The sequence below is a fragment of the Vidua chalybeata genome, chromosome 3 (genome assembly GCF_026979565.1).
Source record: "Vidua chalybeata isolate OUT-0048 chromosome 3, bVidCha1 merged haplotype, whole genome shotgun sequence".
Lineage (NCBI taxonomy): Eukaryota > Metazoa > Chordata > Aves > Passeriformes > Viduidae > Vidua > Vidua chalybeata.
In genome coordinates, this window is record NC_071532.1 from 59,006,135 (window position 1) to 59,150,313 (window position 144,179).

General features: G+C 37.6%; 1 protein-coding gene across 4 annotated transcripts; it reads left to right on the forward strand.

The window, feature by feature from the left end:
- Positions 1-6,350: 6,350 nt before the first annotated feature.
- Positions 6,351-114,852, forward strand: EPB41L2 (erythrocyte membrane protein band 4.1 like 2). 4 transcript variants are annotated; one of them, XM_053937770.1, is made up of 25 exons: positions 6,351-6,522; positions 9,927-10,008; positions 53,725-54,200; positions 54,878-55,090; positions 68,023-68,127; positions 71,758-71,800; positions 77,718-77,793; positions 79,260-79,478; positions 79,927-80,014; positions 81,266-81,418; positions 82,481-82,578; positions 87,073-87,245; positions 88,798-88,979; positions 90,499-91,146; positions 93,073-93,105; positions 96,117-96,263; positions 97,623-97,727; positions 100,448-100,591; positions 101,555-101,608; positions 101,810-102,370; positions 104,173-104,295; positions 104,781-104,879; positions 106,933-107,013; positions 109,604-109,737; positions 113,600-114,852. In XM_053937770.1, exons 1-24 carry the CDS (start codon positions 6,367-6,369, stop codon positions 109,709-109,711), a joined length of 4,167 nt encoding a protein of 1,388 aa, XP_053793745.1. In that variant the 5' UTR covers positions 6,351-6,366; the 3' UTR covers positions 109,712-109,737; positions 113,600-114,852. The 4 variants fall into 4 exon arrangements, with proteins under 4 accessions (XP_053793745.1, XP_053793743.1, XP_053793742.1 ...); XM_053937768.1 differs by lacking the exons at positions 90,499-91,146; positions 93,073-93,105; positions 97,623-97,727; positions 100,448-100,591; positions 101,810-102,370 and adding an exon at positions 93,340-93,402; XM_053937767.1 differs by lacking the exons at positions 90,499-91,146; positions 93,073-93,105; positions 96,117-96,263; ... (1 more) ...; positions 100,448-100,591; positions 101,555-101,608.
- Positions 114,853-144,179: the final 29,327 nt, after the last annotated feature.

The following is a 144,179-nucleotide window of genomic DNA, read 5'->3' on the forward strand; positions in this document are numbered from 1 at the left end:
GGTGGGGGGGTGTTGCTAATTAGATTTTGTACCTATGTTGTGAATTCCTATCTTTTTGCCATTGGAAAGTTTCAAAACATAGCAGGAAAATAGTCAGGGAGTGGTAGAAACTTAGAATTTTTGGAAAGTAAATAAATATTCTGTTCAAAATTCTTGCAGAAAATTGACTTTATTCCTTTACAAATATTCTCATCTATATTCTGATTTGCCTTTATTGAAGTAGTGGTGCTGAGGCTTCCACTCAGTCATGAGGTTAGCATGGAACTCATCTAATTAACCAATGTCCTCTTTTCTCATTGTGTGGTCTGGCGCACTGTGATATACACTTTCCAAAGCGTTCTTAGTGAATGGTTTGGCTTCCTACCACAGGACACTGTGATACAAAAACTTATTTAAATAATCCTGGTGAATCTGTTCCTACAAGGTGTTTAGTGATTTATACTGAATTACAATCATCCCCAGTTTATTCAATCTTTGCTAAGTGGCAAGGTTTCCCACATCTTGATCTCAGGATCTTAAGATGGATGATTCTATGAATATGTACAATAGACACTATGATGGTGATGTAAATATCCATTTAACTGTTGAGGACAATGGGACCAGGGTGGGACCTTAACCTATTAGGCACAGCTGTCATGAGACTCCAATATAAATAAAAAACATCCCTCCCAGCTTACATTTTCACAATTCTATTTATCAGCCCCATGAAAATGCCTTTCAAATCTGACAGTTATCTACAGCTTTTTTCAGCTAAGTGAGAGCCCTCTCTCACAAAACTTGATGATGACACAAGCTGTCTCCAGCTGGAGTCCAGAAGCTTTCATCACTGCTTAGCATATTAGACTCAGAAACATTTTAGACATATTAACAGAGACTGTACACAAATTGAGAAGATACGCCTCCTCTGCTTGACTTAAGATGCCTCTGGAGTCTCTGTTGGTTGGTTTGGTGCAGCTATGAAAAAAGTAACTTATTTTCTTTCTTAATGGCTTTCATCCTCTACTTTATTACCACACAGTCATGTTTCAACTACATTTCTTTAGGCATAACTGATTTTGAGCCCTACTTGGCCTGCCAGGTTGGATCTTTCCATCTGTTGTGGATGTTTGCTCTACAAACAAAATCTAGGTCTTCAGCAACACTTGCCACTTACCCATGCCAATATTTGTTATCCGCTTCACTACCCAGTCGGTAGTGATGCCAAGCAGCAACATCAAGGGAACACAGGCTTTTCACATCAGCAGTCACTTTGAACTACTAGTTGATTTTTGCTGTTCAGTGGAATTTATGTTTTGGCTTTGATTTTGACACTTAACAATACTACGGAATCAAACAAATGGGCAATCTAAAGACAAAAGAAAAGCATAACCTATGGGTATTCATTTCATGACCAACACGGTGTATTTCCCATGTGATTGTCTCCTCCCTTTCCTCTCTTCCCCCAGCCTCCCCCTCCACCCCTTCACTCTAGTTGAATGAGAAGTTTAGATTCATTGTGTTTATCTTACATAAACTGCCCATCTTCAGGATTTTTTGTTATTTTATGGTTTTCCTTTAACACTCCAGACTCTACAACTTCTATTGCTATGACAAGTGCAAAAGCCCTTAAGGTGTGCCTTTTCTTCAGAGATAAATACAGGCTTCTTTTCTTTAATGAGATGGTCCAACAATGCACATCTACAAAGACATGTCCTAACTTGAGGCCAACCCTTGAGCCAGTATAGCAGTAACCAAGAAGAATCTTAGCAATTCAGAAGATGCAGTCATATGAAGGAGTCCTTTAACCAGTAGTTTCTGCAAGATCAGAATCTTACTAAATCCAAACCCCTACAATTACATTTATCAGCTTATAATTACCATACAAGAGCTGTCAGAGCGGGATTGCTGCATTTGTCCTCCCTGTCAGCACCATAGCTGCGGTGTGAGAAAACTCATGCCTTCACACTGCAGCAATATAACTTGTCTCTTGTTTTGGGCTGTATCTTATATGTCAAATCTGGGGCCAGAGAGAATCTGCTGCACTGTTCTACTGCCAGAAGCACAAAGCAGAATCACACATTAAAAAGTACCTGGTTGGAAGGGGCATTCCTTGATCAGCAATCAAATGTAGTGGCAGTATCCACTCCTGTGATGCCAAAGGGTATCTTTCACATCATTCATGCGCATAAATTGTGTAACTTTGAGCTCCAGATGCTGCATACAAATTATATTACTGGGCACATGAAGTCTCCTGTGCCGACAGGTTGAAAATATTATCCATGATAAGTGCCTTCATCAATTATGCATTTTTATCACAGTAAAATTGCAGATAAAATGATTTTCTCCTACTGTGCATTTTTATGCCGTAGCATACTTTCTATTCATTACGGAAGATATTTTCAGCCATTAATCCAATGCCTCGGAACCTTGCTGAATGCCGGTAGACTTGCCAGCAAAACAACCTCTGGGCAAAAAATACATTTCCTTTCCAGAAAGCAGTCTCCTAGAAGCTTGTTCCCATCTATAAGAAAACTTTATGGAAGGAAGAGAGACAATTTTCAGGACCAGCTTCCAGACCACTCAGGAATCTACTCATCTTAGGAACCACTCAGGAATCTACTTAGAAACCACAATGATGTTGCTGACTAACTCAAGTTAGTCACTAAATATAATGAAGTGTAACTAAAGCAGTTATATTATTTTACCAGGAATAGATTAGACAGTTTTCTTGTGTTTACTTCAGCCATTTGTGGGATCTTTTTCTCATTCATTTTTTCTTCAAAATCTCTGAAAAGGAGACATCTTTACATACAAGAAGGCAGCATAAGTATTTTTCCTTATGTCTTGTTTTCTGTTAACATCACATAGTTTATAATTAGAAATGGAGATTTTCCTCTTATTTTCTTTTGTAACAGACACTGTTCACAGTTGTGCCAACAGATTAATGTGGAGACTACAGAATGAATATTATAAAAGTGTCATTTAGGTAAAGCCAAGAAGCAAAGCGGCACAAGAGTTGTGCAGACAGCCATTTTGATTGCAGATTTATAGTCCATAGGCAGCAGCTCCTACGCTGCAGCCTTTTTATCTCTTAAACAGCGTGTAGGTTGTATCAGCACTTTAAAGAAATTTTGCATATTGAGTGCAAAATTGCAAAATTGCACAACAACAGATTGGTAACAGTTCTTATCACTGTGGCACCTACACAAAATTTAGGTATAAACTCTGAGAAGTGGAAAGGAGATCGAGAAAAATATTTGAAACTACAACAATGGTTTTTCTCTAGTGCTAGTACAGCACAGTACGTGTCCCAAAAATGTTGTATGTTCCACTTGAATATGAGGAAAAACTTCTTTACTGTGAGGGTGGCTGTGGAATCTCCCTCAATGGATATATAAGAAATATCCTATGCAGTGTGCTTTAGCATGATCCTGCTTGACCAGGGAGGTTGGATCAGACACTGTGTTGAACTTCACCCATTCTGTGAAAATCAGAGGACTATGAAAATCACCACCTGACATGCTGCATACAGAATGACACAGACTTTGTTTGGCCACCCAGATGTTCCATTACTCTGCTTAAGAACTTCTCTACATCCTTCTCCTCTTTAGGACATGTTTGTTCCGCAATAAAAATTCAGGAAAAGTGCACACACCAAAAAATGTATTACATTTAATGTTGTTTAAAGAGAAGCAACATAGATTTTTAATTTAATGAAACTGCCAGGCTATTTACTCTTCCAAAACTGCAGATCAGAGAAGCAAAGTTTGTAATAAGGCAGCAGATTTCTCCAGAAAAAAATGGCCTAAAACCAGTGTGAGAAGAAATATGAGTGTAAATAAACCTCTGGGAGGTACCTCTAACTAGGATTCTGAGCAGAAATGTCCAAGTCTTGCTGACAAAAGAGGAAAAAAGCAGCAGTTCCTTTGAAGTCTTCCTGAATTTTCTAATCTAGGGAAACTTCATTGCCGCCATTTCCACCAGTTTTAGCAACATTGGAAATCTTAATGAAGACAAGATTGTTACAGGGGCAGTTTTAGTACTGTGTCAATTACATTTGCTCAGGCCAATGGTATTGAAGACTGGCAGCCAGACAAGTACTGGCAATGACAGACAGCAGCTGGGATGGTGCAAACTTAGGAAGCCTCTGAAAGCAGCAGAGACCAAGTGTCTCCTGTTGCACCCATAAGTTAAGTCTTTTACAGTAGCAGTTACTGGTTTTAGGCATGCATGGGAAGCTGCTGTATTATTTTCTTGAGAAACTGGCACATATTCTACTATCATTCTTCATGCTTAGTGATATTAAAGCATCTGCAGAATGAACCAGAAAATATCAGTTTTAGAGTCTGCTCTGCATATAGAAAGCATCTAGAGGTAAAACCCTAACCCAGTAGTGCTGTGGTAATTGTAGAATCTGCTGTATCAAATTTAAAAATGCAGTGACTGGTTTTCCTGAAAAAGAAAAATTATATCCATCATCTCCTCTTTTTTAATGCTGTTTTTGAATGTGGAGCAAGAGATACTAAAAATAATTCATCAGCTTTATTTAAATTATGCAGTGTAATACATAAAACATGAAGATTACAACATCAAGCGATATAGCTGGAACAGATTAAAACTGTTGTGCATCGGCATTATAATTCCTTCTTTAATTACTGGTCCCTAGCCTCTTTCAGTGGATGCAGAATGAACATGTGGAATTAAGCACAGATACCTAATAGTGCCTGCTCTCTATTCATTGCCAACTCATTGCTTCTCTCTGCTTACATTAATTTCCTTTAAGAGCACTCCTATGAGTTGCATGGTTGCTTTTACTTCTGAAGCATTAAGATTTAAGAAAAAATATTAGTCGGTGTCAAATAGGACTTGATTTCTTGACGTTGCACATTTTCAAATATGTAGAATATATGGTGTATGGCCTGTTGACTTAACTTTCACTAGCAGGCTACCCTAAATGAGACCCCTAATCTTAAGACTGGCATTGTGAAAACACATCCCTCAACCAAGAGGGATTGACAAAAAGTCAGATTAAAGCTATGTTACCTGGCATCACACAGAGATTTTTAAGAAAGAAAACTTGGTGTCTTACAATTTTTTCAGAATTCTGTAAAGAGCAGTCAGCAACCTCAGTCATGAGCATGTTCCCTGACTTCTAATTTTCCTAGAAATTACACAGGGATTACATATAAAATGCCTTATTTTACTACACAGCTGTGCTCCAGAGTAGAAAAATCCATTCTATGCACTATAAAAAAAGGCATGGCCTGGTACGCATGAAGGTTAGGCAAGAAGTTTGTGGTTAACTTTAGGTCATAATGCATGAAAGGGATGAACTTGTACAGGCAACATGTATTATGTGCTGGATTTTGCAAAATCAGTATGACTGCACACAATGTAAATAATTTTCTGTTTCCATAGCACTCCCAGGGCCTGCAGCCTTTGCAGCACAGCAGTTGCCATGAGTTTTTCATATCCAGGCCTTTTAGCAGTCAGAATCCACACACACATCCGAACACCGCTAGAAAACGCAGGTTGTAAGGAGGCCTCTCACTTAACCTCCAGCTCAACACCAAGGCCAGCTGCGTGGTCAGTGCAGGTTGCTCAGGACTGCATCTGCTTGGGAGTGGAAATCCCTGAGGAACCCACTCCCAGGGCCCAGCTGTCCGCAGCATGAGTAACTTTTTCCTTACACCCTGCCTGACGCTCTCATTTCACCTCACTCCCGTTGTCCTTCCCTCAGCAGGACACGGAATCCCCGGCTGCCTCTTCTCGACCAGGTCCCCACGAGTGCTGATCCTATCCACAGCCCACGGCAGTCCCGACCCTCCACTTCCCCGCACGGGAGGGTCGCTCCGGCCCCGCCACCGCGGGGATCCCGCCGGGCTCCGGGTGGTGTGTCCGCGGGACAGCGGCACCGCACCGCGCGCACGGCCGGCGCGCTGCCCGGACTCGCCCGGGGCCGTGGCTCGCCAGCAGCGCTGCCGGACAGTGCCTCTCCGGTGCGATGCCGACGCTGCGACGACGCCACCGAAGCCCGTCCCGGCCCCAGGCTAAAACCGCAGCCCCGACGGGCACCGGCCGCTGGAAACGGCCCAGGAAGAGCGGGCGGGGGCGATGCGCTGCCCGCGGAGATTGACGGCTGCGCCAGCCAATGGCGGCGCGGCTAGCGTGGAGGCGGGGCCAGGGCCGCCCGGCCGGGAAGGAACGGGGGCGGGGCGCGGGGGCGGCCGGGGCGCGGATTGGCCGGGGGGCGGGGCCGGCGGGGTTTTCTCCCGGGCTGGGCTGACGGCCGCGGCTGGGAACTCCGGGAGCGTGCGGGCGCCGGCGGCCGTTCGAGCGGCAGGTATCAACGGGAGCGGTCCCGAGGGAGCTCGACTTACGCCGGCAATGGGGAGCGAGGAGGGATGGCGGGGAGGAGGGGGTCGGGCAACTATAGCGCTGCGCTGGGGGCCGCTTTGCCGCGTATCCATGGCCGTTTTCACTGGTTCGCTCCGCTCGCCGCGGGATGCGGAGGCTGCAGGCGGGGCCGGCCCGGCTGATCGGGTAGCGCTGCCCCCTCCCTTCTTCCTTCCCTTCTTCTGTGCCGGCCCCGAGCGGCCGCGGGGCGGGCGGATGGGGGCTGTCAGCGCCGCGGCCGGCAGGGGGCCGCAGCGGCCCCGAGGACGCGCGTCCGGGGGTGGCGGAGGCGAGCGGCTCCGAGCCGCAGCCTCTCCGCCCCGGGCGGGCAGCGGAGCGGCTGGTGGGGCTGGCTCCTCCCTGCCTCCTTTTCCCGCAGTCTTGGACGCTGGTCCCGGCGAGGCGAGCCGTGCGGGGCCGCTTCTCGCCGCTCGCTTCCAAGCCTCCCTCGCGGGGCTGCCGGCGCGGGCAGTGCCGCGCCCGCCGCCTCCGGCCGCAGCTCGGGTCACCCCGGCCGGCGCTGCTGTGCCCGCATCTGGTCTGGGGCCAGAAGGAGAGAGGTGTTTAGGAGAGAGGTGTTTTTCCCCGAAAAAATCTGTCCCGCTGGCTGTTGGTGCCTTTCCCGCACCCGTCGCGTGAATGCTGCGTGAAGAGCAGCGGTTGGTTTCCTAATTTCCTTCCTCCCGGAGCACCACTCCTCTCCTCCTGATAACTTCATCTGTTTGCATCTTGGGCTGTTCCTTTCTTTCGTCTGTAAGTTAGCAACTGCAGAAAAATGAGCTAAGTAGGCCCCCGCACTGAGGCTGTTTGCCAAGAATCAGGTAGGGGGTGAAATCGAGGAAGACTTCGCATCCCTAATTTCCCTTCCTTTCAGGATTAGGGTAAAAATAAGTGTAGAATCCTCTTATATGGTTTGTGTCTACTATTTTAAAATAAGGCCTCCTTTCAAGATGTGATGACCCAGCCTCTGAGCATTATGCACTGAGATCTTTAAAAAAAAGTTTTTTATTTATAAATTTAGGTCCAAAGTTCTTTTCCTATTATTGTTCTTTCCTAAGGCTTTGATTACAGTACTCTGAAGTCTGAATACACTCAAAAGAGCTATTAGCAGTGTGGTAACATTTTTTGTGTGCAGCGTTCTTCCACAGGTAAAGATCCCACTGAGTTGAACTTAATCCCTTTTGATGTTAATAGTGCTGTCCACACATGTATGTGGCTAGAAGGATTGCTGATTGACATGAAGGGAGTTGTTTTGAGGGTTTGTCAGCGTAATGATTATGATTCCCACCTTCCAAAAAAAATCACTGCCAGAGAACAAGTAATAGCCAGCTAAAGTAAACTTAAGGTGCTTTGATACCAGTAATAACTAGCAAACAGTTGGTGTGTTTTTTACTTCTTGTAAAGCTCTTCAAGACCAATTTTTAATTTAAATTATATATTCTATATTTGCCTTAAAGCACATGTGTTCATTTTCTTAGCTTTGTGGCCTTCCTTTCTGTCTGCTGTCATGGGTGCTTCCAGAGCATTAGTGAAATGCAATAAGCATGGCTCTACAGAACTTAACCTTCAGCAAATTCTCATAAACTTCTGTGTGTCCAGTCCTGCTGAGGTTGAAATGAGAAAATGCTTCTTTGAGAGACTGTCTAAAAGAAAAGCTGTGTCCTTTAGCATCATGTTTTGAACAGCAGAATAACGGAGTCCCGAAGCTACAGTGCCAACCAGTTACAGAACAGAAGCAGTTTGGTGGCACCCTGGGTTACGCAGCAGTGGCCTTGGAAGGGTGTTCAGCAGAAGCACTCTGCTTCGGCTGCTGCTCTCCTCCCTTACAAGTTTCCATTTCTGCTGGCCATGCTGCTTTCTGTCTGCTCTTGCCCTCTTGGTGGGAAGTTGAGCTGCTTTCTTTTGCCTAAATTGCAACATTCTGCTGAGTTTCATTACCTTTGGGCTTAGAAAATTACTTTCCCTTCAGTGTTTTCTGAGGTTATTGATCTCAAAAATTTCTGTCAACAGTTTGTACCTGTGGCAGATGAGCTTGCATTGTAAAAATATAATTTAAATGGCCTAGACAAGACTTTCAGTAATATGCATATTCTCTCTGCACATTTGTTGATAGTGGAGAAGAGGGGGAGTTCAAACTTCTTAACATATGGTCTGTGTGGAATAAACTTCCAGGCTTCATTCATGTGGAAATAGACCTTTTCTTCCACTTCTACTTGGATAATTTTCCAGTAACTGCAGTCAATTAATATTTTTTTTTTTTTAGATTCAGGGCCTACACAGGTAACATTCTGAAGCTAGTTTGTCTTCCTGATGTTTTAATGGGGATTCAGTGGCAGCACTGCGGAGTTCTCATTTAGAGAAGGTAACCTGAAGAATAACTGTATTACTGATCGGAATCAGTTTGTGAGTGTGGATATAGGCAGAATATTCATTTTTCATGGGACCAGCTCCCAAGTCATGCCTTTAAAGATGAAGAATGTGCATCATAGGTGGAGAATGGAGAAGTGTTCTGGGAAGTACAGACATGTAAAGGAGGTGTTGTGATAAATAATTTGGACATACATTCTTTTTAAGCTGATGTTCAAAAAAATCAAACTAGGTTTATAAACAATGTTTAAAATATATGACAAGGTAAAAAAAAAAAATCTGTAGTTGGTGGTTGTGGGGTTCCTTTTTGAACTGGCATTTCCTTTCGGCCTTAATCTGGGAAGTATGTTTTAATACAAAAGATTGATGTATTTTAGGGTTAAAAAGAGAGGGAACAACATAAAATGATGGTAGGTATACTTGTTACATGGATGAGAGCTATGAAAGTATTCACTGGCAGAAAAAGGCTCTAAATAGTTTACATTTTTAATAGTTTTGTCTGTAATGTGTAGCTCCACTCTAACTTTTGAAAGAGGAACTTTTCTACATTTTAGCTTACTGTGTGTAAGTTTCAGTAGGTTAAAAGTCATTTTACTAAAGATTGTAGTGTGTAACATATTTGCCACTACATATTTCTAAAGCAAGGTTGAATGCTTTCCTGAGGAAGATGTACTAAGTCAAACTGTGGTTTCATTCTGGAGTTGGTCTTAAATAGGTGGAAGTGAGGAGAGGGAAGGTGGGCTGTCTTTCTCATTGCAAGCAAAATTAACCCAAGAAAAATAGTGTTGGAAAACTTCATTGTGTACTCGCACAATGGGTGGACACAAGAAAGAGGATGGGAGCAAGAAAAGGGATGTGGAAGCATCTGATTGTTGTAATCTGGGCTATACAAGTCAAACTGCATTGTAAGGGGTTATTTCTGGCCTTCTATTTTGAAAGCAGACTACTTCAAACTTTAAGGGTGTTAGACATTAAAATAAACTGCCACACTTCTATTTTGTTAAGAGACAAAAATCAAAGTGCAAGTTAAATGATGTGGTGCAGGGTTTCTTCCTCTTTGTCAGGGTCTTCACATTTTCAAAATGTTTATCATTTTAGCACTGTTCAATTTCAGTTATCTGGTTTTCTAATTTATTTGGTGGGTTAATTTTTTGGCATAATGTGACTCAATTATTCCCTCACAGGCAAGCAAGATACTGTGCTGTTATCCAGTTGGCATAGTTGATTTCATTCTACAAATCTTCAAGATTCCTACTGGAGTGAAAGGTAATTTTTAGTTTATTTTTTTAGATCAGAAGATTCATTGCATGAATTTAATAAATAGGCAAGCTTTTGTGTTTTGTTTCAGCTTCTCATTTACTTTAGCTATTGATGTGATAAATTTACATGGCCTGAGTTGTCAGTTTTGTGATAGCATATAGAAAAGAACATCTAGATGATGCTGTAAATATTTTGACTTCTACTTAAGAACTTTGTGGTGTGCACTCTTCTGTGAAGGTAATTTTGCTGGTAACTTATTTCCTCCATAGACTTCAACTTGTCTTAGAAAACTTTGTAAAGATTTACAGACTAAGTGAAGGCCATATCAACAGAATATTGATTAATTACTATTGGGTAATCCAAAAATAGCTGTTCTGTTTGGCTAGTGAAATGAGGAAAGTATGTTCCATGTATACTATGAGATTATAGATTGGCATGTACTGCAGGTGGGACAGCTCAGCAAGAATGCAGGTGTATTTATTTTAATAGACTTGGGGAAAAAAAATGGTTTTTCTGTTTTTTTTTTTTTTCACTTGCTGTAGTGTCTGATGTCTTAGAGGCACTACCCAAACATTGCATTACAACTCTGAGTTGGTGTTGTAAAAGAGAATGTCAGATGCCAACCCTTTGCTGTGCACATCACAGCTGCCTTTGATGGCATAATGTTTTCGTGACTACACTAAAGTATGGGATGCTTTCAAGGCCTGACTTCAGTGAAACTGTCCTCTTGTGTAAAAACTGATTGTCTCTGCAGATTTTCAGAAGCAGGTAGTAGTATTTTGCTTATGTGTTTCTTTGATTGGATTTTTTTTTTCTAAAGGAGAATAAGGTACTACTGCTGTTCATCTCTGTAGTGCTTTTATTAATAGTAGCATGGCTCATCAGGCAGTTCTTGTGAGGAATTGTGGGAAGAGCCTCTTTCTTAAAACTGAAGACTTGTCAGTGTCTAGGGAGTTAACTGGGTGTTTTACTTGATATTGTATCTACCATAGGACTCATATTTGTCTGTATCTTGGTTTCTCCTCCCTGTATTCTTTCTGAAGGGTGTGATAAAGCCTGTCTTTTAGCTTACCTTGCTGTTACTAAGTCATGCAGCCTGTGTGCTCTGTAAGGTCATTGTTAGAAGATCTTGCCGTTGAGTAGTAAAATAGGGTTAGCTAAGGACAGTTTAAAGAGAACTGTGCATTGCCATGGTCCTCAATGCTTGAATCTTCCCTTATACTACTAACGTTGTCTAGTGGTTTTCTGTTTGCTTAGCAGTAGCTCTGGAAAACTGTTTCATAGGAAAAGACACTCAGTAACCAGAAAATAAAAATAGACTCAAAAAACCCCCCCCCAAAAAAAAAAAAAAAAACCCAAGGACTCTCTGAAAGATCAGTTTCGTCTTAAATTGCTTGCACTGATGACAAAGCAGAGTTTAACCAAATATTTATTGCTGACATTACTCTCTAATTAGTAGTGTTGTACAGCTAAATGTAACACCAGATTTTACTGTAATTTGCTGCTATCCCCTTACTGTGGGTAGAGAAGTATAGACTATGACTGTGGTATTCTTTATAGTGGTCTAGATAAGAATTTGACTACAACATTTTAAGAACACAGAATGTTATTAAGAGACTGAAAAGCTTCAGTATGTATTTAAAATGCATGATGTGCTGTCTTACCACAATGGAAAATGAGAACAGCTTTTTCTAATTTGAAATACTCCGTTATCCTGTATATGAGATTTAAAATATATATTCTTAATTCAAGTTTTTGAATTCATGCTAGGCAGACCCTTGAATTCTAACTGATTCAGCATGTATCCTCCTTCTTCTGAAAATCAAACCAAAATTAAAATTTGGTGATAAAAATGTGCTTGGGTTTCACATTTGTTGAAACACTTTTATTACCTCCAGTTACTCACAAAAGCAGGGATTCATCAATTAAAATATGTCAGAATATACTAAGTATGTCCTACAAACTTCTTTGAACATTTCACTTCTGGATCTGAAACTTTTAATTTCCAAACAGTGTTTTGTACTTTGTAGACATTATTTGTAAACAATCTATTTGCTGTTTCCTCAGCTGAAAGAAGCTGTTTTATCCCATTTGGCTTCTCCTTTTGAAGCTGTACTTAAAAGCTGTGTTTAAATAATACTGTAACTGCTGCTGTTTCATCATCAAGCAATTAAAGAAGTATGCCCTGTATATCATTGATCTTCTCTTCAAGGACTGAATCCTTTTTTCTTGTATGGCTTTTTTGATACTTTTCCTGGTAGAGTATTTCATTATTTGGTCACAAGTCTGAAATAAACCCAGTGTCTGGGAGGGAAGGAGGTAGAGGGAGGGTGGACAGAGTAGGGAACCTACAACCAGAGCCATAGAATGCTGTAGCATTAAATTAATTTTCAAGTCTGTGTGTTGCCTTATGCCTGCCTTGTCCCCTCTGTAGACAACATTTGTCAAAGATTATAATATATTATGGTTAGAGGCAGCTGCTTAAAACAAGGCTGGGATTGCGACCTATCAGTGTTACTGCTCCTTCTTTACAAACCCCGGTTGTAAGTGATTTTAGTATTAAACCTGTTTTGGACTTCTAATTATCTCATTAGTTGACTTAAGCTATTGGGTGTTTGGCCTCACTTTCCCAGTGTGCTTTCTTGACTCTGTGTGTGTGCTTGAGAATATATTACAGAGAGCAATTAATGCTTAATGAAATTTGTGCACTTACGGATTTTTTTTCATTCCCCACCCCTCCATGCTACCCTTGTATTTGCTTATACTGAGACCATTGTATTTCCAAGCATGTTGAATTTTTTTTTTCATTCTGAAGGGCAAGACATATTTCTGAAGGCTGAAATTTCATAGTCTCCAGATTTTTTACTGTGTTGAATTGGTAAGGTGAAACATGTAGCATATTAAAACATTATAGGTTTTTGTCACTTCTGGATTTAGTCCCAGTGACATTTCAGAAAGTAAGGATGCTATTTAAGTGCCATGGCATAAATGCAGAATAATGACTTAGTGTTGAGGTTGAATAGTTGAGGATTTTTTTGGGAAAAGTTTGCACTGTCACCGGCACATTGTTCTTGTACTGTAGAAGAAATTAAACTATGTAAAAGTGAAGTTGGGAATACCGCAACCCTGTGTTGTAGGTGAGAAAATTCTTGGAGGAAAGGTGCCTTTTCCATAGAAATGCTTTGCAAAATGAGCTCTGTTGCAAGAGTTCTATGTTTAAAAACTTAATCCAAAGCAAAAATGAAATTGTGCTACAGAACACAGTAAGAAATGACAGTGTTCCAACTCGGGGAGAGTGGCAGGGTGATGTGGCCAATCGAGTTTTAAAAAACCACACATATAACATTGCTGCTCCCTTCATGTTCCCTCATATGCTCATTGGTTTTAGCAAATTTAGTAAAAGGCACATGCCCCTACATTCTACTTTCATCCTTAGACCATTACAAGGTCAGGAATCCAAACAGAATATTTGCAGTCTTAACTAGAGACCAGGTATTAAATGTGAGACAGTTACCACTGAAGGAGGAGTTTTACAGTTTTAACCCTGATATGAAAGGATGACTAGAAGCTGCTTGAGTTCTTGTCTCTTGTATATTCTGGACTTCTGTTCCTTTTGTTTCAAAAAGCATAATGAAGTTCTATAAAAACACCCACACATTAGCTGCTGTATATTTTGCCTGAGCTGATTTGTTTGAAACATCTAAGAAATCCAACTCTATATCTTGAGGAATCATGAGATTTGATATACTGGGCTAATAATTAAGAGTTTTATTTATTGCTTGCAGTTGGATTTTTAAAGGCTAGTGTGAGAAAGGCAAAATATGTTCCCAGTATATTGGGAGCAAGTTTGCTTCAACCATTTTTTCGCCTTGATAAAAGTGCAGCTTCTTTGTATTTTTCAGATCTTCTGCTCAGTTTCCGTGATTTTTGATTTTTAAAGAAAATTTCTTTAATTGTATTCCAAGACAACACCTAGTATGAAATTGGTTGGCTTACCACAAAATTACTCAGTGGTGGTACATCATGTCTTGGATAAAGGGCAAGACATGTGCTGTACATAGCATCTTAACACTTTGGAATGGGACTAGATGAAAACAGCTTTTATTGGGTGAACTGTTTAGTCACTGTCATGAGCCCTGATTTTTCTGTCTTGAAACATCTTGTTTCCATAAACTGTTGAATGATGTGGGAAGATTAATTTGCCTGGTGGAATCACTTGCAAAAAAAAAGAGAGGCAAAAAGGCTAGTGTGTTGTGATCCACATGTTAAGCCTATTGAAGTCAAAATCAACCTGCTTCATTCTTTTACTGCTGAATGACCTTTGCTTGCTCGTAAAGGATACTCAGTTAGAAGAAAGTCTGTGGATCCTTCCTGTTCAGAAGTTCACAATGGTCTTCTTGTTTTGCTCATATTTAAAACAAGTCAGATTTTCTTTAATGATTTTGGTAAAAGGTTTTACAACTTGAACTAGTTATGCTGCAGAGATTTTTCTGCAAGTGTTATTTTTAAAATTCTGAGTGGGTTTTCATGTTGTATTATTCCCAAGGTTAACATCAGTACATGACTCTTGCTAGAAGGTTCTGTATGTAAGCAGTTAAACTAACAGTTCAAGACACAACAAGTGATTTTATGTTCTGTGACTATTTTTAGATCTTAGGTTACATTAAGAAGGTGAAATCATAAGCACTTATTTTGGGAAAAATCTGTTTTTTCTCTGCTAGTTCATTTTGGGTGTTTGGTAGTGGTTTTTTTTTTCCTTTTTCACCTGCCTGTCTAATGCTTTGCTTCACGTAACTTAGGCAATATGTTCATATGTGTGCCCTGGTAAACTGATCATGAAGGTAGCAACTCAAATTAAAGGAAAATAAAGTTAATATTATCAGAGTTCTTTTATTTAATGTAATTTTATTAATTGGTTAATTAAAAGTAATTTCTGTTTTGTCAAGTCTTGCTTGTTCTTTCATCATAATCCTGTTTTTCAGTAAAAAATGAAATACAGATGATCCCTCTGTTTTTTGAGAAACAAAGTTGGTTTGTGTGGGTTTTTTTATGGGTATGGAATTTTTGATTTCTTTCAGAGAAGAGCAGCTTCTGCTGACTGGTTTCAGGTCATGCCTCCCATCAGTTTGTTGTAACCAGTCACTTATCTCCTTTTATTGGCACTATATGTGATTATGGGCAGACTGTGATATAGCAGTGAGGCATCCTAAAGAAGGTCTAGGAAGGAAATTCCCCAATTTTGTGTTCCCATTGGAAAACTCCAAACCATGTGCTGCTGCTCACTTACTTCCCCCCCAGCTTCTTTTCCCCGTCATTGGATAGGGAGGCGAATTGTAAGCACAAAAGGAAGAGATTGTGGGTTGAGATAAGAACAATTTACTGGAAATAGCAGTGAAATAAGAAAAGGAGCAGTAAGAGCAAGAATATTAATAACAGTGTATGAGGGAGGTGAACGAGTCACATGTGAGTGCTCACCAGGCAGGGCCTGATGAATACCTGACTGCAGTACCGTGCTACACGATGCAGAAGGGACTCCTTCCCCTGTCCCCAGAAAGTGATGTGAGGTGACATAGAATAATCTTTGTCTCCTGGTGAGGCCTCCTCTTGGCTACTGTAAAAATTAACCCTGTTCTTGCTTGAACCAGAACATTATCCTCCCCTTAGTCTATACCATTCATGTCATGCACAAATCCTATACCTACCAGCAGCTATATATATATATATACACATACAAGCATAGGTATAATTTCAGCAGTCAATAGCTGTCTCTCCAAGATGTCCATTGAGTTAATTTGGTCTGTGACTTTGGGCTCTGTACAATCTAGATGTCTTCCAGGGCAGGAGGGCTGGTGTGCTGCTGGGTGGTTGTGAGCTACATCAGGAGCCTCATGTATCTGGAGCAGACCATATTTATTGCCTATGGTAGTTATGGCATAGAGTGGCAATGCCATTCAGCAGCCAGTGTTATAAAAGTCAACATTACAGACTGTTCTCACCCAAAAATCAAATCCCTTTGAGGTACACATTGTGTTTCCCCATCCCTCTACATTACCTAGCAACTGCTCAAACAAAAACAGTCGCACAGACAGGTTGCCTTTGCTTTAGGCACGACCAATCCAAACTGCTATTCCTCAAATGCACCACGGAGACTTCATCCCCTTCTATGGTAGGGGGGGGGGGTTGATTGAGCAGGACCAGCTTGATTGCTGGAGCCTCTGGAGTTACCTAAACCACGCAGCCTTTGCTAAGTGTAGATTCCAGTGTTCAAAGGCCCCATCACCCACTGCTTTCAATGTGGTTTCTAACAGTCCATTGTTCTGTTCAATTTTCCCAGAGGCTGGCACATGATTTGGAATAGGGTACACCCACTCAGTCCTGTGCTCTGTGGCCCAGGTGTCTGTGAGACTAGTTTTGAAATGAGTCCTGTTGTCTGGCTCAGTTCTCTCAGGGGTGCCATGTTGCCACAGGACAAGGCCCAAGAAGTGGTGTTCTGGGAAGTAGCATCAGGCAGGGGGTATGTATCCAGACATCCAGGGGTTGTTTCCACCATTGTAAGCATGTAGCACTTGCCTTGGTGGGTTTTCAGCAGTGTGATGTAGTCCATAAGCAGGGCCTCCCCATATTTGTATTTCAGCCATAGTCCACCACGCTATAGAGGCCTTGCCTGCTTGATCGCAGCCCATGTTTCACCGTTATGGATAACTTGGGACATAGTGTCCATGGTTAAGTCCACCCCTCAATCACAAGCCCATCTGTGTGTTGTATTGCTTCCCTGATGATGTGAGGCATGATGGGCCCACCAAGGCAGAAATTATTCACCTTTTTGTTGCCAGTCCGTATCTACCTGAGACACTTTAATCTTGGCAGCTTGATCTTCCTGTCCATTGTTGTAATGTTCTTTGGTAGCCCAGCTCTTGGGTACATGTGCATCTATGTGACATACTTTTATGGCCAACTTCTTCACCAGGGCAGTGATGTCTTGCCACATTTCAGCAGCCCAGATCTCAGTTTCCCTCTGTGCTGCCAGTTGACCTTTTTCCATTATTTGCCGCTATCCATGAGTCAGTGTAGAGGTAGAGCATTGGCCATTTCTCTTTCAGCAACATCTAAAGCCTGCTGGATGGCTTTCAGCTCTGCTCTCTGTCTTGATCCATCTTGTCCCTCAATAGCTTCTACAGCTTGTTGTGTAGGATTTCACATGGCAGCTTTCCATTTTCAATGTATGGCAGGAACTGTCAATAAAAAGAGTGTGTTGCTTTTCATTTTCTGGTGGTTGATTATATGATAGGGCTTCTTCAGCATGTGGTACCTTCTCCTTTGATGATGGTAGTCTGAAATTTTTGCCTTCGTGCCAGTTCTTGCTGACTTCCAAGATCCCTGGGTGATTGGGGTTTCTTATTTGAGCTTGCTGTGTGGTCAACACAACTTGCCTATTCCACGTAGTGTGTGACGTGATGTGTGGCTGGGACTTTGCCTTTGAACATCCAGCCCAGTATTGCAGTTGGGGTGCCAGAAGAAGCTGTGCTTCAGTGCCAGTCACTTCTGAGACAGCTTAAACTCCTTCATAAGCTGCTGGTATCTCAGTTGGGGTGTAACAGGCCTGGGATCCTTTGCATCCCTGACTGCAGGAATCACGGGCTTATCCTGGGTGCTTTTTGCCAGACACTTCAGGAAGGACCTTTCTCCCTGGCTGCAATGTAAAGCACATTTTTCACATCTTGTTCTTTCCTGGTTGACCCAAGGGCTACTGCATGAACAATCTCCTGTTTAATTTGTTCAAAAAACTTGTTGTTGTTCAGGACTTCACTTGAAATCATTCTTTTTCTGGGTCACTTAATTGAGAGGATTTACAATCTGACTGTAATCTGGAATATGCACGTTCCAAAAACCCACAGTGCCTAGGAAAGCTTGTGTTTCTTCTTGCTGCTTGGTGGGGACCTGGCCACTATTTTGTTGACCACATCCACTGGAATCTGACAATGTCCGTATTGCTGTTTTACTCTTAAAAACTACTTTCCCAGATGCTTCAGGTATAATATTATATAGGTAAAGTATTAGTTCAAGTACCTAACTGGTATTTGAAAAGCTGTGTAGAAATTCTCTTACTGAGGTTTTTGGGTGTTGCAAAGGCTCAAGTAACTCTTTCATGACAGAACTTTTAATCCGGAAACAAAGTTGGAAAGTTTTGCAGTGTATATGTCTTTAATAAAACTAAAGAGAAACAAAATCATAGAATAGCATATTTGTCGTCTGTCAAAGCAGTGCTTCATGCATTTTAAATATTAGAACAGCAAGATTCTGCTATAATGGGAAGTCTACCTGTACCATTTGCCTAGTTGTTTGCTATTACTAGGATATTAGCACTTTTTAACAAAAAAGTGCTGCCATTAGATTTTTTGCAAGCCTAAAGTTACAATTATTTCAATTTTTCAGTAACATAAAGTAAAATTACGTAATTTTTTTTAAACATATGTTTGCAGAGCATTATTAGCTTGAAATCTTATGTAAATTATGATAGCACAGAGGGAAAATGTATCACTGTGTAGGAGTGAATGGAACTGGGAATACTTGGGATGTTTCTGACTATGATTCATTATTTCTTTGTCTGGTTTGGAGAGCTTTGAGTGTGGCTTTTGTACCATTGATCATGTCTACCTTATATGTGCAAACATTTGAGCAGCAAATTTGGTCCCTAACAAGATAGTAACTCTTCTTCAATACTAATTTTGAGCTGATTGAAGAAGTGATATCAGTGGGCAGCTCTGTGTCCATGGATTATGCTTTTGAACTATTTGTTCCTATTGTGGAACCTTTAAAAAGAAGAATGCACTTAAGGAGGCTGAGTATCTCTAGTCTGTATGGAGGTTGTGTTAAGCAACAGAAGTTGGGGTTTCATTTTAAGCAGTAGATGTACTGTTGCATGGTTTTTTCCTCTCTCCTCCAGTTTATACTTTCAAGGTGTGGTTCACTGTATTATCTCCCCTTTATCCTTTCAGCTCCAAACAAGTCCTTTGTAACCTCTTCTCCCCACTTGATTTTCTTCTGTTCTTTTTTGGTTTCCCCTTGAATTAAAGTAAACACTGCTGTTTAACTTTGTTTACAAAGTTGTGTGCTTCTGAAGAATTGAAGATGGCTTCTGCTGTACTAGTCATCGCTAAAGAAACATTTGTAGTGAGTTGAGAGTGGTCTGATGGTTACATGCTGTGAAGTTATGCAAAACTTTTTGTCTCTGATGTCAGTAGTAAAATGTTACTTGATCCACAGCTGTATTTTTAAAATACAACACTATTTTAGCACTGAAGGCTTCTTGTTGCTTTGTGTAAAAGTGATCACGTTCAGGGCTTTAGCTGGAATTGAAGCAGTCACCTCAGAATACTTTCATTAAAAACAGGCAACATAACTGTTGCTATAATGAGATAATCTAATGCAGGCCTTACATCAGTATGGTTGTAACATCTTATGTAGAATCAAGCTAAGCCCAATATGCTCTCATATTCAGCCAGCCCTTCTGACCTTTTCTTCTGAAAACAGCTGTTGCTCCTTTTACCCCCCTAGACTAAGGGAGGTGCCTGGTTGGCTATTAAGGTGTATGCTCCTTTACATGAAAAACCTTTCAGTTTTCTGACCTGTCTTTGTACTTAAAAAGCGCTGCCATAGGCTACGCTTACTTATCAATAGTAAGCATCAGTTCACATGAAAGAGCTGTCTTTGCTGATACCCTGAAGGTTGGTAATTCTGCAAAGGGCTTGAATAGTCTGCAAGGGTTTTACCAATAATTCAGTGCTTTTCAGCCAATAGAGTGTACTACTGTATTCGGTTTTCAAGTTTTTTCCACTGATTTGCTTGTAGTTACTGTTCGGAATTATTTTTATGCTTTGTTGTATTGCTGCTCTTCTTCAAAATATGCTTGCAAATTTTAGTGTGGAAGTTTTCAAGAACTGAACAAACAGATGAAACTCTTCAAACTCTTAGCTTGCTGTTACACAGGGAGAAGTGATAATAAGGGAAAAGTCACTGCATATAGAGTGCACAGTTACAGAGATCCTGGGCTTTGACTTCTACTAACTTTCCATTTCTGATTGCTAAATAGGGCTTAACTTTTGGGGTGAGAACTACAAGAAAAGGTAGAATCTAAAGTAGCCCTTTTTTCCCCTTGGGTCACCTGTTTTTTGTTCTACAGCCTTTCGTACCCTAGTAGGATAAGCTGTACTTACTTCACCTAATGGGTTAATGCCTGTAGTCTTTTCCTCTCACAGCTGGTGGGGCCTTGTGGCTGGTTTTTGAGCTTCAGAGCGCAAGTGGTGATGCTTAAAGGTCTGACTCGGAGCTAGTTACCGAATAGCATAAAGTGAGGTGTAATTAGACTTGCAGTCTGACGTGAAGCAGCATTGCTGCAGGTTTGTGCTTGCAAGATGTTTGAGGTAGCATAGCAATGTGTGATCAGTAAAATATTGATTTGTTTCCTGTAAATGGATGTTATTTCCTCTTAATACTGGGACATTTTGACTTAAACATTTAATTTGTCTATAAAGCTAAAATATTTCTAAAATATCTTCAATGATTGTTGTTGGTATTGACTTAATGCTCCTGTTCTTCTTATACAGTATTTAATTAGAGGAATTAATATTTTCTGATTATGGTACCATCATTGCCAACAGCAATACTGTATTTTTAAACTGATCTCTCAGCTAAATAAGTTCTTGCATCAAAATGGTTAGTTATAGTGATTTTATAGAATCATTACTAGTGGTTCATACAAGGGAGGATGCTGAAAAAAGCAGTAGATAGGCATCTGGAAAATAACTTTTTGAGAGGAATTTAGTGTGATGAAAATTTTGATTCTTTTATCCTCAAAATGTAGAGATGGATGCATTAAGAGATTTCTGAATGGTTTATCATTATTTTCTTTTTGGTGGTCTTGTGACTGTATTATCTATGTTTGCTCTGTAGCTTACATAAGCTCAGGAGACCAGAGTGTTGTTAAGTGTGAGGTATCTCCTGACCTTTCAGAAGAGTTTGAGATGCCTTTGAGAGTTCTAAATCAGATCTGGCGAATTCTTGTAATAAGATGTCAAAGACTCTTGATATTTTTCTCTTCCCCACAGAGTCTGAAAAATATCGTAACTTGATTTATATTTTTATTTTTCTACCACGTTAAGAGAATTAAGCAGCTTCAGTTCTACAAAGCCTGCAAGTGAACTTGTCTGATGTATTTTGTGTTAGATACTTATAGCCTACTGAACGTGGTATGTTCTTCAAAAGAATATATATGGAATTTGGCGTAGTCAGTTCCCTGGGTGACACCAAAGTGCTTTTATATATTGTTTATATCCGAAGGTGTTTCTGTCTAAGCCATAATTGCATTTTGAAACTGTCCATTAGTGCACAGACTGGAAGTAGACAGACTACCCAGCTGTGAGTAAAGGTTATCTTTTGATTTGGGACATGATACTTCTGTTTCCATGCACAACTGATGTGTTTGCTTCCAGGCTTAAGAGGTCACTATGCCCAGTAAACTGCCACAATTTCTGTGTCTTTGTGACAGGACTACAGAAATGATATTATGAGTTATTGGTAATCTGAGGAATTGTTACTGCCAAAATTTCAGGGTGACTCTCTGAAGTTTTGTGTTAGGGTACATTCATAACCAGTGTAAGCAGACTCAGTTTGAATGCTTGCAAAGCCAGCATGAATATTTGACCAAAATTGTCAAACTAGCAATTCAGGAGACAGAGGTGAGTTTTTTCAATCTACATCATCTTCTTTGCATTATTAGTTCATACACCTGCAGCAGGCATAGCTTTGCAGCTCTAGCTCTGCTTTTATGTTCAGCTAACTATTGACATGTTTGAGTTGCAGATTCTTTGGGTTAAAAGCACAAATTAGTTTGGTTTCTGAACATGTAATGGTGGTGGATGGGGAGGAGATGGAAGAAACCCTGAATGTGAACTCATAAGTCCTGCAAGATGAATAAGCTGGGTTTAGAGATCCCATCTAATGTCCACTGAAATTTTCTTACATTGCTAGATTTTCTTCTGCTAACTTATTTCAAAAGACATTTAATAATGATAATACTGTGGTAAAAACAAGAGACAAGCAGTAGAATTTTTAGGTAATAATAATTTTCTCATGTATTTGAAATATTGTTCCACTCATGTTCTTTCTCATTTTTCCTCTTTTCATGCTCTTATGCTCCACTATACAATATTCTGTAATAGTTAGAAGTAGTAATATGGGAATAATGGCTTTAAATTGAATGAGGATAGGCATAGCTTAGATGTTAGGAAGGAATTATTTACTGTGAGCATGATGAGGCACTGGAACTGGTGGCTGTTGCCCAAGGATGTTGTGCATGTCCCATCCCTAGAAGTGTTCAAGGCCAGGTTGGATGGGGCCCAGGGTAACCTGGTCTAGTGGGGGGTATCCCTGCCCATGGCAGAGGTTTGAAACTAGCTTTTATGTCCCTTCCAACCCAAATAATTCTATGGATACTGGAATACTAGTCTCTCAAAGCTAGTGATAACAAACATGTTGTTGAGCTGCTTGTAATCCTCCTCAGCATTCATTTCAGGTTTACATGGAAGCATCACATCTTTCAATATTTAAAACTGAGTTGCAGTGGAAGAACTTATGAGACATGGTCTTCCATGACTTTTTCATGCTCTCCTTCATAACAAAATATCAGCTTTTTTACATGTCAATTATAAATGAGAGGTTCTGTCAGTACCTCTCTTCTTTGTTTTCTTGTATTATTCCCTGAGTATACTTGATGCCGAACCATCCAAATTATCATTAGATAAGTATTTATTTTGTGTGGCTGGTAGGTGCTGACAGTAAAACTAGTAAGGCAAATAAAGTAGATTTACATATGGGTTTATATTAGACACTCTTCACTAATTGGGTTTTCTTTCCTACCAAACTGGCTTTGCATGTCCTGTATAAATTAAGTATTATTGAGACCTCTGGACCACTGCTAAATTTGGTTGAAATTGACCATTGAACTTAAGCATTACTAAAGAAGAATAACAAACAGATGAACTGGCAGTTTGATTGCATAGATCTTCTTTTTGTAGGAAAACAGGCCAACAACTGTAATGTTTCAAACAACATTCTTGTTGGAGTTCAAAATAATCTTTTCCAACCTGTTCCTAACACATGTGGTGATGATTGATATTTCTTGTTCTCAGTTTGATTAGGCTAATAGCTAGTTTTCTGAAATCTTTAGCCCTTTTGACTGCTTTTTACTTTTAAGAATGCTTAATACTTCTGGTAAAAGTGAGTGTTTGTAGACTGCCTTTTGCTGTCAGGCAAAGTTTTGCTGCTATATAAGCTCTGTTGTTCATTGGATCATATAATGGTTCAAGTTGGCAAAGACCTTTCAGATTATTAAATCCAACTGTTAGGTTAAAACTGCCAAATCCACCACTAAACCATGTCCCCAAGCACTACATCTCCAGGTCTTTTAAATACTTCCAGAGATGGTGACAACCATGTCCCTGGCCATCCTTTCAGTGAAGAGATTATCCCTTCTATCCAATCTAAACCTCCCCTGGTGCAGCCTGGGGCTGTATTGCTCCTGTCTTATTAGTTGTTACTTTGGAGGCAGACGCTCATCTTGCTTGCAACCTCTGTTCCAAACACTACGTCAACTGTTTTCCTACATCCTCTCTAAGTTTTTATGGTCACGCTGCTGAATATAATTTAGCAACTGAAGTCTCTGACAGCTTGTTATGAGTGAAAGGTCTTATTTCCTCCTTTTTTTCAAATAGGAAAAGATGTTAACCAGCAGAAGGATGTTGTAAGTAGGGAAAATACAGTTGTGATTGTTACCTTAGTAACACTTAAGTAATTTGCTGGGTATCTTTCAGTACTTGGAAACTCGACTCTGTTAGATCTAAATGACAACTGTTTCTTCTTTGAAATCCTTATTATGAAAGCAAGAGTTTTCTTAAGTGTATTAAGATTATTTTTGACACAGTGTTTTAATGCAGTTGTCAGTACCTCCTTTACATTGTTTTTGCAGCAGATCTGTTGAATGTGTTGTTAGCTACCTTTAGTTTTTCTTTAATGAGGAGTCTTTTGAAATTCTAGCCTTGGTTTGTGTAGTATTTTACAAGTATGACTCGTAGTAATATACTAAATTGCCGTGCTACAGTAATGAAGTAAGCTTGAGAGTTTCAGCCCTGCACTGCCCTGTCTGCTACTTGGTTCCCTGATCCACAAATTTACTTTTCTGCTACTTCTGCCTTTTTAAGCAACAGAAACTGTCCCTCAACTTATATGTATCCATGTTTCTAATTACCCTTGCTGACTGGAAATTTTGTAGCAAACTTCCCTGCTCTTCATTTTAATCAAGGGCATGCCATGATTCAAGTGTAAAACCCCTAATCCTTTTCAGGTGTTCCCTTGCTGTTTCCACCCAGGAGAGAAGCTACTAGTACAGCACGCTTTGGAGTGAGCCCAGCAACAACTGGCACCATGTTCACCAACAAATCCAGCCCTCCAACATGTTTTGAAGTGTTCCATGAGAGGCAGAAACTCTCTTAGATTCCAAAACTTGTCCTGGTGATTGTCATCTGAGTTGCTAAGAAAATACAGAATATGCTTGATCAAATGAACCTGAGTGTTCCAGTCAGAGAATTAACTGAGCTTCTTTTAAATGTGAAAGGCATGCTGTTTCTTTTTCTCTGACCTTAAGCATGTGGGAAAGAAGATCATTTCTAAGCAAAGGGAAAAGGAAATTGTCTCATATTTATTAAATCCTTTTCCTATCAGGAAGTATGCATCAGGATTATATGCTTGGCAAGCAAGAGTACATATTTTGGCACATTTTTCTCTTTGTAACTTTAACAGCCTGCCAGCATTGCAGGCAACACTAGCAACAGTCTGTGTCCCAGACAGTTTTGATTATAAATCCCAGTCTCTACAGCGGGGCAGAAAGCTCTATGGGGATGGGTACTGTTTGGTCTCCTTGGCTCCTTTTCCTTCCCAAGTGCACTGGGGAAAGAGAGGGTAGGGGATAGATGGAGAAGGCAAGATTATGGTCATGCTTCTGGTAACTCCCTCTGCACCCTAGTTAAATATCCCATGAATAAATATCCTGTGTAAGTTTGAGGAGAATCCAGGCTTGTTGTGATGGAGCCGATGGTCTGCAATCTAATTGTATCTGAAAGATCTCCAATAAACCATTGTTTGAGTGCACCAACCCCCAGAATTACAAATGGCATTGCCCACACAGGCATTCCAGAAATTGTGGACACAGTCTTTTCTTGGTTGTCAAATGAAAAGTTAAAGGGTAAATATCTTTTAAAGTTCTTTTGGGACCAAAAATAATGTTGTGAACTTTAATCCTCTGTCAGTGCTCAGACCTGTATTGCTGATTGTGCCATTTGAGGTGGCAGTGGCTTCCCCATTTACACAAGAATGAGGAAAAAATAGCTGAGCATCTTATGTTTGCTGTGAAGATTTTCTGTGAGAGTGATGACCATGCTGCTGAAATAACTTACATTTTTTTAAATAAATAAAACTGAATTGTGAAGGGTGGTAAATGAAGAAGAGTAGATGTCCTTGTTTAGGAAAGATTCTGAGGAAAAGGCTGGATGTGCAACTGTCCTTTGATTTTGAAGAAGAATTTAGTACCTTGAGCGCTTGTTTCTTTCAGATACTCAAAGTGATTACATAAGCATGTTTAATAAGGTTGCCAAAGTGTTATGTTAATACAGTTTGAGTGTTATGTCAACTTCTTGTTCTTCCAAGTCATTTGAATAGAATACAGTTCTGAAATTTTATGGGAATATTCCATCTACAAATTCATTTTATCATCATTCTGTGGAATGAATATGAAGAGTAGCAAATAATGGAATTTCATATGTCTTTCCAACTTATGCCTTCAAGCAACTTTTATTGCATTTGAAACTTGTTTTAAATGTGTAAAGCTACGTATTAAAATCTAGGGTATTCCATTTAATATTGAAATTAATGTTTTTAGTGAATGGGAGAGAAATGTATAAGAAATATTTTGACTAATTTTTGGATTGTAAACTGCTTTATGCAGCAGTTAAGTTATATATTCAGGTTTTGGTTAAGATGGAGTTTTTTCTGGAATTTTTTTTTTTAAGCCAGCCAGTTTCTTCTAACACTAAGGAGATGTAAAGTTAGTATCTTAACAAAAAATTGAAGCTTATTTATTGACATTCTTTTTAACCGCATGTAAGCTATATATTGAGATCTGCTTTTATGGCATGTAAATTTCCTGTCTACCTATTTGGTTGTGTGAAATGCCTGACACAAATTGTAGGTGCTCTTAACTTAGTTTTACTACATCTCTTGCTCTGTGGTTTGATCCCAGATGTAGCTTTTTAAGTCTGGAACAAGGAAAGCTGAAGTTACAGAGAGTGAAAACTTTGGTTACCGTGCATATAGAAGCTACTCTTTGTAATGCAAAGGAATTGGTTTAACAAAACAAATTATTTCTTTTTCCTCAAGGGAAAACTGAAGTGCTGCCAATAAAAGAACTCTTGAAATTACTGCAGTCTTCCACAATTTCCTTGTGTCTGCCACATGTGAAGTGTTTTGTATCTTTTTAGAATCAAGGTATTGAAGGAGACTTTGTCATGAAGATAAAGGAGGGTTGGGTTTTTTTTTAATCTGTCATGGAATCTGAAATTGAGTTCATAACATCGCAAACATGTAAAAGCTGTTTCCTGAAGATACTTTACAAGACTGGATTTCTCTGTACAGAGATTCAAGAAGTGGATTCCCAAAGGCAGTACCACAACTTGTTGAGATTGGTCTTTATCTCTAGGTATCTATCACGAGTCAAGGATCCTGAATCTCATTTCCAAGGACGGGGTATTTCACAAGAGGTTGTAACCATAGGCAAGGAAAGAAAATGGCATAAATTGTTACTATTTGCCTTAATTGTATCATATAGATAATTCAATGAATTGGTGTTAATTAGCAGAAAAGTGTTATTGTGATTTCGCAGACTAAGTCTCTACTGTGTGTATAGCATGAAAACAAACAAAGGTTTGATTGATTGCGTCTTATAATTCTTTTGGCAGCAGTTCTTCATTTAGGAAGCTTCTGCCACTGTACCTAGTTCTGTATTCTGTCTTTTCCTTACCACATTAACAGACTGTTGCTTCAACTTTCTTCACGCATCCTACAGAAATACTGTCCCTTGTTTATTTCCATTTGCTGTTTAGGTGGCTTCTCCTTAAACAACATACCTGAAATTGTTCATTTTAGATATCAGCTGGGGAGTTGCATATTAAACCAAAATCATAATGAGCAGTTGTAGCCTTACTAGGTGGTACCTAGTAGAAGAAGAAGGAACATCCTTCTTCTAGGTAGGGAATGAATGCTGTTCATTCTGTTAGTTAAAAATTAGCTTGGTTAGGAATGGACACACTCTATGTGCACTGCAATGAAAAATTTAATGAAAGAGCGTGGTAGATGATTTTTTTGGTGGAGGGGGCACCAAATGGGGCTAGATTTAACCAGATGGATACCATAATTTTAAAAATGGTGCTATCCAATTTAAAAATTGGTGCTACCAATTCAATCATGCACTTGTTTGGTATTCCTGAATGAAAGTAACAATACTTAATGCTATAATAATACACAAAAATAAGTCTTTGAAATTATTACTGAAAATATTTTATGCCTATGACATAATTCTGGCTAAGCTGCAAAGCTCTTAATGACTGACAGATTGTGGAGAATAGTGGAGTACAGTTTTTAAACACTTAAAGAATGAGCCTATGGCTGAGAAGTACTTTCAAGTTGTAGATATTGCAGATATCAAGAAGAGTGTTGAAGGGAAATGCAGATGTTATTACAATGGTTTTCAAAATATATATGTATGCCCTGAGTCTCTGTAAAGTGCAGGTAGCTGATGGCAACAGTTCAGTTAAGTATAGCTGTAAGCAGAGGGACAGCTGTAAAGGGATGAAAAATTTATAGTATAGCTTTGTAGAGTAATTGCAAGCTTAATGCAGAAGAATGTCTCCTGAGGCACTTCAGGAGGTTCAAGTGAAATAATTCACAGTGAATTTAGCAGTAGCTGGAAACAAACTAACTTCTTGTTTTGTTTCAGTAGTAGTAGCAGCCTGCTTTCTTTCTATGCCCATCCTCACCCCCCAAAATAATGAAGTTTAACTGAAATGCTTAGTTTAAACCCCTGTGAGGGCTCATTGGAATGATTATACAGAAATTTGCTGAACAGCTGGAGTTTTATAACCAAAAGTTAATGTTGAGGGCAAAGTCATAGTTTTAATGTTTTTGGAAGGAGAAGGTATAAACAAAATTTGCCTTTGTTGTATGCTTTGCTTAACAGTTTTTGTCACTGAATCATCTGTAGGTGGGGCTGATAAGGGCAGCAAAACCTCAGTCTAAAACCAAAGGATAAGATTCTCTGGGTGGAGGCTCTGTTTTGTCTGCTTTGGCACAAAGGCTACATGAATGGCTGAGGGTGCTAATGCTGAGTGTGGTCTGCAGCCCACTCCTCTGCCTCTGCATCCTGCCCTGTCCTGTCACTTAGGATGGTGAGGGAGGGTAAGACAACTGCGGGTTGTTGCAATAGCTCTCTGTTGCGAAAGGCAGAGGCAAGCTAGAGCAAAGCTTAATTCCTGCAGTATCCTTAGCTCTGTTTCTGTTCTGGTTGAAGGTGGTCAGGTTCCTGGGAAGCTGTCAAAGGTTGGTAATTTGGGCAGAGAGAAGTCAGGAGCACAGTAACAACAGTGAGGGTGGGGTTGTCACTAAACTATGGAAGAAAGGATGGAAGTTGGAGTGAGTACTGTTGCTGCAGCAAAAATGAGTTTAACTGGAAAAAGCTAGTTTTCTCAGTACTCCTGGAAAGCCTTTAATTTGTGCTTCCTTGTCCCCAAACTTTCAAATGAATGGTGTTATTCAGTCATGTGACTGGTGCCTCTTAACAGAATAGACAAAAACTAAATATCAGCAATGCTTAAAAGTATCTTTGTGATTTACTTTTGAAAATGTATTCATAATAAGTGATATCACACATCTCCTCTGATAGCTTCTCTTAAAATAAGCTTCCTTTTAATTCGTTGGCTTATCAGGATGTTAGAAATAGGACAAAGGGTTGAAGGAACCTTGAAAAGCTTCAGTGTTTCAATAATGTGTACAAAACTTAAAGCTAAGGTAATTTGAGAAACGTAGTGCTTGACCTATGATACTGCTCTAGTTCGCTGTTAGAATTGGAAGAACTAACCAAACCAGTAAATCCACTGTGTAGAAAACAGTATTCTGGAAAAAAACTTCAACAAATCATTTATAAATCAAATAAATATGTTACCTACCAGGAAAGTCTTCAGTTTCTCAAAAAAAGGTCAATGCAGAGTAACCAGTCTTATACTGGAATAAAGATGGTTGTGTTGTGGCAATAGAAAACTTTTTACTATTAAAGATTTTACTTCTCAAATTTGCTTCTTTCTAATATTTCTGGAGATATAAAATGTTCACCTTTTAGACTTTTTTCTACTTATTTTATAGTACAATTTGAAGAGAATTTATCATTAATATTTATTGTACCTGACATATTACTTGGATGCCAGTCTTGGAGTTGCCCTGACAATGAATTCTGAGATGATCAAATGTATCTCCTATAACTTCTGATGCATGTAGTGCCATAGAAGAATATTCTCAGTTTCTGCAATGCACTATGCTTCAAACTAGAACTGATTATATCTTTATATTATATTCCAAATGCAGCCACAGGTTAGAGATATTGACAAGTCAGTCATTACAAAGTAAGGTGCTGTGTGTCCCCAGATGAAACAAGTTTTCCTTGAAAATTTTATTTCTGTGGAATAACTCATTTTTGTGTAGTCAGATGCAAACCATTGTATTATGTCAGTCTATGCAAATTTTGGAAAGGAGATTAGGAGAACCTCTCTTGAGTACAGATTTAGTCACTTCTTTTAATTTCCTTATAGCAAGTATTCCTTTAATTATCTTGAAATTTTCAGAAATAGCCATCATTTTAAATGGACATTGAAACGGACCTGGTTTAACAGTCAGTAGGAAACTAAATTGTTTATAGTTGTTTAGTGCCATCCTAAAGCAGCACTGCTGTTAAAGTGTCAGTAAACTTCATTGCCCCATGATTTCATACCAAGATTTTTGTTTGCTGAGAATCCAGGAGTTGCAGACTCTTTCTAGAGAGGGAAGGATTGGCAGTAGTTCATGAGTGGGACTGCTGAGTGCAGTGTGTCCACATAGATTCACTGTTACCTCAGGATGATCCTGTGATATCCCTATGGCTAGTGGTGATTTAGGTGACCCTGTCTGCCATTGTGATAGCCTGGTATTTATAATTAATTTGGAAGGGGACCCTCTTCTAGGCTGCCAGAAGATGCATTTACTGTAGTTGTGGGCTGTCTGGGACAGTGGTCCCAGACAGTCTGTTGCTCAAGGGTAAAAGTTAGTTAGCTTCTGTTAAGTCTTATTTATATAAATGCATTTGTATTGCTTAAGTCCATAGAGAATATTTGAAAAACACATTACAGTTCAGACTTAATTCTGAAACTGAAGACTTCTATGAAAGTGACAACTGGCAGTTTCTGGGAGTTTATCGATAGCCTGCATTAAATATTTGTATAAGGGTATATATATCATGAGGGACATTGCCATCAGTGCTTTCTGATAGGAAACAGCTTGTAGACTGGGGAGGTAGCAGGGGCACAAAGTCAAACAGTTAACAACCAGTGATTGAACCACCCTCTTTTTTGAAGAGAAGCCTCATAGCCTTATTTTGTGGATGAGATTGCTGGAATAGTCTTGCTTTGTTTTGTTTAGAATTTACATCTGTTAATTGACAAGTGGGAGAATTACATTTTCAGTGTGTGAGTCCTGTGAAATGTGAACATTGCTGAGTTAGAGGTTCTAACTATGGCAGGCTTGGTGTATTTGCTTATTGAGGCACTGGTGTGTCTGACCTAATTGGGTCATAAATTCCAGCTTTTGTTCTCAGCCTTTTTTTGAGGGCTCATCAGACTTCAATACTGGTCGCTGCATGAAAAATTGCTTCTCACCAAGTACTCTGGGAAATTCAACAATGGGTAACCTTTGGAGCCTGAAATGGTCTTGAAAGGTATTGGCTTGAGTGAGTTCTGTTTTTTTGGGTAGTTGCAGTGCTGCTCTATTGCTTTACTGTTTTGACACCTACAAGTTGAATGGTATAGTGATTTGTAGTTTAGTGGGAAAGTAACCAGATGTTTTGAAATACTAATATTTTTATGCTTATAAAGAAATAGCTCAAAATTTGTAATTTTAATTTAACTGGAAAAAGTCATATTTCATGATACAAAATATTTCTAGAGGCTAAATTAAATTCATGTAAATGGGGGAATAGGCATGATGCTCTTCACACCAGTTTTTATGTGTATATATACTTTCTTAGACAACTCTGATATACTGTGGGTTTCTTATAGAAGTCGCTTATTAACTTCAATTGTAAAAGCAGTTGCATTCAAAGCACATTTGCTTCTGGCAGCTAAAAATTCACTTCAAGACAAGGAATGCTTTAGTATCTGCCTAATACATTGGCTCTGTTAATTAGCTGGAGTGCCTTGTATTACATGATTGAGTGTCCGTGTGGAGAATTAAATATACTCTGACTCTTAAGCAAATCTTGCTGTAATAAAAAAGAAATTATCTATGATTTGTCTGGAAATAGTTTCTGTGAGAGTTAAAGAAATACCTGATCTCTCTGTTGTGAGAATTGCAGTGCTGGCTTGGTCAGGTGAATTGCAAAACACAACATAATGCAAATCAGAGCATTCCAAATTGTCAGCATATGCAGTACTTCCACAATTTTTCTCCAGATAAATGTGTGAGGCTTTGGCAGACTGTACAGTGATGTCTGCCATGTCTCCCACATAGGTTGCCCTGTAGCATCCTACTGCTGCCAAAAGGATGGGTGGGTGAGGCTTCTGTACCTTGCCAAGGAACTTAATGGCTGATTGCTTGAAGCAATACTTCTTTAGTTGGGTCGCTTTTTAAACTCAGTTGTAGATAATTTCTAGGTTTATCTGCATATCCTGACTGAAAATGTTAACACTGCAAATCTGGGCTTTTTTAACCACTGCATTTTTAATTATATCCTGTTTTTAAAATGAAAACGATGAGAAAATTGTAAGGCTGGATACTGTGCAAGTGTTCTGCATATGGCACTCAAAAAAGCAGGATTCAATGAGACTCTCTGATTAAAAATTTTTTTTACATATTCAGTTTCAGCAATTACCAGTTGAAATTTCTTAAAAGGCTTTAGCATTTATGATAATCGGAATGATTTTCTGACCAATCTTTATTATAATAGAAATTTAAATGATGTCACATGTAGGAGGGTATTTCCTGAGGAATCCTTGGCTGGATGGCAGATAAGACTATAGTATGCAGAATTACAGAATAGCTGGGCTTGAAAGGGATATCCGGTGATCACATAGTCCAACCCATCTACTAAAGCAGGTTCACCTACAGCAGGATCATGGACAGACAGGTTTTGAATGTCTCCAGATCAGGAGACTCCACAACCCTTGAGTAGCCCGTTCCAGTGCTCTGTCACCCTCACAGACACATTCCTCATACTCGGATGGAACTTCCTGTGTTTGAGTTTGTGTCCCTTCTCCTATCACTGGGCACCACTGAAGAGTCTGGCCCCATCTTCTTGACACCTGTCCTTAAGATACTTGTGCGCATTGATAAGATCACTTTGGTTGCCTCTAGGCCAAACAGTCACAGCTCTGAGAGAGATGCTTCTGCCCCCTGATCACCTTCATAACCCTCACTTTAACTCTCTCCAGTAGTTCCTTGTCTTTTTTGGACTGGGAAGCTCAGAACACAGAACTCCAGGTGCAGCCTCATTAAGGATGAGTAGAGGGGCAGGATCACCTCCCTCTAACTGCTGTCAGTGCTCTTTCTAATGCATCCCAGGATACCATTTGCCTTGTTGGCCACAAGGGCACACTGCTGGCTCATGGACAGCTTGCTGTCCACCAGGATCCCCAGGTCCTTGTCTGCAGACCTGCTGCAGGTCAATTCCTGACGTTTACTGGTGCATGGGGTTATTCCTTGCTGGTCTTTGTCGAACTTGATTTGGTATCCCTCTGCCCAGCTCTCAAGCCTGTCCAGGTCTTGTTGAGTGGCACACATACATTTGTGTGCAAGTGTTTAAAGAAATGTATGTACTCATGCCTAACTCCTCCGTCTTGTAACTGCTAATGCATAGTGACAGTTCTTGGATTAGCAATGTCTGGATCTTTAGGGCTCATAGATGTTACATGCATGACTTCATTAACCTGGCATTGTGCATAGAACAGGGCTTGTTAAATGCATGTAGGTGTATTGATCTGACTGCTATTTGGCAACTCCTGATTGTGCTATAGCCTGGTAGCTCCCCAGCCTTTTAGCATTCCTTCTACAGCTCCTGCACTTTCAATGGCAGCTGCTTCTGTCAGATGTCCTGTGAGCTACTATGATGGGATTAAAATTACATTTTCTTCCATAAGCACCTGATTTGGATGATATATTATTAGTTATATATATATATATATATATATATATATATATCCATATTAGTCTATGGATAATCAGAGGAAAGCAATTTGTTTTTTCACAAACTTTCCAGCAGCTCTGTAATGGATCTCTCGTGGCTGATGCATGTGACTATGTTCTCGTAAATTGACCATGCTTGAATGCACTGATGATAAAATAAATGAATGAATTATTTTTCTCAATAGGCTGTTATGACTGATAGTGATTAAATTATGAGAGAGTGCAGAACACATTCCTTGAGTGGCTAAAAAGAGTTGTCTCTTCAAAGCGGCAGAGAAAGGACACTGGGTTTCTGTATTCCTATTCTGAAAAATTAAAGTGGTGCATAAAGGAGATGCTGAGTGCTGTGATAGCAATGTAAATTGACAAAGTTGTACTTTCAGTTTTGGTAAGTGTCAGGAGGTTTGAATTATTAGATACTAAAGACTCAGAATAGGTCTCTGGGGTCATCAAGAATCGAAAATAAACAACACCTATTTCAAGACCTTGCAAGTACCATTTGGCTTGTTAATCCTGTTGCCTTTTAGGGAAACTGATCCCAAAATCTCATTTGTTTGTTGTATGAAAAAACCCAAACCACTTGACATGTATTTCATATAGTTAGTCCAGAAATTTATAACCATTCATTTTTACATCATCTTTTCTCAATTAAGTTGTTTACAATTTCTTTCCAATGTACTATTACTATATAGTTCAGATTTCCTCATCCAGTGGTAGGGGAACTCTGAAAGCTGTTTTAGCTTTTGCATTACAAATGAGCATAATATTTGTGTGCTTGCATCATGCTTTCCTTACTCTTACATAATATCAATTTTATTCATAAGTAATGTGATACAGAATATTTGGTAAGTCAAGCATATTTAGAGACTTTATTAAGAATTGCTATTGATCACCTTAAATTTATTGAGCTCTTGATTTGTGCTGCCCAGCATCTTGCCTTTCTTATGTTCCTGAGAAGTGGGGGTTGTGTGGCACTCCAGCAAAGTGCTTGGAGCAGAGAAGCTGCCAGCCTTGTGTAGAGCTGTGTTGGAGTTAGTATCATACAGTATGGAGGTATCATGAATGGAGGGAGGAGAGTAAGTAGTGAGAGGAACACTCACCTAACTCTTTTTGTCTAAAATGTTTAATGTTATTGATAGATATGATGGTTTTAAAATCTAGTTTGATATTACCGTTGGGAAAAATTCAAATTGTATTGCACATTGCCAGTAAAGACTGATTAATCTGGGTGGTCCCTCTGCACTGTGCAGAGCACTAAGCCAGCTAGATTGTTGATTCATTTAGCTGTAGCGATTTCATCTGCAAAAAACCACAAATCTTAACAGGTAGTGAAAAGTCAAGAAAATACAAGCTTAAAATAAAGGGTTGCTAATGTTCAGTCTTAAATTCATTGAGTAGTTATACAGCTCCAATACAAAGGGAGTAATTTGTTGGAAGTGTTTTGGCAAGGTGGAACTACCATACATGGTTGTGGAAAAAGTTGTTACTTTTGGTTTTATGCTAGTCAGCTGAAGAGTTTGTATGAAAAGTTTCCTTGGAAGGCTCCTGATCCTGAAGTAGCAAAATACTTTGAATTTTGAATTTAAGTCTTCAAACATGTGGCACTTGCATGAAGGGCCCTAACTGGGAAATCAGTTTATGGTTCTTTTGAAACTCAGCCCTGTTAATTAAGACACTTTAAGAATGGAAAGTTTGGTTCTATAATATTTTTTCTTTAATCTTTCATTCACCACGATTATATACATGATTTCAAGCATGAAAAGAAATCCCTGTGTTTGGGGAAAAAATTATGGTGATGTTCAATTTATTAAACTTACCTAAGATATGAATAGAATAATGCATATTATTCTAACAGCCTGGTTCTCTTAAAGTTTGGGTTAGAACAATATGGAGATTTGGTAATATGTCCTCTGGGCATCAGATCTTGCTGTATCGTTTTTGGCACTGGTGATATCTAGGTTAAAGCTAGGGAGGGTGTGTTATTTATATAGTAGTCATACTTCTTGTTCATACTGGAAATAAATCTGTTGGCTCACTAATACCACCTTTGAGTCAAGATTTCAGTCAAAATACTCTTACTTCTGCCTAGAATTAGTCTCTTTGCCTACTTGCTGATTACATATTTGTAGTTTCATGAAGGTAAGGAATAGAGTTTAATAAGGGAAATTAAATTTGACATACTTTCTTTCCAATGGCTTTGTTTACACTCTTTTTTTGTATTTTTTCAGAATGTGTTTATCCTATGGTCAAAAATGAGACTGTAGCTACTCTTAGTGTATTTAAGTGAATTGGATGAGGTACCAAAAATGCTGCAGCTTGGGGTAGCAGCCCCAAAATATAATGGGTTTGTGCCAAACCAATATACTGAGTATTACAGTTATTCCTTTTTAACTACTGTTAGTTGCTGAAGTAGTTTGGTTGTCTACAGACACATACTTGCTGCCTTGAGATCCTGGAGAAAAGCAGCTATGAGAACATACATTTTCTAGAGATTTTTGTTTTTAAAAACGGAAATGTTGGATAAGTCCATGTTTTTCAGGAGTACCATTTTTTGTGATACAGTTACATCAGCAGAAGTATGTCAAGTACTGATACTCTTTAGCAGTTACCAATCTAACGACAAGCTTATGTGCTGATGGATGTATCCAGAATAGCCCTGTGAATTGTGATAGAGCATCTTCTGTCTTAAGCTGCATGTAGTTTTGTTTGGGTATTAAATGCTGCCTGTTAAGAATTGATATGAATATAGGTATTTGGACACCAAACTTAAATTCAAAAGAGGGATAGCTCAAACATTGGTTGGATAAATTTGTACTATTAAAGTAACCTATTGCAAGCTTCTACCACGCCTGGAAGAACTTATGATACACTTTCTTACACTTCAAAATAGAGTGACAGACTGTTAGTGCCATGGCAGAGCTGTAAAGGATCACTGGAATTTTCTGATAGGTGTACAAGAGATTAGGGAGTAGGTTTGGGGAAAAGACCTTGCTGCTTTGTATGCTGTAAGTGACCTTATGGGTTGACCATGTGTGTAAATTGAGTATCACGACAGCAATGCCAAATGTAAGATTACATTACTGCTGAAAAAAAATGCATTTTAACAACTACTGAACAAAAAGAAATAGAGGCTTTTGGAGAAAAATCCTGAAAATACCTATGTGCAGGCATATGCATATAGTTTGACAGAACAGTAAGAACTGCCAACCAATTGAAATCAGAGGATGTATTCTTTAAGATAGTTTTGCCATCAAATCAGTACAACCTGTGTGTTTAGAAATCCTCAGAAATAATACCTTTCTGCAGACTGTGCTGACGTTTTGACATAAAAGGTTTTTCACCCCCTTATTGATGGACTTGGTCAATGAATACGGGCTACAGGGCAACTGATTTAAGAGTAGGATATGTAACACAGTGGGATACCTGTTCTAGTTGTTTAAGAAATACAACTTTTCTGTTTCAGTATGTGGTCAGTTCTAGCTCTATTTAGAACGTACCTAAAATTTAGCATCTAACGTTGAGGACTTCTGTTGCTTTGCCATAGACAGAACTCAGGATTCCTTGTTATTCTTTTTAGAAGAAAACTCTCTCTTTATGAAAGATTAAAATGAGTGTTTTAGAAGGGCTTCACTGATGTCTCAAATAAAAACTTGAAATGTCTTTAGAAAGTGGCTTTATGGAATATTGCAGTGACTTCATTAATGAACTTGAAGATTTTAACATTTTCAAATGAGTTGTCATATCTGTTTGAGCAGCTGTAATTAAAACAGCCTAAAAGTGTTTTTAAAACACAGGAATACAAATTTACCAAGCAGCCTATTTTTTTTTTCTTTAAAAGTCTTTTATAAATGTTACCTTTTTTAAATTAACTTGGTTTTTGAATGTTAAAAACTTCTCTTGGATCATTCTCAAAGTGGTCAGAGCTAGAAGAAGAAAAACTGGCTCTAACAGAGCTTCTTAAAATTTGTTTGCATTCCTTTTATTCTTTCTGTGTTTCCTGAAGGGATTAAACACTAAGTAGAATAAATATTGCACAGCTTCCAAGAAACTTCAGTATTCTTTCTTTTTCAGCAGGACCGTAATGCTAGGAATTAGTGAAAAGACAAATGGCATCTTTCCATTTTGCAGTTTTTTTTTGATAATTGATTTTTGTTCCTGCTGGGTTTATTTTCATTTACTCAAGGATATATTTATTTTCATATACCAAAGGAATACTACAGATTAGTTAGAGCCAATTCTCAAAGTAGTGTCATGGTCAAAATTGAGAGAAGAAAAAGACTGTGATGTTTCTACCACCTCTGCAGGAGGTCTGCAAGCAGTAAAACCTGCTCCAAGTTGAGTAATGAAGAATATATATTTTTTGCTAAAATTTTATATTTATTCTTTGAACTGGAAAATTTACTCCTTAAATAAACACTGTACTCCTTTAGAGTAAAGATGAGGGCTATTTGTCTGCCGGGCAGATTGCAGCTCTCTTAACGTGTACTGAGATTAACATAGGCTGTGCAGCACAGCATGTGCTTAAACCCTGGCTCAGATTGAGCAGTCACAAAATGGATTGGTGACTTAGGCTATTCATCCCAGCCATGACAGTTTAAAGGAGGTCGCTGACAACGTCAACAGAGCATGCAATCCTTTTCTTCTACACAGGCTTTGCCTTGCGGTTTTTGTCAGGCAGAATCACAACTATTTAGGTCTGCCACTTTCATCTCTGTTACTCAGGGGCTGTTCTGGAAGAGATTCCATATGAAAGGAAGTTTGGTGTTCATTTTTGATACCTGTAATCCCTTCAGTTAGGGAACACGAAGATCTTAATAGGCTACGGATCAAGAACATAATCAATCCATGCTTTTCGGAGCAAGATACTTTGGGAGATGTGAGCAGAAAAATCTGGTGATTTATAACATTCTCAGATGTTATTACCACTTTGTTTAAAGAGTATTTCTGTCACTTCCCCAATTATTTGGGATGTTGAAATTGCTCACTGGAACATACATTGTGTTGCTTAGAAGAAGAAAAACTGAATCTCTTCAGCTTCCCAGGACCTCTTTGTGTTATGTTGGCTGAACTGGTTTCCAGTTGCTTTGGACAGAAAGAAAATCCCAATACTAGATTGTGGTATAGTTCTCATTAAAAAATTAGCTGCAGAAAGCATTCTTTATTTCTGAAGCTGTTTCATTCATATTATGTGTTTACCTGTGGCTTAATTTGTCATTACTTGAATGGCTTTTAAGTACTACACTTGAATTTTTTTTTATTTTGATCAGTTGGCAAATAAGGAGATTCATATAATTTTGTGAGCAGCTTATTTTACTTTTTCTTCTGTGGATAAGATTTGAAAGAAAAATCCAGCTTGCATATTAAATTGTTTATTTTATTTTTGTTCAGGTGAGGCACTAAACTGTCTGGGTGTAAGCCAGGCTCTTGATACAGTTTGGCACCCTGGCTTTCTAGCAATGGTGATGGAATTAAGAGTGGAAGACATAATACTTAATTGATAATCAGGAAGATTCTAAAAATAGCAAGTAAGATTAAGTGAAGGTACTAGAGGGGAGGGAGAAGAAAAGAGGATGAAAGAGATGCTTATACGTGAAACTAATATGAAGTAAGAAGGATTTCAGCATATTACGAATGGTGAACCCACATATCATATCTGAAAACAGCCTTGTTGCTATGTCTTGGGAATTTTTTGGGATCTGTTTCTTATTACAGGATTATGGAACCATGTTCTTTCTTTGCTGTTTTTGTCTAAATGTCTCTTGATCATATGACTATAAATATATTTAAAAGGCTTAAATGTTCATTTTAGTGTTGAGTAACATAAGCTGATAATACATTTTTAGAATAAGAATTATATAAATAACTTTGGACTATTTTTGATAGTTTAGCATACTTTCCATTTTATGTGAAGTATTGTACAATATTTTGTATATTTCACATAATCTTTGTGGGACAAAAAATATTTTTTTCTTTAAAAATTTGAAACTCTTACTTGGAAGTCACACCAAATGTGCTGTATTACTTATCTGTATATCATAAAAGCAATGCCTTCAGTTCCATTCTCTGTTTCCCTTTTCCAGTAAATTTAGTATTTTAAATCTTTATCTCAAGTTTTACAGTGTATTCTGTAGACATGTGCAGTCGAAAATTCATTCTCCTTTGTTAAAGAAGACAATGAAACACTGTTTTAATTGGCATGAGCAATGCTGCAGTTACTCTATGCGGAAAGAAGACTGCATATTCATTTTGCCTCAAGTATTGAATTGTTTCTGTGCAAATGTGGTCATGGTAATTAATGAAGTTGCCAGGAATCATGTGATGACAGCAGTACCTCATAGGAGGAATCTGTCAACACAGAATTCTTCACCTGATGAGCATTTGGTTCATTTTCTACATAAATATGGTGAAATTTAATTCCATTGAATTGGAATATATAGTTAATATTGTCTGTTTCCTCCAGACTTGAACTGAACTTCAGGTTTTCAGTGATACCATACAGCATGAATTAGATTGGAATATTCAACATGAGAATGTTGTATCTCTTGATGTGCACACAGTCCTTTTAGCTTGTGTGATAGTTTTCAGTAGAAATTAAGCTGGGAATATTTCTGTTCTTGTTTATAATTTTAAAAGTGAAAAAGCTAATTTCATAACTTTTTGTCGCTTTCATAACTCCCACGTAAACCATTCTGACACTCTGTACATGTAATGCAACTTTTGAGCATGTTTAGATGACCTCATGATGTAAACAGGTCAAAAAGACTTGTCTCCACTTTTTCTCTTCTATGTGAAGTTAGGAAGATTGCTTTTGTCTAGAGAAAACTAAGGTTCCCCTGTGGACTGTCACCCTTATATTTTAGGAGAGAAGTAACCTCTGTGTTTCAACTGAAAATAAGTGAAAGGCTATGATTTTGTCTCCTTAAATGGAACAATTAGAAGTACTTGATATCAGTGTTTGATAACAGAGGCCTTGAGATCTACTTTTGTTTTGGTCTACTTCTGTCGTAGTGAGCATGCCTTGTGTATCACTTTCTCCTCATAGTGCTCAAGTTTGTCTGTCTCTAAAAATTTTTTGCTAAAATAAGAAATATTTCTTTAGATGGGTCAATTTTATAACTGCTGCAAAGCACTTATCTTCAGAGGGATATTTTACACAGATGTTTTGTCTTTGTTTCTGTCTCTTCAACAGAAAGTAAATGAGATATAATTAATGATCTGTTTTTAAACCAGAAAGAAGGAACTGGTGAGCCAAAGATGTAGTTGAATTCTTGAGGCAGCATGCCTCTAATGTTGATGTTGAATGAAACTTGATGTGTAGATAAGCCAGAAAACCAGAAGTGAACTAATTAGAATACTGTCATTTTATGAATTTGGAGATACAGTAACACAGTTTTTCCAGGAAGTACAACTTTTCACTTAGTTCATTAGGCAATGCAAAGCAAGCATTTGCTGTTTAAAAATAAATACACAAAATAATTATAAGTGCAAAGGAAGGAGTATTCTTGTTTAAATCTTACAACAGAGGAGCAAATCTTGAGACTTGTCACAGATCGGATGTAAAAAAGTGAAGAAGCTACTCTGGAAGAGCTTTAAAAGTGAGGTGTATATACATGCTGGATCTCCTGCAGCCTCGCACTTGAAGGACCAAAGCTTGGAGATTTTGTGGGCTGACCAGTAGCATCTGTGATATAACATAGCTTGTACTGGAATGTTGGTGTCTTCCCACCCTGCCCCCTCTCTGGCCTCACTACAGCTTTTTGGCTATTAGACAAATCATGACCTTCTTTCCTGTTTTGTCTTCAGCGTCCGTTTCCTGTTTTTTCCTTCCCTCCCTCACCCCATTTTTTTTTTTACTGCTGACTTTCTGTCCAGTGGCGTCTACTTTGTTTCATTGCTAGCTTGCTTTTTCCAAGTTCTGTCTTTATAAAAGAGAGCAAGAAAGAGTTGAGAGCTACAGCATGAGTCCTTCCCTTTTAGAGAGTTTTTGAATCCACTTTTTAGTGAATTTTTTAAATGTTAATTTGCATGGTATTCATACTCTCTCCAAAAACTCAAGTCTGTCACATGGATGTATTTCTCCCAGCCAGATAGACACATTTTCTAAGGTTTAGAAGTTTTCGTACAGTTTTGTTGAGGTTCTTATGTTTTGGCAGAATTCTGAGAGTAGCATGCCTCAGACTTCATCCAGACAAGAGCTTCAGTTCTTGATCTCTGACATCTCACTTTGAGAAATAACCAAGTTCTCCTGATTTGTGAAAGAACATGATGTCATTTTAAAGAGTCACAGGACTGTGACTCTTGTCCTTCCGTTTGACACATGCTCTCTAGTGCTTCCACGCACATGCTTTCTCCTGCTTCCAGGAGTATGGTCTTGCAAAAAAACCCCAGTTGTTAACTAGTATACCATGGTAAAAAAAATATTGAATTAAATTTTGTCTGTACACGTCACCAATTTTAATTTTCTCATTGCTTTATATTTCAAAGTACTTTAGATTTTTAAAATCTAGATAGGGCAAGGGAAATCAATGACTGTGAGCTCAAACATGATTTTGGATTTAACATTCAATGCATGAGAAGCATACCTTTAGAGAACATCTGGGTAAATATGCTTTCAAGCATTTCTTCAGTCAGCACCTAAGCCAAAAGGAAGCAAGAAACCACTAAGCCAATGCAGACTCGGAGTGTCACTCAAAGTCTTTTCAGTGCAGAGTTCACAGTATCATGCTGTATGTGTTTGTGATAATAAAATTGTATGATGATAAATTACTGTCATCTTGAAGCTGTGTTTGCTTAGGACTGTTTCAAAGCTTTGAAACTTCTCTGCATGTACAGAATGAGAACTGAAAGTACAGCCCAAGAAGGCAGAATAAAGCCTCTGCTTGGCCTGGAAGCTTACTGTGACAACACACCATCCCCATTTGTATGTGGTCATTAAAAGGCTTTTCTGCAATGGGTGAGGCTGCTTTGGTAAACTGCAGTTTGTGATGTATATTTATATGGGAGTGTAATTAAATTTGTGGTTTGGCAGGACAACATTCTTTTTTCCTTTTCTACAGGACAGTCCTAAATACTCTTCCCCACCTTGTTCTTGGTGTTCACAAATGAATTATTCTTTTAAATCTTTCTTATCTATTGTCATTCCCTAACTCTCCAAAGAAAACTTTGTTTAAATAGTTACTCCCTTGGGACTTTCATGCATATCCTGTTATCTGTTTTATATTACAATCTTTCCTGCTGGGAATGTCCTTTCAAAAAGCACAAAACAGCTAAAGCACTTAGATGACTAATAAGTGTGTTAAGTGCTGAAGTCTAGGCACAAACCCAGCATTATTAGCATTGGTTTTTGCCTTTATCTCCATTAAACTTGTTTCTGACCTCTAGATTCAGACATGAACTAGGCTCCTTTCACTTTGTCTTGCCCAGAGATGTTGCAGTGGTTGCAGTGTTGCTAGTTGTGAAGCCACTGCCGTGAAAAGTAGGAAACTTTTAGAAAGTTGCTCATGTTTTCACTCTTCTAATCAAATACCAGCATTCAGAAGAGCCCATGGGAGTGATGAAGTTTTGGCTGCCAGTTTTATTTGCTCAGCTAAGAGGCATCTCCACTGCTTTCTGTTGCTTGGGATTGGCAGAGCTAACTCCCACAGGAGCAATAGATGCATACTTTTTAGAAGAGCAGTGTTATCTCTAGTTTCAGTGCTTCTTATATATTCAGTAAACATAAGTATGTGGGAAATAGTTTGCTGTGTTGTGCTTTACATATATCATGTGACCTGTATTATAATTGTTTTGAGTAGGTGGGAAACATTCAGCAAATTTGTTCTGCTTTTTCAAGGGAACACTTCTGTTCCAGTAGCACATGAAAGACTTGGTTAGCTTGTGCTAGCTGCAAACATAAAAACTAAAATACCAAAACATGACCTCTCAGGTGGCTAACCTCTGAGGTTTGGGGAATGTGGGAGAGCAGTCAGGGAATATTGGATAGCTTTTATTCATTGCAGCAGGAGGTGAGAACTATCCTGGTTTTAACTATTGTACTTTTAATTTGTGGTAGTTGTTTTTTGTTTGTTTTGGGATTTTTTTTTAAATTATGTTATACAGTTAATAACCTGGGCATGCTTACTTGCATGTGCATTAAGCTCTCCACAGGTTCTTATTTCCACAGGTTCTTCTAATCACAGTATGATTCACATACTGGTAACAACTTAACCCAGCAAAGACACAGCTGCAATTTTCCAGTAGAAGTCCAAAAATACTTAGCCATATACCTTGAGACATTGCACTTACTTGGAATTTGGACTAAGCTTGTTTAAGAATGATTGCCATGGATGTCATTTAATCAAGTATTTGGAACTGAATTTATGATTGGTAGAAAGTGTGGCAGTATCAACTTCAGTATTACGACTTGAATTCAGAAAAACAGACACTAAAAAAGAATAGCGGCAGGAGATGATTCTCCTGTCATCTGCATAAAAAGCTTTATAATTTTATTTTCACTTTTTCCAACTCTGTTTCCCTCAGTAATGGCAATCATCTACCAGTATTGTTCAAGTGCCTTGCCTAAGAGAACTGTGCCCTCTGTGGTGCTTATATTTGGCAATAGCAAAAATGAAACGCCCTTTAAAGTGGAAATATAGAACTGATGTTGCTGCCAAAGAAGTCACTTTTGTGGTTATGTTTAGACCCTAAAGCTTTGTAAACATTTGTCGATTGAACTCTAGTCTTGTACATGCCAGAGCAGACTGTCTTAATGCATTTGTCAGTTGTGTTTTGGCTTTGTGTTTTGTGGTTCCTAAGTTGGATGAGCTGAAATAAAAAGCTAGCAGGCATTTTGAATGTGATCTCAGTAGCATCCACATCTGTATGACATTCAGCCTCGATGTGCTTGTGAAAAAAATGTAATGGCTGCATCTGCTTATGAAAATTACTTGAAAATATGTGTGTACTGGTCTCTCTCTTTACTGAAAGTACAGACTAGTTGCTTTTCTTTTTTTCCCTGACATTGAATTCTGGTATTGCAGAGATTTCTCTTTTTGCATGCTGTTGTACACTTCCTGAACATGTGCGAGGGTAATAATTCTCTATATGACTTCCACTGCAGAGGAAATAGATACTTGTCAAAACAATGATGTGCATCTGGAATTCCACCATTCAGGAACTTTATTACGCTGAGGCTTTCCAGTTTGCAGTACAAAAAATTCTCAGGTACTAGTACATTATTTTTCACCAAGTTGGCAAGCGTTTTGATTAACTATGTTATTGTAAGTGCCGTGTAAGCATACTGCATGCAAGAGTGAACATAATGTTGTCAGTATAAAAAGAACTTGTTTTTAATCTTGCCAATACATTATAAATAGAAAGAATGATAGTTGCAAATGGAATTTTTTATTGTGGCATCTACAAATCAATCACCTCCAAATCAGAACAATGCAGATAATTTACAGAATCCAAATGGGATTGTCATTGTCTGCCCCACCCCCTAGAGCTTCTTTATTAAGAATTGGAAAAATGTAAATGTTTGCCTGTGCTTCAGTGAAATTGTGTGACTGTCATAGAACCAGCCATTTGGCAAGGTGGGATAGAGTGGAAGGATAGGAATGGAGATTGGAGGGACAGCATTGCTCAGAACAAACAAATACTCACTGCTGGCTTTAATCTCTAAAATTTTGGGTATTATGAGGGTTTAATGTAAACAGCCAAAAAGCACTGTAAACTTGCAGAGTTGATTTTAAAAATAGGACAGATTTTTCTCAAAATCTGTGTTGATCTTAGTTTGTTGGACAGATAACAGGAAAACAGAGCTGTCTCTTGACCCATGTTCATTTTCTGTCTGCTGGAATGAATTTGGAACTAAATCCCGTTTTTCCACTTGAGCATGTCCTTCTCTAGCAGTGTCAGGGCCTGGGTGGGGTCACTTGTTCAATACAGCTTTTCAAAACGACTGTTGGATTCTCATCAGATTACAACACTTTTTTCAGTGCTGGGGAAGAGTACAAAGCTATCTTGATGAACAGATTATATTTGTGCATAGGTACTCTGGCAAAGACAAACTTCTTGCTTAAAATTAATTTTCTGTTTGAGACTTATTCTTTGCCTTGATATAGCAGCATATTTGTGGATTGAAAATACAGAAGGAACAGATTTCTGTTAGCTCTGCATGTGGCAGAGATAGCACAAAGAGAGCTGCTGGATGTATATTTGCTTAAATTCCAATGTGGGCATTGCAGCTTGGCTATGTGTAGTATTTATGTTCTGGTTTTCTTAAGGCCCTGGGGTTGAGTTTTACATGGTCTATAGGTGCTGTTACAAACATAATGCAGTTTTCACTGCAACTTTCATTTAGTTTGGAAAACAGCACTTTCCAACATTATTTTCTTAGTTTTGTTGCACATTTTTAGACTGCTGCACAGTGTCAGGAGATAAATTTCTACATAAATAGCTTTTAAAGAATCCTTACTGGCTTTCATGTCTTGTAGGATTATCTTTCCTTTCTGGAGTTTTCCTTCAACTGACTTATCCATTAAAACTAAACCTTTAAAGTTGTATATGGATTTCAGTAACCAAGTTATTCACCAGACAAAATGGAGACGTCCTGTGGCAGGTGTTCTAAGAAAAGTTGAGGCACTTGGGTGATAAGTAATAGGTATGTGTTGTGCTGCTTTAACAGGAAAAAGGATTTTGAGAAAAATTAATGTTCCAGGATGTAATTTGAGTTTACAGAGTAGAGATTATTTCCCCAGGGCTGATTTACAGAAATTTGTCAGCATAATAGTTTTATTGTGAAAATATTCTATCTAAACTACAGATACTCACTTTGCAATTTCAGACAGAAGTAGTTTTTTGTGTCACATTCAATTTGCTGTCTATATCCTTGATTTTTTTTCTTTGTCTTTACAGCAATCTTCAGAAATAGACTAGTATTTGTCTTACGTTGTTGTTTCAGAACTACCTTATAAATTCTCACCATCCTATTGTAGGAACTTGCCAGTGTTTTTATGATGAGCTTTCTGTGTTCTGTGCACTGGAAGGAATGGTTACACAACTACAATAATTTTCTCACAGTATAAAAATGAGTTCTTGAAACTTCAAGATTTAAATAAGGACAAGAATGTGTTTGGGAGGGAAATATTACGTGTTTGCAAGTCATCAAGTGTATGATGGCATGGATATAAACTTGAAGGCTAATAAAATACTTGTTACTTTGAATAGTGACTTCATTATCTAGATAAAAGGATTCTTATGAATATAGTTTCTATTAGCTTAGGGGCTGCTAGCCACTGTGACATGCCTGTAATTCCCTGGAAACTAGATTTGATAGGCATAGGATTCTTTGGGAGGGCACCACTGTGTGCCATTTCTTCTCTTGGAGATAAGCATGATGTTATGTGAATATGTGTATGTATTTAGACACACACGTGTTCATGTACACGTGTAACTAATTTACGTTGTCATGGAGTCATGATTCACTGTCTGGCTCTGAAGTTATATTTATTAAAATATGTTATGCTAATACTTCTATGAAAACATTCCATCACTTGTCATAATCTGGGAATTACACTTGAAATTGAAGTATTGTTGCTGTTTAAAGTTTGGCCTTTGAAATGTGCTACTGACTTTCAGAACTATTATGGCACCATCTGCTGACCAATGCACAGACTGGCAATGTCAGTTTGCTCACCTGTTTAACTCCTTCAGAATAAGTTCCCAGTTTAGGAGGAAGCCAAAGCAGAATCATGAGGAGAAAGGGCAATTTTTTCAATGGCTTACATTTGGGAAAAACTTTTACTAGGAAATATTATTACAAAGGCAAAAGTCTAAATCAATACAGATTTAGTTGTCTACTCACCTGAAGTATTGCTTAAGCTTTCTCCATGAACTCTGAAGCTTTAAAAGAAGGAATTGGTTTTTTTTCCTTTTAGCTATATATGGCATAGGATTGTTCTTGGTAGTCTGTTTTTCAATGTGTTACCTTCTAAGCCTGCAATGAAGAGCAATGACAGCAGGAGATCTGTCCAAGCCCCAGTTCTGGTGGTCTTGTCACAGCCTGGGAAACCAATGGGCTCTGACAGGCTTCTGCCCTGTGGCTACTGCAGAGACTCACAAAAAAGCCAAGTCTGCAGTCTGTCTCTTCAGCCTCTGCAGTTAACCTTGATTTTTGTGCACAGTGATCATCAGGGAAGGAGCAGACAGGAACAGTGTTTGTCACATTCATTGTGTGTAAATACCTAGGTTTGGGTTAAATTGCTAGATACTGTCTTTGATTAATAACTTAAAAATAGGTGGCTGGATTTTATGCGTATAAAACATGTACCCATTTCCTCTGCTTTTTCTGTTGTAACTTTATCATACTCACTAGTTTGCTGAACTTGATCTTTGACTTTTGTATAATCTATTTTGTTTTAGGAATATGCTTAAAAATGAATATAATCCAAATTATTAGATTCAGCTTTCAAAGTATGTTTGTATGTATAAACAATTCTGTGTATTTATACATACAGAGAACTGAGGTGTTTTAGGGTTGATATTTGACTGCAGAACAATATTTAATTGGGAACTGTATGATGTGAATGTTGCAAATTGATCTAAGCCAACTTTAGAGATGTTTTTGCTTTCTTGAAAACTTCATTCTTTAGTAGAATTTATTCCTTGGTGTTCAGAGCACTCCATGTCTTTTCAATTGTAGTAATCCATTTAAATAATGACTAAAAGGAGAAATTGGATTTGCTTTTTGCTTTGTCTGCTAATAGAATGTGTGCAGGTTATATTGGCACCTTCAGCAAAACAATGCTACACAGAATCATGGTATACCACGAGTTTTGTTGTCTACATACCAATGATAAAATACAGATTTTAAAATTAGCAGAAATCTAAAATAAAGTTATTTAGTTACTCCTTCAGCCAAAATTGAAATTTAAATTACTGTACAGAAAAGAACTGATTTATGTTTTTGTAAAAATATAGTTGTAGTATCAAATTTCTCAGATATTACCTACTGTTTAAACTAGATCCTTTCACACTCTAAAGTATCAGTACCCGTTCCAGCTAGGATTTTACTTCTTTATAGCTTTTATATCAACAAATCTTACATGTTGAAAGCAGCATGAATGATGTGTCCTAACCATCTGTGAAATGCAGATCAGGCTTCTGCTGAGCTTCAGATCAATAATATGACAAGAAATAAACAACTTTATTTGGGAGCTTTTTTGCTTTGTTTTAGGCATATATACACATGACCTTGTTTCAGGTTTTCATGTGTATTTTTTCTGATGTTAGAAATATTCTTTGATATGTTTTTGGATTTTTTTTGTGTGTAGCCCATGTGAGATAAATATTTGGAATATTTATGAAGGTAGTGATTTAAAAAATAAATTATTAATACTGTGGTGATCCAGAAAATTACCTAACCTGCACAGACACACATTTGCTTTTAGTGCACTGAGCTGTAATTTATTTCTGTAAAAGTAGATTGATTTTTTTTTTTCCTTTTTCTTCTATGCCATGATGGTTTCTCTGTGAATCCTAGTAGACTGATGGAGATAAAACTATCAAAGCAATTTTTATTTATTGAGTTTGCTATGAATTTCAGTGACAAACTGAAAAAAGGAGAAAGAAGTTTAGGGCTGCATTTTCTACTTCTATGTTCTCAGAAAATGAGTAATATGAGATCCAGAAATGTATGGAAAAAGGATCTGGATTTGTTCGTCTGTGCTGATAAATAAGAAATACGGTAACAGAAGCAGTGAATTAGAACATGCATCATCAAAGAATACTTCATTTCATTGCAGTTGGTTTTAATATTGTCTGTGATCTTTGAGCTACACTACTTTTTTCTTTTGCTATCTCTCTCTTTTTTCCTTTTTTTTTTTTTTAAACTTCATGTTATATTTGATATGTTTTCTGTTTCTAGTTTATCTATGGTGGCAGGAATCCTTTTGGTCAGAAAACTACATTTCAAGAATTTATGCTAGAAAGTGGAAGAAAGGTGTATCAACCAGCTGACCAATCTATATACCTGAGAGGAAGGAGTGTAAGGAAAGAATGTAGCATCCTTTTCTGCTTTCAGCTGGGAACTCTAAGCATTAAGCTGGGCCAGCACTAAGTTCCTTCTCAGTGCAATAAAAAGAGAGAGGAAGGGATGAATAGAGAGGAGTGAGATTATCTGTTGTCTTCAGTTGCTTCCTGGTCATCACCCTTACTTGGGGAAGTTGATAGAGTTATAAGTGGGGCAGATCATCCTGTAAAAGTGGGATCAGTTTTAACAAACTCACCTTCTCGACAGAAATTGTGAAGTGTTTTGCAGTACTTTTTTCCATTCCACCCTCACCTTCATCCTTGCAGTTTAGGTAGTCATTCAGTTGGCATGAGCCAAGTTTTCGGGAGAATTACAAAAGATACAACTGTTATCACTTGTGGTTTAATGTCATGAATGTAATGTAATGTCATTAAGCATGAGCTTAATGTCAATTACAAAATCTACCAAGATAATTTTCTCTGTTCAGACACTGGTAATCCTTTATTTGAGCATCACCCTGAGGCTCCTTCTCTTTAGGCTACTCTTGCTGCAACATTGTTATTCTCCTTTCTCAATTCCAAATGAAACACAGATTTAATGTTACCTTGCAGTACAAAAAAGGTGAGATAAGGAGAACCCTATCAACTCTATCCTGCTGCAGTTGTTACAGAGCTTACAAAAGATTACAGAGGTAAAAATATTCAGTGTGCTTATGCTACATAGTAAGAATAAATGAGAGTTTACTTGAAGACAAAATCAAGAAAACATGCAGTTGAAGTTGAGAATTCTAAATTTGCAATCTGATTTATTTCTTCACTATATCACTTCTGAGACAAATGCTGTCTGCTGCTTGTTTCCATTTGCTTTCTGGCTCACTGTTGGCTGTTACACCAGAGCTGTGTGAGATCATGTGAGGTCTTCGCTATCAGGGCATGAGGGAATCAGGAAAAAGACACTTTCAGAAAACCTGGTTTCTTGATTGCTTGACTGTTGTGAAGGTAACATCAGAGGCTTTACAAACTGGACTCCAGTGTTTTGTCCCTCCCTATCTCTGTTTTTTCTGTGAACTACAAAACTGGAGGATCTGACAGAGCATTGAGATAGGGAATGCGAGACCCAGTTTTGTGTTTCTCAAGAGATAGCTAATTCTTGTACTAACATGCAACTCTGGAAAAAAGAAATGTATCAAGCTAATGTGCTAGAGAAGGTAGGTATTTTGGGAAGACTATAACTTACACTCTTGGTCAGTGTCCTTGTGTAGTTAACTCATCCACCTCTTCACAGTTAATTCAGAGACTACTGGGAGTATAAAGAAATATGCAGGCTCAGCAGAGAGGTGTGCTTCCTTTTGTAGGGTTCTCCTGTCTATTCCTCTTCTCTCCCTCTCCCCTCCCCACCCCAAAAAGCGCTAAAGTTTATAGGAAATTGAGCTCAGGAAAGAAATCCCTCCTGCTGTGGGCATCAAATAAAGGCATTAAGTGAACATGGACAGATCTCTTCAGACAGGGGATGTAACAAGTTTCCCTTGCATCTGCAGTATAAAGTTGTAAGTTCACTTTATAACTTTGATTATGGAAACCTGGACACTTGAAATGCAAAACCTTTCTTGTTTCGCATTGAGCAAGTTTGTGCCACCCACTGCTATTCTGTCTAAATTTAATCAGTTACGATATGTAACTTGATATTCTCAGTTTCTTTTATTGTGAGAACAATATCATAGAGATGTGTTTACAGGGTGACTTATTTTGCTTAGTTCTAAGGAATTTTATGGAGATGTCTCCTTTTTGACTATAATCAAATTGTGATATTAATTTTGAGAGTGCTATATAATAATGTTTTATTAGTTTGTACGTGTATTTCATGCATTTCTGCATATTTTGAAAAGTAAAACTAAAAAGTGCAGGAAATATAGTGACTTCCCTATAACTTCTTTGAAGATTTGTATATCAAGTATTATAAAATTATTTTAGCTACTTTCTGAGAAAAAATTGGTTCTTTCTTAGAGATGTATGAAAAAAAAAATCACCACCATCTCTGTTACTTGTGAAACCTCCCTTATGAATTTATTAAGCAGTGTGGATTGTTACTCTCTGATCAGCAGACGTTTCAATTTTTCTCAGGGAAAATTGAGTTTAGTTTTCTAGATAGTGTTCATTTTTCATTTTGATAATAAAGTTTTACATTATTATGTTAATAAGATAGCTACCATTTGGAAAGAACGGGAGCACTTCTGTGTGAGATAGGTGGTAGCAAAATGTAATTTGATTAGTAACAGCTTGGAAAGTAGCATACTAATATATGGCTTTAAATAGCAAATTCTTTCATCTCAATAGTGAAAGGGAAACCTGCCTTTCAGAGGCCTGTAACCTCTGAGATAAATAGTACTTACATAATGTTTAATATTTTATCACAAGCTTTATTAGTAGTATTGAAACTTGAAGGGTTTTATAAAAAGTGGTAGAGATGGCTACATAACTGTAATATTTAAGCTAGAAATGTATTCAGAAGTCTCTAGTGTAGCAGTAAAGGTACTAACTTTTAAGTCAATTCCCCCTTGGGAAATGCTTTGATGTTAGGTAGTGTAGTGTTAAGTGATGAACAAAAAAAAACCCACACACCATTGCAGCTACTTTGGTCTCAAGATGCTTAACGTGAATTTGCCTGTAGATAGTTCAAGGCTCCCATGTCTAGGCTTCTTAGTAAGATAACTGTCAAGATGGTGTTTCCTTTGGCTCAGTATTGCTCATCTCTTTGGCCAGAATGGCTTCTCTTGTATATTTAGGTAACTATTAGATTCCTTTTTTCTTTCTTTCATATTAGGGATTGGTTTAGCTTAACTCTTTCTGACTGCCTATGGATGTGCTTTGGAAACCTGGAGGCAAAGTGTTGCTGCTGCCTTGTGAGCTAAACTAGTTCTCAATTGGCTTCAAATGCAGTTTAAATTGCTGTGCAAGTTAATTGCATCAAGCCTGAGCTCGATAACCTTGACTCTTTTTGGGCATGGGTGAGAGCAGTGGAGTTCAGCAAGAGCCCTGAACCTAAGAGCCTCCTGCCTCTAATGGCATGCAGTGAAGATAATCATAACGGAGAGGGTTCCCATGTTATAAAGATATAAATGTGATTGTAACTAACTGTGAAACTTTAGGCCAGAAAAACAGACCATCAATTTAAAATTAATTGTTTTCAGAAGATTGTAAGTAAATACCTTGACAAATAATGAAATGTAACCATTATAAACTTTTGTTGGACACTTGTATGCTTATTTTTGTTGGCTCACTTCAATAAATGGTAAAAAAGTAGTTATAATACACTTCTAAAGCAATGCAGCACAGTGCCACAAAAATAACAACACTTGTTTATTCCAATTTTTTTTTTGTATAAATAGCAGTAATGTTAAGTTGAAAGGTTATTTTTGCGTGTCCTGTTGTTACAGTATTGTGATTTATCTTAAATTTCACTGAAGGAAGAGTAAGCAGAAGTGATGAGAGTATAAGAGTTATATATTATTTTTTATATATATATATATATATGATTGATATAAAGTTCTTATTAAAACCCAACCTTAGGTTAATTAAAAATGTATGCTCCCCGGCATTATTAGTAATTTCAGCAATATCACTGACTTATAATTTCTCAATTTTTTATACTCGCTATCATGCTCACCTTCCTTGTGTCCTGTTCTTTGGTAATCTTACTCTTGCATTTCCAATTACTTATTTTAAGTTGGTAAGCGTTGCCAAATAACAGGGGAGTTGTACCTACCAGTTTTACTAGAGAAGGTGGTTGCTCTTCTGAAAATTCATTTTCTGGGTCTGCTGAGGAGCTCAGTAGAAAGAGAACTGAATTACTTCTGAAATAATCTTGGCCAATAACATTAGGAACAAATGCCTTTCAGTGAGCACACTTGAAATTTTATCAAGGAGAAGGAAACTGTAGATCTTTTATCTGCAGAGCACTAAGTTTTAGCTTACTGGTCTTACTTGTGAACTCAATACTTGAAAAGAAGTATTTCTTTAACCCTAATAAGTCTAATAATATACATGAGGCTATGAATTTCTACAAATTACTGCAAATAATCAGTCAGTAAAAGTAGTGATGCTGCATAAAACTATTTTTATTGTTGCTTCTTTTAGTGTCAGCTGTGATAATGACAACTGAAATTGGTTCAGAGACTGAAGTAAAGAAGGATTCTGAGCAGCTGGGACCAGACAAAGCCAAGGACAAGTCTGAAGAAGCATCAGAGACTCCAGGAGATCAAAAGTCCAGGGAAACATCCTCTGGAGAAGCTCAAGATTCTTCTGTCCCAGCACCAACTAACCAAAGTAGTCCAAGTAGCCAGAAGAAGGAAAAATCTTCATCTGAAAGCAAGGGTATTTCTCGTTTCCTTCCCCCTTGGCTTAAGAAACAAAAGTCATACACCTTGGCAGAGCCCAAAGATGAGCCCAAGAAGAGGGCTACAGGGGAAGAGCAAGTAGCAGAAGTAAGTGAAAGCCAGGCAGTAGAGGGGGTGGCTCAGCCAAGAAAGAGCTTGGAAGAAGCAACTGAAAACCGACAGAATGCTAAAGCAGATGACAAAGAAAAACACTCCGTTAGTAGTGCTGAAATACAGGTACGTGTGGGAAGGCTCATAGATACTTTGGAGTAATTTTAATGAAACATGATTAATGAATTATTTAATTAATGTAAAGCTTTGTTAAAATCATACTGGGGAAAAAATGACAGCTATTCCAGTTGCTAGGTTCCAGTCCTGTTTTTTGTGAAGTTGCATGTCAATTCTTAACATTCATATTCTAGGGTGGCAAAGGCCAGAGATACTGTGGAGTCTTCCCCTATGAAAATATCCAAAACCCAAGTGGATATGATCCTGGGCAAATTGCCCTTTGTGGCCCTTGGGGTATTGGACTAGATCTCAAGAGATCCCTTCCAAACTCAACCTTGTGTTCTGTGATTCTATATCACTTGGCTTTCATAAACACTGGGGTTTAGTTCAGTATAATTCCTGGAGCTTCTTAATAAATTTGTTTCTCTTTGGAAGAAAGCCAATAACTCATATTAAAAAAAACCAAATCTCATTTCAAGGAAAGGGGAAAAAAGGCACCTCCTCTGGTTTGAGAACAAGAATGTCTGGTCTCTAAAAGACCTTAATGCTTATGCTGGTTATTGTGTTTCCAGTATGTGCATAACTTTAATGAATGGTTACTGACTTATTTATTAGTAGCTTATGAAAGGAATGAACAAGTTTAAAATATCCTCCTTCCTGAGTTTGTTTGTCTGTATTTTATATAGCCTTCCAAAGAAGATGGTAAAGAAACAGAAGTAGAGGAAGTTGCAGAGAAAAAGGAAGAAAAACAAGAAGAAAAAGAAAAAAGGGAGACAAAAGAAGTGCAGACAGCTGAAATTAAAATAGATAACATTCCTCAGAAGTCTCCAAAGAAAATCAAAACTGTGCAGTGTAAGGTGATGCTTCTGGATGGCACAGAATACAGCTGTGACCTAGAGGTAAGGCATCAAGTTATTATATAAAGAGTGTTTTCTGTAGGGAAAAGAAAACTTGCTTTCACTGTACTGAGTGTTTAACACTATCGCTAGGAGTAAGTTAATGTTTCAGTTTAAAATTACATCTTTAAAACCATATCAGTTTATTCTTAAAAATGCACTACACCAGCTGATTATTTGACAGCTCAAATTTGTTTATTTTTCTAAAACATTAAGGTTTTCCTGAAGGTAGTGGGACATGTGCTAATAAAGCTTTCTTGAGTTCATTAATTTTTTTAAAGTTATCTCAGCTGGAGATAAATTTAAACTTTTTGAACTTTAAAGTTTGAAATAAATTTTCTTCAGAAAGAAAAATTCCATTACAGCTATAAAACACATATTTATATTCAAAGTTCTCTTCTAGTTCCACATTTTCACAAAAATTGACTGCAGGGTAGTAGCCCTGGAATAGTTGTTGGTTTGGGATTTTTTTTCCTCATAAATCAGGATGTTTAAATCTGAATGGTATCTCTGCTTTAATTAAAGGCTATGTGAGTTTCATCTTCCTGGGCTTTTCCCTATCCTGAAAGGAGACTTAAATGAAGTGGTGGCTTACCACAGATCTAAGAATATACCATTTTGTATTTATAACTGCACTATTTTAAGTTTGTCATGATCCAGTTAAGTCATTTGCCAAGAAATAAGTTTTCTCATTATTTGCAGTAAGACTTTCATGTAAGAACAATAGTAAAAGTCAATTAGGAGGGAAAAAAAGTCATGAAGAAACAATTTGTTTTATATGCTCATTTGAATTATTTATAGGACATGAGCAGTGCTGACTGCGATTTTATGGATGAATTCACATTCTTAAATACATGTAGAGTTTTTTATGCTGTACTACCATATCAAAATACTTAAAGTCTCAGAAAGCTATATCAACTGATAACTGAAATTTCAGTTTGTGCTTTCTGCAAAAGATCCGAGTAGATTTCTAATACTCTTTTTTAGTCTTCCTTCAATATTTAGTGTTTGGGTAAATGTTGGTTTATTTCTGCTTTTACAAAGTTACCGAAGTGATACAAGAATGAAAAAGTAAAAAATCAAAATTTTTGCAGTCAAAGCCCAGTTTATGTTGGTTGACTTTCAAGAAAGTCAGGTTTTAGTTTTGGGCACTTGTCATGATTTTCACATTCCTGATGCCTTTTCCAGTTTACTATGGACTGTAGACCAGCTTCTTTATATTTAAAATATATATACTTGCTAACAGCAAAGTAAAAGTGAAAAATACCTTTCATTACTGTAATTTGATGGCTTTTGGTAGAATCTTGTCTTTTTCTAATAGCCATTCTAAACCTTCATGATAGTCAGTAATAAAATCTGAGCTAATACATTACTGAGGATTTTTCTGTTTGACTTGCAATCCTATTCCCTTTTTCTTTTAGAACTGCATCAATTTGTATTCACATAAACTAAAAGGAGTTGTGAAAGAAAACAAAATATGAAAACAAAACCTCATTAATTTAGTCTCTGTTAATTTTTCCCAGTTGTTCGTTCCTACTGTGTGTCTTTCTGTGAGGCAATAGCTGGGAACAGGCATAAGTGGAAAGAAAGCCATGATGCAGTAGCTTCAGTTTCAGCACACAGATCAAGGCTGATCAGGATTTGCAGCAGTAACTAAATACTGAGAGTTTTGTGGCATATTAGTAGATATAATATTATGCAATTAATTAGTAACAGTGATGAATCATAATATGAGTACTTAGTACTTCAGCTATTGTATACCTTAGATTCACTAGAATTTAAATAGAAAATCTTGAATTAATAGTAATACTTTGTTTCTTAAAAAAATAAGTGTTGATGAATTATTCTTAGAACATAAGCTGTTTCAGTCAGAAAAGCTTTACTCTTCCATGTTGAGTATGTTCTAATCAGTAAATGGTTAATGGCAAAAGCTTGAAGATGTGATTTGGAAACTAATGGAAAAAGGGAGGGTTATGGCTACATGTGGGAACATTTGAGATGCAGAGACAAGTTTCATGGGACCTTATAGAACACACCCACCAGTACTCAGCTGGCTGTGTTCCTTCAAGGCCAAACTTGACTGTATTGGAAATGTCCCAGCAGTTAGGGGAACTTCCTGGGATTTTTTGGGGGGGATTGGAAAAGCAAATGTCATTCTTATTTTCAAGAATCTTTTTTTTAATGCCATCTTAGGTTCTTAAAATTCATAGTTTTTTATGGCCCTTTTAGCAATATTAGTTTATAGCTCACTTATTTTTGCTTGTAGGAAAAAGCAGTTGCATAAAGTCTCACCTATTTGTTATGGCTGTCCAAGTACCTGTTTTTCTCTAGTATTTTGGTGGGTTTTTTTTTAAGGAAGATAAATCCCCTAAGTAATTGAGAACTCTTAGGCTTGTTCTGCACTTGTACAATTACAAGCCTGCACTTTAAGACATCATACTGTCTAGAAGGGCAGACGAGTTCAGGTATAATATCCCTAGCATTTCCTATTAACAGCTTCTAAAATAACAGCTCTTTTGTTACTGCTCATTGAATTCCATGATATATGCTAGTTGTTCAGTCTGACATCTCTCTTAATTTCCTTCTATTTTTCCTTATATTAAAAAGCAGTCTTAGTATAGATTAAGATGCTAGATGAAGAGTTCTGATAGGTTTTTTTACTTTATTCCCATTCTATTTTCTGTCCACCCATCCTGTTCATAATTTTTCCTGAGAGAACAGAATATCCACTGACAATAGTTTGTGTGCTTAGGAAGAAATGCCATTTCAGTAGACCAGAAACTGCTCTCTAAACTCCTGTCCACGTGATAGTTAGATTTCTATCCTGCTTATATTCCCTTTTGCTTGGTGAGCTTAATTTTGTTTTAGACGCATTTGTGGTTATGTTTCCTCAGCTCCAGTGATTTTAAACATTTCAACATACTTAATTTTTTATAACATGATTTTGAATTTTGAATAGGGAAAGAAGGAAACATTGTTTCATATAATGTCTTGTACAAAACCCAGTTTTTACACATACACAACCACCCCCTCCTCCACTTTCCATTCCCCTCCAACACTGAAGCTGATTATGTTTCTTATTTTGTAAAGTAACATTTGGTACATATATAAATTAGAATAATTTCTCAAAGATGACTGAAATAGATTTTTTTTTCAAACTTAAAAAATTGATATTTCAATTCAGGAAAGTATTGGTGAGCTTTTACAGAATATGTAAAACAGTTGTATTAGAAAAGAGGAGGCTACAGTTTTTGCTTAAGGTTGGTGTTTAGTGACAGTGCATCTGGAATTAGCTTTTTTAAAAATGTATCATCTCTGACACTTAGACTAGGCAGCAAAAGCTCTGTAGAGGTTGTTCTGAACCAGGCTCTCCATGCTTCACTAAACATTTTTAGAAATTTAATATTTACCAGGTGACAAGTGGATATCCTAACTTGCTGTAAATTGAGTTCAGCTATATTCTGGAACATTTAAGTTCCATAGTATGAAGCTGAGATAGGCAGAGGGGATTAATTTAAGTGAATTGGTTTAGTCCTGTAATTGTAATGTGGCTAAAGCAAATTTGTGTCTGTTTACATTCTTGTTTTCTGTCCTGGCTACCACAGATTAGGTTTTGTAATAATAATAATCTTTATATTCTCAAGGATCTTCTTGTCTCAGTACAGCAAGATCCCTGTAAGCAAGAGGTTAATGCTACATTATTGTCAGCTGAAAAAGACACAGATGGAAGTAGGTTTTGCATAAAGGAATCGTATATCACGTCACCTTTTTTTTTTTTTTTTTTTTTGTACTCTGGAATCTTCAGATGAGAGGTTTTGGAGCAAGTATATGTAAGAAATTGAATATATATGTACTATTTAAGAAAAAAAATTACAAACCAGCAAAAATTGCAATCCAATTAATAATTATAGCTAAAAATTTGCATGTATGTGCATTTTGTTCTAACTTGAACTAGATCAGTTTATTTTGGATTAATTAGGTACATGTACAAACTTAGCATCTATTATGTTAATAAAAAGGGATTTATTACAATTTAAAGTCTAGTTAATATGAAATTGATGTGACTTCTGCCTAATGAGGTGTTTTCTTGGAATCTGTATTGAGTTAAAGCACCTCTTGGAAAAAAGAAGTCTATGTGACTTACAGGTTGCATTGAGAAATATATCAGAGTGAACAAAAACTCGTTTCTGTGACAAAATGTTCTGAAAGTGAATTCCTGTGGTGAGTGGTACAGATGAGAAATGGGTGGGCGGTGCTCACTTGGGAAGCATATAGCTTTAAGATGTTGAGATAGTATACTTATATATGAAATTGTGGGGGAAAAAAGTTCACTCCTGGTGAATTAGCATGTTTTTAATGAGGTATTAAAATGTCTTTGCAAATGACTATAATTTGATGCTGTTCTTCCATAGTTCAGAATTTGTCATTAAATATTGCTGTAGGAGTACAGGTACATTTGAACCTTTCTTGTTTCTTTGCAATTTGGGTTGTATGTATTGGTAATTACTTTAAGTTCTTTTTTGCAGGCAGCTAGTGTTATTTGAGATGGAGTTATTTCTTCTGGCTTGTTTTTGCATGTATTTCCCATTGCTCCAGGCATGCCTGACATGGTTGATCTTTAGATTTCAGTATAAAGTAAATCTCAGATATTTGTCTTTTTTTGATGTTACTTTGTAAATTAATTTATCACCTCTGAGAGTCATCTATTATTTCCCTGAGAACTCTTTATTTTGCCTTAGTAGATCGCCTGAGTGATGTGAACTTGACAGTTTGAACTTAAAGTCAATAATTCTTTATCTGTGGAACTGTTTGAACAGATATTTCAGTTTGTTTTGTGATTATTTTCTTTTTATTTCTCATTTGTCTTTGTACTTTCATTAAAGATGCAAATTTGAAGGACCTAGTTTGTAATCGTTCTGGAGTATGGCTTCTCCAAGTATCCTTGTCTGAATGCCAGTGTAGATACAACACCTAAGGTACTCCACTGTTGCCTAGAGAAGTCCATGATGTGAGAGTTAAACCTTGTGCTAGGTGAAACCTGTTCTTCAGTTCTTTGTAGTTTGAAATTCTCACTGTAGCGTTTTGTGATTTTTGATCTTTCCCAGAAATGAACTGCATTCAGTTCACCAATGCAAAGATGCTGACTGTAATCTTGCATGGTTTATAAAATGTGGTCTGTAAATAATTACTCTGCATCTTGGCTATTTGCTTTGGGGAATTAAATTTTGGGTGGGAGTAGTGTTATGAAGATTTATACCAGCCACTCTTCAAATGTGCTTTATATTGTTATTTTGGAATCTGTAAAGTTTTGTAAGGCAGCAAAATATCCTCCATTACAATGTTATATTGAATTCCTTTAACTTTACTATTTTAGTTCCTTAAGTCCATAGGTTCCATATTAATAAAATAGATTGATTTTCTTTGCTTGTTGCTTTAAAGGAATCTTCTGAAATAAATCACTAAATACTATTGCATGCAAGTACTATACTAAACAACATGAGTTACATGTACACAATATGTGCATTCATAGAGCATGAGCAATTATTTTCATTATTTTAAGCTTAAAACTATTGTAACTCTTAAAGATAACACCTACTTAGCCTCAGAATCTTCAGAGTAATATGTGAATGCCTGAAGAGATGGAAAGACAAAGGAGCTATTGTTGAATAGTTCTGGAGGAGCATGACTTAAAACAACTTTCACAGGCTGTGAACTGTTAAAAAACTTTCAGTTAACTTTCATTACTTTAAAGAGAGTCAAAGGAGTAACAGCCTGTAAGTCTATCACAGTCAGTTCTCAAGGTACTGAGGATGAAAGCTAATGAGTGGTATTTGCTAAAGACTGTGACTGAACATTGTGCTTGCTTGAAATGACAGACCCATATTAAAGGATAAAATAACCTTGGTTCATGATTCAATAGTGTAATATTTGAGATGTAATGGCATTTGAGTTTTAATAGCTTGAATGGGCAGACTACTGGAATATTTAAGACTTAATTTTTAGGAGAAATTTTAATTTTTTAACACAGTGCAAATGATGTAATTTTGACCTACTAATTTCCTCATAATTGATCTCGGTGGGAGGTATAAATTACTAATATGTTACTGTGAACTACATGTATTTCTTGCTTTTGTGGGGGAAATAAACTTGCTTTTTCCCTCTCATTCTGTAGTTTTGTAGATAGTTGTGAAGAAACTCTGTCACTGAATTTGGGATCTGCAATAAAGACTAGTTTAGATTTTCTGTTTGAAATATAAACTGTGTTTTAGTAGAGAATAATATTGTTCAGAGAAACAAAAAGAAGTACTAAGTGCATAATGATTGCTAGTTAGAAGCAAATGAAGATCCCATTGGGTTTGTTTACTGCATTGAGTCAGTGGTCTAATTAAATATTTATGACAAAAGGCATTTAAAGGATGCCAGCACTGACCGTATTTTATGCACGTATGAACAAGTGAAATATATCAGAGTTGACACAGACTCTATGGTTACTTACAGTTTGCTAATACAAAGTAAAAATATGTTTGCTCAATGTACAATTAAGATCAATCTTTAACCCTGAATTAAGAAAACTCTGAATGAAGCTGATATGGAACAGATGTTTAATTGTAGCTGACTTTTGATTTGCAAATCTTTTTCTGACTGCTCAGATGTCTAGTCTAGGTTTATTCAAGCACTTAGTGGTCTGTTTAAAGTATGACATCTTTTATTTAGAAAAAGGAAAATAGGGATGATGTTAAATTTGGCACATTCTTAAAATATTTGTCTAGATTCAACAGACACCACTGAAAGTAATGCTTATGAGTGAAGTCATCTCAGTTGCTGGGGATTTTTGCCTTCCTCTGCAGCATTGAGCACGGCTCCTTGCCAAGGGCTCCTTTGGGCCATTCTGCCTATGTTCTCTCCTGCTGCTTTTGCGCCTCCAAGGCACCACTCATGCCTTTCCTCTCTGCCTTTCTTTGTCACTCCAAGTTTGTAGCAGGAGTGAACTCTTGTATTGCCTTGGTTTGGTTTTCCCCAGGGTTCCTGTTTGTACAAGGCACTCTGATTTGCTGCAGCATCAGGAGCTGGCACTTTTCAGCTCTCTCTGCATGAAATACAAGTGCAGGCCAGGCATGAGAGCACTTTTCATGCATCACTGGCCAAGAAGCGCAGCAAAGCAATTTTTTGCGGCCAAAAAATATGCTTGTCATTGATATGCATTATAATTTTGAAAACAACTCAGGCTGTTGTGCATCTCCTCCTCTTTTGTGTGTGACAAGTACCAGTCCTTATTCTGCAAGTCTCAGGAAACAGGGACTGCCTGGTTCATATTCCAGCTTCTCCTTTCTGTGGCCTTGCCTTTGCCAGACTGCAAGGGATGTTTTGATTTTTTTAAACAAAACTGAAGAATGCATTAGCCTGGGCCTGGCTAGAGAATTGCGTTGTGTTTAATGCCTGTGAGCATTGCCTCTTAAACCGATTCAGAAAAATAAAATGAAATTGAATCCTTTTTCCTCCCGTAAATATGTGTCTTTGAAAATGTTTTTGGAGCTGAAAAAATACTGGCATTTCAGGCAAATACCAGTCTCATAGTTAATCAGTTTCTGTGCACTGCTCCTGTGCTTGTGTTTAGACACTTATGGTTAGCCACTTTGGAGATGGACCCTCACTCTGATGTAGTACTGTTGTTCTCAATTGTTATAAAATGTTTTATTACATTTATCCAAGGGAAATGGCTCAATCATTTCTAAAAATGAATACAAGAAGAAAAAATAATCTCTGGGGAAATAATAGGTATTGCACACTTCAAAAAGTCACTCCGTTTGGAAGCATGTCCTGCATTCGGTTAAGGGTTTGATCTCTGAAGAGATATGTGGAATTCTGCAATTCTATGGAAACCCAGATTAACTGAATAGACACAGAAAACTTAAAAAATTGTACTTGTTTTTGTTGGCTTTTTTTCCCACAAAATCTCTTTAAATGGTTGAATTAGTTTGAGATAATGCACAGCTCTCACTTCCATCCGATGGTACATACCTCCTTCCCACACAGAGACATTCAGTGCCTAGGCTGGGACATGATTGCCCATTCAATCCTTTTTGCTAGTGCAGGGCTGGGAATGTTGAGATTTCCCTCTGCCTTTACTGCTACAGAAACGTGAAGGAAGGAATAAGAATAGGATAGATTGTTTCAGGTGGAAAGGACCTCCAATGGTCATCGAGTTCAGCTGCCTGATGACCAACCCTTTAAGATAAGAAAGCACTCATGCCACAAGGGCTAACCTAAAGGTCCAAATGACTTTTAAACACTGACATGCTTGGAGCATCAGCCACCTCCTAGGAAGCTATTACACTGTTTGATCACCCTTGTGGTAAAGAAATGCTTCCTAATGTCACATCTAAACCTTCTGTGGTGCAGCTTTGGCCTGTTTCAACATGTCCTGTCACTGATCCCAGGGAGAAGAGCTCAGCACCTTCTTCTTCACCTTCCTCAGGAAGCTGTAGGGAGCAATGAGGCCACCCCTCAGCCTCCTGTTCTGTAACCTAGATAAGCCCAAAGTCCTAAGCCAATCCTCATAGGACATTGATTCCAGCCCTTTCTCCAGCTTTGTTGGTGCCCCAAAAAGGGACATATTCAGGGACCTTTAAGAAGGATGTCCTTCTTAATTTGTGGGCTTTGGTATGGTGTGGCCATACCAAAGCTGAGTGCAGCAGGATAATCGCCTCTTTTGTCTGAGTGGTTGAATAGGGTTTGATGCATCCCGGGATGGGGTTTGCCCTCCTGGCTGCCCAGGCTCTCCCTGCTGGCTCACACTGAGCTGCTGCTGACCAGCACTCCCAGATCCATTTCTGCAGGGCTGATCTCCAGCCACTCCTCTCCCAGTTTATACTTGTGTCCAACATTAGTCTGTCCTAGGTACAGACTCTGGCAGTTGCTAAATTTCATGCCACTGACTCCCCAGTGCTCTGATCTATCCACATTGCTCTGTAGGGTTTCTCATCCCTTAAAGGGAGTGAGTAGCACCTCCCACTTGAATATCACCAGCAAACTTGCTAATAGTGCATTCAACTCCTGCATCCCTATCATAGATAAATGTATTGAACAGAACTGGTAGCTGTGAATGTTTATATTGCATGAATAGTTGGCAACTCTTATATGGCCAAACAGCCATGATATCCTAATTCCCAGTTGCATAGAAATTTCCATTGTGTATGTCAGCTGCAATTGCTTTGCTCTTGTTTGCTCTTCTTTTGAGGATATAAAGGACAGAAAAATGCTACCTCTGGTTTTATGAGGTGGTTGCATTATGAGGTGGCATCTGCAGTGTCTTAAGTACAAGCTTGAAATTGGTACTAGAATGACCTTGGTTACATGTGTTCTTTTTATGTTCTCACTTAAAAGAAAACATAACTTGGCAGCAATACAGAATACTGCTGATCTGAGTACTCTTGTGTTTTAACTGCTGGTGCTGTCTCTTGGTATAGCTAGGTTGAATGGGCTCCCCTTCTTGTGAAAGCAAGGATGGACTTACACTTGTACTGATATTTCTGCATTCTAATTTGGAACATGAATATTTGTTGTGCTATGAACACGTATGTGTGTATATATGGATGCATAAATGTGTAAGTTTGCATACATATAATAAGAATAGTGATTATAATTTACACATTGGTTGTGAATATCAGTTAACATCTCAAACATCTGGTGGAAAATGAAATGGAATCCATTCTAAAAAATAACACACTGTGCAAACCATGATGATGTCTTCTTAAGAGTGCCCTGCTCTATTAAAATATTTCTAGTTTCTGAACTGATTCGATCACAACAGTTATCTTCAGTTCATGTTTAGAGATATTCTACTAGGAACATGAATGTTTCCAGAAAAGTTATGTTATCATATAATTTAAACTGTGTAGTAATGCCTGTCCCCAAATGGTTTACAAAGGAATTGCACTTGAAAAGTTTGGTTTTGCAAATTAAATACCCCTTTCGATTTTTAAAACTATATCACTCTATACACACACACACATATATATATATATGTATATATATATTTGAAATAACTCAGAGTCTTTCAATTCTACAAATAGGATCTTATAATGAAAACCACTGCTGGTACTGAGAGGCTTCTTATGCTTTTGAATCCATAATAGAGCTCTATAAATACTAGTTGCTGATGATATAATGTCTTTTCATTTTGCTTCTGTCTAGAATATAGACTCACAGACTTGGGCTTTGTGACATGGTAAAGTTTTTCATTATGTGGAAGAACCGTGAACTGACAAAAAGATGTTTAAAGATACAGTGGACACTGCTTAGTATATCCAAGTTCTTTGTTTATTATGACTTCCTAATAAGAAACTGTGCAATATTTTACAGTTATACTTGCCATATATTTCCTGTAGATGTGCCTGCTTTATGTTTCTGTACATCAAAGACTTGATATTAACTGTGGGTTTTAGTATATACACTTTATAAAAAAAAATCTGATTCCAGATGGGGGCTTGATATGATAGCATATATTATTTTGCACTAATCTATAGATTTCCTTTACTGAAATATGTATAACTGAAGCTTGCATTTGCAAGATGTGATCACTGACCTGCACATTGACTTTGGAAAAAAAGTGGTACCTATTATTACATGCATCTAAGATTCTTTGAACTCTCTATTGCTTATATTTTTTCTGCTTTCAATTTACCGCTTTTCTATATTGGTAATTTTTCTTACTAAGCTGAAGATAAAGCTGTCAAGAAAATAAAGTGGTTACTTCAGATGCCTAGAGGAAGTAGTAATCTTTCTTGAGGAGTAAGATTTTTTTGAAAGTACCAAACAGACTTAAAATTCCCTGCTCCCTATTTCAGAAGTCACTCTGACTTCTACTTTCTTGATTTAGCCTTGCTACTTGGGCTACTAAATGTGGTCGTTTTTAAATTTTGCTTCTGTAAAAGCTTTCTGATTTTCCTGAATAGAATGTCTGCTGGACAATGCAATTTTGAATAAAGCTCTGGATTCTTGGGGAATAAATCAACAATGCCTTCACTCTGTGCTCAGTGCATACCTTCTTTTCTCCCCTCTCCCTCCGCTCTTGGCCTTTACCGCCCTGTGCCATGGAGCCGAGCTGCGGGAGTGCCGGAATGGGGCATGTGGAGTGCTCTGCCACTGTCTGCAGGGACAATGGCCACAGTGTCACCCAGGCCTACACAGGGGCTGCCGATGGTGTTTCTGTGGAATGGCAGTGGTGTGTGGCATCTACTGAAATCTGTAATCTAAGCAAATGCAAAAATTCCTATAAGCTGGCAGACCTTTGAAAAGGCCATGTTGTGGCCTCTATGATAAATGCCACAAATAGCAGAGCTGTCATGAAGGAGTTGGTTCAAACTGGAGACTGCATGCCAGTCATGGTCAGATTTGAACTGTGGAAAGAACTTCTCATCTTCCCACCCCTGAGCATGTGGTGTGAGCCATCTGCTCTAAGTCTTTGTCTCCTGTCAGCAGGAGGCAAAGATTTTCCTTAAAACCTGGTGCACAGAAGTAGAGCCTGGACCGGTTTTCATTACTGGCACTACAAACATATGGAATGTTTACATTCCCAGTTTCAGGTACAAGAATCACAGCGTGGTAGAATGGTTTGGGATGGAAGGTACCCTAAAGAACTTCTAGTTTTTAAAGCCCCTGCTTAGGCCAGGACACCTTCCACCTGACCAGGTTGCTCAGAGCCCCATCCAACCTGACCTTGAACATTTCCAGGGACGGGACATCTACAGCTTCTCTAAGCAACCTGTTCCAGTGCCTCACCACTCTCAACAGTAAAGGATTTCTTCCTAATATTTAATCTGCCATTAAAAGCCATTTAAAGACATTACCCCTTGTCCTGTCACTGCCTGCCCTTTCCTTCCCTTCTCTCTTAAGCCCCCTTTAGATACTGGAAGGCTGCTGGAAAGGTCACAAGAAGAATAGATAAAACTTCAGTACTGACTGTCATTTCCTTTAGCTCTAGTAATACCAAACTCACCAAGTGAGCTTGAAAGTGGCCATTTTAAAACACTGTTTAAGAATATGGTAAAATGATTATCAGTGTTCAATTACTATATTTATAAAGCAGCAGGCTATGATACGTAAACGAACCTCAAATAAAACCTATTTTCCTTTGTTACTGATTTCCACAAATCGTATTTTTAGGAAAAATAAACTTCTTGAAGATTTCTTATTTTTGAGCACCTAATGAATTTGTTGGGTACTGTGATTTTAGAAATACACAGACAGAAAGCAGCCATCTTATTTTCTGCCCCTTAAAACAAACCACTGCAATATAGATGACTAGACATGTTGCATGTGTTCAGCTTCTGCTTGCATGCTGCTTTTGCTGGTCTGAGCATCAGCTCTTAGTGGTCTGCTTGTTCTTTTTATCTTTTGCAGATAACACATTTTATTTTTCAGTCATTCATATAATGGGATTCAAAGTCACTGAGGTGTATACCAAAATGATAAAGATGCTAAAGTTAACAGTGTAGAAACAGTATTAAGTTTTAGAAGATAATATAGAAAAAGTTGGCTCAAACAAAGAAGGCTTCTGTTACTTTAAAAATAAAGATCTAGAAAAACCAAGACTATTTAGTGACACTTAATAATTAATAATATTTAAGTTTTTCAGGTACTGAACTTTCCTTGTGTATTTACTTTGTTGTTGTTTTGGGTTTTGAAAAAAAAAAACCATTGAAATTTCTCTACTTTTTTTGTCAAGGATATGTATAGCTTTGAAGTATGGTGAACAGTCTTTGTAAGAAAGCTTACAGTTTTATAATCCACTTTATGTATATTTTAAATTCTCCTGAATAGTATTGAATAACAGTATCTGTAATTAAGAACCTTACCGATTTACGTATCTTAATTTTCTTTTTTCTTATTTTTCCTTAATTTTTTCCCTCTTTTCCTACCCTCCTACCCCTCAGAAAAGAGCAAGAGGACAAGTGCTGTTTGATAAAGTATGTGAACACCTCAATTTATTGGAAAAGGACTATTTTGGGCTGTTGTTTTATGAGAATTCAGAACAGAAGGTAAGCCTGTATGAGGGTTTTGTTTGTTTTTCATCACTGCCACTCACTTCAATAGTTCAGTGAGGTATATTCTGTTAAATGTTTACTGTTTCAAACACTTGAGTAAATTTTGCTGCCTTTTCTCATAGATGTGTAAGAATGCTTTGTTTGTGAACATGAAAATAATCTAGTCCATAAGTCTGTAACAACTTATGTCTGTAAGGCCTTTGAGTTCCTTTATTATTAATTTTAAGTTTAAAGAAAATTTTTGGCTTTTGTAAAGAGGCTGAAGCTAGTCCATCACTGGTATTGGATGCTAATTTTATAAATGAATGGCATTTGAGATTACTGCATTTGAAAGGATTTCTTAAATACCATTTGGTCTTTGGTCTAGTGATAAAGAAGATCTTTGTTGATCTTCTAAATAATATCATAATCTTATATGTTATTTTCACTTGTTGCTTTATTTGTGCTTCTCACTATTAAAAAACTGTACTGTACTGTATATACACAACAAAATAACATAAAACAGCAGTCTGATCAGAAAGTCTGGCTCAGACTTTCTTTTTCTTTCTTTTAGTTAGGCTGAGACTTTCATGGTGTTCTTCAGTCATTAGAATAGAGAAACTGAGGTCCACTCTTTAAAAAGACCCATCTGTTTTTTCATATGTCTTTTTCCTTGGACATACTAAAAACTTGACTGGATCTGAACCTGGGCAACCTGACTTAATTCAAAACTGGCTCTTGAATCACACTTGGACCAGTTATGTCCAGAGGTCTCTTTCAGTGTGAATGAGTCCTTGAATTCCTTATCGATTGAGTGTGAAGGTGGTACTGTAGCAACACTCATATTTACGTAAATTAAGAGGTATTTACATAAATTGAGAAATATCTGATAATGGGGTCCTTATTCAAAAGTAGAATAGATCACTTCTCACCTGGGTTATGGACAGCAGCAGGCTTTTATTTAAAAACTTCTGGGGAAATCTGGTTCTTTTTGTTATGAAGACTAAACAACTAGAGTTGCTGGATTTTTCTTCTTCATACAAATACATTCCTAATGTTATTTGGAGAAACTTAAAAAAACCCCTTTCCTAGCCAATTTATGTTTAGGCCCCTCTTTTTTGTTCACCTCTGTACTGAGTTACTTTTTAATTTTGGTACCAGTTCCTTTTTTTTTATTATTTTTTTCTGTTATGACTGTTGCCTTTTCAGATTAAAATGCCACAAATCCCTGACCTCCAGGCCAGTCAGTACTAAATGCTGAATGATGTGTTTTTCCCATTCTTGTGCACTCATCACAGCCACCCATTTGTGAGCCAGCTGTTGAACGCAACGGCAGCTGTGGCGCGTGGCAACTGAGTACCAGGCACTCTGTTGAATTAGAGCTGCTCCCCAATGCACCATCGGGGTACCATTGGAGGAGGAGTCCCATTAACTTTTCTCCATGGGTGTCCTGTGCAGCTGGGAGAGAGGTTATGTCTTCCAATCAGACTGATTTTTGTTAGCTTTAATACACGTTTTAAAACTCTTTCATTTTTTGGAAATGTTAAATTTATTAGTCTGAAGTTTAGTTAGAGATTTCATTGCATTGCACCCTCAGAAGTTCATGAATGCTCCATTCACACTGTAATTGGTCTGCAGAAGTGTTAGAAAGCTTCTGCTCTTATGTTTTGGGAGCCAGCTGGAAATGCTGCTTTTCTGGATTTGTACAAAATACTTTTGTACTGGTAGAGAACATTTTGTTCTTTGACAATACATTACTTTGTCTCATCTATAACCTTACCATTCACAAATTAAACAAATAGATTTCTGCCTACTGGAGCAAAGTAGTGTGTATACACTTCATCTTTTGTTTTGAAAGACAGACCTGTCTATTCTGCATTATGAGCTCTAATTTAGGGTAAATTCTTTTGTGGTGTTTGTTTTTATCTATGACAAAAGGCACAGATGCAAAAAAAACCCCACCTCTGTAACTGTGCCTATAAATGGAATATAGCATCTGATTTTATTTGACAGAGCAGTAATGAAAGTTGGTGGCTAAGTCTGCTTCCAATAAGCTTATTTCAGGCTTGGAAAAATCAGAAAATGAACTGTATTACTTGTGTAAAGAAGAGATTATCATCTTGCAGCATAGTCTGTATTGTATGTTCTTTTCTCCTGCTTTGTAGTGATGAAAGATGAAGCACTGAAATCCTATTTTGCTGTTGTAGTTATTCCATGCTCTATTCTCTATTTATTTACTTGATGCTGTGTCTAAAATGTAAGGATTTAAGATCCTTCTAGTTATTGTAGTTGCAAGAATATGGCTGTGGGTAATTTCAGAATGGAATCCTTGCCAAAACTGAAAACCTAGGATGATAGCTGTAGCTGAAGTGTGTCTCAGTTAAAATTATTTGAAGACTTATGTTGTCTTCCAAGACCTTTCCATGTCAAGGTTCTTCTAAGAGAAAGCAATTTTTCTGACTTAAGCATTATAAATGGTATCCAGGATTTTGGAGAAGTGATTTCTAACTCTTCCTTTGTAAAAATGTTATGGACTTTGACTTCTCTGGAAAAATTATCATAGCTGTGGAAAAGTAGAGATCACAGACAAAGCAAGAAATGTGAAATTGTCTTTTTTAAAACATTACAATTGTAATAAATTATAAAAAGGGAGTTTTGCTTTTAATTTGTAAATAATATTAATCTAATATACACCTGGTGCACTGGTGATGAAATCTAATTGGACCAAGGTCATTTACAACAGGGATCTTGGTGTGTTAGTCCATATTCGTTGGAGACACATTCTTTGTCAGCAGGGCTGATCTATGTTAAAGGTTTGCACTACTGCAGAAATGTAGTTGCACATCCTCCTAATTCACACAGATCTGTGAAACTAGACTAGCATTTTTGTCTTCTTGAAAGAGGATGGATTTCAGGTGCAAAAGCCTGTAATATAGACTGAGATATTTGGTATTGGGAAACAGCGGTGCATCTGGAATTTGTTTGCTACCATAGATTGAAAAAGGTGGGTCACATTATACCCAGGATGCTCTGCTTTACTAAGGTAGGTGAGAAACATTGGTAGAAATCAGCCTTTGGCAACATTTGTGCTGCACTGAGGTATTCCCTCAGACTTTAAAACTGCAAGTACCTGCAGTGGCCTGTGAAAAAGCAGATATTTTCCTTGGCCTCACAAGGCAGTGTCTAACTCTTCCCTGTATTTTACGTCTGTCTTTGAAATATTGCAAGACTTGCTGTCAGGCTGGCTTTGTGTGTTTCTTCCATGAATGTGCTTGTGGGGGGGGGGGGGGGGGGCTATGGGAAGTAAAGGTTCAAACTCAATGAAGGAAAGTCTCAGTAACTGTAGTTAAAATGTTCATGTTCCTAGTCTTTTAACCTGTTTTTTTTTAACACGTATGGGTAAAACTAGTAAACAGGATTGTATGAGTTAGTGATGAATGTATGTTACAGATTCCTTAGTCTCACTTCCAAAAGTTAATTTTTTGATGATCTGCCACAAAACAGTCTCTTTGCACATGTCAGTAGTAACTGAAATGTAAAAGCTAATTAATATGTTGCACAGATTATATCAAAGTATTTTTGATATTGAGGATTTTAAATGCTGGCTGTGGTTTGCTTCTTGTTTTTTGTTTTTTTTTTTTTCAGAACTGGCTAGATTCTTCAAAGGAAATTAAGAGACAAATTCGAAGTAAGTACTTCTGTATTCAGATGTTATTATGCTCCTCTTTTTTTCTCACAGAAATATTCTTCAGAAATTTAGTAGCCTGAATGTCGATTGCTTACAGCTTTAAAATAATTTCTATCTGATAGTGATGTATTCACCTTAAAAAAGGAAGCAAATCTTTTATCTCCATCCCCTGTCCAAGTAGGGGAGAGGGAGTCATTCAGCATTATGCTGTAGAAGTTAATGATTATACTATATGTTACTATTATATCACTATATTATAATGATTAATCATGATATTATATTAGAAACTAATCAAATATATTAATGCCCCAAAATTTTCCCTTGTTTTGTGAGAAATAGTTGATATTTTTGTATCTTGAAACTGTAGATGTTTTTTAACTTTGTGCTGATATTTGGTGCTGATATTGGATGGAGAATGCGATCATGCAAAGATGGTAATGATTGTTGCCATAGGACTTTCTTACTTCAAAGAATCACCAGAAGAATATGAACCTACAAAAAGAGAATTAATATGTTTTACAGAAAATGAATATTCTTCAATACTGATCAGTCCACCATTGACTTTTTTGATAATGTCCATCATTTTCAGAATGGAGATGGAATAGAAAGCATAATCTTGGAATGTCTCACTACAGTACCTTTCAGACTGAATCTGCTTGAAATGCCTTTCTACTTCCTATACTTAGTACATGATGAGTAATTTATTTTACTCTGTTTGCATAAAGCTCTGTCAAAACCCTTCACCTGCTGGGTAGCTTTTGTAGTAAATGGAGAGTGTATGGACAGTAAATCTAGGTAATACTCTGCCTGAGTCTACATATCACAAATAAGTGGCCAGTAAAACATGCTAGACATCCCTTGCCCTTACTGAACTTACTGCTATTGCTTTACCCATTTGTGGCCAAACTAGGGTTTTCGTTGTTGTTGTTTTGTTTTTAATGGAAACCTTTTGGTAGTACCTGATAGGAAAGTGGGGAGAAGAGGGTGATGATAATATTTACAAGCCTGGACTTACAACATGAGAATTTAAGCTAAGAAACTGACTGTACTTGTGATTAAGAACAGCAATGTGTTAGTTATAATGATAGATGGTTTCTTTACTGCTGTTAACTCCACTGTTCTGAGGCAATACTCATTTTTTCCAGAAATCACAGTAGTGTTAATTCCTTTTTCTTCACATCTTTGCCCATTGATGAAATCCCTTAATAGGAAGGTGTGGTTTATATTCTCATTATAGAAATGAAAGTTACAGAAGCATCCTTGGAAGCTGTTTTTTTTTTTTCATCCAACATGCTCTCGTGTAAGCAAACTAGACCTATTAAAGCAGTGAATGTACTAATACGCAAGTAGCATCCACACCTTTAATTAAGGAAAAGTTACTGGTATTGGAACTTCTGCAGGTCTTCAGTGAAAATCTATTAATTGTCCAAAGCAGGCTGTTTGGTTTGGTTTTAATAAACAACAAAAGATGGAGGATGTTGATACTTTCTGTATCAACTTTGTTGATACAAAAGTTTATATCTTTTTGTATTCTGTAGCAATTTGCATGCTATCTAGCCTACAAGTTAGTGTCACAAATTTGAAGTGTAAGAACTGACCTGAAATTTTTTTGGATGCACTAGACAAAGTTATTTTTAATACTATATCATATGCACTACAGAAATATATGTTAAGGGGGTTTGATTTTCCATACAGCATGACGACCTACATTTTATACTGGAGAACAAGTCCAGTTACTGAATGAGGAATCATGATGGGATTTTTTTTCCCCTCTGGTCTATAGTATTTCAGAGTTGATAGGCATAATAAAATAAACAGTGAAGTAAGAATATGATTTTAAGCATTTTAAAATGATGCTTGGTTACACTAATATGCAAGTAATTAGCATACTGTTAGTTGTGTTCCTCATCATTAGTCTATTAAAGTTTCCAGATATTGGAATCTTACTGCAGGCACAGTTAATCCTCCAGCTACATAAATATCAAGTAATGAGACTTTTTTCTTCTCAGACTTAATTTTAAATATGTTTGTCTTTAATCAAGAATGGAAATCCTGTGTACAAAAATACTCATTAAATTTAAGGTAACTGTAAAACCTATTAGTCTGTTTGAAAGTTGAAAATGACCATTAACCAAATGAACTTTCGAACCTGAGATTAGCTCAGATGGATAGAGCCTGGTGCTAAAAAAGCAAAAAACAAGCCAAGGTTGTGGGTTCAATACCCTCTATGGGCCATTCACTTAAGAGCTGGGCTTGCTGATCTTCGTGGGTCCCTTCCAGCTCTGAATATTTGGTGATTTCTTTTTCTGTTGTATGGCACAAACTGAAGCACTAGCATGCTAGAGAAGTGTATTTGGACAAATACATTGATCGGAACACATAAAGGTGACACTCTCAGAAATGTAGTTCAACACATCAGTTTGCAACATAATATTTACAATACCTGTCTCTCTCTTAAATGTGAGCAACACCAATACTCTGCACATTGGGGATGTATGTACCACCTGTGATTGGGAAAGGCAAAATAAGAATCCTGTAGTCTCCCCCAGGTCATGTTCTGCAGGCTGTCTCTTGCTGTGTCACAGTCCTCAGCCCCTCTGTGCAATCTCTTACTTGTACAGGTTGGCCTTTGGCTGGGCAATTATGTTGGCTCTCAGCAATTACTGATGTTACTTCAGCTAATGAACATGATCCACAAATTACTGTCTCTGTTCTCAGGGCTACAAAGGTGACAAAAATCTTGTTTGCTTTCAGCCAGCCTGATCTCTTCAGGAAAATGAATTCTTGACTTTTTTTAACTCATGTACTTGGCTATCCACTGGCTTGTGTTAAAACCTCTAATTACTTCTTTCAGGGACAGGTAGGTAATTACATTTCTGTCACTATCTTTTTGAAAATTGGTACATCTCAAGTGGATTCAGGCTTTTGCAAAACTGAGAATCACAGCTTAGAATATTGTGATGGTACAGGCAATAGCAAATGACCTTGAAATAGTCAAATCTCAGATGACACAGAGGGTGTGTTGGGTCACCCTTATACAAAATGCAATTTGAGAATGTATCTGTTTAAACCAAAGGTAATTTTATGTCATTTTAATGGTTTTCTAGCCTGCAGCATGGTTAGTATTTTTACTGCAAAAATACTCCCACATCACATATTTTGTGTTTTATATCTAGTAAGAAATGGAGAGGGTTCAGAGGTTCTGGGAACAGAATAGACTGGAGAACTAAGACAAGTTTTAATTAATTAATTAGGAAAGAGCTCGCATTTTAGGTGCACAACTCTGGCTGTCTGATTTTAATGCTAAAAAATGTATGGGTATGCTCAGGCACCAAAATATGGTGGTCACTTTATGCAGGTTCACTTTATTTTTTATATCATCCTATTTTATATATATTTAGTTATATATATGTAAGTGTTGTAGCTAATTTTCATCTAAGCTGATTACACTAGAGTGTAGATTGTTATTGTTGAAGAGAACTAAGTACCTGTGCCAAGAGAAGGGTTTTCTTGTAAAAGCTGATATACGAGAGATCATGAGTAAAAGCCAGAAAAAGCCTTTACTGGAAAAAAACCCTCACTGATTTTTTCCAGTTTAAATGGGATGAATCATGTTAATTGTATGCTGCTAGCTGGTTGGTTATATTGCATTCTTTTCTCTAAGAATGGACCTAAAATTGCCACAGAAGCATTTTTGATGTAACAAGTTGGCTAGAAAAATTTTTGACATTTCTGTAGCCCATACTACTGAAAAACAAAACAGAGAGCCTTATCAGGGACAGAATGCTAAATACAATTTTAAATCAGCTTTGGGGCTGTTTTTTTTTGTCTTGGCTACCAACTCTGTGAAGAGCCAGCAATAATGTGCATTATTATATGAGGACAACTATGATTATATGCCTCGTTCGTGCAGCTATTAAAAGTCTGCTTTTACTGTAAAGTAGAAATATAGACTGTGCACATTGTAATAAACTTGCTACTCTGTATTTAGGGGATAAATGTGCTTTCAGTAATCAGGTAAAATACATGGTCACCAGCTGTCCAGAAAATATTTAGTACAAAATCAACCTCAATATTTTTCAATAAATTAGCAATTTAATCAGTGTAAGTAGAGATACGATTTTTTTAAACAAAAAACAAACAAACAAAAAAAAAACCCCCAAAAAACCCCCAAAACAAACAAACAAAAAAAAACCCCAAAAACCACACTCAGAGGATTTATGCACTTTTTTACAGAGAATATAGTTTTTCAGGTTTTTTTTCTTCAAACCACACCTAAGTCTCCTGGCTGCAGTGCTTTCTGAAAGGTAGCTCTAGAAGTGCTGACCAGAAAGAGCAGCAGTTAAACAGTAAATTCGTATGTGACTAGTTTAACTGCAATTTTAGACCAGGAAAAACTTGCAGACTGGTTTAGTACATCCTTCATCCATTTCTCCAGCTCTGTTAGCATGACAGCTCTCCTTGAATGCTTTTTGTGTAGATAGTTTGGCCCTATTGCTCATACTCATCACTTTGGTTTACCCAATATCAGTGTCTTTTCATTAAATTATGCTGATTCCCTGGGAGATGATGGAAGTAGGTTAATCTATTCCATCATCAACTGTATTTGTTATGCTGTATCTATTCATTGCTGTTAGACTTTTTTTCCCAAAGTATTTTTGTCTTAATTCTGTTTTGCACTGCATTGCAGTAGGCAGTGCAGTGATAAATGAGACCTCATTTAAGGGTCCTGCCTTATTTTGTACACAAAATTGTGCAAAAACTTGATATCTGGGAATGTTAAGATACACTAAAACCCTGAGCTCTCAAAAAGAAATAGTGGCTTAGTAACCATGTGTAGAATGAGGTTCACACTGAAACAAAAATTGAAGTGCTTCAGTGAATAGCCATGTCTGAAAAACCAAAATAATTTTTTAAACGCTGGAAGACATTAGGAATTCTGACACACCTCTTTACCTTTAGTAAATATGGAATTTCAGAACATATGTTTTTTTAAGAAAGTAACCTTAAATAATGTCAGCACTTTTTTCTAGCATTGTGTTGAACGTGGCATTTCAGTCTTTTTCTGTTGCTGTAGAAAGACATATTTTTCAAAGCATGATTTATCTGTGTAACACAGATTTCTAAAATCATTTACTGTTCAAAATACTAACATTCTGAAAATGTATTTTAATTATTGATGTGTGACTTAGCTTTCAAATCTTAAAAATTTATTTAAAAACAGAGCTGTGACTAAAGGCAACATTTTATGCTTTTTCAAATTATTAATCTAGTTTTAGGCATGCTTTTGCTTAAAAAAAATGCATGTGTTATTAACAATTCTAACATATGAGAATTTAAATATCACTGCTATTGTAGTTGTTTAATGTGGTGTTTACCAGAAAAATATTTTAAAGTAGGAATGGCTAATATTTTGTTTTCCATGCATTTTCAATGAATAATTTATTATCTTTCTGTTATATACAACAACACAAAGCTCATTTTGATATCTCATGTTCACAGTTACTGTACAGTCTCTCAAACTAAGTTTAGACAGGAGGAGACTGTTAGCCTTGGAGGACTTGGAAATAAATACAAATTCAATGCAAATGCCTTTGAACACATAATATCTTCGAAGTGTTAATATACTATGGTCTTTTTCAAATTAAAAATGTCTTCTGATATTTGTGTAACTTACTGTAAAACATTATTCAAAAATAATTTTAACATGCTAATCTTTCATTATATCTGTGGGTCTCTACCTGCTAATGAAAATAATCTATGCTTCTTAATAATGTACAGTAAAAACCAGAAAAAAACTTCCATCAAGATTTCAGTGATTAGGATTTATTCTACTTTCTAACATTTTTCAATGAAGTTTTTTCTTTGCTTACTTGGACTTAATTGAGATTAACAATCAGATATTTCCCATGTTTAGGTCTACCTTGGATATTCACCTTTAATGTGAAGTTCTATCCCCCTGATCCATCACAGTTGACTGAAGACATCACTAGGTATGCACAGGCCCTAATTTTAAACTTTAAATTACTGTTACTGTAATTTAAAAGCCACATAGAATTTCTTCTTCAGTTTGTGTGTACTGTACACTGTAGATATTCTTGCATACATCAACTGCTTTTTGGAACAAGGTTGAAAAGGTAAAATGAAAACTTCTGGAAAAAACCTGAGCAAGAAGAATTAAATGATAAGTGGGGATATGATTTGGGCAGCAGGTAAGGTGCAAGTGATAGTATGTGAAAGAAGCCAGTGGTTTATTATCAGACTGCTGCTTTGTTATGAAACAAATGAGGGCATGGGGGTCTTGAGCAAAGCTCAAGGGATCCAAGATACTTCGGTAATTATCTAGACTACGTGGATGAAAATGTGGATTTACCCATGTGCTTTAAATAAAGCAATAAAACATAATAAAACCTGAAAATAATTATCTTCCAAATTTCTTAGATAGAAAATACTAAGCACCTAAAAGTAGGATTGCAAGGCTGATAACTGGGGATAGAGTGCAGGGAACTGATTAATTTTTCTCACGAGTTACAGGAAACTGACATACTTTGGTTTAGAGTTAGCTGACTCTGCCGAGGCAGGATATGTGTTAGTACTACATGTTGCATTGGATCAGTCTTCTGCACAAAATAAGATAACTATGCAAGTGTGCAGCTAATATATTGCTACAGATAGGGATTTGTAGCATCATCAAATGCATTTAATACAGAATGTATTTACAAGAAGTTGTGTGTATTTTCTTTGAAAATTTTCAGTGAGTTGGTTGGTTTTTCAATTGCGTGTTCAACTCATAAAAACATTTTTTTATTATATCTTCAATCTAAGTTTTACTAGTAAGACTTTATTTCACTTACATTAAAAAAAAATCTCTGCTAAGGGTGGGCATGTCTGCTGATGTTTAACTTGTTAAATTTGGTGGAAGGCTGTATACAGTACCTGAAAGACTGAATTCTAATACATACATGGTTTAAGAAAGGTAATTATGGTTTCAGTACTAAACTAGATTTCTTTTGTGTATTACATGATATGATTAGCATGTGAACTGCAAGGGATATAAAAGTTCAAAGCCAAAGGGAAATGTTAAAGAAATGCATAGCTTATATTTTTAAACCATAGATAACTACAGGCTACAATGTGAACTAAACAAGTTCCTAAGTCAGCTTTTGTTTAAAACTACATAGCTTTTTACTCATTTATATTGGAAATCAGAATTTTTCCTGCTTTTCACATTTTTTATGAAAGTAATATTGACCCTTAAAAATCACGTGAAATTTTCTGTGTGGTAGTAATGCTCAAATAATATAAGGTCATTATTAATGCATTTTCTTACTTTAAAACTCACTTAAGCCAATTACATGTATCTTGATGAATTCTGCCATATTCCTCATTATGTGCCATAGGTAACCCTTTCTTTGTTCTTCTTTCTCTTTGGTTGATCTTTTTTTCCTTTGTCTTGCAGGTATTTCTTGTGCCTACAGCTTCGCCAGGATATTGTATCTGGCCGACTGCCCTGTTCTTTTGTGACTCATGCCCTCCTTGGTTCATATACCCTGCAGGCTGAGCTGGGTGATCATGACCCAGAGGAGCACAGCAGTGATTATATCAGTGAATTCCAGTTTGCACCCAATCAGACTCAAGAAATGGAAGAGAAAGTGGCTGAGCTACACAAAACACATCGGTATGTCAGATACAGTGGGATTAAAAGAAGTCATCATGCTTTGTCACATTTATGTCAATTCTTCTAAGCGTGTGTGTAAAACTGCTGAGGTAAACTTATTGTTACTTTGGAAATAACTTCTTATGTAACTAAAAGCTCTTACTTTGATGTGTTTAGACAGTTGAGTTTGAAAATAGTAGTTGCACTAAGGTCTTGGTAGGGAACTTTTGGAAAAAAGTATTTTTATATGAATGAGTTTAAGCAACATACATCTGTTTGAAGGAGTGAAGGTAGAAATCTGTACTCAAGTAAAATAATATGCTGTGAAAGAACACTTCTCCTGTAGAGCAAAAATGTTCTTGATACCATATAAATGGAGGTTTTTCTATCAGTCTGAATTTCAGGATTCCACTCAGTTTTGATACATGGTTTCTTGCCAATAAACTCAAAGTTTGTTCAATGGTTTTAGGGGCTTGACTCCAGCACAGGCGGATTCCCAGTTCCTAGAAAATGCTAAGAGACTCTCCATGTATGGAGTGGATTTACATCATGCCAAGGTATTGGGGATTGGGTTTGTTTGGTTTTGTTTTAGATAGACATGCTAAGTATTAAAGAAAATAAATAACATATATATAGACTATTTTTAAAAAAGTCATATGCTTAATTTTTGGCTGTAGGCCTTTATCTCTTGGTTATAATAATTACTCAGTTTATAACTCTAACATCAGTAGAATTTATATATAAGTTTATTTAGTGCATAGACATGTGCAGCTTGGAAATAATATTTCACTCCTAAGAGCAAATAAAGACATTTAAAATGTCTTATTTTTTATGACAAAGAGATGTGGGGCCAATAAAGTAAAGCCTAAAGGAACATGTAATTGTTTTCATAGTACCATGAGAGTTAAAAAATATGGGGGGGAGGTCATGGGGGAGGATTTTGGTGCTTTTTCCACTTCCTGGGGTAGGTCAAATCAAGTTTTCATTTCAAGTGGATTTTTTTTTTTTTGGTTAAAACCTCAAAAGGCAAACTAATAACCTCCTCCCACTCCCTCTCATAAATACAGAATCTCAAATCATTAGGAAATTTAAGGTATTGTAAGCATATCAGTCTTGCATTTAAAAAAGAAAACCAAGACTTTTAAGTACTGGAGAAATGTGGTTAAATATTGTTTTGTTAGTTCTGCCAATGAAGCAATTCCATAATGACAGTGCTGGCATTTGATGTAGTTGACCTGTTGTTGGGCAGGACATGAGATTCTGCTGTATTGTGTAGTGTATCAGTAAATGATTAGTTTTGTAGCCCATAAAACTAGCATCAAATGCTGTCAGTGAAAAAGAATGCTCAGAAACCTATCCATTACCTCCTCTATCTTTGCTGGAATAGTACATGACTGTAAAAGACCACCTTGATCACCAGCTTGTTCAGACTTCCACTGACTGCTATAAATGGGACAGGCCTGGTTTTCATTTTTCTTATTTTAATATTTGTTGAAATTATTGCTAGCACATACACTGGCCATACCTTTCCTGCTTTTAAATTGTTAACTTAGTCCCTGTTACCAGAATATTGAAGAATTTCCCAGAACTGTGGCATATGAATGCCAAAACCATTACTTAAGAGTCCAAAGTCTTTCCTATAAAATGAATATACTTGGCTATTTCTGATTTAAGAATCTCATTGTCAGAGTCAGGTTTGCATATGAAACATGTCCCAATTATAATAGTCCCTCAAGGTATGTCAGCAATAATTACTTGTTTGGGATGTTATTGAAGTGATTTTTATGAAATTGTCTCATACCTGGTAGGATTCTGAAGGTGTGGATATCATGCTGGGTGTATGTGCTAATGGTCTGCTGATTTACAAAGACAGACTCCGGATCAACCGCTTTGCTTGGCCAAAAATTCTGAAGATTTCATACAAGCGAAGTAATTTCTACATCAAAGTTAGGCCAGCAGAAGTAAGTAGCACCTTTCAGTCTTGTTTCTTCTGTGAGATCACTTCTGTCCAGCAACAAGAAAACATCCTAATTTTTTTCCACAGTTGTCCTCATAAGCTTATGATATCTTCAAGCAGAACTTACAAGTGTTTTTTTCTCTTCAGATTCTAATGACTGTATTAAACACCTGTCTTGATTAGTAAAGGCAAACCAAGAAGAAGATCTATTTTCTTTTTTTTAAATAGAAGCTGTCTTGTTATTTTATTGGGTTTTTTAAGCAAAAAGCTAGTTACATTGGCCGTATTCTGACTGTGCAAACTTGCAGTCCTGGGAGAGAGCCAGCTGCTCTTCCTCTTTGGTATAATTGTCCACTAAATGTCAGCACCTTAAGTTTGTGTCTGCAACCAGAGGCTTGAGCTGTTCTGTAGAATATTATAACTTTGCTAGCTGCAGTGGAAGTAGTGGATTCAACTTTCTCTTCAGTTACTGCTAAAAGTTTCTGGGAATAGCTGAAGGGGCTGTGTGCATGTTTACATTTTGAACCCTTTGTAACAGGAAATTAAAAAAGTCAAATACTCTAATGCTTTTTAAGTTTATACTGTAAAATGTTTAAGGTGGCTTTTACTGTGTGAATAAATAAAATAAAAGAGACATCCAAACACCAATTTTACAATACTTACATTGTAGTTATGTAAGTTTTCTAATGCAGATGTATTGTTCTTGCATTCACTTATGCTGTTCATGGATGAAATATTTTTGCTAAGAAAGTATTATATAGTGATACAGATCATGTAAGTTTAACACTGCCATATAGATTTCAGATGTTTATTAAATCCAAGCAAAGTGCAAAGCACAACCTGCTGTATAATTACTTCATGCAATTTATCCACCATGACATAGCCCACCAAGTATAATTCTTTTAAAAGGCTGGAAATTCTGACATTTAAAAAAAATAAAAAATCTTATGAAGTCTTATGGCAGGAATATTACAGCTTGATACAGTAATGGAACTATCTGAACTCTACCTCTTAATTATTAGCCAGCTTAAGGAAATGGATTAATTTATTTGTGGATTCTTTCCAGCTGGAACAGTTTGAGAGCACTATTGGGTTCAAACTGCCAAACCATCGGGCTGCTAAAAGGTTATGGAAGGTTTGTGTGGAGCACCATACTTTCTTCAGGTAAATGATAATTCTCTCCTTCCCCCACTTTGCAAGGTGTGCTCATATCTTTCTTTTAAAGGGTGGAGGAAAGTAAAGATTTCCCCCTTCTTTGCCCCTTGCAGTATGACCTCTTAGACAGAAGATACCCTGACAATAACTGACCCCAAATTACCAATTCCTAAAGTCTCAAGTACAATTAACTGCTTTATCCAAACTTCTAGAGTGCTAAGAGGATGGAACTAAACAAGTGGTCATGGAGCACAGGAGGTATGCAAGAACTGCCTGGCCTCAATCCTGTGCCATGTGCTCTGGAATGACCCTGCTTTAGCAGGGAGGTTGGACCAGATGACCCACAGTGGTTCCTTCCAACCCAATACATTCTGTGATTTGTGGTCTGATTTCTTGAGAGACTGACTTTTCAGAATGACCATCTAAAAAGACCTTATGCATCATCACAAGATGGACTTGACAGTAATCTTCATTTAATTAATTTGAACATTCTGCTGAGTGTAAATCCTTCTAGCTGAATTTTTCCTTATTTATGAACTAGGTTGAGTTCACAATCATTCTTCAAAAAACAGAATCACTTTAAACAGGCTATTTGTTTATGTAATAATCTGTAACATCCTCTGCATTTTTTTCTCCAGCAATTGAGGAACACAGAACAATGAATTGGTCATTGAAACTATGATCTATTTGTAAATGAGCACCTTAACAACAGGCCTCAGAGTTGTTCCTCTGTCTACTTGCTCCACTGAAAAGGATTTTGACATTGTTTAATTTTTATAACAATGCACATTCCATGAGGGTGTGCATGTGCTCCCTGCAGCCTAGAAGCCACAGATTTAGGTTGAATCTCCTATGAATTGGATAGGCATTGAATCTGAGTTTTTTCTTCAAAGCACAGTACCAAGGGTGTGTAATGGTAAGCTTTCTCCTTCAGTAGCCTGTTTGTTAAAAAAAAAAAAAACAAAACGGTTGTGTTTTAAAGTAGATGCAATCCTGTTGCTGAATATGCTTACTAGACAGAACTTCAGAGAACTTGGGGACCAGGAGGTCTAAGCAGATGATTACTGGAACTGTCTCATTGGATGGTTTTCAGTGTTCAGGTTCATTCATTGGATGTAGCATGTTCTTGAATGCAAAGGTAGAACTTAGGCTGAAATTGCCAAATCTCAGCATAAATCAGTCTCCAAATGCTTAATTTAGAAGCACTTATTTTTTAAATCCTGATCCGACATTTTTTTTCATGTTGATGGGATTCATTTATTAACACAGTCTAGCATTTTATTCTTCTTGAAAATTTGAAGTCTGCTTTGGCTGGTGGTGTCTATTACCACAAATAGCATGCAGTTCTGTCTACAGTGAAGAGTTTATTAATACTCTTCAAATAACTCATGCAGTGATTTGCTTTGTTGGTAAGATGTATTTCCTAGTTTTATAGTAATAAAATAGACCTGAATAAAGAAAAAGCAAATCTTATGGAAGTCAAAAATCCTAAACTGACAACTACCGTTTGCAATTCTGAAAGCTTGCAGGAGCGTTAATAGCTATGAAATAACCTTACTACAGAAATTCTGACATAATAAAAATAATTGGATTTTATTCCAATCAGAAGTGGCTTTTCCTAACCAGGAATGACATTATAACAAGAATTATGTAACAAATACTTGAACCATTCTGTAAATCCATATACTCCATTGATGTCATCAGAGACAAAATCCTTAGAACCTCTCATCCTGATTTAAAAACAGTAAAATAAAGCCAGCTCTATCTCCCTTCAAAGATAAAAAGCAGAAAGCAATTGCTACAGTCCAAGAGACTGTAGCTCATCCAGAGCATGTGTAAAGCTTGTGTATGATGCCACAGTAAATTGTATACAGTTTAGATGCCTATTTTTAGCTTCCAAATCTCTTAGCATGCCCTATATAACATGGTAAGATTCCTTGTGTTGTCTTTTGTGATGTTTCAGTTTGTCTCAAATAATCACATTAAGATCTGTTCTTATAGTGTATAGGAATTTCTCTAGTATAAGAAGCTATTTATAAAAATTGTAATGAACTGTATTGAAAATGACTACCAAAGGGCATTATATTCACTTGTTATCAGCTCAAACTTAGAGGATTCCAGTAGCATTTTCAAACAGCAGCAATCTACATAAAAAATGCAGTCAAACCATATATCTACATAAAAATTTTGAGGTAAGCTTAGTTGGCAGCTCTGGATCTTAACCACTATCTGCGGAGACATGCTTATATGCATAACACTTTGTGATGTTTTATTTGATATTTTCATGATTTTTTTCAGCGTCTCCTCAGAATGTCTTAAAGTAGTAAAAGCATAGTTTTCAGTTATATTACATAATTAAATCTGTAATACAAAAATCCATTCAAATAGCCTTAATCAGGAAGTAATTAGTTCCCTTGTTTTTTCCACATTAAAAGATTAAAAGTTTATCTCAGCAGGGTGGAAGATAAAAATGGCAGTTAATGCTGTAACCTTGCCAAGAATGGCAAATCAAGAACTGAAGAACCTTGGACCCTTTTATCCTTCTTTGTCTTAGTACATAATGCACTCCCTCTTGGAAATAATGGGGAGAAAGACTAGTCTTGAATTGTTTTCTTTATAAATGTTGGAACAGATTAAGATTTAAGTGCATTCATATGCATCTTAGACATGGGGAATTGTACACTTCTGGTTATTGCCACAATAAACATTCTTTCTTAGGGAAAAGGGGGAAGATGTTTTTAAGATTTTGGTTTACTACTCATTTCCTATTCTCATTTGATTGATATGAAATTAAATTAATTTATTCCCACATCTAGTTCTCCTTTGCTCATGAGGGCAATTGGTGAATGATGTCTCCCTGTCCTTATCTCACCCATAAGCTGCTTCTTCTTACATCTCTTTTGTCCAGCTGAGAAAGGGGAGTGTCTTTCGTGGGGCCCTGGTATCAGCCAGGGTCAGCTCACCAGAGCTCACTGTTCTGTTTGCTAGCCATCTGAAAATTCTTCAGTTTTGCTGAAATGCATTTAGAATGATTGTTGTAGTCTTCAGAACCCAGTACTGGATAGTGCCTTAACATATGCTGGATTGGATTCCACTGACACAGATATTTCTGTGCAAGTGCTTCAGAAGAGGGGAACAAAGTCAAAGTCAAACAGTTTGGACTCTTGCTTGCCCATCTGTGCCATCCTCAGTACAAATGGCACATGAATTACTGGTTCTGCTTGAAAGAAGTTGATGTTCAGTGAGCTGCTCATTCTTTGCAAATTCTCAAATCAAGAAGCTTTGTCTGCAATAATCTGATAGTTTTATACAGAGAGAGAGAGTAGGCCATGATGGGTGAGCATGTATTTCAACATTACATTGATCCAGAAAACAACTTCAAAGGCCTTTCCAGAGAAGTGGGGACTGGGAAGAGTTTCTTGCAGTGATGACTGTTTGCTTTATCAGCAAGGATGGCAGTGGACCCTCAGTGTTGCAGTTGATGGTCAGTTTTCAAAAACAACGTACAAGCAATAGGGTTAGATGAGTATGATCTTGAAGTCTGAAGTTACTGAAGGAAATTTAGGAATGTAGAAAGGATGGGATGTCTTCAAACTCACATGATGGTGGCACAGAATCACAGAATCAACCAGATTGGAAAAGACCTTGGAGATCATCAAGTCCAACCTATGACCTAACACCACCTTATCAACTAAACCATGGCACTAAGTGCCACATCCAGTCTTTTTTTAAACACCTCCAGGGACAGTGACTCCACCAGCTCCCTGGGTAGCCCATTCTGGACTTTCTGACAAGGACTCCAACACTTATGGTACAGATACACGTACCCAGCATTAAAAGTACATATAACTCTCTTTCTCACCCTTTTCACAATATGCTTCTTCCCCCACTCCTTATATCCAGCAAACATCAACCTATATAATTTTATAAATGACATTGTAAAGAAACTAGATTCTGAATTTAGGCTGTTAAACTTTTTGCTGTTGGGTAACAACTCTCCAGTCTTCTCAATCTTTTTTCACTTGACATTCCCTTTTATACACCTTTGAGATACCTTCCCTAACTTTGAGGAAGAGCAGTTGCTATATTGGTACCTCAAAATATAGGAGAGGCAGTGGGAGTGGGATGTTTAGCTTTTACTATAAGTAACATTCTAAGGAGAGATCTGAGAGGTATTCTACATGACCTATAATGGCTTCTGCTTTCAGCTTTTTCTACAAAAAATTAAAATTTAACCAAGATAGCAGCAAAAGACAAGAGTCCCAGATGCTTAGTCATGCTGTGGAAAAATGTGATGGTTATCAGCATTACTCCAACTGCAAACAATAAATAACATGCATTGTTTTAAAGATCTTTGAAGAGCTTACACTAGAATCCTTTCTTGAAGAGCACAGATTATGCACTGTGAACTGAAGCTGAAGTACAATAAGTAGCTTCAAATTACCTCATTAAATACTTAAGATAAAGCCTTTTAAACTGACTTTGCTCATATTTCCCTTTCAGACTTCTATCACCAGAACAGCCTCCCAAAGCGAAGTTTCTGACCTTGGGTTCCAAGTTCCGTTACAGCGGCCGTACACAGGCGCAGACACGACAGGCCAGCAACCTCATAGACAGACCAGCTCCATACTTCGAGCGCACTTCCAGCAAACGTGTTTCCAGAAGCCTTGATGGAGGTATGAAATTTGAGTTCTTTTTTCAGTGTTTTGATTACACTAAGTGTCGTCACTCTGACCTGACCAACATTCGGAAATGTTAATGTTACGGATGGCCAGAAAGTCATTTGACAGATTTATGAATTTCAATTTCTAAAGCCACTTTAGGTACTTGTCAGTGTTAGGTGACCTAAACATTAAGTTCAGTCACTGCCTAAATGGTATGGCACTGCTGTGGGTATATGGAGTTCACTATATTGGGTATGTAGCATCTGTGTACACTACTCATGCCTTCTTGAAGGCATAGGCACACACTACAGGCTCTTAATAAAATCTTTTGGTCAGTGGCATCTTTTGAGATCTAGGTTGGTCTGAGCTTCTCTAAACAGAAAAGGCTGAATGAGTTGTTTCTTAGAGTTTTCCATCCTTTTGTTCAGTATTTTGCTATCCTAGTATATTTATTCAGTACTTCAGTGTTTAGTTAAACAGTTTTACGTTCACTTTGAATAGCTAAAGCGTGGGGGTTTTTTTTGTCATTACTGGTATTTGGTCTTTTTGAGCAGAAATACCTTCTGCTTTATTGGAAACAGGCATTCTTTCCAAAGGCAGGTATAGCAGCACTAAGTGTGAGAGATGTAAAAGCACATGTCTTACTCAAAATCACTTCTGCAATAATATATAATAGAAAAACACTTCAGCAAAATAACATGAAGCTTGACTTAGATTCAAGCATGCACAACGTCACTGGAATAAAAGTGAACAATGACAGTGATGTGAGTTTAGCTACAATGGAGCTGTCAACTTTATCTTATTTTCTTAAAAAATCTTTTACTTAGAAGAGTTTGTATCAAAGTTGTATTTATTAAAACTCCCTCATTTAATGAATTCTCTTCTATTTCATTACTACTATTTTGATTAAGCCAGTCATCATGATTTAAAAAAAAGAGCCACCCTCCTCATTAGTCCTGTTAGGCTGAGTCAAATAAGAGGAAGATAATTTAAGGCCTTTTACTCTCTTGCGCTTTGACTATATTCAAGTATACATTCTTAATATTTTCCCCTTCCATTTTTTGCAAGTATATAGGGAGGAAAGTTCTTACTTTCACTGAGTTGTTTGCTAAAATTCCAGTGAAAAATACTGTGACAGTTATATGCATAACTATTTCTAGATTGCATTAGAGTAGTCCTCTTAAATAGTGAATTTCCACAATATACTCTTTCATATTTCTCTCTCTTTTTTTTAATGGTGATTTTTACACTCAAAAGAGCAATACCTTCAATTTATCTTCCAAGACTAATCAAGAAGTTGATAAATACTTGTCTGATACTGTGAGGGTCTTTTCCATACATATTAAGTGCAAGTTTTCTGATGGGGTGCTTTGCTGTTCATACCAGTGCAATGGGAACCACAGACCTTTTGTAAAGCCAAGAAGCTGAAAAATACTGTATCACTCAGTAACTAGCCTGTGTTGATCATTGCTGACATAATCATGAAGTGTTTTTCCTAAGAAGATTGAAAACTAAAATGTTTCAGCTGATCCAAATTAGCCAAAATTATTTTGTTCTCTAATAGCTCCCATGGGTATTTCAGACCAAAGTCTTGTAAGAGACTTTTCTGCTACTGGAGGGCAGGCTGCTGGAGATAAAATTATTGATCTTGAAGCTGCTGGTCAGGCCAAGTTAAAAGAAGGTGGCAGAGAAGAAGATGAAAGTCCACTCAAAACTCCACAACTAGAATTGACTCAGGATGGAAAGGTATGTGTGACTTTCACACCAAAATTATTTATTCATGTGAATGTGTGCATCCATGTGAGGTTATTTAGTGTCTATCTCTTCTGAGTATCATATAGAACACTATATTAAAATATTAAAATTGTCAAGTGCTTTCTGTGTGCTTAACTTAATGTAAGCATATGTAAGCAAAAGAGAATACAAACTTCTAAATGGCACTGACCTAGAGTTTCTTTTATTGCTGTAAATCTATTTTAAATGTTCAATAAGCTTGCATGAGTTCTTGAAAAAATGTTTCAAAGGGTAAATCATGTTTGATTCACTTCCTTAGTTTGTTTAGACTTGAATAAAAATGTTAATGTACCATGGTTATGTACACTCTACGGAGCTGGGTATATTATGATTGAGTTTTTTTACCATAGGTAACAATTTTGTTTTAGTAGCCATTGCTGAATTATTGCATCCTTTAAAAATTTGTATGTTGACTAAGGTATAGATTTCTGTGGAAAGTTAAGTACTGTGATCTGTTCCTGTTGCAATTGTTTGCTTGTCTTGTTTGTTTGAGCTACTAGGGGAATAGGTCAAAAAATTTAATCTATATTTTGTATGATATGATGTAAAAGTTTCCTCCCAAAGTGCCAGTGCTGCTTATTCTCCCTTGGAGAACATTTCTATTTCAACAATTATCCAGAACTTATTTTAATATTTAAAGAGTAATTTTGTCCTCAAACATTTTTGCAAGTTAGCTACCCATTTTATTCTTGGTGAGACTGCTAAGTTTCTCTCTGCAGTTCATATGTTCCCACTGCATTGAAGTGTAGGAAGAGAACAAATACCACAGCTGCATTTTTTTGTTTGCTGGCAAGTTGAAATAATTTTGAAATAGCTGAGAAAAAAGGCATACACAGTTTCTTTATGGGAGAAAAATGGTAAAATAAATTACTATGTTTTGCCTTTGGGCTTGGTTAAATGGTGATTCTCCCTTGTTCTCAAAGTGGTGTATCTTTCAATATTTTCACCAGAACAGTGGTGGAGGGGAAGGCAGTATTTTGGGAGGTTGTTCCAGAAAGCTGTTCAGTACGGTTTTGTTACATATGCTTATTCTGTGAACAGCTTTTCCTCTTTGCCCTAGTGCAGATGTTTCTTTTCCTTTCTAGTTCTCTTTAAGTCTTAGAGAAAACAGCTATAAACCCAAGAAGTGCCAGCTTGTCTTTCGTGTACTGCACTGTCCTCTGACCTTTCTGCCAAAGCTCTGAATGTCTGTCTGCTTCCATCTGTTTTAAGTGACTACTACAGTTCAAAAGTGCACAGTTCTTTACAGCCTGAGAACAAAACATTTGTAATGGGTTCCTTTCATAATCCACAGAAGTAAACAAGTTGGCTGCTTGTAAAACACAGCGGGATTTTTATTTCTATTGCATTAGTAAAGCTATCCCTTCTTCTAAGTACAAGTTTTCACTAACTAATAATTTCTCTTTTTTCCCCTCTTCATGTGCCTTCAAACTTGCATTTTTGTTGTGCTTTCATTTTCCACTGTGCACAGAATTTTTTTCTTCAGCTCACTCACGTACACCCGTCATCGCTGCCCATCTATTCTGTGTCATCCCATCTCACAAACTTGTCACCTGTCCCCGAGATCGACATGCTCTCAGATATTTCAGAGGAAGATCCCTTTGAAGAGCCCGTCCTTACCATTCCAGACATTTCAGAGTGCAATTCCATAGAACAAACATCAGATCATAATAAAACCAGAACAGCTTCACCAATTAATACCTTTGAATCTATGAGACCCCTAGCTAGTCGAGGCTCCCCTGCTGTTGAGGGAAGAATCCATACAAATGACTACAAAAGCACTGAGTTGTGCGTGTCATTCAGCTTCTTCAGATGCCTTTCTTTTAGTTTCCGTTCGTTGCTTGATGAGGATGGCTATATTACTTTTCCTAGCCTTCCTGATGTTTGCATTTCTTTCCTCCCACCTGGCCTTCAGCACTATATTCCTATTACCTCTCCTTCCTTCATCCCCTCTTTTCTCCTTGTCTTTGTCCTGCTTCTGTCTGCTTTCCAGTCTATTCCTTTTTCACTCACATTTTCCCTTCCTCTCGCTCTGTCTCTCTGCTACCTGGAGCCTAAGGTGACTTCCTTTAGTAGCTCTAATGGCAGTGACCTGAATGACAAAGCAGAGGAAGAGGAGGTGTGTAATTTTGCTGCTTAAATGTTGACACTTGCACATTGCATTTATGCTTGTTCTCATGAGGCTTGCTCAGTTTTGCACACTTCCTAGTTTAGAGGTGTGTCTGTGTACATGCCTGTAAATACATATGTCAATACACAAACGCAAAGGTGTATATCTATATCTTTTTAGCATTTCTCATTTGTGAAAAATTGCCATTGTGGGATTTTTAGTCAATAAATAGCTTATGATTTTTCTGCCTAATTTCCTACAGCATGCATAATCTCATTGAATTCCACAGATACTGAGCTGCAGGTGGACTTGCATTGTAGTTCAAAATGTTAATGAGGACATAAAACTCAATACTGAAAGTGCTCTGTGTAACAATCGATATGTTATTTGATACTATTTGCAAGTTCTATTTGCACTGTCAATTAGTTTTAAAATGCCTGTCTCCCGCATGCATTGACTGGAATGCACATCTCTGAAGTTCTGTTTAGATCTGAAAAATGAAATTCCTAAAAGCTGAATTCAGAAAACTGTGAATACTTTAAAATCAGTGTTTTGATTTCAGATGTTTCAGCTCTACAAGGGTGTGTGCAAAGCTGAGTCTGTCCAAGGCACTTTTTCTTTTTTCTTACATGCTTTGATTAATCTCTAGCAGCAGTTGAGATTGATTTCATTCATTAGCTGGGATGGCAGGTTATGTCAGACTGTGTCACTGAAATCTGAGCATTCTTTAGAATACACTGCTAAAATGTACAGAAGCCTCAGTCACACCAGTATGTGCTCTGATCATCTGGAGTAGCTGACATACTGCCTCCTTTCCTTATGTCTGCTGCTCATGTTACAGCAATACCACTAGAAAAAGGTCTTCTATTTTGATCCTCAAAGAAAATATTAAACCAATTATTACAGAATCAAAATGGAGGAGGATCCGTTTAATGTTACATTTAACAAAGTTTGCTAAACCGATGTACATATTAAAGACATGCTGAATATGACATGATGCCATTATAATACCAGTCTAAGTATAAAATAATGAAAAACATGACTTTAAGATTTTCTCAATTTTTCTGTAGCCTAATCCATTCAATAATTTTTAGCGTAGTTACAGAAAATACAACCCCAGATAAGTCAGAAATTAATAAAAATATTATATGTACTATGTCATTCACACAGAATCCAAAATGCAACAGTATGACAGTAAATCCATCTTCAAATTTATGGATTTGCACAGTGTTGACTTGTAAATCTTTTCCTAAGATTGCCAGTTGATATTTGTACTTGTGGAGAGATGACTGGGAAGTGGTTCACTTTTTAAAGAATGCTCTTCCTTAAGGCATTCAGAATACTTGGAGATAAGATATGAAGATTAGTTACAGAAAATTACAAACAGAATGAATTGCAGTTTAAAAATAAATACATTCACTTAACAAGGGGTCTATGTGTATATGTGCAAATAGTTCATCCCAAGACAACAACATTCCTAAAATTTAAGACAGTTTGTAAATACTAAGTGCTAAAGTGTTTGACTTGAACCCTAAACTCTTTTCCCAAAAGAACTCCTGGATTAGATTCCATTTTCCCATCAATTTGTTGCAGAATTTAAGTCGCTTACCATATAAATTATGCATATCATTTTCGTTTGTTACTCATTCTTAAATTTTCACCTGGGAAACAATAAAAAGTGCAGCAAGAAAGGGACACAGTGTGAAACTTCCATTTTTCATGCCACTTATGCCAAAAAATACTTCAGCCATTCTACAACAATGTAGGTGCAAGAAGACCCAAGTCGCTTAATTTCAACATCTGGGGCCGAAAAAGTAAAGGTCTGTAAAATCCAGCACGCTTTGCAGCATTTACAAAGAGGTGAAGCCTCTGCGTTAGTCTGTAAGCCAGTGTTAACACTTCCTTTTCTTGATAATTTGTCATGCGCTCGCACAGGTGGAATATGAAGAGGAGGAAGCACAGCAGAAGGTGCTTGGTTGTTCTTTTCCAATTGAACCTGGCTGTGGCTGCCTGCCTTGTTAGCACCCTAAATTTTCTGTGGGTTGTGTCTGAATAGTGCCTTTTCACCTCACCATTTTATTTCCTTTATTTAACTGTCTGATTGTAAGGGTCCTTTTTTTATTTACTTGCTGGTCCATTTTATGTTCTTTAAGTTTTGTTTTGTTTTTGTTTTCTTTTTGTTTATGTGGTTCAATTTCACAGATCAGTTCCTTGAGAGTAGACGGGGAAAATATTTATGTCAGACATAGCAATTTAATGTTGGAGGTTTGTATGTAATACAAAAAGTACTCTCCATTCTCACGGGCTGCCAGGCTGCATGGGATGGGAGGTCACCTGCAGGCTGTTACGGCCACACTGCATGAAGTGCATGGGGAAAACTGGCTTGGAAATGTTGCATGTTACCATTATAGTTTCTGAGTTTAAACAAAAAACAAACAAATGCAAAATACCCACAACCAACCCTCAGCTTGAACACTGAATGTAAATTTGTGTATTTTTGCTAAATGTTTTCAAGGTGGCAACTGGGAATAATAGCCCTATTTAGATACAGCAGGCACATGGGTGCAATTCATAATTATAAATGGATATTTGTACATTGTACCTCAATGTTTGCACATTCAGACGAGTAGGGTTTCCAGCTTTTGCCTGTTTAATCAACCTTCCCCAAATACATTAGCTAAATAAATAGAGTTAGTAAGGGGAAAGCAGTAAACGTATAGAAAACTAATTCTGGTTCTGACACTGGTTTTAGGAACATTGAAAAATGATGCAAAAAACGGAATGTTTGGATATCTTCTGAAATATTTGCTTTTTTTTTCCTTTTCAAATGGAAGTAATTTTTGCTTCTTGAAGGTTGGTTTTCATTGCAGATGAGCAACAGCAACGAGCTTTGAACAGTATGTTCATGTGCAGTGCACTGTCACTGAAGTAGAGATTTTTATTGTAAGAATTTTCATATAGATTGCTGATCTCAATTATTTTATCGGAGACTGTAGTTATTATTAGTATCATTTAACTTGTGGTTAATAACTTAAGCTAGTAACTGAAGATATTTTTAAAAATCCTACTGCTGTCTTTATTTCATACATCCAGATGGGGCTATAAATAATTCCCTTTGTCACAAAACCAGTTTTTTGAAAATCATTGGTTTTGTTCAGTAATAAGGAGATGTGTGGATCGCAGTAACCCAACTAATGTTTTATGGCTTTTTGCAGCTTTTTGATCACTATTGAAACTTTGCTTGTGTATCACTTACTGAAGCACTGAAAGTGTGCATTGCATAACCGTGCTTTGATCAAGCCCAAGAAATGTGCCTTGTGTCAAGCCAAGACAGGTCTTAAAATAATGACAGGATTGTTATGAGCTTCAGTTGTGTAACAGAATGCCTTTGGCATAAGATTTTACTTCACTCAGGAAATACAAACTTTAGGGGGACATATTTAATGTCTCATTTGTTAGTCCAGGATGAAAAGTGGTCCTGTGACAATACAAACATACAGAGTTGCCAGAAGGGGACAGGTTCAAATGTTCAAAATGCATGCAGGCTTATCCACAAGGTTAGGAAATAGATGTGCAGCACCAAACCCTTACTGGGGCTGAACATGCAAGTGAAAAGAAATTAAAACCTAAGGAGTTTGGTGTGGGTTTTTCATGATTTAATGTGAAGCATCTTTGCATTGCAATCACTGGCAATAAAAACCCTAACCTAAATGGTAGATTTTAGAACATTCTGCTAAAAAGTATTTAAAATCCTTGAAAAAAATCCAGATTCTTTACCTATATAATTATTTCTGGTTACATTCTTTTGACAAAACTTCCTTAATAATTTTGTCAGCATTGGTAATATTTCATTTCAATCTTCAGTCTTTTAGTACTAAAAATGGATCTGAGGCTGAAACTTGAATATAACTATAGAATACTACTGAAAAAAAATATTCTTGTGTTACAGTGAGCATAAGCAACATGGGCTTTTCTTGAGGCCTGGGATGCTGGAAGGAGGACAAATTGTGAAAGCAGGGTGAAATCTGCTTCTCCTAACAAATCCCAGCCACTGTATTTAGAAGACAATGAATTCCCAAGAAAGCTAAGCATATATATTTTTGTCTGGTTACTAGAGCAGTTACATTTTGGCATAGCTTCTGAACCTTACCTCTGCCCTGTAGCTGATACAAAGTGAAATAATACCTTGTAATAATTTGATCCAAGGTGCTGCAGTTTGGCCTTAATGGTCATGAGAAAATCCAATTCACAATGTGGCATTCCCTTTGGCACTGATCTATGGAGGCGAAATTTAGATCATTTTCTTGGTACAGGCATGCACAAAAAACTATTCCTACTTGTCTGTCTACTGTCAGGTTCTTAAAAGTAGAATTGGCAGGTAACAGGTTTTAAGTCTTTAAATCTGATTCTTCCAGTGAGTTTAAGCCTGCACGAGAGGCACAATGAGTTGTCTCTCTGAAGCTAAGTAGGCATTAGCTCCTTGTATATTTGGCCTTGTAGTATTGTGTTCACACATGTATTTTTCATAGAGCTTGTAATACCAAGAAAGATGCATTTTTATGCTCCTTGGGTTAACCTATTCTTTCTTACAGCTACCTTCAGTTATGTTAGCTGTGCAGTATCCTGAAACATTTGTGTCTGTGATTACAAATTTTAGGCGAAGATAAACAGCTCCTGGAAATTTTTGGACAAAAGTAGCTCTTTGCAAAAACCATGTACAGCACTATTTCCCTTTGCTTTAAAATATGGAAGAAACAGTGTATGAGTAAGACCTTTACTACAAAAACAAAACCAGAAAATCTTGGTCCTTTATAGTATTAAACATTTTTATTTTGAGGCACTACAAAGGAGGTCACCATTTCAGACACAAGGCACTTTTCTTGGTTTGGCTGCTTCTATTTCTTTTTTTTTTTTCCCCAGTTAAGTTGGCTTTTGTTGTCGTGTTTTGTCCTACTTTGTTTTATGTTGCGGGTTGCTAGGACCTGGATAAGACCCAGGACGACTTACTGAAACACCAGGCTAGCATTAGTGAGCTCAAGCGCAATTTCATGGAATCCACACCTGAACCACGCCCAAATGAGTGGGAAAAGCGGCGTATCACACCTCTGTCCCTACAGACACAAGGGGTATGTCACTGCACACACCTGTCTGCATGCCTTTCCATGACACCCTCTGTGTCATACAGCAAATGCAGTTTGTCCTTCAAGTTAACACTTTGTCTGATATAATATTTGTTTATACTAAGTATACATTAACTTTTTTACCATTACTATTGGACCTGACTTTAAAGAATGGGTGGAATTTTATTCTTCTACATGAACAACTGAATGAGAAGAAAACAGAAGTGATGGCAGCATTTTCCTGTATGTTAAGGCTATTTTAAATTTCACCCTGATTTACACAGATTGATAGAAATAATTTTTCAGTGACAGTAGAACTTTTCCTTCCTTTTCTATATCTTTATCTCTTCATAGACAGCTTGTGCATAAATACACACACAGTCTGTGTTTTGTTTCAGAAGGACTTTATGTGATCAGTTAATTTTCAGTGTTGACTTCAGGACACATTTAATGCAGTTGTTAAAATTTACCTATCTTAGTCTTTAAAAGTCGGTAAAATGAATTTATCTACTTCTCTCTACCTCTCCTTTCTGACTGAACTTTGAAACAGCAGTATGGAATACAGTTTTCTACAAATATCACCTTCAATGCCTGTAGCAAGAAACCTACCCAAATTTCTCATGTTGTTGTGAAACTTTTAGTTCTATTGGGTTATTAACTGTTTCTTTCATACAGTAGATGAGTACATCAGTCTTTCAAATCAGTTTGTTGTGTTGTTGTCCTTGTCTATCACCATGGTTCCCACCCTTCCTTCCCTAAATGTATTTTTGTCCTATCCCCTTAAATTCTTCAGCTTTCTTTTAGTCCACAGAAAGGTGAGCTTTCAATTAAGCAGGCCTGATGCTACAAAATTATTTTTGATAATAGGACATTATTTCAGTAAGATCTGTAAGCAAGCTGAACTGTGAGTATGTGCATACAGAGAACACAGCAACTAATTACGCATCACTTCTTTATTTTGTTAATTTGTGGTTACTGACAAGAAATTCCTCAAATTTCTGAGTAGTACCTTAATATTTCTACATATAGTGGTATATGCACAAGTACAAATGTTGGTCATATTTTCAAACATTCATGACACAGTGATTGATTTAATAGCTATAAATACATTTTTGGTTGAAACAGACATTTATGTAAAAGTGTAACTTAATTTTTATTACGTGGTTGTGTGTATTTTCTGTATTGATTTCTTCTCTTGAAGCTGAGGGCCTTGCAAGTTACTTTATATCTGGTGGTTTGGGTTTTTTTGCTCATTTTGTATGTTCTGTCACTTCCAGATGATTTGGTTTTATGTTTATGTAATAGTGCATGTCTGTCTCATTGCTTGTTGATTTACACTGGCTTTATAAAATGAAAACCAAATAGAAACAAGGAGACCACATTTTCCAACTGAAAACACTGCCTGGGAAGGAGAAACAATGGATTGCAATGCCATGGATTGCTGGAGCAAAACCAGAGGAAACTGATAAGGTGGCTGCCCTGAAACCTGCTACTTTTTTTGCTGTATCTGCTGTGGGCTAGCTTGGTGGCTTGGGCACTTTTCTTTTTCTTTTTTTTTTTTTTTTTTTTTTTTTTTTTTTTCCTTGAAGGAAATAACTTTTTAAAGCCAATACTGAAAGGATAATGTTGAGTTGTAAACCAGGATCTCTGTGTGTATATGTGTATAGATACACATGTATGTGAATGCCAGCAACGTTTTGCTTAAACATCAAACTAACCACGAAGTTCTGAATGGCCACTGAAGAGAAACCCAGTGTTTCATTACTGTTCAATACTGGAAGATAACTGTATTTGATGTGACTAGGGTGACAGCAAAAACATGTGTTTTCACTCTATACATAAATAATTGCTTGCAGTTTTTTGACACTTCACACAAGAACTTTTGCTTTGTATGTTCACTATATAATGATTATTCAAATCACTAATGCTGTGTAAGCAGCTTCATTTCAAAAGCAACCTGTTCTGAATACGTCTGCACTTCTGTACCTCTCTTTTCATTAAGGAAAGGAGGGAGGTTTTGTCCCTGATTACATCTATGCGATGAAAAGCACTCTAACCAGTGGGACTAGAAGCAGTGTGATAGTGATGATGAGTAGCAATTGTGATGTTGGTTTTTTACATCACTTTTGGTCTATTAGGTTAATGTGAAGCTGGCAGTCCTATTTCACTAACATATATAAATATGACATTTGGGGAACTGTGTTTCCATCCTAAATTATTTGTTGATGGATGCCTATTGATCCTTGCCTGTCCTTTAGGATAGCTAAATAATAGATGAGAATAAAACAGGGATACCACTGTTAATATTCTTTTTCTTCTTTTGCTTCAGCGAAAATGCTTACAAGTAATTTTCTGTGTCCTAGAAATGTTATTTTGGGTACATCTTATTTGTGTCACTATACTTCTAGATCTACCATAGTCCTGCAAGTGCACAGCATCTGTGACTTAATTAAAAACTGGCACATTGGTATTGATTGCAAATAGGAGAAATATTTCTATTTTATGGATACCCACAATACCTTTTTTCTTTAAGCCATCCCCCACAGCTTGTAAACAGTATTTCATGTTAGAGTGTATGACTCTGTACCAGAAGAATTTGCCAAGAATTTAAACATAGGCCAATACAAAATTTATTAATTCTATCTAAACATTTAATCCTTTCTAATAAATGCTCCAGGGAACAGGGAGCATTATCAAATGAATTGTGTGACTGAGGTTTTTGTTTTAAAAGACTGGAAGACCCAAAAATTTGAAGGTGGGAAAATGCTAAAAGATGGGTGGTATATGCCAGCCTTTAATTTTATATATACGGGGGAGCAGGGATAGAGAGAGATGCAAACAGTCAGACCACCTACCACATAAAGATTTTGGGTTTCCCTGCGGTTTTTTTTGCGGTTTTTTAACTGCTTTGAGCAGTCAGAAAACAAGTTACCAGAGTACAATGAAAAGAGGATCATGAACATTTTTGTCTTTTGATGTAATCTGTTAATAGATTAATGTTTCTTGGGTGGAATAATCTAGGGAAAGAAAGTTAGGGGTAAGGAACACATTGCCCAACTGGATATTCAATGTTGCATGAAGGCAGATTTAAAAATTTGCATTCCTGTTAACTCTTCTTAGCCACCATTGAAATAAACTTTGAATTTTAGTGTAGGAAAAGAAAAAAACGAGTTAGGAGTTCTTTTTCTTTTCCCTTTTCTGTTCTTCTGCATGCCATATGTGTTGTAGTGTCCGTACAGTAGCATGGTGTAACCTCTGTCACTTCATACTCCCCATCACCGCTCACGTGGTGAGTCCCCAGGGCTGCAGTTGTGTGCATGGCACCTCGGCTTTCCTCTGGCACCTGCTTCTGGCATGATTCTCTGTAGTGCCCTTCGGGAAGGCTGAAATGTATCTCATGAAATGTTGTCAACATGTGTGTTGTGTCCGTGTTATGTATTTGTACGTTGTTGGCTTTTTATTTTAACAGCTTTTACTTCTAACTTCTTACCAGAGCTTGTGGAATGAAATCTGGAATAAAGAACTGTAGCCTTTTCAGAGGTTTCTACCCACGTGAACTTTCAAAGTTTGCTTAACCATACAGATTTATAGCCCTACAGAAAATAGACCAGATTATGAACATATGCTTTAAAGCAATGTGTCACCTTTCATGTGTGTTTGAAAAATACAAGTTTTCCCACTGAAATGGGAAAGGCTTTTTGAAAACAGATTTTTAATCAACATGAATTTGCTTAAGATATTTAAGTATTAAAAAAAATAACATTTATTATAAAGAAGTAAGAAATATTTTAACATTTCAGTGCTGTGGGTATGTATTCTAAGCAAATACGTCCGCAGCCCTAGAGCTCTGATCCAGCTGGGCTTTAGAAGGTGTCACAAATGGATTTTAAAGGGGAAAAAATCCCAATAGTAAATACGGAGTTACCAGCTAAGTAAACTGTGCTGTTTGGGAAGTCCGTGTAAATGTCGATGTGTAAATGTCGATGTGTTCCGTTCGCACGGTGTTGTGCGCGGTGGAGGCGCAGCCCCAGCGCACGGCTGTGCTGTGTCCCCCCTGTCCGTGCCCCTTGCTCCTGCCGAGCCGTTGCCTTTGTCGCGTCTCTCTCTTGCCAAACCTCTCCCACTGTAGGTGGCTGCCGCTCCGTCCACCGCTGTCTAATTCTTTCCTTTCCCTTCTCTGACCCGTCTAGAGCCTGGAAGAGGAGATTACCTCCATTTTGTTTAGTAAGGAGCGCTTCGGCGCCGGCACCAGCGGGCCCTTCGCCGCCGCCAGCCCGGGGCCAGCAGAGGGCGCTGCGGGGGAGCAGACGGGCGCCGCCGCGCCGGGGCCCCAGGTGCTGCTCGGGCGCGGGGCCGGGGCCCGCCGGGGACGGGACGGATCCCGCCGGGACAGGGACAGGGACAGGGACAGGTCCGGGCTGCTCCCGTTCGTCCCGGCCTGCCTTAGAGCCGCGTGCCTGCCTCAGAGCTTAACTCTGCATCTGCAGCACGCCAGAAGCAGGGAGGAATCAGTGCTTGGCTAAACTTAGGCTCCGTAGGTGCTGCACTAGGTAAACAGCAAAAAAAAGCTAGGATTAAGTCACAGATGGTGTGTTGAATTTTGTGTTCTTTTCATTTGGGCTCTTAATTTTGCTGCAGACTATTCGCTAAATGTATGTTTGATTAAAAAAACCTGACACCCTAATACATCATTTACTGCGGGCTTTCAGATAGCCAACATTATTTTGTTATGGAACAAATCCTAGTAAAGCTGCTTTAATATCATCCTTTTGGCTCCAAACTGAATTCTTATAGGACCTTCTTTTGTAATCATGTATTGCTATTCTGACAGCATACTACCCTGAGCAGTCTTCCTCTCATTATCTATTAAGCTGCATAAAGTAAAAGACCAAAGACAAACAACTAATAAAACCATGCAATAATGTCTTTTTTACTGTTTTTTAAATTATGGCAAACTGGTAGTAGAGCATTATTTTTTGTTTACTTTTGTCTAATATTACTTATTCTCAATTCCTGATTTAACTGAGAAATAACTGCCTCGGTAGCATCACTGGCTAGTACATTCATGCTTTTTATTTTCAGATTCAATTCTTACACCAATAATAATTTCCATAATTCTTACCTACTTTTGATTGAATATTTAGATGGAGTGTAAGGCAACTAGCATCTTGCAGTGAATATGTAGCATCTCTCTAGTATCATGTGTATACATTCTTAAAAGCTTGCTTGGAGGATGTTGCACTGTTGAAAAGGGTTATGCATTGATTTGTGTCCTCTGATTCCTTTTTGTTTCACAGAGACATGCTTCCAGAGCAGAAGGTCCTTGTACTGGAGTCAGCGATGCTGATAAGGTTCTGCAGATTTTTTCCATGACCAAATTTGGCTCTAACTCTTCCAATCCATCTTCATTCTTTCTTTCCTTCTTTTTTCAGTTAACCATCACAAACATCTTTTGTCTTCCATATGACATGAACCAGCTAATTTTATTTTCATCATTTTAATTTATTCATATACTCTTCTTTTGTTTATCCTCATCCATGTTTTTTGTGCAGAGTTCACATGAGACTCTGGACATAGTGGAGGAGAAGAAGCAGGCAGAGTTTGGGATAGAAGAAACACTAGTCGTAGACGAAACCAACAAAGGGAAAATGCAAGTTGCCACTGATGCTGGGGAGACATGTAAGGTGGAGCACGTGTCAAAAAAGGACTCTTCATCATTGCCATCAGATAGTAGCAGCAGCAGCAGTAGTAGTGAGAGTGAGGATGAAGAGGTGGGAGAATACCATCCACATCATAGGGCAATTGAGGAAGTCATCAGGGAAGAACAGGAAGAAGAGGAAGACATGAAAAGGAAAGAACATGAAGAAAATATGCAGCATGTGGAAGCCATACCAGAAGGCAGTAAACTAAATGTACCAGTTGAGCACACACAAGTTACAGCTGAAGATTTGGTCCAAGAAAATACAGTTTCTGTAGCTGCAGAAGAGAAGAATTTGTCAGAGCAAATAAAGCAAGATGTAGGTGAAGAAAAAGAGGAGGAACAGCTGAAACTTAATGGAGATGTGTCTCATGTTGACATTGATGTTGCACCACAATTAATTTGTTGTTCTGAGGTAAATGGTAGAACAGTATGACAACTAGATTAAGCAGAGATATTTCTTGGGGTGAAAATATACCTGCCTTTCTTCTTCTCCTATTCCTCCACGTCTTCTGGCATCCAAGATTCAGATCATTTGGAAGCGGAAACCACTGATGAGCAGTGAAATTCTGTCTCCCTCAGTTATGGTTTCTGACGTTTTGCTAGAACTGAGTGAAAATCACCAGTAAAGGCAAACCTTCCGAAGACTGAGGTTTTTTTTTTATCTCCTCCATATTTTATATGCACATACATAATGTGTATTTATTATTTGCATGTTTCCAGTGTTTTAAGTCTTGTCTTGTCTATTTGTCAACTGCTCTTGACAAGTCCATGACATGTAATTGTGATTGGTAAACCAGTGCAAATTGAAATTAGAAGGCACCTGTCACAAATTTTTGTTCCTTTTTTCCCTGTACTCACTCACTGCTTTTCTTGCCTTTTTTCCTCTCCTTCAATAAAACATAGAATATGTATGGCTAGAAATTGCAGAGGTGAGAGCACTGCACTGTTAAGTGGTGAGGCTCGTATCACAATGTTTCTGTGAAGTCTTCTAGTGCAGTAGATACTTAGGAAGCATGCATGAGTTCCTGTCACAACCAGTTGTTTAAGCCAAACAATGTTGAAGAGTTGATTACTGGGCAAATGATAAAGAAGCAGAAAGGGAAAAAATGAAAGGCAGGCATGTATGTCTTTTTAAATTTGTCATGATCTTCTTCTGAGTTTTTCACCAGTTTGGTGAGTTTTTTGTAGTTCTCTACCTGCTTGTTCTTGTAATGGTGGCAAATTTTTTTTCTTCACTTTTTAATCAAAACAACTCACATTCTTTCTTCTGTTGTTTTTTGCATACACAGCTGTCCTGATTAATGATGTGAAAGAATTAGTTTATTAGACTTCTAAAATTTGCAAGTTCCCACACTTCCTAAAAGCATAGATAGTTTGAAAAAAGAGGAAGAAGGGCTGCTGTGTGTACAAGCGTGAAAGGGTGTTTGGGTTTTTTCCCCTGGGATTTTTACCCTATGTGTATTCAAAATCAATATAAGATAGAAGCTGATGCATCTAAAAGAATATCAAAAGGCTTAGTTCTTAAATCTAATGAAAATCTGCTCCAATAAGATAAGTAATGAGTTCACTATCTTACAGACCCCAGGTTAATTGCTTTGTTTGTGATATTGCAGAGAACACAACTAGTTTACTCTAAATTGTTGATGTAGCTTTTTAGAATTTTTGTCAAAAGAAGTTTTTGACTTAAAGAAAAATTTAGACTGCTTGAAATCCAATTTGCAAGAGCTTTTCTTTTCCAGAAGTAATACATATTAAAAAGTTAAATGTGGAAATTTTAGTCCTGATTTACAGACTGATGAGTGATAGCTATTTTCCCTGATTAGTTCTAATACAAAGTTTATCTGTCTGATCTAGCTGTCAATTTCTTTCTGCAAACTAAGATTTTTATTTTTTCCATAGTGATGCTTTTACACAATTTCAGTACGTGTTGCAGCTTTGTTTTAGCTATTGCTCTTTGGTATGTACTGTTGGCTGAAACACTGAACTTTGACAAGGTTATTAGGAGATTAAATTTTCCTACAATGTTATGGATATCCTAGAGGGTTGATGTATTAATCTTCATTTCATTTTGCTTATTTATTGCATGCTTTTTGTATGGGAAGTCAGTCAAATACTTATCTTACGCTTTTCTTGAGCTTTTGGTTGTGTTTTCTTGGTCCACTTTACAAAACTTCTTCTGTCTTTTGAATTGATTGTTTATTTCTTGCATCACAGCCTCCAGTAGTGAAAACGGAGATGGTAACCATTTCAGATGCCACACAGAGAACTGAAATCTCAACTAAAGAAATCCCAATTGTTCAAACAGAAACTAAAACTATCACATATGAATCCTCACAGGTATGGTGACTGGTTTGTTTGCAATCTTATTTTTATTACAGTTATGTAGATCAGCATAGATAATGTCCAAAAATGCTTTTCAAAAGCATATACTTTTTTCCTAGCAGATAAGATTATACTTTGGCTATGAATTGGATAAGTGAAATGCTACAAAAACATATTACTTAAGCTTTAATTTTATTTTGCTATATAAAGACTTAGTTGCTGACTGCAAAAGTATAACTCACTTTAATCCAGTTTTGGAAACTTGATTAAAATATCTCATTTCTCCTGAAAGGAATGCATAACTATGAGCATGAATTCTCTACAGGAATGGGCCACAATAATAGCCTTACCTGACTCTGTAAACTTGGCTGGCTTCTATTTAGATTTCAGTTCTAGCTGAATTAAAGAATTTGTTTGGTAAGAAAACTAGCCTTTTTTTTCCTGTGAAAACAAAGTTTTTTAAATGCCAATATACAATAATACCTTTTTTTTTCTTATAGCTTGATGGGAATGCTGTTGGTGATACTGGTGTGCTGGTGAGTGCACAGACAATTACATCAGAGTCCATTTCTACTACCACAACTACACACATCACAAAGGTAAATTATATTTCATGTCTTCCTTAATTAAAAAAGACACCGGACTCTCAAAACACAATTTTACATGAAGCTTCTTGTATATCTGCTAATTCATTGAGGAAAACTAACTTGAAATGGAAGGATTAATTCCAGGCATGTGTGAGAATTAAATCTTTCTGTACAGATTTTGAAGACAGAAGTTCTAATAAATAAGCAGGAATATCTGGGAGTAGGACATGGAAAGGGGGAAAAATATGATTAGTGGTTTTTCAGTAGTTCATATAGGTCTTATTTCAGTATTTGACAAATTAGTATGTAATTAAATTTTTACAGGTTCAGTCCTGTCGTCACCCACAGATATCCTACAGAATCTTTGCTTGTGTAACTGAGGTCTGAGGTCCACAGGAGCCCTGCTAATGGCACTGTGATGAACTGAAACAATTTCATCATCCTTGTGCTTCAGGTTCAGGGTATATTTAAAAACAGATCATTCTTTTGGATTATTTTGCAAGCATGCTTGGATCCTGAATTATTTCTTCTGCATTCCATGCTTGAAAAGGAAAGGGAAACTTAGTGTTAACAGGACATCACATCTGTTTCATGGAAAACATGAAACGTGTAATGTTTCGTGCCAGAGTGTGTTAGAACTAGCAAAACATGATGATGATTATTGCTATTGCTAATTTATGTAAATATTTGTCAAATTTTTGGCATGCCTAAACAACACAGTTTTCAACTCCTCTTTGAACTCTTAGCATCTTTTTCTAAGAAAATTACAGAAAACATTGTTTAGGATAAAGAAAAATGGAAGAGGGAAGTAAAATGTGAATTCAGGATTCCCCCCCGCCCCGCCAAGATACAGCAGTTTTACATCATGACACAATTGAACAATAATTCACTGCTCAGTGGATATATTTTCTAAAGATTGAAATATTCTGAAGATTGAAAGTCATATGCACAAAATTATAGTGGAAGAATAATGTTGGAAAGTGAGTCACATGAAATAAAGTAAGCTCAGAATTAAAAATGCATATGTTAAAAATACATTTGTTATAAAGACTAGTCAACAGATCGTTTTCAGACTCCTTCTCCTTTTTGGAACCATTAAAAAACCACCACCATTTTAAGAAAAAAATCTTTATTCAATGAATTGAACCACAGTTTTGACAGGAAGTGTACATTTTCTTGTCAAGTTCAGATGTCAAATAGTCTTGCTTCTTGGAAGGAACAATTAAAGAAAACGGTTTCAGTCTTGTCTTCTACTGAAAAATTACTGGAATTACCATGATGCAGCAGATCTTACGTTTTTTGAATTGATGATAAACAGTCAGTAACAAGATTGTTTGAATTTTCTAAGCTGACGTTTTATGTTACATTGCAAACTGTTCATTACTGATAAAGGACCTTCCAAAATAGTTTTAGTATTCTAATGGTGTTCTTAAAGGAGTCATCTTGGCTCTTCCCTGTTCAGTGTATCTTAAGTAGTAGTTTATTCATTTCTCATACACAGGCTGATTTAAAAGGCAAATAATGTTATTTCTGTGAGAATTTTTTTATAAGCTGAAGTGTTTTAATCATTAGAATAAGAAATGAAGAAAAAAAGCACAAAACTGTTCAGCAGCATGAAATATGTTGAAAATATCTGATGAAGGTCCTTGAATGACAGAACTGAAAATCAGATCATCTTTGTATTTAATGGCATAGGATTATGACTATGGAGAGGCCCATGATAGATGGATTGAAATAAAATAAATGACTTCTGGAATATCTATGTTGCCAGATTAATATGGCAGAAGTGGCTGGAATTACAGTTTGCCAAACATGGGCTCTAGTAACAGGAGTAATTCTCTATTGCTTGATTTATATCAAGTTTAGCAATTGCTAGAGAGTGACCAACTGCATAGCTGAAAAAAGGAGAGAATGGTTTAGCACTGAATGCATTTATTACTAATTGCAATTCAGACATAGAAATCTATTTGCATCAGTGCAACAGAAGGTTGTGCTTTGTGGAAATATGGAATAATCACAGGGATATTTTTCTGGGTTTTTTTTAATTTTTTTTTGACATCTGTAGATGGTAAAAGGTGGAGTATCAGAAACAAGAATTGAGAAACGCATTGTCATTACTGGAGATGCAGATATTGACCACGATGAGGTGAGTATGCAAACTTAACACTTAAAATGTGGATTTTGTAGTCTGGTGAGATCTGGATGATGTTTCAGAAATACGAAGTAAGAGAAAGGTAGAAAAATTGAATAAAACCATATAAAAAGACCCTGAGACTGTTAATTGTGGCATAGTTATTAAATAGTTATGTTTTACTATTAAGAAGCCTTTTGAATACATGTGAAAGAAAAACAGCATTTGTAAATTTGCATCATAGATCATGTGAATGGATTTTTGCTATTTTTAGAGGGATTACTCTTTTTGGAAGAGACCCAGTTTATTTAGTGCAGCTTTTGTACTGGGAGAAAAAACATTACTGAAATAATCTTATTTTGATACACTGATCTGGATAGATAGGAGTCTCTTCTGCATTGTTTCAGCAACATCTGAATGCAGCGCTCATTTTTATTGAAAGCTTTGAAATACATTAGAACATTAATTGCTTGAATTTAAAAATTAGGTTTTGGCCAGTATTTGTAGAATTATGTGTAACAAAAGTAATTGTTGATCTGCCGTAATTGTATATACCTTTTATCTCCATCAGTACTAAAGTAGTATTTTACAATTACTTAGGAACTAAGGTTAAAATCACTTCTACGTTCCAAATTAATAAGGCTGAATTTGAGCACTACACAGGAAAATAATTGAGAAAAGTCAATTATCTAGTCTTTGTAGTGATGATTACACAGTTTTTTTTTTTCATCTAAGAAACTATAGTAAAAAAGGCAATCAAGAGTCATTGGTTAATACAAATGAAAAAGCCTACCTTGTGGTGAATACATTTCTAACTTTGTGAAGGCTTCACAAATCAGCATAACAGGGTTCAGTTTAACTTATGAATTGTAATATATTTAGAGTTTTCAAGGAATTTACTTTCACATTTTGATTTGTGTCCAGGAAGTGTCTTCGGCAAGTTGAATCTGTTCTTGAAACTCATAATCAAATGACAGGGCTGGTTAGCATCAGGCATGAATGGCTCTTGTTTGCCTTGACATGCATACAGTGCACATCAAATGTCTGGAAAGGTCACAAAATAGCTTTAGTATACCAGACAATTCTCAAAGCCCTTGTTTAATTTGGGATGAGTGAATAATGAAGTAAAAAATGAAATAATAAAGAAGGAAGTACAAAATGGAATTTTAATCACCGAAATTTTAAACAGCAGTGAGCAGCTTTTAAGAGATTTAAGAAATATCTACCATGTTTTCTTAAGTGAATATGAAGCTTCTTAAATGCCCAAACTACATGCATATTTTTTCTATTAGCTCCCTATATTACTAAAACAGTTTTCAATAGGAAAACAATATTTGAGTGTGGAGTTTCAGAATACGAATGTTTGTATTACTTGTAATTTACCAGATAGAGTCTTAGGGTTTTTTCATTGTTTATGGTCTGATTGCTAATAAACAGCAAACATCAGTATTGTACCAATAAACATCATTCCCTTAATAGGATTTCAAATACAGTGTCACATAATGATTAGGGTGCCTAATGCTGGTGTTTTTGATCTCTGTTCAGACTTAGTTATATCTTCTCTCACTTCATACCTGTAGCTAGCTCAGGAAATAGTCACTTTTCTAAACTATGATAAACCTTTTTGTTGTATTATATTTTTCTTGCTCCTTCTAGTGTTTTGTGGGGGGTTTAGTTGCATTTTGTGCTAAGGTGAACAGGTCAACTGTTGCTTCTGAATACCTTCCTGTGTCTTCAGGCTTTTCTTTTGAGTTAGGTTCCAGCAGAAATACGGCTCACTGAAAAAAGATGCGTACTGAGATGTTGGCAAGAAAGAGAAGGGCCCAGGTGCTATTTCACCTGTGATGATTCATAGTCTTACGTGGTTGACTATGATGTAGAATAAAATACTACATTTCAGTTGGAAGGGACTTATGATGGTCATCTGATCCAACTGGGTATATTGGTACATCTCTTAAATGATAAAATTTCTTAAAATGGGGAGAGATTATAAGTAACTGAATGATACTTGCATTTACACTTCCTTGAATTAAGCTAGAGAAATTTCTCTTAAACTAGTAGAAGGAGAAAAATGGGATTCTTGTGCTGAGAAATTTGTTACGATATTATTCCAGAGTTTCAGTACCACACTTAGTATACATTCCAAAGTATCTTTGTTTTGTTCAGGAAACTGAAGGGCACTCTTGTTTTTCTATACTATCTTAAACTCTTGTTAAGGTGTATTTGTTAGATCTTTTGCAGAAGTTCACAACGTTTTGGGATATAAAAATACTTTTTTTTTTTTTTTACCTAAGATGAGCTAGAAAGTTATCTTAAAACATTATGGTTACTTGTTACTTGTTACAAATTCTTGGTAAATTTTTAACATGGTGGGTTTTCTTTTTTTTTGTTTTGTTTTGGTTTTTTTTCTTTCTTTTGGGTTTTGTGTTTTGCGAATTGGTTTGGTTTGGGGTTTGGTTGGTTTTTTTACCTTTGATCTCAAGTTCAGGAATTTACAGTTCTGAAGAATTATAACCAAATTTTCCAAAGGTACTCTCCTGTTCTCTGGCCCCATATGAATGTCCTCTTGATTTTGTTAAGTTCCATCTTTCAAATACATTTGCAGGCCCTGGCACAGGCAATCAAAGAAGCCAAAGAACAGCACCCTGACATGTCTGTGACGAGAGTGGTGGTGCACAAAGAAACTGAACTTGCTGAGGAAGATGAAGACTAAAATCAAAAATGCCCTCAAGCATTCAGGTAAGCTTATGTTGCATTCTTGTCTTTTCAGCTGAAAAATCTGGGGCATCTTTAAGGTAGGGATTCCCAGAAGAGTGAGTTGAAACAGGTGCTAATAGAAGACTGTTAGTATAAGAATTTTTATCTTAGGTCTAATCTAACATTTTGTCAGACATTTTGTCACAGTACTTTCACAGCATTTTCTACAATGTCTGGGCAAGTTGTTATAGTTTATATTGAAGTGGGTTTGGGCTATTTCTGCAAAATATGAAGGATGTGTCACACTTTTCTGTTTACCTGCACAATTATAGTTCTTGCCTAACATCTTGCTTGTTTAGTGGGAAGACTGTGTAGTTTTCAGTAATGAAAGGCCACACTTGGACGTTTCAGTTTAGTCAGCTAATCCTTAATCCTAAACACACTGAGATTTTTGGCCTTTTATCATTTTTCCAGGCAAGAAGGTAAATGTAAAAGCTCAAGTTTTAAAGCCTTTTATCAGTTGAAAAAGCTATTTGAAGTCATGTTAGTTTATTAGGCCCTCCTTTCTAGGTTGAGGAAAAAAAGGAAAAAAATACGATACGGTTCTCCCTCATGTATTCAATATAAAAAGCAGGTTGAACACCGAATAAATCTGCTCTTGCAGTCATTATAGGCTGATGTCTTAAAGTTCTGTAACCATTTGGGGGTGTAAATCTTCAGATTTCCTGTGCTTGTCACATTGTTGGTATAAGACTCGAGCTTCAGGTTTTTTCAAAATTGATGTTTTTTTTATTGGTTAAATGGTTATATCAATGGGGAGAGATTTATAAAGAAAAGTAAAAAGCAGTGGTTTAAACCTTCATTAGGCTTCTTCTGATTTTTTACTGACCAGCCTCTGTATTTAGCTAGAAGAGCAGCGGTGTTATTGTATTACATCTCAAGAGGGAAAATTGGTTTAGTACAACTTCAAGCTTTTAATATGCACTTTGATCAATTTTGATGTAGGGGGAGACAAGGTAAAAGAAATACATTTTATATGTTTTAAAGAAATGAGAGTAGTCATGATTCTTATTTCCCCAGTTCAGTATTTTATACAAGGGTGGTGTGGCCCATGGACAAGAGACTTCTATGTCCTGTGCAGGCAGGTATTCCCTTAGTATTGAACAAACTTATTTACCCAAGGAAACTAGCCATTATAAATTTCAGTCTGCAGCTTTAACAGACTTGAGCACAGCCATGGAATGCCAGGAATATATGAAAAATGAGACACTGACTTGATTCCAAATTTGGTGTAAGCTACTAGAGGGGAAGGTGTTTTTCACATATTCCTGATAATCTGTTGTGTTAAAAAGATCCATTTTATTGCTGTGCCTGAATTTCCTAAAAGCTGAAGATATAACTGTTGAGTATCACTTCTGGGATCCACAAGAGAAAAGATTCAAGTGTCAGTTGAGAGGATATGAAGTGCTTCTATTGAATGCTGTTCCATGGAGCATGACCATTATCAAGGAATTGGGCTCTTCCTGAGCTAGTGTGATCACAGATGCATATTTTCAGCTGAAAGACATAGACTAAACCTTAGTTTATTTAATCTGCCTACAAGTGTCTCTTTTCTTGACATCTGGATAGTAATGAGAGTGCCTGTGTGTGGTGGAGGAAGGGGAGAGCTAATATCCATTGCCAGACGTTGACATGGATATGGTCAGTTAAGAGACTGCCTGTGGTGGGCTGTTGGGGCAAGAGTTTTTCACATCTGCTGGCAGAATTGTTTGGTCTCATCACTGTACACATAACCCTCCTTACAGTTTGTCCTGAACTCCTGCTATATGCTGTACCGCATTGAGCAGCTATGTTGAGTGCCATGGAGAATATGAGGATGAGAGTAGGATGGCCTGCCCTCTGCCTGCATACAGGAAGTTTATCCATCTTCTCTGTCAAAGTGGTTCCAATTCCCTTCCTGACCACATACAGATTGTGCTAGAACTACAATGCTGGTTATGGTCATGTGTGTTTACACAGTATTTTCTGGCTAGTTTTTCTCTGAGCTTCTCAGCATGTAAATTTACATAATTTTTCAGGATGTACAGTAGAACTGAGTTTGGGCTGTCTCCAGAAAATTTCTTCAGATTTGGTCAGATTATTCTGTGTTTGAAAAAGAAATTAATATTTTTTTGTTCATAAATGTACAGACCAGGAGAAAACATGGATCACGTTCAGAAGTGCTGGATGAGCACTCACCTGGATATTCATGTTATCATTCATACTTTTAAAAGTTACTTTGACATAAGATAATGCTAGAAACCAAAAATAACACTGGAGATTGGGTTGCTTGTGAGGGACAGTTGGGGAAAAGCACCAAAAATAAGAAATACCACACAAATGCCTGTTTTTTCATTGTACTTTTATTTCAGCATTCAGTTGGGTTTGTTATATGGCTTTGTTGCTTAGTGACACTGGAACTGAGTATAACATGTATGCTCCAGTTTTGGTTTAAAAGCACAGGAGAGGACAGGGAACTGTACTGAACTGTGAGGTAGGGGGGTATTGATGATTCCCCACATTACATAAATGTTCTAGAAGGTTTGGAAAAATGCACATCACTTTTGTGAGAGCTGTTTGCAGTAAAGAGAATGCCAGTGCTTTGGGTGATTTCACTGGTCCCTTGGTACGAGAAACATTAAACATGCACACTCAAACCACCCCCTGCATATTTTCAGCACTTCCATCACAGGATCTAAGGTAGAAAGAGACACTGAAACAGCAGAACAGATGGTTTGGATTTGCAGGGTTTTACTATTCTATGTGCTACCGTCACATTTTGAATTCATTATTAATCAGTGTGAATTTGAAGGTCTTGGAAGCAGGGATTGCCTCTTCTCTTACATGTGTGTAGAATGTGCCAGGTTCTTCATGCTACCTTAATCCAGAATCAGTGTTTAACACAATCTATCCCATAGAAGTAATGACATCTTTTTACAGGGGACTGGGTCGTGGGAGGAAAAATCAGCTTGGCAGGTTTGCACCATGTTTCTATATTAGTGACCAGCTGCAAAGTCCTTCATCAAATATTTAACTACTTTGCAAAAATTTTATTCAGGGAAGAAAGCATTCAAAGAATTCCTTCCATTGTCTGAGGGCTTTTTTTTTGCATTCTTGAGAAACATACACATTGGTTGTTTGCAAAGGACTAGAGTGTGTCAGTTGTTCTTGTCTGAGTTTGCCAGTTGCTTTACAGGTTCCTGGTCTTCAATGCTTGTGAGAGAATAAAAGAGGACATTTCTCCATGCTACTTTTGTGTCAGACCTGGCGACTTGTTTGACTGATGATTCCTTTCAGTTAAAATTTAGGGAAAAAATTCAGTCATCCAAACAAAAGAAAGCTGCCACAACTGCCTTGAGTATCTGTCCTTTTGCTCTCCTGTGCTAAGGCAATGGAGTCATGCAATGAATTTGGCATAGTTGTTTCTGAGGTGATGAAAGCTCTGATGACTACTGCGGTATTCTTGGTGTAGACTTGTTTTCTCTAATAAAAGTAAAAGATGCTGCATTCTAATTCTGAAAGATTGCTGAATTGAACAAGTACCTTCCTTTTTTATTTATGCTCTAGGTTGTGGATTAAAATTTTCAGTAAGTTGTGCAAGTGGCTGCAATTAAAATGAGAATTTTGGGAAGGGAAAAAATGCTCTAAAGCAAGATGAGTACTTTGAGAAAGTGTAGTACTGTATGCCTAATGACTGAAGGGGTTTTAGTCAATGCAACATTTTTTAAATTAAATAACCTTCCCTTCTTGTAAAAAAACCCAAAGAACCCTTCATAGAGAGTTACTTTCTGACTCTGATATAACATTGACATGGTATCTGTTCCAAATGCTTATGTAACCTTCCATATAATTTTTTTTCTTCCAGAAATAAAAATGTCACTGACCACGAAGAACTGTAGTCATTCCAAGTCATCATGACTCCACTGAATCTACCAGGACTAGCAACAATGACCAGATGTTCACGACTTAAATGCCAATACCAAACTCCATTTTAACATCTTTGGTCTATATTCCCTTACAGTCTTTCTTGTTTATTTTTATAACCACTTCTTAACAATCTTAGAGTTTGGGGTTTTTTTTAAATGAAGTTCTAGAGGGTTTGATCTTCTTTTGCACAAATACTTGTATTTTTGAAACTGATTCTTAATTATATGAAAGTGAACAAAAGAAGTCTGGAAATCATTGTTCACTGGAACAGGTGGTAATTGTGCAGGAAGGAGGATCTTTACTAATTTAGATATAGTTTTTTTCAGATATTTCAAGTGAAATCTCTTACTGGAGTAATTTACAGAATTTTTTTCAGATTATTCAGGTAAATATATGATATCACATAATGAAGTTTTTTATAAAAATAAAACATTTGCTAAAATTTGAAAAAATATATTTCTTTGGATAAATTTTATACTGGTATCTCTGTAACTCTTTCTTTTCCGAGGTTCTCCTCTCTGCGGAGCAGAGATGGTGTGGCAGTCTGTAGAGGAGAAGGAGTTGCAGACAGATTTCTTCTGACTGAGCACTGTGTTCTTTTTGCACTTTGGTGCCAATGCTCAACTTTTTGCAGACTTTTTGCTGTCTGCAGCATTCCAGATAAGGAAAGAAGGAAGAACAAAATATCTTTCTCTTTTTCCAACAAGAGATGATCTAGGCAGCTTAAAACCGTAGTGCTTTTTTTCTTACTGTGTCCCACTTCCAATACTTCCATTATTTGGATCCATGTGTAGAATGCTCGCTTGCTATTAAACCTCACTGTGTCTCCATGTTAGAACTGACATTTCTGTTACAGAGAAGGTATATGTTTCACATGCTTCCTCTAATGGTTAATGCAGGTTTTTAGGTTACTGAATAAAAGATGTAAGATGAACTCCACTCATAAAGTAGTACAAGAGTACCATCAGTTGAGACTGCCATGGCAAAAACCTGTTAATTATATTGGGGTTTATTTTTCATTTGTTCTTGCTGGGAGGTTGTTTGTTTGGGGCTTTTTTTTTTTTTTTTTTTTGCTGTTGACTCTGTGTATAGTTAAAATGCCAAATTAGATTTATAGTAGCTTGAAGTTGTATTAAGTGATATTTTGCTTTCTGTAATTCTGTTATAAAATAAAGTTGTTTATTCTCTGTATGACTTCTGGTACTCAGACATAAGCTTGGAGGATATTTGAAGTGTGCAGATTACTTCTGAGAACTGCAATTCTAGAGGTCACAGAGCCTTAAAAAACAGGGATTAGAGCAAGTGGTCTGCAGGGCTGCCAGAAGGGTGGCACAATTGCCTGGTACTTAAGTACCAGTGTTTTTTAAACATCTTCCAATAAACTCCTGATTTCTGTAGTTTAGAGAAGAAATCTTCAACTGCCAAAACAGAGGAGATTTGAACATCACACTGGAAGTTGAAATGCCCCTCGGTCCCCAAGTGGTTCTACTGAGTTCATTGAGATAGGATCTACTGTGGTTTTCAGATAACAAAACAAATCATAAAACTTCTCATTACATTCTTCTTCACTTCTGAGCAATGTATTTTTGGTGCTATTCTCAGTTTAGACGGCTGCCATCTGTCAGCACACTTGTGTAACAGAAGTTCTCGTTAGCTTTGGTTCTACATAGTTTGGATAACGTATGACAACAGTAACCGAGATGTTAATTTCTGTATGTATGTAGTCATTCTCAACTGCATCCACATTACCTGGAGAATTAGCAGATAACAGTCTTACCTGCTTTCCTTCAAAACCAGAGGTATTCTGCTTTTCAAAAAGGGGAAGAGAACCCCACCCAGCTTGACAACACTGCCACAACGCTGTGTGAGTTGTCAAAGAAATGGCAAGTTTGGGATATGTAAATGTAGGTCAAAATGGACACACATGCATTTAGAAGGATGTCTCAGTGGATTTTTTCCTACAAAAGTGTAAGAAAAAGCTATATAAAAATCTTTATGGTATTTTTGATATGGTGTAGTATTAGTTGCAGATCTCGTTTGGTGGATAGACAGCATTTGCTTGAATTAATTGATTTTGGATTGGTCTGATTAGTTAGAGAGTAGATCAATATTACTTTAATTGCACTTGTATTTAATCCTTAAAACTGCAAATATAATCTTCTTGAAACAATATTATTTTCACTGAGATATGTCTTTCTTCAAATACTAATAGAACCTTTTGTCAGTGAAAAATTAATAGTATTTTCAGGTCAGCATAGCTTGTGCATCGCTGTCACTTGCATTGATTAAATATGTACTAATTAAACAGCCATTGTCATGCAGAAAAACATAAGCCCTAGGTGTGATCAGTCATACAAACAGTCAAGGTTTACAGATTCAGGTTGTATGTAATTAGTCAAATTATCTGGAATATTGTGCAATTCTGAAGTCTCATTGTTTCCTTTTTATATATAATATATCTACAGCAGAAACTACACATGCAAAAAAAAAAGAAATTGTTCTCAAGGCACTTCACAGACTAGCTTTATAATACATGGGCAATTTCAAATACAATTACAGTAATTAATTCTGCTTAAATACTTAGAAAAGTGAGTCATGTGGGTCTTACAAAAAAACACTTAATACATCTTCCTTTTTAATAACGATAACCTCAGGGTTCATAATAAATGTTGGACTTGTTCTGCAGATCATTTCCCAGATAAAGCTTTTGTAAAGGGCAGGCATGCAAATCCAATGAAAAACTTTAAACAAAAGATTTATTGCTCAAAGCAATGAGGAGCTATAGTACAAAGTGTTTCTTGAAGTATTCTTCTATTTGACAGTCCAGCTGAATAGCAACTTTTAACTGGGCCACAGAAGACATCAAATAGATGGAATAAAATACTGACTACACCTCTGGAAGATTTGAAACTTCTGATTTTCAGGCTGCTCAGTTGTTCGGGGCTTTCATAGTGCCCTTGAAAAGATAGAGTAGTAATATTAATACAAATTACAAGCATTGGGAATGCTGTGGTAAGTCCTGTAGTGTTAAAATATTCTGTTTGGTTTGAGGCAAGTCCTACCAGAGGTTTTGGAGGTAAGTCTATGTGAATGTCTCTGCTGGGCCAGGCTAAGTGACTAACTCTCCCAGACCTCTGTCTCTGAGGCTACTGGTATTTGCCTTGGGGTGTGTGTAACTATGATTACTATATTAGAAAGCAGTACTTTCCCAAATATTCTTCCAGCCTTGAGCAATTTTTGAATACTTACTGGTGTATCAGTTTTTATCAGTATTTCTCTGCCTCTGGATTTTTAGCTAATTGCTTTTTAAAATTTCCTCTGGCAGGCATTTTAACCCTTCTGTGTGTCTTAAGGAAGAAAAGAGCCGAAAGCATTTTTTGTGTCTTTTGAACCTGCTTCTGCTCTAGCATTCTTGGACAGCATCACTGCAGACTTTGGAATAGACACCTATCAATCAGGCTCGTCAGTCATTCCCCAGCCAAAAGCGCTTTCTCAATTATTTATCACTTTGCCATCTCTCTCAGTACCTTTCCAACTTAAATGTTGAGGGCTTGAAATTCTGGGAAGCGAAGGGGAAGCAGTCACAGGCAGGAAGGTTTTAAATATGCTTACTGATTTTAGGTGGAGTAGAGTTTAACTTCACATTATTGCTAGAGACAGGAAGAGAGAGGACTCTTCAGTGACAGCAGTAATTGAAGATGTTTGTGTAAATGAAGATATATGTGTAGAATGCTCGCTTGCAATTACTCTGTTTGATAATGCTTTTTCAATTTATTTAGACAAAGGTGTTGTTCTATGGTGTTATTTAAATATGTCTTTTCCCTTTTTGAAGGAATTGTATGGGATACTATGGTGTGTTTCATGCTGGTAGCATGAAAACATATTTCTTGGCACTGTTCAGTAATGGAACTAAAAAACAAGAAGGCAAAATGAGAATTTCCCTTGCATGTTACTAAGTCGTGAATGTCAGATCCTCCTACATGTTAGCAGTTACAGCTCAATAAGCAGTTCTGTCAAAGGCACAGAGTGTATGTATATAGTAGTATTTTTAGTATTTTTACCACTATTTTACAATGAAGTGCTGTTTAACCGTTTACCACTTCTTGACATTTCAAATCTCCCCATTCTCAGACACACTGTGGAATTTAAAAAATCAGTTTTCATTCTGTATTTTTTACATGTGGTCCTGGTCAATCTTTTTTTGGGTAGTGAGAGATTGAATGTTTGGGATTCTGTATGCTAGAATTTCTTTAGCATCTGATCAATATCCCAGATGACTGCTTTAAGAAGGCAGCATCCTTCTTAAATGTAGAAAGTAAATTCTTTGCAGCAGCTGTCTCAACTTCCTTGCAAAAGATTGTGTTTCCATTTCCAAACAATTGCCCCTTCACCTGTGCAATGTATTCTATGTTATTTGCACAGATGTAAACTAGTGTGATGAATTATGTCTTTTTTAATTTGTGTAGTGTTAAAATGGGAGAGAGTGTATGGGTACTTGCTGTTTAAATTGGTTTTTTTCTCCCCAGACTTTGATAAATTACATTGTTTTTTTAAAACCTGTGGTCATGGCCTCATTAGTATTTCTATAAAATGATTTTAAGGAGTCCTTAAAAGTCTATGAGAACTGAAACTGTGCAAACCACACATAATCTCAGACAAGGCATTATCCACTCTCGCAGGATGAGTAATGACAAACAGCTTTAATGAAAGGTAATTGCAGACAGCAATCATGAGCAGACTGGGACAGTAAAAACTGAGGACAGTAGTCATAGTCACTTCTCATTCCTTGCCTTGAGAGTCGGAAAGAGAAGGTAAAAGCCAGTAGTATTTGCAAACAATTTGAGTTGCATTGTTGTGGGCCATCTGCCACAGGCAATCTGAGATGCACTAAAAACTGTACAGCTACAAGGGAGCAGGGAGGAAGATTTTTAAAAATGTGTGTCAGTTGACACACTGAAAAGACAACTCCATGCTTCTGCAGTTTTTTATTTACAAAAGTCATCCATTTGTCCTTAAAGGAGAGTAATAGCTGCCTTACAGAATACTGACTAAATCTTTCCGTGGTTTCAAAATTTGGCATTTTCAGTCAGCAGAGAGAAATCCTTTTGTTTCCTGCTACTGTTACATTTTACTACCAAATTCTGTGGAAAGGATATTTTACAAAACCCACAATCTTTCCCAAAGTATACAAGCTAATAAATGTCAGTTCCCCTTCAAAACCCTTTTCAAATTCCCAGATGTCAGTGTTTGATATCAACTTGTTACTTATGCATCTCTATTTCATACAGCTGCCTGCCTTGGATGTGCCAGCTCAGCTCTCCCGTTATGAGCTCGTTATGTCCTTTCTCCTTGGTAGGCCAGGGAAGGGCTGGTGAGCAGGGCACTGACCCTGCCAACAAATCCTGGGTCGCACAAGGGAACCAATGCAGTTCATTGCAGGAGGCCTCTGGTCTCTGCTGAGCTGCACAAAGGGCCGCCTGCAAGAACTCTGGGTGGCAGCAGCTGTTTCATTAGGATGGCACAGCACTGGCTTCTCCTCTCCAGTTTTGTTTTCCTGTGTGGTATTTATTTACAGCCATTGGTTGTTTAACCTGTAGGGCTGAGTACTGGGTTTAAGCTTGCTTCCTGAGACGTGAAGCTCCCTTAAATGTCCTTGAGTTCTTGTATCTGTTCTCTTTTTGTCTGGATCTCCTGGGTTTCTTCCACTGGCCACAGTGATTCAGAAAGGCATTCCTGGAATCTTGTGCCATGACCATTTCCTCCTCAGCTGAAAAATAATCCAAACAACACAAAAATTCTATAAGAATATGCTGATTTCTTATGGTGAGTTTTTATAATGAAAAAGAGCTGGCTTATATTAATAAAAACTCATCTTGCTAAGGTGAAAGTGTCTAAAGAGCACACTGTTACAAGTTGACCCATGATTCTAGAGGGAAGTCTTCTGAGTGTTACTATGCCCAGTGAAGTGCTAACATGGACTACTGACATCAGCAGAAATGCTCTGTTTTCATTTGCCTCCACAGCTTTCAATCAGAATAAAACCCTTAAACAAGAGCAAAGAGCATAGTTACTTTATACTGGCAATTCGTGTTCTGCTTTACAGAACTGTGGCTGTGCTGTGGGAACTGTGAGCTGGCCTGATCCTCCCGATGCTGCCTGTGGTACAGACAGAGCAGAAAAATGCTTGCTGCCCACATAACTGGGCATCTTGGATGGAGAAACAGAGAAAATAAAAAAAAAAAAATTAAAACCCCATTAAATACTTGTTATTGCTAATTGTTCAGAAGAAATGTGGGCTGTTTTTGTTAGATGATTTCATTTTATATAGTGATATATTTATGCAGAGCTTCTCTCTTGCTGCACAGAGAAAAAATGCTTATTTAACAATGAAGCAAAGCAGTCTTGATTTTAGTAATAAAAAATTCTCTCTTTCTTTTTTTTCCTTTTTTTTCCAATAAAGGGATCTAGGGAAATAGGCAGCTGAAACTTGCAGATTTTTTGTTGTTCTGTAGGAGAGATAGCATTTGAAGGAGTCTGTTCTCAGGCTTATCTATTTCTCTCACCTGATGGTCTTAAGCTAAAGCTAGGTCCACTTGCTTGTACAAGGAGAGCTGCTCAGATCTTTTGTGTAAGTTGGCTGGAGGCCAAAACAGTAGGTTGGTCTCTGACAATCTCAGCTTAAGAAAAAGATCTTGGAGACAGAGCTGGGAATGCAATGCCTGAAGTATTACATAGACAGGAATTCATCTCACATCCTCTTGAGAATCCCAGCCAGAACACCTGTGATCTGCAAACTCAACCATCTCCTTTCCTGAGGCATTGAAAAGCCAGATGATTCCCTCCAAGCATCCTTCTTGGTTTTGAAAGAGAGAAGCACAGCAGCAATATTCCTTTGGCAAATTAGTCTGCCAACTACCTCATTCACCTCTCTCTTACACCCTTGATTGCTAATCTCAGAAAATTTCCGAAACCATTGCTTTGCTTAAACTCATTACAAATCCAAGGCTACATTTTCTGTGCTGTAAGAGAAGCAGAATTTAACATCTGGTGCTGTAGATTATTTACAGACCTGCAGAAAGTGTGTCTAAGGAGGATATGAGTGCTGTGAAAAAAAGGCAGGACAGTCTGTTTCAGCAGTTGATCATGCATCACGAATGCAAACGTCTGTGGGCTTTTTTCAGATGGGTTCATCTGGCTTAATGAAAGTATTGTCTGAGCCCCAGCAAAATACCTGAACTGATGGGATCAGTAGCCCACCTGCTTTTCCTGGCTTGCTTCATCCTAGCTGAAATAGAAAAGTGAGAGCATTACCAGGTAACAGGCAGTTCAGTAGCAGCTCTGTATTCTTTCATAATAACTAATGTCTGACTTTATATTATGTGAGCACAGAGCTCATATTACAGATTTCTTATAATTACTTAAAATTTCCTCACAGATACTGAATTGCACAATGTTTTGGCATTGCACTGTTTTTTGTTGTTGTTTTATTAGCTTGTGAAAAACCATTAGCACCTTGCTGTAAGAATAATCTATAACCTAATGCAGGGCTGGATTAGGCATGAGGAGCAGGCTTCCCTTGCAGATGATTTCAGCATCTGAAAGCACATCTTGAACAAGAAATGTTTGAGTTTTAGCAGCTTGAAGGTAACTTGAAGTGTGTGCTCATATGCAAACAAACACCTTTCCTCTGTTAAAGCCTTGGATCTAAATGCTCAGAAATGTTACACAAAACAGGAAGTTTGTTTTACATTTCTGGCTGCATATGACTTTTCTTATGTTAAGTGGCCAAATATGCAGGATAGAGCAAAATCTGAGTGCCCAAATGACAGTGTTTGGCCTGGCATCTAAGAGAGATTTCTTTCCTGGCCTTGCACTGGTGGGTAAATCCTTCTCCTGCTGGGCTGAAGCACCCCAGGCCAGCTTGGTGCAAGGCTTCGGCTGATCTGCAGAGCCCTGTGGACAGGACTGGCCTGTCTGCTCCAGCCTGGTCTGCTAGAGCTGAAACCTGTAGTGGGAGAGTTGTGAAACATTGTCCCAGGCAGGGTTCTCACCAAGCTGTGTCAAGAAGCATCTGCAGTTTACAGAGAAAACCTGGGCTGTCCTCTTAGCTCTCCTGACACTCCATATAGACAAAATGTTCAAAAGACAGATAATCTGAGGAACAAGCTTAGCCCAGTATCAGCGAGTATGCTTTCAAAGAGCTGAAGGAAAGAATGGTTGAGGCCTCAAGCCAATGTGCCCCAAGGTTGGCTTTGGCAGCTGGAACCCTAAAGCAAGAGCATGTGAGGAATCTGCTGCTGCAGCTGGGACCTGAGTCTTGAGGGCATGAAGATTATCCCATCGAGACTGGATGGTCTGAGGTACAGGATGTTCCTGTCTAAAAAGAACTCCCTGCCTGCTACAAGTGTAGGCCAGTTGGGCCAGGTGAGCAGCCTTAGTTCTCAGTACACAGATGTGTTACAATCACTGCACATTTGCATTGGGATGGGTGTTTTTGTTTTACTCAGAAAATGGATTTTTGAAGTGAGTTTAAGCTGATTTTAAAATAGAAAAGGCAACATGGCAAATGTGCGCTTAGGTACAAAATAAAAGCAAATACATACTTTTGAAAGAACACAGACACATACTCAAAGCCCAATTACTTATAGGCTGTAACTGCTGATACCTGTCCCACTGAAGATTTGCACAGTGTAAGCACAGAAGAAAATAATCTGTGAAAATGATGCTTTAACTGCCCTTTTTTTCATTCTGGTTGCCCTTTCTATAATGTAAAACAGTAAAATCTCCTATAATATAGTATATAAAACTATGACATTTTAAGTGAGAGGTCAATTCAAGTTCTAAACAAATACCTGTGGTGTTTTTCAAACAGAAAATGGTCTAAAATACAGTACAACTTAATAAAATTGTTTCTGATCATAGTTATCTTCAGTTTAGTTAATGGTACAAGCCTAAGTTGTCTGTTGAATGAGAAGGTTTGTCTCCCTCCCATCTTTGTCCCCAAGTCCTGACTCACCTTCTCTTAGTTTGATCCTGAAGTAGACAATTAGGAGCAGCAGGAGTAAAGTCACGGGCATAAAGATCCAAGCAAAGAGAACATAAGCAGGCAGCTCCCTCACAAACACTGACAATACGTAACCTACGCTCATTTTCCTCTCTGGCAAACGTGCCAAGCTAGATCCTTAGGGTGTCCAAGGTTGGACCTTATTTATCCTGCTTTCTTCCTTTTTTCCCTGATGGACATTCTGCCCTTTGCTCAGGCCATTATCTCTTTTTGGACTTTGGTTTGTTTGTGTAGGTCTGTGATCTCAGTAGTACTGGAGTTCACCCACAAAGTTATTCAACAACAAAGTTTAAAAGTGTGTTGAAGTAATGTAGGGCTTTGAAACCTTTGGATGTTGGGCTGGGCAGGGCTCAATATGTGAGGCTGCTGCTGCCTTTTGAGCAGTGTGGGTTCTGTCATCTGCTAACACTGTACAGGCCATTCTGAATAATAAGCACCTTCCTCCTAGATATATTATTAATTTTACAGTAGATCTCAAATGCTCACTCAGGGTGAGCATTCCACTCAGGGTGGAATTTACAACAGGGTTGTACATTCACACAGGTACACGTGTGGTCTCAGCTCTGAAGAGTTTTCAGACCAAACCACTGAGGCAAGAAGCTGTGGTGATGTGGTACCAACAGCGTTCTTTCCAAAGAGCAGCTGCAGAACACTGAAACTCAGGAAGGTTTCTTTCTTAGCAAGGTTGAAAATGTATGATTTTGCGGGGGGGCAGATGTGCCAGAGAATTCAAGAACCTTTTCAATGTTCAAGTAGTTCCATTTTTCCCATCTGGTCACCAGCCTATGGCAAAACTGTGCCTTGCATGCATTGATCTTATTAATCAAAAATTTTAAAGATGATTAGTCATTTTATAGTCCTCTATAGTCCACCTTCATATTTGTAACCATATTGTGAGCAGTTCTGTCCAAGCATCCAGGAAGACTGTACAAGGTTTGCTTCAGTAATTGGTTAGGTGGGTAGGCTGGAACCAAGGGGAAATGTAGTAGATTCTAAGACTTTCAGGGGAAATAGGTACTTCTGTGTTCACCTTGTTTTCTTCACCTATTGTTTTCAAGAGGCAAACAACCTCACCTAAAACTATTTAATTTTTTTGAACTGTAAGATATTTGAGGTCCTGTCTTTTTAGCAAGTGATGGAGAATATAATGTTTACAGGTGAATTCCTTGTTTTGTTAATTACCTGCCGATGTAATTGATAAAAGAGCAAATGGAGTGTGTCTTATTTCTTGCTTATCCTTGTTCAGCTTCAGCTTTGTTATATCTTATTCTGACTTTTCCTACAAGATGTTTGACCTCATTCATAAAGTGCTTTATGATCTACTGATGAAAAGCATGGATTAAAAGCCAGATGGTGAAGATATTAATATTATTATAGGCCCATCTGCTGCCAGATAATTCCTTCCTTGAATAGATACCTGTCAGCTGTGATCAATAAATTCCTTAGACTTTTTTTCTTTGTGCATGAAAAGTTAATTCCGTTTTTTCTTTTTAGACTATTGCGATTGTTATTGCTCGGGTTTGCAAAACAGTTGCAGTATTTGACAAACATTCTTCTGGCATATTTTTTAAATCCCTCTCTAACTGATGTTCTTATATAAAAATATCATGAGTAATCAGAGAGCTCAGTCTTTCAGAGTGAAGTCTGTGACTGAATTCTGAGCACTGTGACATTACAAAATGAGCCGGGGGACACTTCTCTGATATGCCTGTTATGGACCATAATGACATTTTTGGGTGCTAAATACCTGCAGACAAGGGCAAAACACTCATGTGGATTCTTTAAAATTGGGTTACTTTGTGTGCCTGTGATTACAATTCCTTTCTTTCAAATGTGATTCAGGGGAGTTGAAGTAAGTAGCTTGACTTGCTTGTCACTTCTGCCTCTCACAGTTTCAGATGCCTGATGGATTGGAAGTGGTTAATTTTTGCTGAGGAAGAATAAGAAAATTCTCAACTCTCCACATTTGCACAACCTCCTTGAGAAATGGCAGCTGCCAGCTCTGGTCTCAGCAGTGAGGAACAAAACTTGGCTCGTGCCTGCTCAGTGTGGCAGACGTGTTATGCAAGTTTCCATATTGAAGCGGGACAAATGCAGTGGAAATGAGGTCAAACACATTTTTACCATGAAGGCAGTTGATTTCCTGCCTGGTTTGGCTGGGATGGTTTGTGGTTTGTGTAAAGGCAAGGGGAGCTCTGCTGCTGGGCAGGCAGCAGTGTTTGCAGCAGCAGTGCCTCGTGTGTCGTCTGCCACGGCAATGTGGCAGGGTGGGCAATGTGTGCCAGGCATGGATTACTAACACAGGAACGTATGGTTTCCTGGCTGATCTGTCAAGCTTGGGTGTGCTTGGGAAAATAGATGGATTCACAGGCTTTGGGAACTTGTCACTGACTTTCACAACAGAACTGATTTCTTGTTTACCCTACAGCACTGCAGGGTGGGCCTGCCCAAAGTTTGCTTTATGGTTAACAGGGATTTCAGCAATTTCCAAGTTTTTCTTTTGGCTTGAATCAGAAACCTAATTTCCTGTGAGAAAGAATTTAAGGAACATTAATTTTACAGCAAATAAAACTCTTATTTCAGCTGTGTCATTTTGATTATTTGCAAGAAATGTGAACATGAATTAATTAATTCAAACTTCAAATGACTTTCTATTTTCCAAACTTGCCAACCAACACCAGAAATTATGACCATCACACCTACCTTGTTGGAAGGAATTACTTTTACTGTTCATCCTTGTGTGTGTGCTAAGGACACATATTTTCACACATGCTTATTGAATATTTTGTTTCAATCACAGTTTCCAAAGGAAAATGTTCTCTTAAAATTTCTAGATGGTTTTAGTAGGGAATATAAAAAGGGAAAGAAGTACCTATTGGTGCTGAGGGGAAAGAGTAAGATGTGCCTGTGAAGACTGAACCACAATAAATGAAGAAAACCTGGTTATTGCAGGTGCTCAAGAGCCTTGGCAGAAGCCAAGATGCACGTTTCGTACATGCAAATTGCCAACATGCACAGCAGATGATCTGGCACAGCTGAGGTTGCACTTTCTTAGAGAAGACACTGTAAAATTTGCTGTAAGACTGAAACCTTTTGTAAAAAAATCAATATTTCTGTCATTATGGTGGAAAGAGAAAGCAGTTCAGTCCTGGCTCAGTAAGGACAGAGCCTTCCAGCACACACCAGTAGGTCAAAACTCTTGTTCCTTCCTGAGCCAGGGCTGGAACTGGCCCCAGAGGGCTGGATATTCCCAGAAGTGTCCCTAGCCCAGGACGGATGTTGGTAAGCTGGGTAAGGCTGTTGGTAAATTGCTAGGTTTACACTGCTCAGAAAACACATTTTGGATGATAAAGGGCTTTAGTTCCTGGGGCTATCAAGGCACAAAGTTCCCTGAAATGTATATTAAGGTTATTAAATTTAAATGCTAAATGAGCATTTAGATCTATCCTGGATGTTCTGCTAGAACACCAAAATTTTCTGTTCTCCTTTCCAACATAAATTCAATAAAGGTTATTAGATCAGGTAGTTTGATATCTTTATTATTACAGGCAATTTCATTTCCTTCCATGTCCTTTGCAGAATCCAATAAATTGATTGAGGCTTGTTTTCCCAAAAAGCACTTAGCCTTTGTTTGAAAACGTCAGGAGACAGAGAATCATCTGTCCCTTTCCATGCCTTATTCACAATGTAAAACACTCACTTCACATCTGGTTTAGAGCTTGTCATGGTTCTGCTTTCAGACACTTGTTCTGCCTGCGCTTTCCTCAGGGCATCAGGGAGTTTTGGGAGACCTGTTATTTTTCCCCCATGAAAGTACTTATGCCTTGCAGTGTCATGCCTCAATTTCTTTCCTGTTAAGCTACCCATTCTGGTCTCTTAATTCCTTACAGCAGGAAATATGGGGGTTTTGCCCATCCTTGAAACTTTCTTGCAGGTTTTCTATGCTTTGTCTAATTTTTAAAGGTATCTTTTTAAATGTGGGCATCCTGACAGTTGCAATCTCATAACCTGAGACACTCCTAGGGGTAAATTCATGTCTCTATTCCCACTTGCTAATCAGTTTTTCACTTGGCCCTGATTGCTAGAGCATTTGGAGGTACTTGGATTACACACCTGCTTGCTGTCTCAGTCCTCTTCAGGATTGCGGTTGCCCAGGGCAAGTTTTAGAGATGAACTTTTAAGCTTGTTTCTAGATGGAAAATTTTTGTTTGAAAATGTCATAATGGCTTGTGTTGAGATAAACCCAAAATCCAGATCACACAGCCTAGCTGCTTGTTACTTCTCCTTACTGCTTAGCATCAAGCCTTTGATTATCTGCACCTTTTCGAAGTGCTGACTTTATACAAACTTCTACCTGATGGGTTTTTCCCCCCTCTCCTACTTTGCTGATTTTCTACTTTGTTACTTTTCTAATACAAGTATTTGTGTCTGCGTAGTGTAAATTGCTTCAAATTATTGATCAGCTGAAAAGCTGCATAAGCTGTTTCTAGGTTTTGAGGGAAAGTGTTAATGAGATTATTGTGAAACTGGATCCATTTTCTGCTTGAGTTTGGAGACAGCTTTGCTGCCAGATGTGTAACCACCACCTCACCAGAAGCACTGCAGTAGCTACGCTGTGGATATGACTTTTAAGATCCCTGTAGCAATTCCTAATTCATTGCTTGTGTGCTCTATTCATATAGAAAAGTGATTACTTTTTAATGAGCACATCTTGTGCTATTGATTCAAGTGCCTTAGGACTTCTAGGTGTATTGAAGTTGTGGTTGACGTTATCAAACAGACTTGTAATCTCACTAACAAAGGAACATCTATTTTGCATAAACTATGCTAAGTAGCTTATTTATATTCTGATTTTCTATCTCTTTGAACAATCTTTGCATTCTTCATGGCTTGCATTTGGTTTTTTTAACCTATAACTAGGCCAGATCATTTGAGCATTGGCATGAAAATAATGGGTTTCTGGGCTTCTCAATATTATGATTAAGATTTATGAAAAATTAGCTGAAGTGGGGAAAAAATGCCAAAACCTTATTGGCCAACTTCCAGGCCTCTTTCAGGCTTCTTGATTTTTCAAAGTTCAGTGCAGGTTATTTAAATTTCAGCTTTGAAGTTAATCATCTGTACTGCTGAATAGTAATCTACCTGTGCCCAAACATCTGGCAGTGGTACAAATGGATGAACCTTTTCTTTGAGTACAAACCAAAATATTAATTGAGAGTAATACAGTTATTGTATTGCAATTTAGCTATTGCTTAAAGCACCCTGATATGAGCTGCTGTCAACATCTCTCTTGCTTCTGGTACAATTTTGAAAGAATAAAAAATCTGTTTGTTCCTAATCCTCTGACCACAGCATTTTCCATAGAGTCCATTTTTTATATTCATGGCTTGTCATGCTTGTCCTTAACTTGAAATATGACTAGGCAGAAAGCCAGTAGATTTTTCTTTTGGAATTATTACTTGTGTTTCTGTTAAATACAAATTTTAAAGTGTGTCAGATATTGTAAGTTAATAAATATTTACTCTCTCCATTGAAGAATTTTGCGAAAAATTTTGGAAATGGGTTGATTTCTATTACCCACTTTAGAGTGTGTGTGTATGTACACACACACTTGTTTCTTGTTCGAGCTGCCCACTGTTCACCTGACTCTAATGAGACTGGTTCCCAATGACTCTCTGTGACCAGCTGCTCTTCACCAGCTCCAGCACAGGGACTATTTCACCTGTACCTGGCATAAACTAGTCCTGCAGCATCCCTCCTGACAGCTGAATCCCTTTCTGTTGGAAGACTGTGGATCTTTAGAAGCCATACAATGAATGCTCTCTGTGTGAGACTTCAAGCAGTGTATTTAATTGAAGGGTATCTTTTTCTTTTTAATTAAACCCTTCAAAACAAACCCAATCTCTTTCTGTCTCATCTCTCAGAAAGCTCATGGCTGCCTGTCAGTGTGCTTTTCTCCTTGATTAGTAAAGATAAAATCAATGTAACCTTTAGGCAATGTAGATACGTGAGTGAGTGAGTGATGAAAAATGGTGCTGCTCTGATATGCTGGAAGGACAGAGCCAGGCTGACCTGGGAATGGTTGTACAGTGGTAACACAGGGCTGTCTTTTTGTCTTACCCATATCCCAAAGCCCCAGCTGTGATGGCAGTTTGCTGTATCACTGTTTGTTCAGTACCAGCTTACTTTTCACACAGCAACAAAGTAAGAAGATGTGCTTCTAGAAACTAGGAGAGGCTCAGACTTTCATTTGGTGTCCTGATGTGTAACTGATCCTGAAACCACTATGTAAAAGTCCAGAGAAGTGATCACAGGAGTTGTAAAATCTAAGCCGACTTTCTTTTTAGCTGGCTTGATTTCCAATGTGTTATGCTGTTTGTTATGTTTCAATTGAATTATGCCATTTGTTGCCTCTTGGTTACCTAATACCTCATGATATTACTTTACAACATGTCTGCTGCCCTAATGTTGCTACCCTACCATACCTCAGGGAGTTTTGAGTCACCATGTAGCTGTAGAGTAATGCACTGTTTCTTTTCCCACTTCTCCAAAGTAAAAGATGATCGATAGCAGGCTACAGTGTCAAGATTTACAGCTGTGCCCAGCCAGCTCAAGAGGCTGAACTGGAAATGCCCCAGATTCTTCTACTTGGGCAGCCTGACCCCAGCCCCAGCTGATTTTTGGGGTTGCCCTGTGCAGGGCTAGGAGCTCAGGATATTCTATGACTCCATGATCCAGCATGGGGCTGGGGCAGCTGCAGTGTGGATAATGAGGGAGGGTGCTCAGCACCACAGATAGGTTTTGAACCCTGTGAACAAGCTATGGGGTGGGACTAATGCAGAAGCATTTTATTTGGTGGCTAAACAAGCACAGATGTGTAGCTGTATTGAATTTGAAGCACAACTCTGCAAAGTATTCAAGTGGTATCTTCCAGATCAGAGTGATTTCTAGGGCACGTTGGCTTATTTGTGCCTACTTGTGTTCCCTAAGTGGCTTGAGTCACTTACAACACTTCAGCTACTTTGCAGGATGCCTGAGGATTTTGCAGTATCTCTGTGTGTCTTTATTAAACATACTTAAGAAACAGCCCAAGTTTCATAGAGTAGATAGAGCTGTAGATGACTCAAGATCCATGTTAAAAGTGTCTGTGCCACTGTTGCCAGTAAGCCAAGTTGTTTCAAATTGCTCATTGCAGGTCTGGCAGACATTTTAAGTGGGTTTTCCCAGCAAGATTCTCTCATAGGAAACTGAGCTGTGACCACCTCCTTTAGCACAGGCTCATTCTCTGGAGAAAAAGGGCTCCTCCATAGAGGGATCCGAGCTGTTCGTTGAATAGGGGCCATCAAAAACTTACTGGGCTAAGGCCTGATGTAACCCTGGGTGAAAATACCTGACAGTGAAATGAACAGAGCAGAAAGTTCATCAGCAGTGCTGGGGAAGTGAGCGTGTGTGCAAAGCTGCCTCCTCTGTCACAGCATCTGGAAGGAAATGAATTCTCTGTGTGAGACAAATTTTCAGCTGCTGCCAGCGAAAGCTATGGTTAGTTTAACACATTTTGTCAGCTATCTAGTACTCAATTAATGTGACATGAAATGAAATGGCATGAGCACATATCATTTTCTGTTATGTATTTCTGGTGAGTGCTAATTGTCATTCCACTTTCCACACTGTACATTTACACAGTAATGAGTTGTAGCCATCTGCTGGCATGAAATTATCTTTTTTTTCCTCCTCTCCCCAGAAAGGAGATAGACAGACCACCTTTCATGTTTTTCTTTATACTCTAACATATCCAGAAAACCTTATGCTTAATACTGACATTGGTATCAACAAATGCAAATTTACACATGCAACCATGTAAAAACAAAGAAGGAGTTTTTAACCCTGCCTTGTTTGATGATTTAAAATAATTATTGTGGATGTTCTTTCTTGGGGAATTTCATGTAGTGTTTTAAGAGGGCAAAAACTGCATTTTTTCCCTGAATGACGTCTTTTCCCATTCTAAGGTCTTTTACTTATGAGAATGATAAGGCAAAGATAGTCCATCCTCATCAGAAAACAGCCCCATTCAGCTTCTCTAGCATGAATGTTAAACCATGCAGAGCCACAGAAGTAGAATAAAGGAGCTTCAAACTGGTAAAATAGAAAGAAGGGGAAATGAGACAATAATTCCTGTTTGAGAAAGGTATGGCTGCTCTGAGCATCTGCTGCCTCAACTTGCTGACTTTTCACATTGTATTGAGAATGCTGATAGACCCTGTAAGACTTGACTGATATGATGGCCAGTATGTCTGTAAGAGGGGACAAGACTCTTAAGCTGATTTGTACAGGTACCTCAAGACATTGATTGCACAGTTGGTCCTGAAGTGAGAGAGAATGAAATCTCTTTTGCTTAAGATAGCAATTTTGCTAATTTGTCTTTTACACTGAAGTTCCCAATGTCTCTTATAAAACTCACTGGTTTTTACATCATCAAGCCCTGAGATAGCAAGACAATTTTAAACAGTTATCCGCTACTGTTGGTACCTCACCTACTTCATCCTTGATTTCTCTTAGAAGTCTTCAGGGAATAATAGGGATATGTTAGTGTGCATTTTCACGGTTAGCTCCGTAACTTCATCTACAGCTACTTCAAATTTCACATATTTGCTCCCCATTATTCTCCACCCAGGAATTCCAGCATGGGGTCTCCCCAGTTTATTCTAAAGTGAATATTCACTAAAGGAATTCATTTAACTTCCCTGCAGTGGCTTTGCCAGGGGTTGCCCTTGTACAGATGTCTGGTCTTTATTCAAAAAATACATTTAGTACTTTGACTCCTTGAAAAAATAGAAGTCACAAATGTCAAGAAAGTAAAACAGATGGTCGGGAAGAGCTGCAGGTATGTTTAATGTATTAAAAATACTGAGGATTCTACCTCCCAGTGTGCTATCAAGCAAACTTTAGCTTGTATGGACTGAAAAGTGTATGAACACAGAGTAGCACTCTGGCTACTCAGTGGGTATATGCCCCCAAGCAGATTTTTACCTGCCCTGTCAACATGTGGTGGCTAATCACTCTTCTGGTGAGCTTGTGCCTGCCTGGGCAGTAATCAGGGAGTAGCTGTGAACTCATAGCCTACTCTGCCTGGCGACATATTTTTATGTTGTGGTGTGTGCATGCGTGGATCTGAAGGCTATGATTTATCAGTTTTGAATATTTGGGCAGTTTTATTATTTACAAAAACAGAAACAACATGGCATCTGCAGAGCTGCAATCATCTGTAATTATTTTTGCAGCATGCTTTTTCTTTGGTTGGTTGAAAAGCTGGAGAGAAATTAGTGAAAATACATTTTTTTAAAGTTTTTTTTATTCATTTTCTTTTCCAATCACCCACACACTGTTTCTTCCATTCATGCTGTTTTTATCTTGGTGGCATTATCTGTTTTCACTTATAGTTAGTTGTGTGACAACGACCTGCTGATTTTTCAATGGCTTCCAACAGCACTTATTATCTGGCACTCTTCTTCAATCAGTGGATTGCAGAAATACAGTGCACTCAGGGATACTCAGATAATGGGTTACAATCAAACAACGTTAGAGAGATGCATTCTCCTGTCTTTCTGAAGTGCTTATTTGCACATTTAGCAGAGCCATGATACTGATATTTGAAGTTCTGATAGGGCTTTCTATCTAAGGGTCTCCAGGCATTGTGCAAAGCACTGATGGATTCACTCACTTAAATGTGCTGGGACTTCAGCACCTCCCAGGAATGCTGGAACTCACAATCCTAATTTTACAGCAACTGAAGTAAGATTTTTACCCATCTTCACAAATTTTTAGTAAGAAAGCAACTGCTTTATCTTCTAAGCATTGATGGAGGACGCACAGGGCAGCTGTAGTTGGCAGATTTCCCTGAGCTGGATGGAGGCAGAGAATCATCTCATTTAATCAGTAGCAGAGTAACTTAGTGTATCTTCAGTCATACCTAAAGAACTAAGAAACATCTCCCGTATCACAAATCAGTGGGGAAAAGGTGGGATGGCACAGAAAAGAGCTGGGACTTTCTCTGGTCTCTGAACACAAGGGAAGGTAATGACTGTAGGTTACTGGGGCCCACCTGCCTGAGCAAGGAAGAACAAAAGCAGAAGGCAGTAGGCAAACCAGGGAGATGAATTAGAAGAAATTTTGGTGGCTTAAGTCTGAGAGAAACTGTGTTAATGGCACTGTTGGCTACTGAGAATTTGGAAAAGCAAAGTCCACTTATCTTTTGATTATTAAAAAGGGTCGGGTTTCTCAAAAATAAATAAACATTTCTATCCCTTCTTACTTCTCTAATGTAGCTTGGAAATGTTCACTACCAGCTGAAGTGTAAAGAGACAGAAAGAATGTCTCCTATAACCTACTTGGTAAAAGAGGATAAGGAGCATACATGCTGTTCCTGTTAACTCTGCTTGCTGGGAGTAAGGAAACAGAGTTTAAACCCTAGTAGCCAAAATGACAAAGAAAAAAAAAGCAGGAAAATGAAAGCAAATCATTCAGTTTACTGCTCTAGCTGTTATCTGGAATTACTGGGAGAAGTAGTACCAAAAATATGGGGGGATTACTCTGTTCAACATATTAGCAATATTCCAGTACAACTTAGGGAAATTTACCTAAATGCCAAGTCTTCTGTGACTGTTGATTGTGTTTAACAAAACTGAGTTAGCATCATTGGGCTAAAAAAACCACTTAACTGAAGTAATTTTCTGTACCATTATAAAAGTTCACAGAGTATTGAAAGACTTTCAGGCTACAAGAGTATCTTAGAGAAAAAATTTACTCAGAAACATTAGGCTTATTTTGAAACCACTCTTAAAAGGTAGTGTTGTTACCTTCTCACTGGCTGGTTGTCTCAGTAAATATGAAATACTATTCTCTCTTTATAAATTTACTGACGATGATGAAATAAAAATCAAGGACTCTTTCCCCTGTTGCATTAACAGTTTTATGGTAACTGCTGAAGGGAGGCTGAGATGGACATTCAGTTTCTCTAGTAACCATTTGGAGATCTGCTCTTTTTACTTGCTGAATTATTTTGTGCTGCCTAAGAATATTTCTTCTTTTAACTCCTTCATACATACCCCAGATAGTCTTTGTCATTCACTGTCCCTCTGCTATGATCACATAGATAACAATCTCTGGACAGCTATAATTCTCGCTGTAGGTATTTTTCAGCATTTGAAAGTAATACAGAAAATCAAAGAAATATCACTGGAAAAGTTTTCAGGAAGCTGTCTAGCCAATACCCCTCCTCTGAGGCAAGGTCAGGAGCAGCTGTGTCTCTTGAACATGTCAAAATAGTCTATCCTTAAAACCCCCTGAGGCTGAGGTTCCAGTAGCCTCCTGAGGTACCGCTTCCCTGGGGTACCCTGTAATGAGTGGTATGCTGAGACTTCTAGACTGCTGTCTAGCCTAAGTGACTCTTACTGTAAATTAAGTGAATTATTGTTCTATCTTTCAACAGCAGTCTGCTCCTATCCCCCTTTTTTGACACCTTCTGTAACTTTGTTCTCTGGTTTATGTGTTCTTTCATTCAATTTATGGAAAAAGCCATTCTCCCCCCTCCACCGCCATTTTTTGTTGTTATTTCCCCTACCTTGTTTTTGAAAGATTTATAGTTGTGTCTGTTCTTCCCTGAATTATGCCCAGCTTTTTGAGAATAACCCACTCAAACTCCAGGTCTCTAGTACTCTCCAGACTGTAATGCTTTTCTCTATCTGGCAATGTTTTTTTCTCATATAGGGCTTCCCCAGGACAGACCTGTTCATTTAGGATATACCTTCAGTATATCTGTTTTTTGCAACCGTGTCTCTTCACTTTCAGGTTTTGAGCCACAAAAGCCACCAGGACTGGAACATATCTTGGCTATTTTCCACGGAGTATGTGTATCATTCAGTTTTACTTGTGGTCCTTTGTACTTTGAATTTTATAATTCTCAGACTATCGCTCCAGTTGTTCACATTCATTTTAAATCCTAATCTTTTCATCTTAGCATGACCTACATGCTAACTCATCATCCACGTCATTGATAAAGATATGAAATAGATTTGTCTTGGGACAGACTGTGTGACCACCTGACTTGAATGACCCTCTCATTTAAAGCAGATAGTCTAACATATAAATGTGCATTTACCTTATAGACTTTCTTTCAAGCTCTTCTCTGAGAACAGAAATAGGGCTGTATCAAAGGCGTGCTAACATCAAGACATACTGCATCAGTAGTTTCTTTCCCTACATGAGACCATGTTCTCTTTTTTTTCTGAGAAAAAGATGAAAAGGTTTCTTACAGCTTGTTCCTGACAAATGCAGTGTTGTTAAGGAAGGACCTGCTTTTGGGGTTGGAAACTCTGTAGTGACATCAGTCAAAATTGTAGAGCACCAGCTCTCTTGATAAAAAGATAGCATTTTTTTTTCTTTACTCATATCTTTAGACAGATGAAGTTTTGACATGCTCTTTCCATTTAATTTCTTGTCAAACACATATGCTAGCTGAACTACAACCATTTTGTGAATAAGTTAGCTAGCCCGTTGACATTAACGGGGGATTTTCTAGTGCCATAATTGGCCAGAGGCCTAACTGGCTGCAGCTGAAAGCAGTTTCCATGCCAGCACAAACAATAATTGTGCTCAGCAAATATTACATCTTGGCAGCTGCAGCTGAACCCTGTAGCTCAACTCTATTTTAGCCTATATGGGTTCAGTTAATAGTTATTTTATCTTGCAGTAACTAAGGTGGTTTTAAAGCTATTTTGGCCTTGATATTAAACAATATACATAATACAAATGAGCTGAAAATACATATTTTTATATTAGAGACATTCTAGCAATAAAAGCAAGTAACCAATGAATTAAAGTAACTTTACATGGTTTTCCTGTTCTCCATTAGCCCATGCAATAGCATTGGCTGTCCAGTTTGTATAGCAGGATGCAACATCAAAGCCCAGGCAGTTTTTAAATATAAAAATTTTTCTCATATATTTTCCATTCACATTTTCATTGTTCTTGTTGTTATTTGGGGGTTGCTTTGTTTTGTTTCTCTTCCCTCCTGCTGTCTTCTCATCCTCTTGTTTTTAAGTTAAGTGGATTGGCTGTGGTCTGTTCCCAGTCTGGCACAGTAGCAGGAAAGGAAGTACCAGGAGCTGGAGGAATGGCTCAGCTGGCAGTAAGTTTGCAAGGTTTATCCTACAGCCAGTGGAGGGTGGAAGAGCCCAAATGCTCTTGTGCATGTTGGGGTGGGCTGCTCTCAAGAAGCTGATGATTGTATGGTGCAACTTCTTCTGGCCCCTCTGGGGGCCAGCCAGGAGCTGGCTTTTGGCTTCCCAGGGGTTTTTGGGGCTTTTGGGGCTTTGTCATCATTGCTGGATGTAGGTGCCATCTGGTCAGGGTCTGTGTTGCCAGGGAGTGTGAATGGACTGGAATTATCTGACACAGGTCCTTAGCACTGAAAGCTAATTGTGCATCTATTCAACCTCACTTTGGGGTGAAATATAAAGTCTGCAGTGTGTTTGTGTGCTTTGGAGGGCAACAATGTCTATTTTCAAGATAGGCCTAAGGGGTGAAGTTCAGGTAGCTTGTGAAGTTTTCTAGGCAAGGCTGAGTTCCAGAGCAAGCCTATATTCCTACCAAAGAGCACACTGCTGGTTGGAGTGCCTCTTGTTTTTCCTTTCCCAATGGGTTGTGTTACTGTTATGTCTTCCTGTGTAGTATTTGGCCTTTGTCTTCAATCACAGTTGTTAGGAAGGACACTGGCCTGCCAACAACACATTTGATGGCATAGGATGCTCTTAAATTAAGTGTTAGTATCTGCAAGAACATAGAGTGTGCTCTAGTTTCTAGGCCTCCAGCTATCCCGCATGGCTCCCTTTATTCATCCCTTCATCAGAAAACTGGAAGGTTTTTTTAGTAATACACTAGGAATGAAATCTAAAAAAAAATAAAAACAACTGAAAGTAATATAAGAGATTATATGGTGTAGCTTGCAAAGTTCAGTGAATTTCAAACTTGGAATGGAAATGTGCCTTTCCCTGCAAATAAAAAAAAAAATTGATTAGGTATTTCTATATAGACAGATGGTCACCTTCTCCTAAAAGCCAAGTAGGAAACCATTGTGAACTGAAAAATGGCCATGGGATCCAACATCTGGTAAAATTGTGAGCAGAAATGTAGTAACATTTTATTGTTTAGTTTTGTTTACTGGATTGTTTTCTATGCATGGAGTGATTCCCTTCTCAGTTCTTAGTTTCATAATAATCCCCTTCTCAATTCTTATTTTCAACTCTTTTTGAAATATGTGCTGTGGGAAATGGAGTGTTTTAGTTTTCCCCTCCAGTACTGTAAAGAAAATATTCTTACCCAAAAATAGTGGAGCTTTACTTTTTAAAAGCTTCATAGGTGGGTCATACTGCTTTTTTACACCAACACCAATAACACAGCTCGCAATGTTAGTTAAAAACATTCTACTGCATTGCATTAATCTACTGCCCATCATAGACTATATATACATAGTTCTGGAAGCTTTAAATGGAGCTAAAAAAAAAAAAAAGCAGCCTTGGGGACTGTATAACCCAAGTAAGTACACAGCAAGAGGAAAAAACCACAAAGAGTAGACCACAGTAGTCAAAGTAATAATCAACATACTTAGCACAGAGACCATGGCTTGTGGTAGGTGTCATAGCAAGGAAAGTTTCCAGAAGTAATCTGAATGCAGTAACTGAGGCCGTTTGAAGTTGCTATTTTCTGGTCACCTCCTAGACATTAAAGTGTAGTAATTTGAAACTCGGTGGGTACGTGGTACAAACTGGCAGTGTGAGCCTCTCAGTCTCTTGGTGTTGTTCAGAAAAATAGGTCAGTCAGGTGGGTCAGAATATGGGAAGTCTTGGAAAAGAAAAGTAGTAGTCAAGACTACTATAGCATACAGAATCAGCAGCATGGACAGATTGCAATATAAGATTCCAAACTGATGGTCTAGAAAAACAGATTTTGCAGGTGTGCTCTGCATAGACATGAGCAGATGGGGAGGAGGGCCTGGCTGTGCCCCTCTGAGTCAGGGAGGAGGAAGTTGCAGAAACAGAAGCAGGGAAATGAAAGCCCCTCCCTCCAGTCCTGAACACACATTTACAAATGCCTAGTTGGATTTTCATGGCTTAAAGTGCAGGGTTCAGCTGTCTCAGTAATCTTTCACAGATTAAACCACTGTCACCAGAGAGACAATTAATGCCAAGATGAGATCACAATGTTGTATTCACACTTTACTGTTAAATCATAAACAAATTGAGATTTCATAGTGGGATATTTTGCACTTTACTCTTAAGAGATTCACAAAGAAAATATTGCTTGAAAAATGTAAATTGTGCACAATATCTACATTCTTCTGCAATGCAAATTGCAAAGTTTATGCTAGCTTTCTGTGTTACAGACTTTGTTTTCCCCAGAAGATACACATTTTTCTGAACAAAGTTCTAGTGACAAAGTGGGTTTGGGGCTCCTCTAGAATGGGAAGAGTTGATTTCACATTGCACTTGCCTCATAAAAGTTCACCAATTACTATGCTGTAAGTCAGCACTTTTGGTAGGAATGAAAAGAGCCCTCCCTCTGTCTGCTCATTGAAGCTGCATAATCTGTGAAAAAAAATGCTTTGGGAATGAAAACCCAAGAATTAAAGAAAATCTGCTATTAAGTACAATTTCTGATTAAATTCCTGTTTTCATGCTTTTATTTGAGTAATTTTGTCAGCTCCCACATGATGTGCATATTGCTTTCAACCACCAGCAGAGCTTTTCATTGCCATGCAAAGAAGTTGGCGGTAAATTATAGAATTCTGAAAATGTGGTTTTTTTTCTTTATCCCAGTGGCATCAACCTACTCCACTACCTCTAAAGTCAAAAATGCACCACAGTTAATAGAGAATTTCACACTCATACATACAATTGGTAAAAAAAAGCTGCTTTTGCAATTTTTTTTTATTATGCTCTGCTAAGGTCTTGGCTTTAAAACAAACACCTGTCTGAAAATCTGCATTGACCTAATATTTTCAGTGATCCATTATTGAATGGATACATGTCTTGTCTCAGATTATTGACCTGGATAAAGTATAAAACAGGGGTTAGAAGCTGGAAGTTAAGACTTTGCTTCATGGTATCCCTATGCAAAAATCTTGAATATATGTATTGGAACAGCAGCTACTCCCGTCATTGTCACATCTGTCAGTCTTAAAGGACATTATACCAGTCTGTCTTCCTATGACTATTGGAACATGTCTCAAATCAAAAGGCAGTATGAAAGCTTAATGTTAAGCTCAGTTTAGCTTCAACCACTAGTTATTTTGCATTGGCTTCCAAAGCCCTTAAAATGCTTGGAACAAGAACAAAAAAAATAATCAGTAAAACTTGGTAGGAATTCAATGAGAAGGAAATTCAGCACACGTCTCTTCTAATTGATGCTCTCACAAGTCAGGCATTCAAATTATCTTTGGACATCTCTAAATTTCTGGCAACCACCACTTTGAGACATGAGCTTGCATATATGAAATTATCAGATGACATGAAAAGACACTACACTATTTAGTACCATTTCTAGCATGTTTGATGGTTTCCTTTGAAAAAAATCAGTGCCCAAAACTCCCCAAAATTTATTTCTAATTTAATATATAATTCTAAAATCTCTGCTGAATGGCTTATTAAGCATGGTTTGTCACTTAAAAAAAAAGGCATTTTGTAAACAAACTTGTGAAGGAAATTGAGGAATTCCCCAAGGAAGGAAATGGTTTTGCAATTTTCCATACTGTTAATTAACTATGGTTTTAATATTATACCAATGTCTTTGAGAGGGTCCAACAGAGTTGGGGAATTCTCCATATTAAGCAGTAAACAGCTGTCCCATTCCAGCTGCATGAAGGACAGATAGTAGACACCAATATTTGAAGGAAAAGGAAGCACTGCTATCTCCTTTTAAGTGCAATGGACGGGGGAAGGGAGGCTACATGGCTGGCCAAAGGTCAGATGGGTGGACTTTAGTGAGAGCCAGAAATAGAAGCACAATGGCTGGACCATCAAGTCTCAAGGCCATCTATGCTCTCTTATAACCCTGATTGCAGCTAAGGTGCTTGTTCGTTACATGAAAAACCTCAGAAAGGTTGGTTCAGATAAGCATTCAGTCCTCTGAGAGCTTATCTCAGCCTAACTCAAATTTACTGATTCCTCTGAGCCTGCAAAGGGGATGTCTTGCAAGAACTTCAAAAAATATATGTTTCTGTATCTTAAAATCCAGTTGGAAGCAGGCTGGAGAGCAAGCTAACAGGGATGAAAATTAAAGATAATGTGAAGTGAATAAACTAAATTTCAAATCCCAATATGATTTGGCCTGTCAAATTTTGGTGAAAGTCACTGTGGTTTCATTTTTTTTACTTCCCCCCTTGCACTGGAAAGAAACTGAGCACTTCTCTGCCTCTCTTTGGTGAGCTGTTGCCCTCCCTGGCTTGTAAAGTACTGTTGTCCACGATGTCTTGGTGGGATGTGGAAGGAAAGGTTCTTTCACCCAATAAAGTCTAAGGCCAGCATGCATTAGGGATTGGATCCTACTGCAGGATGAAGCAACAAGAGACAGTGAGATTTGCTGAACCTGTTCTGTTCCAAGCACAAAGCAAAAGCTCATGTCCTGCACATTGGTGGGTTTAAACTTAACTTTCCTACCTTGTCTCAAAACACTCTCACCCTCTTGTTAGGCATCAGAAATGCCATAACAAGGTCTGGAGCATAGTTCTAAGGCAGACTGCTATAGGGACAAGGGAAGGACAAGACAAAAAGCCACTTTTGAGAAAGATTCAGAGATGCCTTGGTGTGCTTGAGTGCAGCATCTGCTGAAAGAGGCTGTCCAATATGAGCCATTTATTTTCCATTGCTGTTGTTCATTTTCAGCTGAACTGCTCCTGGCAGGACTTCCTTGAGGGATGTAGCATGATGGCACTGCATTCCTTCTCTCCCAGTCAAACTACAGGAAGAACTGGAGGTCACTCTCTGTTTTTTGGGTAACATCAGCTCAGTCCAGTTGTCCAGTTCTTATAGACCTCTTTCTCCTCACCTGCTCGTTACCATTTGCATCATATTTAGTGATAGCTAGTGGAAGGCTGTGAGTTTTCTTGGGTAGGGATGGGACTCTGAGGGATTTTTTTGTCTGCAAATCTCTCTTAGGGGAAGTGTCTTGGTCAGGTATGGTTTCTATACGTGCAGAACAAGAGTCTTCCTCCACAAAGCCTTTGGGGATATTGAACTCAGATGTGCTCTAACGATTGCTTTTTCTTTACTATCCTTACTGAGCGCTGGCCTTAAAAATAACCTTAAAATGCTTCCTTGACTTTTCTGTCCTTTGAATGCCAAGATCACCTTTGATTATCTCTGAAATATCGTATTTACTTGACAGTTGTATTTCTGGATACAGACTTATGGGATATTAAATGCTCCTTCTCTATGGTCAAGGCCCCATGGTTTATTGTAACACAAGTACATTTAAATGAATAAAACCGTAAATTCATGCCATGGCACAGTATAAATACTGTTTGTAGGTTGTGAGGGATTGGACTGTTAATGGCTCAAACCAATTGCCTATTTCTGCAGGCTCCAGGGTTCTTTACTGAGGCCAGGTTTGCACCCTTAGTGGGGGGAGGAGATGAGTTTTTGGGTGTGTGGTAGCCATTTTACTAAGACAGAGGGGGCTTTGAAGCTGATAAGAGGCAGATCCTGCAAGGTGGGATTCCTTTCCTTTCCTTTCCTTTCCTTTCCTTTCCTTTCCTTTCCTTTCCTTTCCTTTCCTTTCCTTTCCTTTCCTTTCCTTCCTTTCCTTTCCTTTCCTTTCCTTTCCTTTCCTTTCCTTTCCTTTCCTTTCCTTCCTTTCCTTTCCTTTCCTTTCCTTTCCTTTCCTTTCCTTTCCTTTCCTTTCCTTTCCTTTCCTTTCCTTTCCTTTCCTTTCTTTCCTTTCCTTTCCTTTCCCTTTCCTTTCCTTTCCTTTCCTTTCCTTTCCTTTCCTTTCCTTTCCTTTCCTTTCCTTCCTTTCCTTTCCTTCCTTTCCTTTCCTTTCCTTTCCTTTCCTTTCCTTTCCTTTCCTTTCCTTTCCTTTCCTTTCCTTTCCTTTCCTTTCTTTCCTTTCCTTTCCTTTCCTTTCCTTTCCTTTCCTTTCCTTTCCTTTCCTTTCCTTTCCTTTCCTTTCTTTCCTTTCCTTTCCTTTCCTTTCCTTTCCTTTCCTTTCCTTTCCTTTCCTTTCCTTTCCTTTCTTTCCTTTCCTTTCCTTTCCTTTCCTTTCCTTCCTTCCCTTCCCTTCCCTTCCCTTCCCTTCCCTTCCCTTCCTTCCCTTCCCTTCCCTTCCCTTCCCTTCCCTTCCCTTCCCTTCCCTTCCCTTCCCTTCCCTTCCCTTCCCTTCCCTTCCCTTCCCTTCCCTTCCCTTCCCTCCCTTCCCTTCCCTTCCCTTCCTTCCTTCCTTCCCTTCCTTCCCTTCCCTTCCCTTCCCTTCCCTTCCCTTCCTTCCCTTCCCTTCCCTTCCTTCCCTTCCCTTCCCTTCCCTTCCCTTCCCTTCCCTTCCCTTCCCTTCCCTTCCCTTCCCTTCCCTTCCCTTCCCTTCCCTTCCCTTCCCTTCCTTCCCTTCCCTTCCCCCTTCCCTTCCCTTCCCCCTTCCCTTCCCTTCCCTTCCCTTCCCCTCTACCTCTACCTCTACCTCTACCTCTACCTCTACCTCTACCTCTACCTCTACCTCTACCTCTACCTCTACCTCTACCTCTACCTCTACCTCTACCTCTACCTCTCTCCTTCCTTCCACACTTCCTTCCTTCCTTCCCTCTTTCTCTCTTTCTTTCCCCTTGTACATTTTCTTAAGGGACATTTTTATACTTTCATATTGCAATATTGCTATACATCATAATAACCAAAATGGTTACATACTTGCTTTCCATTGAAACCAAATTCTTCTAAAATAAGCCTTACATATATGTATTTTTTTTTTAAACCCACAAATCATTTAGAGTCGTTTGACTCTAATCTGCCCCAAGGGCTCTATTAACAAGAGCCTGAGTTACCCTCACCTTCTGGTGAATGTTTAAAGGGTAATATAAGACTTTGGCAATGACGTAACTGCTGAACCTCTGTCCCCTCTATCACCTTTCCATTTTTTATATGTAAATAAATCCATAGTATTTCTGTGTTTAAATAATATCCTTTGCCTCAGACAGGTGTTAGCCATTACACTATTAGCATATCTCATTCTTCTGATGTATCTCCTGAAGAGCAAGCAAGGTTATTCACAGACAATTAAGCAGACAAAGACTGGAGTTTGACTTAAAAAAGATATTTATTTTACTTAATAAGTTGCTGTTAGACAGATGCTTCCTGAATCAGTGAATAATCCCTTTGATTTTTTTCATGACTGCAGTGAAAGCTGAAGCTCATCATCCCTTAATAAATTGTAGACCCACAGAGATCTGCTCTACTAAAAAGTCTGCAACTATAGTGTGAGTTTCCTAAGGGGAGCTCTGCCCACAGCTATGTGTTATCCTAATCCAAGAAAGAAGCTTTTTCCTCTGGCCTCTGATCTAACAGTTGTCAGATGACACAAAGTTGGTCTTTGAAATCACGTCTTGGCACGAACTATGAATCACAGGTCTTGTACGAACTATAAAACTATTTTTATTGCTGTTGAGAAATTTATTATGTCTTTGTTAGCAGCAATTAAATGTTGGTCCAGCTTCTATTTAATTTTTTTTGGGATTTGCATCAGTAATAGAAAGATAGGCTAACAAGAAGGCAGCATAATTATGTGAAAGGAAATTCCAGCTTAACAAATCATTGAAATACTATCATGGAGCAAGGTTCCTTAAGTTACAGCCTGGAACTGCAGAACAAAATTTTATATTTGGATGACAGTAGTGAAGTGTGTTTGTGTTGTTCTCTGAATGTGTTTCGGGTATCTATCAAAACTCAAAGTGGTCTTGAATGTTCTTACTTATGCTCCTATATGTACTGAGAAATACAGTGCTGAAGCAAGGACGTTCTTTTTTTTTGTGCAGGAAATATGACTACCAGCCATTAATTCCACCTTATTCACTATTGCCCAAGACCTTGCTTGCTTTGTGTACCCCTCTTTGTGCCCATGCCCACACAATCTACATCTTAATGTGACAGTGTGCAGGGAAAATGTGGTATGGGGTCTGGAAAATCAGCACTTGAGAGCAGCTGGAGAAAATACTTTCAGCCTGAGAAGGAAGTGCTTGGAAGCTAGATGCAAAGAGAGCTCTGGTCTTCCACTGCCCGTGCTTGACCCTGCTCTGAATCCCTGACTCTTACGGCAAAGTTTTCCTCTCACCCTGCCCTAACTTCATACTTGTTCATCTCACAGGGAGATCCCTGAGACAATGCTTTCCTTGGCTGTTCCCAGGCTCAAGCTGACAATTGAAAGC

What these genes read in the sequence shown, in the direction of transcription:
- EPB41L2 (XM_053937770.1), top strand. Translation starts at nt 6,367, where the DNA reads ATGGGGAGCGAGGAGGGATGGCGGGGAGGAGGGGGTCGGGCAACTATA. An exon ending in TTGACTGAAGACATCACTAG is followed by an intron (nt 77,794 to 79,259) that starts GTATGCACAGGC and finishes TTTGTCTTGCAG; the next exon opens with GTATTTCTTGTGCCTACAGC. An exon ending in CAGATATTGACCACGATGAG is followed by an intron (nt 107,014 to 109,603) that starts GTGAGTATGCAA and finishes ATACATTTGCAG; the next exon opens with GCCCTGGCACAGGCAATCAA.